The sequence below is a fragment of the Schistocerca gregaria genome, chromosome 7, assembly GCF_023897955.1.
Source record: "Schistocerca gregaria isolate iqSchGreg1 chromosome 7, iqSchGreg1.2, whole genome shotgun sequence".
Classification (NCBI taxonomy): domain Eukaryota; kingdom Metazoa; phylum Arthropoda; class Insecta; order Orthoptera; family Acrididae; genus Schistocerca; species Schistocerca gregaria.
In genome coordinates this window covers 406,349,682-406,492,446 of record NC_064926.1, presented here as the reverse complement: position 1 = coordinate 406,492,446, position 142,765 = coordinate 406,349,682, and the positions used below count along the sequence as shown (strand labels likewise).

General features: G+C 42.6%; 1 protein-coding gene across 1 annotated transcript; it reads left to right on the top strand.

Annotated features, from left to right (window-relative positions):
• The first annotated feature begins 35,827 nt into the window (after positions 1–35,827).
• Positions 35,828–109,061, top strand: LOC126281473 (myrosinase 1-like). Its single transcript, XM_049980469.1, has 11 exons — positions 35,828–36,037; positions 48,009–48,142; positions 53,981–54,115; positions 57,475–57,597; positions 61,295–61,478; positions 72,771–72,865; positions 79,686–79,830; positions 90,746–90,894; positions 99,309–99,443; positions 101,621–101,727; positions 108,879–109,061. Exons 1-11 carry the CDS (start codon positions 35,884–35,886, stop codon positions 109,003–109,005), a joined length of 1,488 nt encoding a protein of 495 aa, XP_049836426.1. The 5' UTR covers positions 35,828–35,883; the 3' UTR covers positions 109,006–109,061.
• Positions 109,062–142,765: the final 33,704 nt, after the last annotated feature.

Below are 142,765 nucleotides of genomic sequence, written 5' to 3'. Positions count from 1 at the left end.
GTAAGAGTTCCACTTCATTACATAAGGGAACAGCCGAAGTCCCTCTAACGTTCAATCAGAAGGAACTACATACAAAAACTTCTGTAAAGCACTATCCTGCTGTTGTCGAATACATTCTCAGCGATTATATTTCTGTTTTTGGGGGCGTATCATCTGACACTCTTATCATTAGGTATGTAAATAAATAAGCCAGCTATTTCAACGTAATCGGAGATACTGAACAAAGAAAACTGTTACCTTCCTCTCTCGAATCATTGAGTTAAAATTAGAATAAACCACATTTTAACAAGACAGTAAACATGGTTTTCCTTCTGATCTTGGTGACTCTCATTTGCACCATCAGTGAAAAAATGAGATCGCTCACAAAACATTTATGCTGAAGGCCTTTCCATATATTTGACTTGTCTGAGAACGTTATCCACTGTCGTGTGATTGTACTCCTTCAAAGCACTATATAAGCATTCCAAAGTAAACAAAAACCACTCAAATCGTTCTTTGTAAAATTTACGAAACATTGTTGTTGTTGTTGTGGTCTGCAGCCATGACACTGGCCCGATGCAGCTCTCCATGCTTCTCTATCCTGAGCAAGCTTCCTCATCTCCCAGTACCCACTGCAACCAACATCTTTCTGAATCTGCTTAGTGTATTCACCTCTTGGTCTCCCTCTACGACTTTTACCCTCCACGCTGCATTCCAATACTAAATTGGTGATCGCTTGATGCCTCAGAACATGTCCTACCAACCGATCCCTTCTTCTGGTCAAGTTGTGCCACAAACTTCTCTTCTCCCCAATCCTATTCAATACTTCCCCATTAGTTATGTGATCTACCCATCTAATCTTCACCATTCTTCTGTAACACCACATTTCGAAACCTTTTATTCTCTTCTTGTCCAAACTATTTGTCGTGCATGTTTCACTTCCATATATGGCTACACTCCATACAAATACTTTCAGAAATGACTTCCTGACACTTAAATCTATACTCGATGTTAACAAATTTCTCTTCTTCAGAAACGCTTTGCTTGCCATTGCCAGTCTACTCTACTTCGACCATCCTCAGTTATTTTGCTCCCCAAATAGCAAAACTCCTTTACTACTTTAAGTGTCTCATTTCCTAATCTAATTCCCTCAGCAGCACCCGACTTAATTCGACTACATTCCATTATCCTCGTTTTGCTTTTGTTGATGTTCATCTTATATCCTCCTTTCAAGACACTGCCCATTCCATTCAACTGCTCCTCCAAGTCCTTTGCTGTCTCTGACAGAGTTACAATGTCATCGGCGAACCTCAGAGTTTTTATTTCTTCTCCATGGATTTTAATACTTACTCCGAATTTTTCTTTTGTTTCGTTAATGCCACTTTATTTGTAACACAGCAAAGCTAAATGGAACCAAAAAGTTTCATCTGCAAAAATGACATTTCAGTAAGTTGATAGTTAATAAGGCGAAGGAGGGACGCTGTTCTACATACAAATTGCTCAAAAATACTGGGTGTTTGAAAAGTCACGTACAGCATAAGCTCCGATGTATATGTATATTTATAATATATATTTGATGTCATAATCTCACATACATTTTCTACAACATATACTACAAATCGTTGTCCTGCTCTGTAACGCGTGCACGTATTTGTTTTATGATGTTTGAGGCCCCTTTGCGGAGTACGTTGGCGCTCAACTAGTTAACCTACGTAGCTATGTTAATTTTTAGTTGCGCCAGTATTTGTGACCTGTTTTTATAGATCCTTCAAACAGCCCTGCAGGAGGAAATCTGGATACGTTAAATCGGTAGAACGCGGAGCCAACAATCCTTCTGAGATGATTCGATCACTAAATAGTTCGCTTACGGAATGAACTATTTCATTGTATGTGTGGCAATTATCAACGTTCTGCAGCAACTATAACTAAATTTAACTATTCATGTATCCGCTAACATGAAACCACGCCTCAACAGTGAAGAACAACTGTCCAGTTCTGAAGTTCCATGATAATTGAGTAATCACCAAAATCACGTGGGATTACAACAAGATAGTTGCGTTTCTTTATCCGGTTCCTTCAGTTCTTACATACAATTAACATAATATACTCGAAATTTCTACTTCTGCCTCGATTTCCATGCATTAACATACGAAACCCGAGCCGAAACAGACAATCTCTTCAAACGTTTGAAGGCTAACGCAGCGTCGCATCCCTCGCATAGGCAGTTTAGCGTCCGTCAAAGTCACCGGTCTTTCAGTTATCTCTTCTTGCCTGTAGCTAATTCGCATTCCCGGAAATGGCCGATTAATGTCGTCATTGTTGGAATTGTTCGGACTGCAGCACCGTGGTATTTCCCACCGCTCGGCTGGAAACAGGTAAAACCCTATGTAGGGAATTTGGGTAATGGTTGCTATAAGACTCTATAGTCTTTAAAGACTTTTACGTTTGAACTGGACGAAGGTAAAACTGTCTGTGGTAACGAGTGTGTTTCGGTCGTCTCGTGTCAGATCGATTATGGAAGTTGCAAAGCGATATGAAAGGGAACGAACACATAAAGACGATAGTAGAAAAGGCGAATGGTTGAGTTCGGTTTATTGGGACAGATTTAAGTAAGTGTAGCTCAACTGTAAAGGAGGCCGCCTATAGAACTCTAGGACAACCGGTACTAGAGTGCTACTCGAATGATTTGGATCCCCACCAGACTGTATTGAAGGAAGACATCGAAACAATTGAGGTGTAGACCGATACATATGTTAAATTCGATCAGAATTGAAGTTTTCCACAGATGCTTCGTGAATTGAAATAGGAATCCCTGGATAGAAGACGGTGTTCTTTTCTCCAAACGATGTTGAGAAAAGCTATACAACAGGGGTCTGACGCCGACTGCGCAACGATTTCACTGCATACGTGCATTTCGCTCAAGACAGGGCAACTCAGGGCGCGTACGGAAGCATATAGATTGCTTTTGTCCCCCATTATTTGCTAGTGGAACAGGACAGGAAATTAAAAGAAGTGGTACCTCGGCTATGCACCATACGGCGGCTTGCGGAGTACGTACGTAGATGAAGACACAGATTTATTTTGATGTGCAGCTGCCGCATATCGGTGAGTGTTTTTGGGATTAGATACAAAGGGAATAGGAAATGAAGTAAAAGGCTTACGAAACATATTTAAAAAACTGATTGTGAAATAAGAAAAGCGAAGGTAGTATGTTCGAAAATGTACATCTGTGAAACAAAATTATGAAGCTGAGTACCATTAAACAGTGTGTTGCACTGGAGCGCGCATCGTGATGTGCTGGGATCTTCCTCGTTACTCTGTCTTAACGGTGGTCCAGATGTTGCTGCTCATACCTGGGTGACGGCGGCCCTCCTGCTATCTCAGAAGTGTCTGACGATGTGTCCTACGCCCGCGTACTTTGTTTCAAATGGCCCTAGGCATGCTAAATCGCATTCACGTCAGCAGATATCTGAGCTCGTTCCATGCGCTTGACGGCTGTCTCCTCAAGAAAGAGCATCACGAGATGGATACTTTGTGCACGTTTGTCATCATCACAACAGATGATTCCGTCTCCGAAATTGTACGGTTGGACATGATGTTGGAGAATCGTGTTCCGATACTATCCAGCTCTGGAATTAAAATGGATAACATGTGAGGCATACTACGTCCAAACGCTTTACCGGGCCAGAAACTGACTGACCAACTTCCTGCTAAATCCGTGGATTTGCGTGTCAGAGTGCATTGATAAGCATCCACTACTACATCAGTCTACGATGATTAAGCGACAACCAATTCCGCAAGTCCGTTGCGTCTCACGACAGCCGTTGAATGTTGCAGTGCCGTCGCTGTGGTTGCCGCCAATTCCGAGGGCCTCTTCCAGGGCTGCCAACCCCTGTTGCCGTTAAGTGACGAAGCGCGTACCGTCTAAACTGGAACTCGTCCTTGGAGGCACGATTCAAGTCGCACTATCGCATTCACAATTGGAAACACAGCACCATCTACTGAAATGCACTGAGAATGCAAGTTTACGTTACCCTCCGTTCTACAGGCGGTTGTATATAGCTGTGAAAAGACTACTCCGGAGGAAGATTTAGTGGAGAATGCGTACATTGAGCTTCGTCAGAACCTTTTATGGCAGCTTATAAAAGCCTTTTTATTCTTCGTCTTCAATTTAAATACAGTCAAAATTATCTTCAACAAGCGAAAACAGTGGAATGGTGTATTTACATGGAAGACACTGCACGCAAATGGTAAGGCATAAAAGACACATATCAAGAAAAGTTTTGCATTTTCCCAATCTATATTGCAGGTGTGTTGCTAAAGTCACATTTGCTGTGCCGATCGGAAGACCACTTCTAACGTTGTTTATAAACATATACACAACACCACGAGCGCCAACTATGGGTTGAAAAGATATGCAGCAATTCAGTTGAAAGTAATGCCAAATTAAGGACGCATTACAGAAGACATTGGAAATGGAGTGTGAATATACATCATCTCACGAAGGACAATCGCAACCATTATTAAGGTCCACATTATAACATTGCGCGTGGCAGGCTTCTCGACTAGGGAATTGGCTCGGCGTGTGCATCGAACAATCGTCACGTGGACCGGGATCGGTTACAACTGGCAGGTTGTGATCAGAACTTACAAAGTACAAGCCATCCACGTTTGAGAGTACGATCGATATCTATGTCTTTGAGTCGTTGGAACTGAATGCTTCAAAACTAAATTCGGAGTTGGTATAGGCTGCAGAATGTTAGTTATCGTATCTGACTGTTAGGAGACGATTGCGTGATGCGAATCTTCAATCCTGACCACGGCGAACACACACATCGGAAAGGAACAGTGACTGCCATTTGTGATATTTGTGTGGCACACCTGTTGACAGTGCTCTGTAGGATAGTGGGAAAGACTGCGACCGTACTCTTCCCCGCCCCCCCCCCCCCCTCGCCTACAACCCACCTTGTTTGCAACGGTTACTAATCCAGGAAGACTCATCAGGCAGTAGTTTTATTTTATTAATTTTTTTTTTTGGGGGGGGGGGGGGGAATACTGCAGTTCAATCACGACATCTTCACAGCAGAAGTCTTGGCTCCATCAGAAATCACTGAGAGCTGAATTTCAAATAAGTGAAGAAGGCAAAGCAATTCAACAACAGTTCCTCAATGACAGAAGATTTGCCTGTGTAATCACCAGGATAAAACCAAGAACGGGACGCAAATGAAGTTCAGAGTGCTGATGTACGAACAGGTGTATGCCTATACAGCATTTATCCACTTCCCGTGATCGACCCACAACAAAGAAGAAAATAGCAAAAGTCCTAAATGTTGTCTGGGTCTCCGTACAAATATGAATTGTTAGAACAATAAGCTAAACCATACATAACCAAGAACAGACAAAACACCAACAAGGAGCAACGCAGCGTCTGCAGCGCTAATCTGGACTTAACCGCGCCGTCATCTTCAGGAACAACCAGTTCAAAGTTCAAGGAGGGATCTAATGTGTTTTGGATTGCTCAGGGTGTGGCGAAGTCCACATGGAGCCTCTCACGGAAGACTGGATTAAATGTGATAATTGTTCCAAATGATGGCATGATGAATGCACACGTTATGAAGGACATCTTCTTATGAATTATGTTAGTTTGCACCCTATGACTACATGTTGTGTAATCTTACCAGAGGATGTGGCTTATACTACGAATGAGCAATTTCTCACATTTCTTGGCGTCTAAAGTTTGTATTAAGTTCAAAAAATGGCTCTCAGCACTATGGGACTTAACTTCTGAGGTCATCAGTCCCCTAGAACTAAGAACTACTTAAACCTAACTAATCTAAGGAAATCACACACATCCATGCCCGAGGCAGGATTCAAACCTGCGACCGTAGCGGTCGCGCGGTTCCACACTGTGTAACCTCCCCCTCACTTATTGACCTTAATGACAATGAAAAATTAAACGGTGTGCACCTAATAGAAATTTGGGAAAAGCAATCGTCACCGAAGTTAATTTGTCGGTAAAGAGGAAGGAAAGGGTTACATCTAATTGAAAGGAAAAATGCAAATGAAATTGGTGGAAATTAATTTTTAAAAGCGGTAAAGTTAATAAAGAGAGTAAATTTGCAGTCGTTACGTTAACAATTAACTGGCGTTCATTAGATATTTGAGATTTGGGTAAAATTACGGTCGCCAGTCCTATGGACAACTACTATAATAATTGAAAATGAAAGACTAATGCACATATATTTAGCACTAAAAGCGTGGCAACGGAAGGTTGACATGTGTTGTGTGCAAACTGAATGTTTGTCAGAAGTAATAAATTTCGCTACACTCTGACTTAATTTAGGAAAAGAATTAATAAAACCGGAAAATTGAAAGTTAATTTAGTGACTGAAATTAGTAGTGAACTTTGTTTCTGAAGCACTACGAACTTCAATAAAATAAGGTTAGTCTTGGGCTACCTCAACAATCATTTCAAAAGCTACTTGAATCTACGCAATTTAGAAGTAAGAGATTTAACTTTGCAGTTGAATTAAATGATTCTGAACAACTAACAATAGTAAAATTTAGTATGCACCAAGCTGAGCTGCAGTCACAGGTAAACTAAAATATGGTAACAAAACTCGCACTCGTAATTTGTGGTTGTGTAATCTAAATATTGTAGCCCGCTATGAATACTTTAACTGAACTTTGAAATTAAAGCAGCGAAATGGAATGATATTACTTTAATGCTGGCGTTTGAATTTCAACGACACTAGGATTCATTCCGGAAAAGGAAGGGACCCTGCTTGGTAATGCAATTGGGACAATGAGCAACAAAGGTTCATGCTAAGATGCTGTAATTTGCTAATGGAGTAGTTTGAAAAGCTGAGGCCTACCCTACAGTTCTAAAATCTTACATGCTTCCAGTCTTCCTTCTTGGTTGATTAAAGGTTGAAGTCGTCGGTCGAGGAGATGGCGACAGTCACTCATTGTCGGCCGTCGCTTTTGAAGAAGCTGGATGTTGGCGCGCCTTCTTCTCGACACAGTCACCAGGCGAAACGGGCTCTTCATGTGCACCAGCTAATGCTTCCCGTCCGCGACACCGTGCCAGAAACTATCATAGCAAGTCGAGCGCAATTACATGCTGCCAAGCCCCGAAAGCGCGCAACTCGCGGGAGCGTCACACAACACACCTCTCCACCGCCCTACTCCAGCCAGGCTCTCCCTGCTCTTCCCGCACTCCACGCGGCAGAGTCAACACTACCAATGATCCTAAACACTTTGGTTCTCCACACAACCTATCGATGTATTCGTTCGATAGCATAGTTTTCCCTAGGCAAGACCCAGCGTAAAAATACAAATAGTATTCACAAAACAAACCAATTATACATCGATATATATATATATATATATATATATATATATATATATATATATATATATATATATATATATAAACAGTAAAACAATTACAATATATAAAGACACAGAAATGTCATATCTTCAGGTATCAAAATAAGGAAAAATCTATAATACAATAGCTGGAAATAGAAAGATATGCATTTCCGGCGTTACAACTGTAGCGCCTAGAACCGCTCGGCCACTCCGGCCGGCTTGTATTAACTGTTAAGCAGCTGTAACTAATATATGTAGTTCTTAAGTAAACTGGAAATAGTTTGCTACAAGAAAAATGTGTTCTATTCATCTCATCAACTACATATGAGCGGTGGTTACATTTTCTCCATATGATTTCTCGTCCTCAACTACTCTGAAAGTCTTTGAATTTCTATTTCCTAAATAACTGCCCTCGAAAGAAGGATTCAAAAAATCAAATTTCAGTCTGAGAACTGTCAAATTACATGGTCACACCCACACAGTTTCTTGTTTAAATAATCATTGGAAGGAGGAAATTTCGAAGATTGTGATCGATGAAAAACCCGATAATTGAAATTTTCAAAATTTTAGCCTCTTTAAGTAGCAAACTTTTTCATTGCAGCACAGTCATAGTTCGAGATTTTCACCTTATTATTTATTTTTATTCAGAAAAAGTACAGAGTTCGCCGTCAGCGTTTGTTGCTGCAGTGCAAGGAAGGTAATGTTGACAGGCACCTCAATACACTGCTTGTCTTGAAGTGCGGCTAACCTCACTGCTCTACTGGCATCAGGCACATAGCATCAGCTGCTGAGTGTTCACCACGGACTGTGCAAGCACGTAGCATTAACCGCTTAGAATTCATCAAGGGTTTTGTTTCCGGGATAGTGAAATAGAAGTGTACTCAAATGTGGAGTCGGTAGATTTCCATTCGCTGTACGAACTAGCAGACGGTAATAGCCGTGGTGCTTAAAATTTGTTTCGGGAGAGGTTTCCAGGAAGATGGTGCCCCGACAGGAGAAATTTTGAAGCAACTGATCGTTGTCCAGGGAGTGGGCGACGTTCAAGCATACCACTCGCGAGTAGGGGAGGTCTTGAAGGGCGAAGACATCCCAGGAACTTCTTCGTGCAACTGACGACAGCCCTTCTGTCAAAGACTATTAGCTTCAACAAGTAATGTTGACCAGATGACTGTCTAGAGACTGCTAACAAGTTTACCTGCTCTATCCGCAGTTTGTACAGCGTGCACTATCAGCATGGATATGCGTCTTCCGAATATGTTCAGACCTGACTTACGTGCAAACATGCTGTTAACACATGAGGCTTCGTTTCAACGTAAATTGTAAATTTTCACAAACAGCGTGCACGGGCTGTCAAGAATCCGCATGAAATTGTGCAATCACGTTATCAACGAAGATTTTCAGTTAACGTCTGTGCAAAAACTATTCGTAACTCGTTCCTGGGGCCTCACGTTCTTCCACACGAGCTCAACAGAGAAACTCACCATGCTTTCTGAGATAACAGTCTGCCAGTTCTGCTAGATGTCCCTTCACCACTGTGAGACAGCATGGGCTTCATAAACGACGTACTCGATGCAGCTCTTCCTCATTTCTGTGCCAATGTTCTGAGCCTTCTAAATAACAGATTCTGTGACAGATCGACAGGTAGAAGTGAACCAGTTCCTTGGCCCCCACTCTCTCTGGGGCTATAAATACTAAACTATTGTGTCGAGAGCTCTACTTACTGAATCCCGGTACGAGGTGTATAGAGTCTTCGTGCCCGTGCTATGGAAGGCTGTGAAATAATACGCAATTCACCAGAGGTACATCAGCGAATCGGGGATTAAACGTGACGGTCGGTTGATGCATTGTTCGTTGTCAGCAGAGGGCGTTTTGAACACTTCATTTAGAAAAGTGTTTCACAATGTGCTGATGTGGTTTCTTTTCCTGCATGTTTCTTGTGATTAATATGTCGTAGAGTTGTAGAAACAGAGCTCTAATATGGAAATAAAGCGTTTCCGGTGCCTTGTCCCTACAGCATTTTCTTTCCTTACATGGGAAGAATGTTAGACAAAAGTTTGTCCATACCTTTTTGTTCCACCCTGTATACACAAACCTTCGTCGCACATTTGTATGTTAGTGAAATCAGCATCAAAATACCTACAGTAGCTCCGGATGTTAGCCTTCACATAAAACAGAAACGCTTAGGGACACTTTAAAATTATAACTTGTGTAAATCTGAAGTGTATATGTACAATAGATAAAATGCAAACCTTATGCATCTTTAATTACTGTACCAACATATATGAAACATTAAAAGCGAAAACACACACGCGTTACATGTCATATGTAAGTCCAGAATGAATTAACAAAATTCTGCACATTGTTAATCACAGTCATTAAGGGTTCTATCAAGTGAAACCCGTATGGTCTCAACCTGAAATATCGTCGCAAAACGCCACCTACAGGTACATGGGGAATTCTCTCCTGGCACGAATATATTACCCTGAACTACATGCAGGGAACTGTACCCGTGGACAGTCGGCTCTCAGCCGTGGCAGCGTGCGGACGGCCCCGCGCGCCGGCCCCGTGCTCCGCTGCAGGTTTGTTTACTTCCGCGTCGTAGCTTTAAGGCTTGTGTCCGTCCACCGCGAGCAACATGTCGAGCGCTTACCGCCGTGCGACCCTTAAAGTTTCCTTCCCAGCTGAACATGCGCGACCTCGTGCACATGAAGTTGAAACGTTCCTACGTGAAGAAGTTCGTTTAGATCCTAACCACGTTATCGGAATCCATTTTTCGATCACGAGTAGTGTCGTTCATATTAAAATGACAAACACCGAGGTGTGTGAAGATTTTATTCGCCGCCATACCAATGGACTTGAGTTCAAATACTCTGATGGTCACGTCGGAGCAGTAACACTTGAACTCGCAGAGTACGGTCAACGCACGATTAGGGTGTTTGAACTACCATTTGAAGTGCCGAAGGACGTAGTTGTCTCTGCGTTACAACCATACGGGAACGTCATCGGTTACGTAGAGGAAAAATGGCAAACCTTCACGACCTACCATGTCCTTAATGGTGTGCGTCAAGTAAAAATTGAACTGAAAAAACATATACCATCATACCTGACAATTGGCGGTGTGCGAGCCATTGTCATGTACGACGGCCAACCCCGAACATGTGCGGGTTGTGGACAAGAAGGCCACGTCAGATCCGCCTGCATGCGACGCCGCCTGATCCAAACGCCGGTCGGCGAGGAAGCGTCCCCAGCGGTGATCACTCAGATCCCTGTCACATATGCCAAGGCTGCCCAGGAAGGTAGCACCTCTACACAGGGTCTTCCTGCTCTGTTGACGTCGTCTGATCAGGCAGATGCAACCGCTACTGAGATTCCTTCTAAGGTGCCACAGACGCCAGATCCTGACCTTCCACATCATCGCAGCACTGTGACTTAAAATGCTGCTGAGATGGACGTTGATCCGGGAGTGGTACCTACTTCTGCTTTCCTTCAGACTGGTCCGGAGTCAGACGAACGCCACCCGCAATCAGACTCGGAACGACCTGTTCGAAAACAAGGGTCGACACGAAAGAGAAAGAAACGTAGCCGTACACCCCCTGATGAATCCATTCTACGGATGGATGCCAGAGATGCAGAACCGAAGATGGACGATAAACCGCTCTATGATGTCCAAAAGTCTGATGCGAACGACCCGCCACAGGCGACCACGGGCAACGACCACCCCTCCTTACTGGCGCCGTCGCCCCCACAAGTCGACGTTGAAGAAAGTCTATATGCTGAGCCGAAAAATACGTCTCCTCTCCACATGGATGATGTACACAGTCGGTACCCTACCGCAGTATCAGTCTCCTGGGCAGACGACGTGGAGATCGAAGGGACTGGGGTGGACGGTGCTGACGATGGGGCGCCCATATCGGTTGCGCCCCGCCCGCAAACTCTCCACAATAGCAACCTCTTCAGCGGACCGGCATGATCGACGACCTCTCGCCCCTGAAGAAGCAGCCCCACCTGTGCCTGTGGGACTCCAACACCAGCATTATCGTGTCGCAACGATTAACCTCGCGACCATTCGTGCGCCCCACAAACTAGCGCTGCTCCGCGATATGATTTATGATGCGGACATTGATATTGCGCTTTTTCAGGAAGTGCATGTCGCCGATTTTTCGCCACCACATGGCTTCACGGCGCATCTTTCTCCCGCTTCGGACACCGGTAATGGTATTGCCATCATCTTACGAGAAGGTCTTCCTGCCGAAGATGTCCTATACCTCCCCAACGGCAGAGGTATGGCCCTTACTCTCTTTGGTGTACGCATCGTCAACATTTATGCGCCGTCGGGCTCCAGCTACCGTCGTGAACGCAATGCCTTCTTCGCAGATGAAGTTACACCCCTTTTTATGGGACCACACGATGACTGGGTCATGGGTGGAGACTTCAACTGCACCCAGCGACCTCAGGATCAATTGCCGCGTCACTCACCATGCGCAGCTCTGGAAACAGTCGTGACGCGGCTACAATTTGTCGACACGTGGAGACATGTTCACGGTGATCGTTTGGGCTTTACGTACTACACTGCGCACTCCTCTAGCCGACTGGATCGCATCTACATCTCGCGATCCCTAATTCAACACACACGACAGGCTGAAATCTGGCCTGTTGCTTTCTCAGATCATGAGGCTTACTTCTGTGACGTTGTTCTCACAAGACAGGCAGTATGGCACGGACGTGGTTTATGGAAACTGAACACGGCACTTCTTAATTCACCTGACTGTCGACTTCTAATAGAAGACACTTGGATCACATGTAATAGACGCCGTCCCACGTATCCGTCTACCATATCCTGGTGGATCCAGTGTGCAAAACCTGCTCTTCGAAAAACTTTGATCCGATATGGCAAAGATGTTGTCGCCTGGAGGAAGAGCACTATGGACTTTTACTACAGGATCCTACGAGAATGCTCCACGATGCCAGCCTCCCCTGAGCGCCATACAAGGATAAACCATGCTAAGGCCCAAATCTCCAATCTCATGCGAAGGCATTTGGAAGGAGCGATAGTACGATCTCGTACTGCTGATCGCATGCCTCATGAACATCCATCTATGTACCATATCATCCAAGAACGCCAACATCGTCGCCAAGATGGGCGTCGCTACATAACCCAATCTGCAATAGGGAATGTGCTTCACGCCCATTACCAGCAGCTCTATGCCGCAATTCCACATTCCCCAGAGTTGATCAAGGAAGTCTCACAGCTCAACTTCGGTGGTCTCCCAGGAGATGCGGCGATTGACTTGGTGTCAGAGGTGACTGATGATGAAGTCCGCGATGCGATCCGAGCAGGAACCATCAATCGCTCCCCAGGACCCGACGGTCTTCCCCTCGAATTTTATCGCACCTTCCGTGATTTGTTAGAGTCCACCTTCACCTCCATATGTCGGGAACTGATGTCTCCGGAAGTACCTGTGCCGGACTCTTTCATGGAAGGAATTATTATTCCTGTACATAAACCGCATGGTGGCAACAATATCAGTGATTATCGGCCCCTCACCCTCCTTAACAGTGATATGAAAATCTTCACTCGCCTTTTGGCGGCACAACTTAAAACCGTTGCCCGATATGTTGTGTCGCCAGACCAAGCATCTTTGGGAGGGGATAATAATATCCGTACGGCTTTATGCCGCTACACTACAGGGATATGATCGCCGTTACCCAGGCACAACGCCTCTCTGGGGCACTTGCGTCTTTGGACTTTAGTCAAGCTTTTGATAAGGTTGACCATAAGTTCCTTACGGCCGTTCTCCACCATATGGGTTTCCCAGTTGCCGTTATCACGGTAGTGATGCGCCTTCTGCGGGGTGCCTCTTCCAGGATTATGTACAATGGCAGACTCACTCCTCCGGTAAAAATAGGTCGATCCGTACGTCAAGGTTGCCCTCTATCAGCGATTTTGTACGCCTTTTCCTTGGAATCCTTGCTATGTGGGCTCAGACAACGTTTGGTAGGGTTGTCCATAGATCGATACCGATTCTGTTGCACGGCCTATGCTGACAATGTAGTCATCTGTTTACGTAATGCCGACGAGGTTCGAGCTGTTTTGACGTGGGTAGCGACTTATGGTGAGCCGTCGGGTAGCTCTTTAAACGTACGTAAGTCACAAGTTATGTTCATTGGCACGGGACTCCCTGTGGAGTGTATTACACCTCTCACCACCGTTGATACCATTCGCTGTTTAGGAATAGACTTTTCATCTGATCTCCGGCGTTCAGCCGCCATCAACTGCAGACGCCTCCTTTTAATTATCAGAGCAGGTCTTATGGACCATCGCCTTCGATCCCTAGATATTCTCCAACGAGCTCAATATGTCAATATATATATCGCATCCCGAGTTCCCCATGTAGCACAAGTTCTACCTTTCCCGCTTACTGTGGCACGTCGCATGTTGGCAGCGATGGCATCTTTTGTCAGCTCTGGGCTGTTGTTCAAAGTTAACTATGCAATCCTTACTCTTCCCCGTGAACGAGGTGGGATAGGTCTGTTTCACGTGCCGGATAGAGCTCGCGCCCTATTTGTCAGCTCCCAGATGACGGTATGGACACGATGCCCAACGAGCCTCACTGGTCTCCTCCTGACGGCATATACGCCGGTCTCACTGTCGGCCCCAGTGATGATCTCGGACGTTCCGGTCCAGTTACATTATATACGATACTTCTTTCTTGAACTCAGTTATCTACGCCTCACCTTACCAAGACAGCTTTTACTCAAGACAAAGGCAGTATACAATGTCCTCCAATTAGGTCGTCCACCTAACCCGATTGAACAAAAGTTCCCCCAGGTAGATTGGCGTCATGTATGGCGCGCGGTTTTCGCCCGTTACCTTGACACGAATGTTCAATCTGTCTGGTACCTAACTGTCAATGGTAAGCAAATCAATCAATCTCGCCTTCATCGTATCCACCTCGCCCAATCACCTCTCTGTTCCACGTGTGGAGTCCCAGACAATGATGAACATCGGTTTGTTTGCGGACCGGCGGAGGAGGTTTGGCACTTGATTCGTCTTATTGTCGCCTTTCTAACGCGGGACATTCCGGATCGGATTACTCCCCTTTCATTATTATTTCCGGATCGTTAATATTTTCCTCGGACAAAGACCAATGCTGTGAATTGGATTCGCGGACATGCCATTCACTACCTATTTGGACAAACTGCAGACTCTGTACTCGATTTTTGGACATATCTCAATGACCGTCATTATGTCGTTGTCCGTCACCCAAAATACAGACAATTTTTCTCGAACTTCCTTGGGAGTGTTTTCCACGGCCCGCCTCGCAGCTGGAATGTGTTAAGCCAAGAGAGAAGAACGTTTCATGTTTGAACCAATGAACATTTCTGAACAATTGAACAGAACACATCAATTTCGAGAAGACGTGACTCAACATATTACCAGCGGGGCGCAGAAGGCCTCTGATCAATGACACAACAAAACTAAACAAAAACAAAAAAATAATAACATAACAACAATAAAAATAATAATAAAATTCAGAAAAAGAAGATTTTGTTTTGTTTGTAAGGATAGCCCTAACCTTGATTTCCTATATTTACCCTGGTAGATAGGCAGCTCTCTGGGGTAGGTTTAGTCAGGAGCCAACGCCTGAAGTGGAACAGATTTTTTTTCTTTTTTTAGGATGAAAAGTGGCGGTGGCACTTGGTTCTTTTTTTTAGTTCCATTTTATAAAAAAAATAAAAAATAAAAAAAATAAAAAAGGGGAAAAAAAGAAAAGAAAAAAGTGGTTAAGGCGTTGGACTGCTAATCCAATGTGCTCTGCACGCGTGGGTTCGAATCCCATCCTCAATTTAAAAAAAAAAAGAAAAAGAAAGAAATAAAAAAAAGGGTTAGCGTCTTTGATTCATAATCAAAACGTCTTCGGTCCCGGGTTCAATCCCCGCCACTGCCTAAATTTTGATAAATAATTAGCATTTTCGGCCGAAGACTTCCGGCATAAGAAGTCAGTATCATTCTGCCAACGGTCTTGTCAAAGAGGGCGGATGAGCGGACAGAGGTTCAATGCACTCTCTTGTGCTATGGATTGGAAATTGCCCCTAAAGGCGGAAGAATCAGCAATGATCAGCGACATGAGGATGCAGAAGGCAATGGAAACCACTGCATTAAAGACACGTAACGTGTATCCACAGGACATGTGGCCTGTAGTTGAAGAAGTGTCATGATGATCTCACCAAAGGCAAAAGATTCGGGAATAGTACCCCATTCGGATCTCCGGGAGGGGACTGCCAAGGGGGAGGTTACCATGAGAAAAAAATTGAATAATCAACGAAAGGATAATGTTCTACGAGTCGGGGCGTGGAATGTCAGAAGCTTGAACGTGGTAGGGAAACTAGAAAATCTGAAACGGGAAAAGCAAAGGCTCAATCTAGATATAGTAGGGGTCAGTGAAGTGGAGTGGAAGGAAGACAAGGATTTCTGGTCAGATGAGTATCGGGTAATATCAACAGCAGTAGAAAATGGTATAACAGGTGTAGGATTCGTTATGAATAGGAAGGTAGGGCAGAGGGTGTGTTACTGTGAACAGTTCAGTGATCGGGTTGTTGTAATCAGAATCGACAGCAGACCAACACCGTCAACGATAGTTCAGGTATACATGCCGACGTCGCAAGCTGAAGATGAACAGATAGAGAAAGAGTATGAGGATATTGAAAGGGTAATGCAGTATGTAAAGGGGGACGGAAATCTAATAGTCATGGGCGACTGGAATGCAGTTGTAGGGGAAAGAGCAGAAGAAAAGGTTACAGGAGAATATGGGCGTGGGACAAGGAATAAAATAGGAGAAAGACTAATTGAGTTCTGTAACAAGTTTCAGCTAGTAATAGCGAATACCTTGTTCAAGAATCACAAGAGGAGGAGGTATACTTGGAAAAGGCCGGGAGATACGGGAAGATTTCAATTAAATTACATCATGGTCAGACAGAGATTCCGAAATCAGATACTGGATTGTAAGGCGTACCCAGGAGCAGATATAGACTCAGATCACAATGTAGTAGTGATGAAGAGTAGGCTGAAGTTCAAGACATTAGTCAGGAAGAATCAGTACTCAAAGAAGTGGGATACGGAAGTTCTAAGGAATGACGAGGTACGTTTGAAGTTCTCTAACGCTATAGATACAGCAATAAGGAATAGCGCAGTAGGCAACACAGTTGAAGAGGAATGGACGTCTCTAAAAAGGGATATCACAGAAGCTGGGAAGGAAAACATAAGTACAAAGAAGGCAGCTGCGAAGAAACCATGGGTAACAGAAGAAATACTTCAGTTGATTGATGAAAGGAGGAAGTACAAACATGTTCCGGGAAAATCAGGAATACAGAAATACAAGTCGCTGAGGAATGAAATAAATAGGACGTTCAGGGAAGCTAAGACGAAATGGCTGCAGGAAAAATGTGAAGACATCGAAAAAGATATGATTGTTGGAAGGGCAGACTCAGCATACAGGAAAGTCAAAACAACCTTTGGTGACATTAAAAGCAACGGTGGTAACATTAAGAGTGCAACGGGAATTCCACTGTTAAATGCAGAGGAGAGAGCAGATAGGTGGAAAGAATACATTGAAAGCCTCTATGAGGGTGAAGATTTGTGTGATGTGATAGAAGAAGAAACAGGAGTCGATTTAGAAGAGATAGGGTATCCAGTATTAGAATCGGAATTTAAAAGAGCTTTGGAGGACTTACGGTCAAATAAGTCAGAAGGGATAGATAACATTCCATCTGAATTTCTAAAATCATTAGGGGAAGTGGCAACAAATCGACTATTCACGTTGGTGTGTAGAATATATGAGTCTGACGACATACCATCTGACTTTCGGAAAAGCATCATCTATACAATTCCGAAGACGGCAAGAGCTGACAAGTGCGAGAATTATCGCACAATCAGCTTAACAGCTCATGCATAGAAGCTGCTTTCAAGAATAATATACAGAAGAATGGAAAAGAAAATTGAGAATGCGCTAGGTGACGATCAGTTTGGCTTTAGGAAAAGCAAAGGCACGAGAGAGGCAATTCTGACGTTACGGCTAATAATGGAAGCAAGGCTAAAGAAAAATCAAGACACGTTCATAGGATTTGTCGACCTGGAAAAAGCGTTCGAATATAAAATGGTGCAAGCTGTTCAAGATTCTGAAAAAAATAGGGGTAAGCTATAGGGAGGGACGGGTCATATACAATATGTACAACAACCAAGGGGGAATAATAAGAGTGGACGATCAAGAACGAAGTGCTCGTATTAAGAAGGGAGTAAGACAAGGCTGTAGCCTTTCGACCCTACTCTTCAATCTGTACATCGAGGAAGCAATGATGGAAATGAAAGAAAGGGTCAGGAGTGGAATTAAAATACAAGGTGAATGGATATCAATGATACGATTCGCTGATGACATTGCTATCCTGAGTGAAAGTGAAGAAGAATTAAATGATCTGCTGTACGGAATGAACAGTCTAATGAGTGCACAGTACGGTTTGAGAGTAAATCGGAGAAAGACGAAGGTAATGAGAAGTAGTAGAAACGAGAACAGCGAGAAACTTAACATCAGGATTGATGTTCACGAAGTCAATGAAGTTAAGGAATTCTGCTACCTAGGCAGTAAAATAACCAATGACGGACGGAGCAAGGAGGACATCAAAAGCAGACTCGCTATTGCAAAAAAGGCATTTCTGTCTAAGATAAGTCTACTAATATCAAATACCGGCCTTAATTTGAGGAAGAAATTTCTGAGGATGTACGTCTGGAGTACAGCATTGTATGGTAGTGAAAATGGACTGTGGGAATACCGGAACAGAAGAGAATCGAAGCATTTGAGATGTGGTGCTATAGACGAATGTTGAAAATTAGGTGGACTGATAAGGTAAGGAATGAGGTGGTTCTACGCAGAATCGGAGAGGAAAGGAATGTGTGGAAAACACTGATAAGGAGAAGGAACAGGATGATAGGACATCTGCTAAGACATAAGGGAATGAGTTCCATGGTACTATAGGGAGCTGTAGAGGGCAAAAACTGTAGAGGAAGACAGAGATTGGAATACGCCAAGCAAATAATTGAGGACGTAAGTTGCAAGTGCTACTCTGAGATGAAGAGGTTAGCACAGGGGAGGAATTCGTGGCGGGCCGCATCAAACCAGTCAGTAGACTGATGCCCAAAAAAAAAAAAAAAATCTCCTCCCCAGAGTCGGGAACATCAAGTTTTGTTCCGGAAGAGGGATCAGGGTCTTCATCAGGCAATACAAACCAGTGACTTCAAACCGATAATATTGAACTGTAGGAGGTACAAGGTCGTAAGATACGATGAAAATCACAGTGCACAGTGGTGACCGAATTGAACCTGTCGAAATGGAGCAACTTCAGAACAATGTACACAGCGTTAATGCGATATAAGGATTTTTTTCGCCTAAAATCCCTGTACGAACATCATATGCCTTGGAGTACCATTCAGCGCATGCCCGCCCGGCTAGCCCCGCGGTCTAATTCACTGCTTCCGGAGTGAGACAGCGTCCCTGTCCCTAGCACGAATCCACTCAGAGGATTGGTGTTGAGGACCGGCGTGCCGGCCAGTCTGTGGATGGTTTTCAAGTCGGTTTTCCACCTACCTCGACTAAAGCGGACTGGTTCACTTTTTCTGCCTCAGTTACACTATGTCGGCGATTGCTGCGCAAACACTGGCTCCACGTAGGTGTACAAAATAATTACTCTACCACGCAAACATTTGGGGTTACGCTCGCCTGGTATGAGACTTTCCGAATGGTGGGGGGCGGGGGGGGGGGGGGGGGGTACAATATCCCAGTGTGTGGTGTGGGGCGGCGGTGGCGTGGGTGGACTGCTGTGGGCTGTTATGGGGCTGTGAACCACTGCGGGCAAAGGCAGGACGAAGCCTCTCCAACGTTCCTAGGTCCCCGGTTTCAATACACACAATACAATACACCACTCAGCGCACTCGCGATAAATTTGTTGAGCACGTAATGCTGTGTTATGCTCGGTTTTGTGAGTGGTGTAAAAACTGAACATTCGCAGCAGATCAATTGATGCAGTCAGCCCACGTTAAGGACACCAGGAAATTTATCGCCTGCCCGCGTGCGGTAGCGTTCTCGCTTCCCACGCCCGGGTTCCCTGGTTCGATTCCCGGCGGGGTCAGGTATTTTCTCTGCCTCGTGATGGCTGGGTGTTGTGTGATGTCCTTAGGTTAGTTAGGTTTAAATAGTTCTAAGTTCTAGGGTACTCATGACCATAGATGTTAAGTCCCATAGTGCTCAGAGCCATTTTTGAAATTTATCGCCCATGGCAGCTGCATTACATGGGCACTTTACACTAAGTTTGTCATCATTCCTTCTGAATCCGCTCAGATGAATTTGGGTTTTAGAAAAATAAAATCCACGATTTCTTCACAAGGTAATTATAGAATATCAATGTCGAGTGCAATATACTGACAGCAAATCGTTAGTAAGCTATCAGCACTCATAAATCATTTTGAAAAAGCCTAAGAGTTTAATATTTTAATGATTTGCATTTAGTTGGAAGAAACGAATTTGAACATGTAGCAAACCAATTGATAGCTGGCCTACAGTCCCTTCACTCGCTAGCATGCAGCTTGGAGAAGTGAAATGGGAATATTAACTATTTCAGATTTTAGTTCTCTCCAAAGGCTACAGTTTAATTTTGCTTCAGTAGAGTTAACGCTTAATTACATGTAGTCCAGACTTCACTGTGAGCCATTCGGACTGGCAGTCTTAGATCGAAGCCAATGAAGGCTACTTCCACAGACATAAGAATACCGCAATCCAGTATGTGCAACTGCGTGCAAATAATGGGTTATTAACTTAGAAGTACGAATAATGCATGAGCCACGAACACATCAGTGAACAGATGGTACGTAATGTAGGCAGTTACTAAAGTTGCTGTCCACTACTACTACCCAGTTGTTACTATAATTCAGTGATTAAGTACTGCAGCTATTTACTGGCATTTCTAGAGTAGTAATCGAATGATTAGATGATGTAGAATTGTAGAATATCTCGGAACTGAATTTTTATTCTCTTTGTATAATAATTTTTATCTGGTTATTTTGTTCTTTTACATATTTCTTCCTCTTCCATTGACTCACTGCGCATAAATTAAATGAACTTAACCTGCTGATGTGATTGTCATAAACTTGTAATATCAAATATAAGGTATCAGTCTAAAGTGCTTTTATGGTCTGATGCTTATTAATGAGAGAATGTGGTTACCAACAATACAAACTAATCGAACCCATGGTATGGTGTTTTTAGCCGGGAGATCGCATTTGCGGTTGTTTGGAAGTCTGTTGCAAATCTCTTCATTTGACGCCACTTCGGCCTGCACATCGATGATGAAATGACGTAGGCAACGCGACACCCAACCCCCAATTGTATAAAATTTCCGTCGTGACCAGGAACTGGACACGGGACCCCGCGAACGACATGCCACCACGCTGGCCACTTTCTTCCAAAACTTCATTTCAAAAAATAAAGTTAGACAACCACATCGCAGTAACATAATAACAAAATAATCAGTTTATTTAGTTCGTTGCGCAGATATTGTAACATATCCACACTTGAGATTTAAATGTCGATAGTTCTAAGAATACCCTTCCTGTTTGTTTCAGTGAGATCTGTGCTTGAAAAATGTCATCAACTTTTAATGTATATCCATTGGCGATAAGCTATCAGATTTGTGAATACGTGTTGAAACCTTACAAACTTTTACTTGGTGTTCTTTCTTCTATCCGTCTTAAACGAATTACTTTTTTGTTCCGTAATAATAAGTTTTAAGAAATTTGCGAACGTTTCTTTATATTTTTTGGTTTTCCGTACGTTATGATGGTGCTTAGTGATATACACCCAGATATCTTCCTTTGTTTTGTTTCCCTATGTCAGTATATCGTGTACTGTATGTCCTTCGATTTAGTTCACAGCACTGCGTTTTGTGACTGGGTACGAAACATCATTTGGGTTTAGAAAATTGCTAGTGTAATATATTTGACAACAGATCTTTTTATACTCGCTACCTTCTGCCTGACAACTTTCTGATGGTGGCGGTGTGTACTAAGCCAGTTGGAGTCCGAAACACGTGATGAACACTCCTGGATGAAATTAGTTAAATATTAAAGAATTACCTCCAAGTCCTTTTCTCCCACAAATTCTTAGGAGGAGGTGGCGGTCGGGTGACTGAGGTTGGTACAAGTGTGTCCTTTCGCACCATTTTCTTAGATTAGTAGAGATACGCAAATTGACCTTCATTTACTACCAAACTACAAACTTGGTGCCAGTTTGTAGGAAGAGGTGGCGGTCGAGTGACAGGTTGGTGGAGGTAGCCCAAGTGACCTATGTTCTCGCGATTTTTTGCTTAGTAGAGATAACTAGTGTGTGATGTATTATTCTGTTGGAATTCAAACTTGGCACCAGTTCATAGGAGGAAGAGGCGGTCGCGTGACGGGTGAGTACAAGTGATCTATGTTTTACGCAATTTTCTTAGGTTGGTAGCGAAAAACCAAGTGAGCTTCCTTAATGCCAAAATTGAAACTTGGCACCAGTTTGTAGGAAGACGTGGCGATCTGTTGATTTAGGTTAGTGGAAATAGGCCAAGTGAGCTATCTTCCTGAGATTTTCTTTGCTTAGTAGAAATAACAGGGGTGTTGTGCATGATCCTGTTAGAATTTGAACTTAACACGATTTTTCAGGGGGAGGGAGGGTGGCGTGGCTCTTTCCTGCCAAAATTCAAACTTCCCACCAAAATCTGCCATCTTCAACGACGTCACAGTCACCATCTTGGATGACGTCATGGGCTGTTTGGAAGTCTACACGACGCCATCTTAGATATGTCATCACCGTCATCTTGGATACATCTGGCAACAATGCAGTGTGTCCCCATACGCCTGTTGTGCCAATACTACTTAAAGCCGGTGTAGTTCTGATAGTTGCGTCTCAAGGAATGCTTAGCAAATAGTTCAAGTGGCTCTGAACACTATGCGACTTAACTTCTCAGATCATCAGTCGCCTATAACTTGGAACTAATTATACCTAACTAACCTAAGGACATCGCACACATCCATGCCCGAGGCAGGATTCGAACCTGCGACCTCAGCGGTCGCTCGGCTCCAGACTGTAGTGCCTAGAACCGCACGGCCACTCTGGGCGGCTAATGCTGATCACTTGCGCCACACTGCTGATTTTTACAATCACTAGGCTACAAGATGCAGACAGCCAGATTACAGGGTGTTCGGAAATTCCCTTCACAAGCTTCTAGTATTTGTAGACAGGAGTAAGTATACAACATTTGAAATATATAACCGTGTCCTGAAACGACATCCAACAACGCTTAAGAGTGTCAAAGTTGTAGGTGCTGTCGCCAGTAAGTGCCTGTACATACTGGGTGATTCTGTAATAAAGTTACAAACTTTCTATGAGGATGGGGAAGGACAAATGTGTCAATTTGAGGTTAGGGCTAGGGTCCCTGTATCAGAAAGAAAACGATTCGAAGTTATAAGCGAAAACCGCTCTGATACCTCTGACTGCATAACAAATGTACTTAACGTTGTTGTTAGATAGTAGGGTACGCAATTCACAGAGGTGGAAACATGGATTAAAACAAGCAAAAAATTTCCAGTAAGCTTGAGCTCTACAATGCATAGCTGAAGAGCTATGAGAGGTTGTTCAGTAGAAGAGAGGTTTTCACAACAGCGAAGATGAACAAGTTTGTTCCCCTTACAGGGATCCTCATCTCAGATTGATACATTTATCTTGTTCGTCATCATGGAAAGTATGTAACGTCATTACGTTATGTACTCACTCCCCTTCACAAGTCCTATAAGTTTGTCACTGGAATTTCTGTACACTCTGAAGGTATTTAGACTGATACATTTTATTTATATTAAGTGCAAAAGCTGCCATTTCAGAACGATGCCAAAAATTCTTTCAATCTTATAAGGTTGTGCGGATTCTTTCAAGCCACAGCTGAAATCTTAAAGGGCTTCACTAGTTACAATCCGTTTGGTAAATCTTTACACTTATGGAATAGCTTAATGCTGTAATTGGTTCCATATGTTAGCGAAGAATGTGACAAAAGTAGATAGGACCCATAATAAGAGACAGGAAGCCACAATGACAGACGTCATCTCAAATATGTTGAGGTCATAAATGTCATGGGATGCAGCCTAATATCATGTTGGACTTCCTTATACCCGGCACAGTGCACCAACCCGATGTGGCATGGACTCAACAAATCGCTGGAAGTGTTCTGCAGATATATAGTGTCATGCTGCCTTTACAGCCGTCCATAATTGCGAAAGTGTTGCAGGTGCAGGATTTTATGCATTATATCCCATAAATGTTCTATGGGAATCATGCCGGGCGATGTGAGTGGCCAAATCATGAACTCGAATTGTCCAGAATATTCTTCAAACCACTCACGGGCAAATGCCACCTGGTGTTTGGGGTCATGTAGTCCACGAATAGCTACAAATGGCCTCCGAGTAGCCGAACCTAAGCATTTCCAGTTAATGATAGTTTGCGTTGGACGAGAGGACCGAGTACATTATGTGTAAACACAGACCACACCATTATGGAACCACTACCAGCTTGCCCAATGCCTAATTGACAACTTGTGTCTATGGCTCCAATGGGTCTGCGCCACACTCAAACCCTACCATCAGCTCTTACCAACTGATATCGGGGATCATGTGACCAAGGCACTCACGTAGGTCGTCTGCTGCCACAGCCCATTAACTCCAGATTTCGCCGCACTGTCCTAACGGATACGTTCGTCGTACGACCGACAGCGATCCCTGCGGTTATTTTATTCAATGTTGCTTGTCTGTTAGTTCCGTCATCTCTACTCAAACGCCGCTCCTCTCGGTCGTTAAGAGAAGCCGGTGGCTACTACGCTGTCCGTGGTGACAGGTAATTTCTGAAACTGCTTGTTTTCGGCGCACTCTTAACACTGTGAATTTAGGAATATTAAAATTCCTTAACAGTTTTCAAAAATGGAAATCACTATGCGTCTAACCCCAACTACCATTCCCCGTTCTAAGTCTGTAAGTTCCCATGGTGTGGCTATAATAACTTGGGAAACCTTTTCGCGTGAATCACCTGAGTACAAGTGACAGCACCGCCTATGCACTGCCCTTTCATAACGTGTGTGTACTCGATACTACCGCCGTCTGCATATGTGTATATCGCTATACATGATTTTTGTCATCGCAGTGTACTGAGTTTAAACGGCATTGCCCGCCTTCAACTCGGAAAAAGAAAACAGCATTGATGTTTGAATGGCTGCGAGTCCGCTTTTCTGAAATGCGTAGTCTCGTAAGACACCGTGAGGTGCTACCTCGTTTCAAGATAACTAATAACGACACAGAAAAATACCAGAAATTTTAGTCTAAATTTATTTGATGATATACTTGCAGACAAAATAATTGCACTGAAACAAAAAAAAGTTCTTGAAAGGTAGAAAAAGAGAACAAAGTAAAAAGTAGAATAAACTAATAACAGGTGAGTGAGAAGAGAAGAAATTAAATTATTACATTTTCTTCGTTGGTGACGGTGTGGGAATGATATTGGCCTGACCGATATAAGGATGACGTTAAAAGCAAGACGCTTTCTTTGATGGAGTAGGTGGTCTTTATCAGTGAGTCACTTGAAATCTCAGGGGAATCGTGTACCTCTGGAAAGTTAGAATGGTATATGTAGTGGTGGTGCCACTTGGACAGCGGAAGTGTTCTTATCTTAGAAGTGAGATATCTGTTACACAAGAAATTCTGTATCAGCTTCTTAATGAACACAGGATGTACGTTATCTTCTTGTGCAAGGGTCATCACGCCATACTCAAACCCAGAAATGAAAATGCCTGAAATATTATGGACTGTGTTAATCGGAGGTAACTTGACCTACGAGGGAGAAAAATTGACATTGTTAGTGAAGGTTGAAGAAGTCAAGAGGCAGAGGATTCCTGACCCTCCACACCAGAAGAGGCTACTCATTCCTGAACGATTTCTTCTTGCACTGCCTATTCCGACAACTCAGCACGAATAGTAGTCGCAGTTTGTTAACTGGGAGATAGTGTTAAGAGTTACGTTTTGCAGTAATAGTTATCAGAGTTATTATTTGAATCATTTACTTTGAACCACCGTCAGTACCAACAACACATCAGTACTGTGATGAGATGGCAGAGATCAGACTGTTCAGAAGCCATATTTGATTTCGCAAAACCTTGATGAGACAGTCAACCTAGAATTACATTAACCCCTTCTCCCTAAAAGATTTGGAAGCAAGTCAGACATCTCACAATATCTTAAATGTCGCACCCCTTTGTCTCATTGTCAGCTAAAATAGCGGGCAAATCAGCTGTCAAACCAATCAGCAGGAAGCAATGAGTCAGGGGTCTGTGGCCTACCACAAGACGAGTGAGCGGTACACCATGTAGCCTCAGCTGGTGGTGAGCTTATTTGGCGGTGTTTCTCTACTATAATGTCAAAACGCTGTTATTACTGTTGAAAGAGCAATGAGAGATTGAGAAGCTTCAGGCCATGCCTGGCCTGCCTCTTCTCATTAGTTTTTGATACTGAAATCCAGTTAATAACTCGGTAACTCATATTCAGATCGATCAAATGTTATCAGATTTGGTAAGAGTAATAGCAGTGACTATTAGGCCACACACCTCCTTCTCTAATCAGCAATATCGGCTTCCATAGAGGTGGTGTTTCGCTTGTGAAACGCAGTCTCGGTGGAATGGCGAGAGCGAAACGCGAACGAATAGCGGGCAGGTAAGACCCCCCAGGCCTGTGGACACACAGTTGGGTGGACCCACAGCTCAAGGATAAGCCGACATAGGACAGTGGCAAGTGGTCACACCATACAACTCAGGTAAGCTCCCACCGAATGTATTCCTGTATCGAGTCACCGTAACGGCTTGTTGAGGCCTTCCCCAGCTAATTAACAATATGAATAGGCTCGCCCCCATTAAAACGGCACTATAGAGAACCATCCCAACACAGGAGAGACCGTCTCTACCGTTCGGTTCTCCTCCTGCTGAAACATGGTTTTTCTATCGAACTTTGTCGTATATTCAGCGAATTCATGGAAGACGGGAGTAGAGAGACCTATTTCAACAGTCTTTACTCTTAGTCTGAAAGCGAATATAACATTCCTACGGATTTCCCACATGTCGTGTTAACCAACAGTTGTAGAGGCCACTGTCTAGGAAGTAATTTCGTACCCAAAGACATACAGTAGCGTCGTGACAACTCTTGACAACAAAGAGTTATTTTGCAGTATTTTTCCATGTGAAATGACCTGTCATTGGCCAACGAAAAATGTTGATTCATGCCGAAGATACGAAGCCCATATTTCTCAGAACGTAACGGACTGACAGACACCTGATAGGAAGCTCGGTTTTGTGCACTCCTTGGTGGGAGTAACACTGCGAACTAACAACAACACTATTAGCTCAAGTTACGAAAACTCTTGTCATTGGCAGACAAGGATTTCGCGAGAGGAACCGCGCAGAGCAGATCCTCGGAGTGCGGTGGTCACTTTACTTCGCCTTTCTGTTACAGGGCAGGTAGTGTCGGTTCGATTCTCTTCGTTACTCCGTAGGACGGTCTTGGACTTGGATAGAGCCAAAGGCAATGTTTACCGTTCTGGTGGCCTTCACTTACAAGTCTCCAGTCTCACAATTATATCAACATCATACAGCAGGTTTCTGCTGATTAGATCGCAACAAAGTTAGGATTTTCTATACTTAAGTAAACTCACACAAGCTGACCTTGATTGAGTTCACAAGCTTAGTCCACGTATAGTTCATCTTCTTTCTTTCGGTCATGCAGTCACTGCCTTCATATAGCTACATAATGTTTGATATCTATTAAGAAGTAGTTTATCAGTGTCAGGCACGCCTTATTAATTAGCCATCATAGTCACGTAGTGTTCTTTCTCTTGCTGTTGATTTCATGTTTCGGTTAAATTTTCTTGATTTGTGGGTAATTAAATGTTGTGACGTTCTCTATTAATAAGTGCATGCATAACAAGTTGCAGTAATATGTCGATTTATCTGGGTTATGTATTTAATTTCGTAATTAGTCGGTCGCTCTCATGAGATTAATCAGTTTAAAAATTATGGAAATGTTCGTAATTAGAGTTCGATACTAAGGCCGCTTTGCCGTCAAACCGCGTTCTAATTAATTCCGTGTTGTAACTTCAATAAGTATTTGAATTTCGAGTAGTGCTCTCTATCTCTCAGTAGGCCCAGTTGCTGCAGATCTGACATACACACACACACACACACACACACACACACACACACACACACACACGGCGTTTCTCAAGATGTTTTGCACAATTTCTGAAAATAAAGTGGCAGAAAGTAACACGTTGTTACCTAACATCTCTTATGGAATGGTACCCTATTACAGAATATGTCATTAGTAAATTTTAATATTATAGTTTAGCACACTAGAATAGTCTTTCTGCCACTATTAACTATTGGAAGAGATCTGTGCATCATTCATAGAAATATCCATCACGTTTCGTCTACTATTGTCAGATGATCTTCTAGTACATTTCAACTGCAGCACACAATGTATTTGTGATAAGAAAACAAGAGTAAAATTGTTGAAGTATAAAATTAGAGGTAAAATTCGAATGTAGTATAGAAGCGTCGGTGAAAGATTTGACATATTATGTCATAGTTCATGAGCTTATTAGTAACATCTGTGAAAAAGGAAACGATAAAAATCCAAACTTGCAATAAAATAAAATTATGAGTGTATGTATAGGAACTAAAATGAGGGTCCTACGTTACAGATCTTTTTAAAACAGTTGGTAATTAGCAGGTAAATGACGCGCAACAAGAAGTTGAGAAACCGAATGAACTAAATTGAAGTCAGTTTTTCCTCCTTACGCAATATTTGTCAGATTCATTTCTCAGTATTGTAAAATATGTCAAGATAGCCAATTTTCAGTTTCCTCATGTCAGCAGTAACCATTTGTTAAACCAGAACGAGAACTATTAATTCCCCTAGTTCCTATTAGGTTCCTAGAACTACATATTAACTGACAACTTAATTATGTATCATTCTTACCTCTGTGGAAGTATAGGTCGATTCCATGTTGATCAGAATTAACCGTTGTTCCGTGCTGAATATCGTAAAAACCACGGCAGATGGTGAGCAATTTTGAACTAAAATAATTGCCTAGTTCAAATACCCGTAAATTACAATATCTGTAAACACTCAGTAACCCATTATTTACTCTAGTTAAGGATATTAATTACCACCTCGATAAGTAAGTTCCCAACATTTAACCAAAATTGCCGAAGTACATTTGTGGTATCGGGATATAAAATGTCTGGAAATTTACCAGTTATTGATATCGAAGTGACAAAAAGCTCCCCGTCCTTAGGCACCTGTTGCAAATGACGTTGTCTTCCTTCTTCTTCAGCCAAATGTGAAGACTTTCCAATGGGCCCTCCAGATCCAAACGAATTACTTCACCTCTAATTTAGCTCCTGATACTTGAATCTAAATCTCGTCAATCTCAAGCAGTAGAAGATATTATACGTCGTTTCCCTTTCCTTTGTTTTCCACCACATCATTAGTAACCATCTCATCTATCTTACAAGCACATTCAAATGTCTTGGACTAGCCCTTGAAGCCAGACTAACATGGAGCCCGAGTCAATCAACAAAAAGTCGACAGTAAAGAAAACTTTTTGAAACTTCAAAATCCATCCATAATGATTATTCTGTTCCTTCGTCTTCTACGCTCACAAAAGCCTTATCTAAATCAATCTTACCTATACCAATGTAATCTAGATTTCCGCCAGGCAAAAATTTCCCCTTAGCTTCTAGAATGCAGCGAATTGAATCTTACTTTCCATATCCGTCTCCCGTCTCGTATATTGATCTGTCATCTGACTAAATTCCTAGCACACAATTTTCAATTCGTTAAACGTCTACCACTCATCAACAAAAAGATGAAACCCATTTGCTCCAGTACTTGACTGTTCCTGTACAGATACCAGTATGTCCTTCTCCCTCCATTTCCACAGCCTACTTTGCCCGTCCCAAATAATTTTGTACAATGGGGCATCCCAAAGAAACCGAAACTAATTTTTGTTGGGCAGAGATTTTGCAGTACTACGTTTTTCCATTAGGCTCGCACACCGCGAAAGCTCCAGCGATAGTAAACCAAGTGGCGCCGCTGAAGATGGTCAGGATTAGAGTAAAAATTGTTTTGGGTTGTTGTTGTTTTTGAAATGGCTGATTTTCGTGAACAGCGTGTGCCGGTGGCGATCTCGGTGGTCAAATCATTCACTAGAATTGTCCAGAATGTTCTTCAGACCAATCCCAAACTGTGGCAAGGTGTATTGGAACCTTGTCATCCATAAAAATTCCATCTCTTGGGAAAATGAAGCCTATCAATAGCTGTAAATGGTCTCCAGCTATCCGAACGTAACCACTTCCTGCCAATGATCGGCACAGTTTGACCAGAGGACTCAAGCCATTAGATATAAACACAGCCCACACCATTATGGAGCCACCATCAGCTTGCACAGTGCCTTGTTGACAACTTGGTTCTACTGCTTTGTGCGGTCTGCCCCAACTCGGACGTTACCATCAGCTCTTATCAACTAAAATCGGTACTCATCTGACCATGTCATAGGTCGTCTAGGATCTACATCTACATCTACATCTACATCTACATCTACATCCATACTCCGCAAGCCACCTGACGGTGTGTGGCGGAGCGTACTCTTAGTTCCTCTATCGGTTCTCCTTCTACTCCACTCTCGTATTGTTTGTGGAAAGAAAGATTGTCGGTATGCCTCTGTCTGGGCTCTAATCTCTCAGATTTTATCCTCATGGTCTCTTCGCGTGCTATACGTAGGAGGTAAAAAGATACTGCTTGACTCCTCGGTGAAGGTATGTTCTCGAAAATTCATCAAAAGTCCGTACCGAGCTACTGCAAAGTGTTCCACTGGAGTTTATCTATCATCTCCGTAACGCTTTCGCGATTACTACCTGATCCTGTAACGAAGCGCGCTGCTCTCCGTTGGATTTTCTCTGTCTCTTCTATCAAACCTATCTGTTATGGACCCCACACTGGTGAGCAATATTCAAGCAGTGAGCGAACAAGTGTAATGTAACCTACTCCCTTTGCTTTCGGTTGCATTTCCTTAGGTTTCTTACAATGAATCTCAGCCTGACATTTGCTTTACCGACGATTAATTTTACAAGGTCATTCCAATTTAGATCACTCCTAATGCCTACTCCCAGATAATATATGGAATTGGCTGCTTCCAGTTGCTGACCTGCTACATTGTAGCAAAATGATATAGGATCTTTCTTTCTATGTATTCGCAGCACATTACACTTGATACATTGAGATTCAATTGCCATTCCCTGCACCATGCGTCAATTCGTATCAGATCCTCCTGCATTTCAGTACAATTTTATATTGTTACAACCTCACGATATACTACAGCATCATCCGCAAAAAGCCTCAGTGAAATTCCGATTTTATCCACAACGTCATTTATACGTGTTGTGAATATCAACGGTCCTAAGACACTCCCCTGCGGCACACCTGAAATCACTCTTACTTCAGAAGACTTCTCTCCATTGAGAATGAAATGCTGCGTTCTGCTATCTAGGAACTCCTCAATTCAATCCCACAATTGGTCTGATAGTCCATATGCTCTCACTCTGAACATTAAACGACTGTGGGGAACTGTATCAAACGCCTTTCGGAAGTCAAGAAACACGGCATCTACCTGGGTACCCGTGTCTACGGCCCTCTGAGTCTCGTGGACGAATAGCGCCAGCTGGGTTTCACACGATCGTCGTTTTCGAAACCCATGCTGATTCCTACAGAGTAGATTTCTAGACTCTAGAAAAGACATTATAATCGAACATAATACGTGCTCCAAAATTTTACAACTGATCGACGTTAGAGGTATAGGTCTATAGTTCTGCACATCTGTTCGACGTCCCTTCTTGAAAACGGCGACGACCTATGCCCTTTTCCAATCTGTTGAAACCCTACGCTCTTCTAGAGACCTACGGTACACCGCTGCAAGAAGGGGGGTAAGTTCCTTCGCGTACTCTGTGTAAAATCGAACTGGTATCCCTCCAGGACCAGCGGCCTCTCCCCTTTTGAGCGATTTTAATTGTTTTTCTATCCCTCTGTCATCTGTTTAGATATCTACCATTTTGTCATCTGTGCGACAATCTGGAGAAGGAACTACAGTGCAGTCTTCCTCTGTAAAACAGCTTTGGAAAAGGGCATTTAGTATTTCGGCCTGTAGTTTGTCATCCTCTGTTTCAGTACCATTTTTGTCACAGGGTGTCAGGACATTTTGTGTTGATCCACCTACCACTTTGACATAAGACCAAAATTTCTTAGGAGTTTCTTCCAAGTCAGTACACAGAACTTTACTTTCTAATTCATTGAACGCCTCTCGCACAACCCTCCTCGCACTACATTTCCGTGCAATTTTTGTTTGTTGCAAGGCTTTGGCTATATTTATATTTGCTGTGAAGTTCCCTCTGCTTCCGTAGCAGTTTTCTAACTCAGTTGTTGTACCACAGTGGCTCTTTTCCATCTCTTACGATCTTGCTTGGCACATACTCATCTAATGCTTATTGTATGATGGTTTTAAACTTTGTCCACCGATCCTCCACACTATCTGTGCTTGAGTCAAAACTTTTGCGTTGAGCCGTCAAGTACTCTGAAACCTGCTTTTTGCCAGGAGCCCAGGAGAGGAGCGGAAGTTGATGTCGTATTGTCAGCAAAGCCACTTGCGACGGTCATCTACTGCCGTAGCCTACTACGCCAAATTGCACCGCACTGTCCTAGCGGATGCGTTCATCGAATGTCCGACATTGATTTCTGTCGTTATTGAACGCAGTATTGATTATCCGTTCTCTGTCGTTAGTCAAGCCCACAGGCCACTGCATTGCCCTTGGCGAGAAGTAATGCCTGCACTTTGCTATTCTCGGCACACTCTTGACGCTGGAGATCTCGGAATGTTGAATCAGTTACGATTTCGAAAATGGAATACCCAATGCTTCTAGCTCCAACTTCTATTCCGCGTTCAAAGTCTGTTAATTCCCGTAATGAAGCCATAATCAAGCCGGACACGCTGTCACATCAATCAGCTGAGTACAAATAACAGTTCCGTCAACGCCCTGCCCGTTTATACCTTGTGTACGCGATACTACCTCCATCTGTATATGTGCATATCGCTATCCCATGACATTTTGTCACCTCAGTTTAGAAAGAGATGAGTAACCTTAACAATAAGCTCCGATCAAAGAGGGAGACAACGATTGAGGTTTTCTAGGTGCCCTTACCCTGCCATCACCGTGTGCCAGCATCTACTTCGAATCACCAGTGCAGGATACTTTATTCCTTGGGTGGACTGCATTATGGTGAGTTCCTGTACGCGTAATGATTTCTCTGGTGAATGACAGACGGCAATAACCGTTCCACGCGTAGGCAGTAACTCCAGCAAGCTGAAAGAAGCGGATTGCTCTGCACAGCACCTATGTTGTTATCTGGCACTGGCACGGGAAGTGATTTGAGGCAAGTTTCTCAGTCTACGTGCTGCTACTATTATCTCTAGCTATCAGTTGCTCTTGTCATCTACACGTGACTGCCAATCATAAATGATTAGCAGCTCTGGTTTTTTTCCGAATCTTGGTACTCACTACATGCCCTTTACAAAGCGATAGGTGAAAGGCTCAGTGCCTGTACAACGATGACGTAAGTTGGTCCCAAAAGTCCGGCAGTGACGATCTGGTCCTATTATACACGCTGATGTTGGGCACTTCGAACACCAGCAGCCATGCTGGCTTACAACAAAAAGTTCGCAAGGCACGAAGTGAGACGCCCAACAGTTGCAATATCTGTGGTGTCAGATGTGATCCCAAGCGAACACCGCATCTGTCTCTGATTAATTTGCTGGTGAGTGTACCAGGAGTAGTAACAAAGTTGCGGAACCATCACCTCCAAAATAATCAAGGTGTGACTAAACAATGATGGCATTGATGTTAGTCCTCCGCCATTCAGTACTTTGTTTCGTAATGACCTGGTGAAGACCTTTATTGTACAAGTCTTCATGTTGGCTGTGCAGGAAACGAATATCTTTCTAGAATAACGTGACTCGTAATGGTTTCTTCATTCGAGGAAGGAGGAAACAGTCATTGATTGCCACGTCAGGAAACGCATCGACAGCTGAAATTCGAACTCCAAAAAAGCATCCGTTGTGACCGTTTCTGCTGCAGATTGAGCTGGAACGGTATTGTTTAGCCTTTCACAGATTACCGCAACGCTTCGTCTTGGTAGCAACCCTTAATTTTGTCAAGAAATGGTCTACCTGCTACGAATATAATGGTTCAAATGGCTCTGAGCACTATGGGACTTAACATCTGTGGTCATCAGTCCCCTAGAACTTAGAACTACTTAAACCTAACTAACCTAAGGACATCGCACACATCCATGCCCGCGGAAGGATTCGAACCTGCGACCGTAGCAGTCGCGCGGTTCCGAACTGAGCGCCTTAATCGCGGGACCACCGCGGCCGGCATGAATATAATGTGTAGACAGTTTTCGATGTTGCTGAGCAGCAGTCATGTGTTAGTTTTTAAATGAACACACCACCATTTGACTGTATTATTGATTATTTAATTACGACATAGTTTTCCGTCTTTTATTGGATCTTCAAGTGATTGAGTTTATCTCATTAACACATATTATAGCACATAAAGGTCACAAATGGCCATAAATTCAGAAAAATATTGGCTCCCCGCGAAATGCCAGATGTAAAATCATCATATTGTACAAAGATCAGTAAATAATAGTGGGAGCACGTCATGTTTCGTAAAAATATAACAGATGTGCTCACCTTTCTGAATTCTGTTACCTAGGTAGCAAAATAAACTATGACAGAAGGAGTAAGGAGGACATAAAAGGCGGACTAGTACTGGAAAAAAAGCATTTCAGGCCAAGAAAACTCTCCTACTTTTAAACATTGGTCTTGAGTAAGAAATTTCCGAGAATGTTCGTTTGGAGCACAGCATTGCGTGGTAGTTAGACATCGACTATGGGTCAACCAAAACAGAGATTTGGTGCCACAGAAGATGTTGAAAATTAGGTGGATTGACGAGGTTCTCCGCAAAACTGGCAAATAAAGGAATGTGTGGGTAGCACTGACAAGAAGGGAAACGATGACAGGACATCTGTTAAGACATCAGGTAATAACTGCCCTAACACTAGAGGGAGCTGTAGAGGGTAAGAAGTGTAGAGAAAGACAGAGACTGGAACACTTCTATTAGATGATTGTGGACTTCAGTTGCAAGTGCTACTTTGAGATGAAAAGGTTGACAAAAGGGAGAAATTCGTGGTGGGTACATCAAAACTGTCTGAAGACCGATGAGTCAATAAAAAATAGAGGACGTTGGATGGCAGACAAGAGGGGTTGGCAGAAGAAAAAAAGTCGTAATGGTCTGCATAAAAAATTAGAGTACTGATTAGAGAAAGAGAATGCGCTGGGAACAGCAACATCTAGTTACACTTAAAACTCTTTGTTAATTAAATTCGAACATGATTTTACGCAAACAAAGACCGTGGAGATAATGCTTTGCAAGTTTTATTGAAATGGATGTGTTCAGGCAAGAACAACAAAAATGTACATAGAGTGCATCAAAAGATCTCAAAGACTATTCCTCGATCACAGACTGAAAATTCCGAGTGTTAATTGCATGGGAATTTGCAGTAAGTTCAGTGGTTTCTGCTGCGAAATTTTCTAGGCCACTTAATAACGTTGGCTTTCGGGGCCTCCGCCTATAATAAATGTTCTTGGGTGTTGTCATTATCAAAATAGCTAGCGTTCCGACTTTTTCTGCCTTTCTGCTGAATCATTGCTACCATGAACTGGTCTACCGACAAGTACAGGAATCTCAGCAAAAAAAGAACCAAACAATTCATGTTGGAATATTCTGAATAATGACGCTATATGATTATCTATGAATTTGTCTACGTATTGACAACTACATAGAGCTGTTGAAATACTTAAGCTTTCAGATCGTGCAACAACACCGTTTAATTATGGAAGTCTGTCAATGTTTTATCACTCGACCATCTGTCGCTTCCAGTCGATACACCGTAACTTCCCATTGCTTATGGAGATCACCTTGGTGTTGCACCCTTTACGTCCACTCTAAAGTCGATATTTATTACTTATGGTTGATATATTCCACAGGTTGACGCTATTGCTATTTCTACAGCAAATGTCACAACACATATGAGAGTGGCTGTACAGGAAGTAATCATCAGATTACAGCAAGCTTATCACGAGATCGTACGCATGATAGGCGGCTATAAACGATCATTTGGTGGCACTCGAGTGTTATCTGATATGTGCGAAAGTTTATAAGCTGACAACGAGTACCTTTAGAGCAATAGATACCAACATGATGGCTCCTGTGACGATACGTCTGGAGCTGTTAGGAATTGTGTGTCTACTGGCGACAGCAGCTGGTAGAGAGGTCAACCAGTTCCCGGAGGGCTTCCTGCTGGGAGCCGCCACTGCCTCCTACCAGATAGAAGGCGCTTGGAACGAGGATGGTAAACGGCACAATGTTCTATTTTATCTTAGACATTCGTTAACTTCAGGACGATTATGTTCCTGAAGATCAGCAAAAGACAGTACAACAAATATACTTCGGGTTAGTGCTCCCACCACCACCACCACCATCATCATTACCACCACCCCTACCACCACCATCATCAAGTATATGGTGATGGAATTGGAAGAAAAATCAGCATTGGCCGTATTTAGTTATTATCAGCAAAATCGCTTTTAGATCACTTAGTTACCATCCTCAGTGCCGTAATATGTTTATGTGATCGCTCTAAGCTTGTGGTTATAGCTTGATACCAGTGCCTGCCAATTTTAATTGTATATTATAGCACTGAGAATGGTCACTAAGTGACCGAAAATCGATTTTGCCGACAGTAAAACAACAAAATACGACCAATGCTGATTTTCCTTCCAATTCTATCCACTATTTGGTTGTGGTACATCGTTGGTGGACACAAGTAAATAAATAATTTTCATGGTACTACAAAGAGCTAAACAAGTATCATTGAACACAGTTTTAAATTTTTAAGAGCTTTATGTTAAAAACTGTGAATTAAGCTTCTGTAGTCACACGTTCTTTAATGAGCAGAGTCTTGAAGTTTTGCCAACAAGTTACAACGGAAAAAATAATTTTCTCACTTCAAATTTGAAACCAAAGTCGAAATCCAAGCTTCAATCAAGGAGAATAAACACTTAAAAACTCTTACAGTGTACTTCTCTGAATAAGCATTGAGAGCCAACCGTAATGAAGTATCCAAGTGCGACAAGGATGGAAACTTGTAGCCTGACACAGTAGTTCTGTTATTACTATGTCTCTAAGAGCACGTCGCTGATTACTGATGAGTCCCAGCTGAGGAGGCGGCGTGCTGTCAGGAAGACGATGACACAGTCCTTGGCGTGGCGTAGTGAAGGTCTTGAGGTTGCTAGCTGCTACGGAACTGCTCTCCGGAGCTCGTGATCTGACATAAAGGCTGCCTGGCCGAGGGATACGCGCGGGTCTTTCTTTGCCACGTGACATGGCTGATGCATGAAGAGGTGCGACTTACCGACGTCTACAGTCGGCGCGTACGCCGCCTGCTGACCTGGCCGAAGTGCTGTTGACGTCCTTAGTTGGTCAGGTCGCGGAGTTCCAAATTTGTTGGAGTTTCATGTCGTATGCGCTGTTGGGACTGTGCCTGCTGCAACCGGCACGAATGATACGTTGCGCTTGGTGTTATCCGTGCCTTAAGTACAGGGCACCACGGCATTCGGTATCAAATGCTGGTATAGGGGTCCTGCAGACTTCCTTGTATTGATGTTTTAATCCACACAAGTACTTGTTCGTCAACGTAATTCGTATGTGTTCAATTGAGTCTACATCTGAATCTGTATAAACTAATACACACTCCGCAGGTCACGGAACGGTGAATAATGGAAGGTGTATTGTGCCGATGGTCGTCATTTCTTTTCCAGTTACACTCTCAAATGAATCTAGATGGAAAATTACTGCCTATTAGTTCGCGATCGAGCCCTCATTTCTCTTGTCTTCGACGTTTTTGCATGAGATAATTTTTAGTGGCAGTAGGATTCCTAATTGAGTTCATGGAGCATTTTTATAATACTTGCGTGCTTTTTGAACCTAGGGGTACAGGAATCTAGCAGCTCGTGTCTGAGTTGTTTCCTTGTCTTCTCTTAATACGGATTAGTAGGGGTCCGACATACTCAAAAAGTATTGAAGTCTGGAACTCATAGGTGTTCTATACACCGTTACCGTTATAGATGAGCTACACTTTCCTAGAGTTCAAGAAACACACTATAGACCATTCCCCTGTCCTGAAAATGATGTCAAGTGGTTATTCCGTTTCATGTCGCTTTGATTGATTACGTATAAGTATTTCATGACTGTATCAAGCAAAAAGCACAAAAGTTTTGTATTCAAATATTACTGGATTGGTTTTTCTCACTTGTATATTTTAAATTTTTACACATTTAGAGCAAGCTGCAATTCATCACATCAAATATAAATTCTGTCCTCTATCCTCCTTGTGTCACCCAATTACGACGCCTTTTCGTACACAACAGCACCATCGGCAAACAGGTCGCTGTTCGCCCTATTAGTCAGATAGCTTATTTATAAAGAGAGCTTATCAAGCTTCTCTAAGCACTCAAGAAGGTGTACTTGTCTCTGCCAAACACGCGAGTCTGTGAATGACACGAAGACAACGTACTCCGTTCTTTAAAATGAGTCTGGTTTTTTGTTCCGTCTCAACTGCACATTTTTAATCAGACTACTTGTTTCGAGCTCCTTGGATCATCTTCGGATCTAAGTAGCTGCGTAAGCAAACCGTTCTATCTGCTCAGAACCACATACCTAAGTAGATAACAACTTATATCCGAATATGATCCAGAGCCATCGAAGCATGTAATATAATTAAAAATGTGCAACTTAGACGGAACAATGGAAGAGAATTACCTTAAATACGCTGCCGGCCATTAAAATTGCTACACCACGAAGGTGACGTGCTACAGACGCAAAATTTAACTGCCAGGAAAAAGGTGCTGTGATATGCAAATTATTAGCTTTTCAGAGCATTCACACAAGGTTGGCGCCGGTGGCGACACCTACAACGTGCTGACATGAGGAAAGTTTTCAACCGATTTCTCATACACAAACAGCAGTTGACCGGCGTTGCCTGGTGAAACGTTCTTGTGATGCCTCGTGTAGGGAGGAGAAATACGTACCATAACGTTTCCGACTTTGATAAAGAGCGGATTGTAGCCTATCACGATTGCGGTTTATCGTATCGTTGGTCGAGATCCAATAACTGTTAGCAGAATATGGAATCTGTGGGTTCAGGAGGGTAATACGGAACGCCGTGCTGGATCCCAACGGCCTCGTATCATTAGCAGTCGAGATGACAGGCATCTTATCCGCATGACTGTATCGGATCGTGCAGCCACGTCTCGATCCCTGAGTCAACAGATGGGGACGTTTGCAAGGCAACAACCATCTGCAGGAACAGTTAGACGACGTTTGCAGCAGCATGGACTGTCAGCTCGGAGACCAAGGCTGCGGTTACTCTTGACGCTGCATCACAGACAGGAGCTCCTGCGATGGTGTACTCAACGACGAACCTGGGTGCAGGAATGGCAAAACGTCATTTGTTCGGATGAATCCAGGTTCTGTTTATAGCATCATGATGGTTGCATCTCTGTTTGGCGACACCGCGGTGAACGCACTTTGGAAGCGTGTATTCGTCATCGCCATACTGGCGTATCATCCGGCGTATTGGTGTGGTGTGCCATTGGTTACACGTCTCGGTCACCTTCTGTTCGCATTGACGGTACTTTGAACAGTGGACGTTACATTTCAGATGTGTTACGACCCGTTGCTTTACCTCTCATTCGATCCCTGCGAAACCCTACATTTCAGCAGGATAATGCACGACCGCACGTTGCAGGTCCTGTACGGGCCTTCCTGCATACAGAAAATGGTCGACTGCTGCCGTGGTCAGCACATTTTCCAGATTGCTCACCAACTTAAAACGTCTGGTCAGTGGTGGCCGAACAACTGACTCGTCACAATACGCCAGTCACTACTCTTGATGAACTGTGGTATGGTGTTGAAGCTGCATGGGCAGCTGTATCTGTGCACGCCATCCAAGCTGTGTTTGACTCAATGTCCAGATGGATCTAGGCTGTTATTATGGCCAGAGGTGGTTGTTCTGCGTACTGGTTTCTCAGGATCTATGCACCCAAATTGTGTGAAAATGTAATCACATGTCAGTTCTAGTATAATTTATTTGTCTAATGAATAACCGTTTATTATATGCATTTCTTTTTGGAGTAGCAATTTTAAGGGTGAATAGTGTATCTATACATGTGCTGAATCTCTGAAGACGAGTGTGTCGATTACAGTACTGGCTTATAATACGCAATAAATTTTGGAGTAAGTCATATATCTAAAATTTTGTTATGATGCTTCGTTAACAGTCTGAAGAGTGGCACTGTTTCCTGAAACTCAGGAATATCCAATCGTGCTTGTTGTCCTTCGTCCGTTGTTTGCAGGTTATCGTGCGAGAAAAGGGCAAGCTCAGATTTGGACGAGCTATGTTTTTTAAATGCATGCTGTTTTGTGGTCAGAAGCGTGCTCTGTATCGTGAAACCAGTGAAGAACTTCTTTGGATCATCTACCATCCATTCGCCTAGGTATATGACTCACCCAACAATTCATTTTCGTTACAGTAGATTTTTGTTCTTACACTCCAGTTTGTCATCTAAAACACAGATGTCTTCTACCGTCCTTCCATATACAGCAGCATTTCATTTTATTGTTAACTTCCGTTAATAAATTTTACGCTGTCGATAAATCACCTGCTTACTACCAAAGACAACTGCGATTGATTGCAGTCAACCTGTTTTCCACATATTTCGTTACATAGAGTGTCGGCATGATGCTTTGGTCTGCTCCATCACCATATTTGTCTCCAGCCGAACTCATATGGGACATCAACGGGCAACAACTCCAGCACCATCCGCAACCAGCATTAACAGTCCCTGTATTAACTGACCAGGTGCAACAAGGATGGAACTTCATCCCACAAACTGACATTCGGCACCTGTATAACACAATGCATGCACGGTTGCATGCTTGCATCCATCATGCTGGCTGTTACACAGGTTACTAATGTACCAGCATTTGACAAATTTTTGAATCGTTTACATATGAAATGAAATTTATTTAATTTTTGCTCTCCATTACGGTTGCGGTCATATGTGATGTCGCATCATGGGTTTTAAGTTTAGCTGGTTCCAACCTTTTATTGTCAAAGACTATTATTGATTTTACTGTCTGTACACCACGATATGTCATAAATTTCTCTTTATATACGGACAATTTAGATTTTATTCTGTGGCTATCTTCATTCACTGCAAATCAGACTTAGATCATCTGTATATAGGACTGGATTTAGTCTAGTGTCAAAGCCTAAAAGCAATTCATGTTATTCACTACTTTCCATTTACTGATCATTTCGTCTGTCTATATATTTCTGGTCATTGGTTTTGTAATTATTGATTAGAAATTTTGGTGACGAAATACAGACTTGCAAGAAAACTCATATCATTTTATGAAGTTATCACGACGCAGATTTATGCCTGAAGAAAAATATGAGAAGTACTGCACAAATCTCGCATAGTCGCTGGCACCAGCTTCTTAATGTTTGAAGTAGATCATTTTCAGCCAACGGAAGCATTTCATAAACTCAGTTTCGATTATGTAGGCCATAAACTGTCAAATCGGAATTCTTAAATTAGAAAATTTCAGATCTTCTATAAAAAAATGTATAAGATCTGGGTTTCTATTCGTCGATAAGACAATAGCTCAGCAAACGGCATCACAACTATTGTACTGACAAGCTACCAGTTTCAGAAGTGAAAACATATCTACGTTGTGTGGTCCCACCCACTCATCACTTATATGGTGCATAAAGGATGCTGCGTTCTCGGATCATTATTTAACGAATCAAGCAAGATTAATAGCTTTATTATAAATAATAAGACTGACAATACTTAACTTTGAACTTACAACTGTGTTGCAAGTGATGGTGACATATAAACAGTCAGTGTCCGCGTAAGCAACTGAGGTGCCGAGGCTGGCAGAAATGGCGCTTATATTCTCTTCGACCAGAGGGAGCTCCTGTCGTGGTGCGTTCTTTGTCAGCGGGATAATTGCTGACGTCATCTCACAGCCTTCTTTGCTGTTGCGTTCTTCATCTTCGTGCCGTCGCTTATCGTTACGCCGGAACATCCGTACACTACCACCAAACTACACAAATAAAATTCATTTCAACACAGTATTTTCCATCATGTATCTTGGCTTGACTCTTTACAGTATTTGCATTTTTTGATACCTCATGATAATCTATGTGACGACAACAGTAAAAGTACGAAATCTATTCATTTAAGTGCTTTCTTTCGCAAAAACCCATACTGCTATACGAAGGCAATTCATCTTTTGATGTGTTACCAAAAATTTCGAAAAGTATTTGATCGATTTCCTTCATTTTCTTACACGAAGCTCTAACAGACTTTCTGACGGACATGGGCTACATTTTATTTTAATGTATGTGTTGTGTAAGTCTACATACACTATGTAAGGGGACAACATTATTAACAAAAATTTCTACAACTTCTTAAACCATTTACTTCATACCTTCAACCTATGTTGCTGGAAAAAAAAATCGCAACACCAATAAGAAGTTGATAGGCGTGTTTCAACACTTGCAAGTTGATACCTATTCGGATTTGGCATCAATCGCATAAGAGTGGCGCTAGTACCACCACTATGTAGATGAAAATCTGGTTTCTTTTAAACACACGCTGTAACGGCCGTGAGAGATAGTTACCGTTGAGATTGGACGCTGTGAGTTGATGTCAGTCAAGAACGCCCCGGAGGAGACAAAGATGCCACTATCAACATCTCACTGAGTTTGGATGAGGTGGTGTGAAAGGCCTACAAGAAGCTAGAAGTTCCTTCTGCGGTAATGCAGAAAGACTTGGCAGTAATGTAGCAAGTGTACATGATTGCTGGCAGCGACATTCACGAGACTGCACGGTTGCAAGAAGACCAGGCTCCTGATGCCAATTGGCGATACCGAGAGGGAAGATCATCGTGTTCAGCGTATGGATCTGGAGCATCGTAGTGAATTTGCAGCAGCAATTTGAGCAGCTGTTGGCACCGCCGTGACACAACGAATGTTTGCTATTTTTTATTTGTATATTTTTTGTTGAGACATCAGTCTTCTGACTGGTTTGATGCGGCCTGCCACGAATTCCTCTCCTGTGCCAGCCTCTTCATCTCAGAGTAGCAGTTGAAAGCAACGTCTCTAATGGGTTTTTTTCCTCTATAGCTCCCTCTAGTACCATAGAAGTTATTCCCTCATGTCTTAACAGATGTACTATCATGCTGTCCCTCCTTCTTATCCGTGTTTTCCACATACTTGTTTCCTCTCCGTTTCTCCACAGCACCTCTTCATTCTTACCTTAACAGTCCACCTAATTTTCAGCATTCGTCTGTAGCATCACATCTCAAGTGCTTCGATCTCTTCTGTTCCGGTTTTCCCACAGTATGAGACAATGCTGTGCTCGAAACGTAATTTATCAGAAATTTTTTCCTCAAACTAAGGCCTAGGTCTGATATTAATAGACTACTCTCGGTCGTAAATGCCGTTTTTGCCAGTGTGATTCTGCTTTTGGTGTCCTCCTTGCTCTAACTTCACCTGCTTCGTGACCATCAAATCTGATTGTAAGTTACATGCTGTTGTCATTTCTGCTACTTCGCATTACTTTTGTCTTTCTTCGGTTTACTGTCAGCCCTTTTTCATACCATTCAACAGATCATGTAGTTCTTCTTCACTTCCACTGAGGATAGCAATGTCATCAGCGAACTGTATCATCGATATTCTTTCACCCTGAAGTTTAATGTTACTCCTGAACCTTTCTTTTATTTCTATCACTGCTTCTTCTGTGTACAGATATAACAGTATGAGCGAAAGACTACAGAACTGTTTAGCTTTACCCCAGTTTCCTCAGAATCTCGAACATCTTGCGCCATTTGACATTGTCGAACGCTACGAACATGTTAACAGGATCTTTCGTCGGGTGTTGGCAGAAAGCCGGCCGCGGTGGTCTCGCGGTTCTAGGCGCTCAGTCCGGAGCCGCGCGACTGCTACGGTCGCAGGTTCGAATCCTGCCTCGGGCATGGATGTGTGTGATGTCCTTAGGTTAGTTGGGTTTAAGTAGTTCTAAGTTCTAGGGGACTGATGACCTAAGATGTTAAGTCCCATAGGCTCAGAGCCATTTGAACCAGTTTTTTTTTTTTTTTTTTTTTTTTTTGTTGGCCGACCAACATTATAATAAATGAGAAGTATCAGTTTGCTTTTGTTCTACAATATTACTTTCATTGTGTTAACCGGTTTTCGGATTACAAGACCATCTTGAGACAAGTCCTGATTTATTTACAGTCTTGTTTCCGTTATTAGCCGAAACGTCAAAAATGTCGCCCTGGTGCCATAAAACCAAACTGATCGTCACCTAGCGCATCCTCAATTTCTTTTTCTGTTTTTTCTGTGTATTCTTATCGGTAACTTGGATGTATGAGCAGTTAAGCTGTTTGTGCGATAATTCTCGCACTTGTCAGCTCTTACACTCTTCGGAATGATGTGGATGACACTTTTCCGAAAGTCAGATGGTACATCGCCAGACTCATATATTCTACAAACCAACGTGAATAATCTTTTGTTGCCACTTCCTCCAGTATTTTCTTTATAATTTCTGATGGAAATATCACAAACCGCTTACTTCAACGGCTGCTAAGATCCGAACGCCTTGTAGCGTGCATTCCACTGGCCCCAAACCACCTCCATTTTCGACTTCAGTGGTGTCAAGCGTGAGCTCATGGGACGGCAGGACGGTTTGTCGTGTTTTCTGAGGAAAGCAGGTTCTGCATCGGCGCCAGTGACGGCCGTGTGTCGAATAGAAGCAGGCCAGTTGACGGCCCGTAGCCTACGAGACTGTTTGCTAGAAACACTGGACTTACACCTGGAGCTGTGGCCTAGGGCGACATCCGTAAATTTGTACTTCAATCTGGTGATTCGAATTTTGTGCTGTCATTCATCATGAACAGCATTCCAGGGGGCCTTTTCCAAAGGGATAATACATGTCCATATTCCGGTGTTATAATCCAACATCCTCTATAGAGTGTCGGCATGTTGCTTTGGTCTGCTCGATCAACGTATTTGTATCCAATCGAACACATGTGGGACATCAACGGGCGACAACACCAGCGTCATCAACAACCAGCATTAACAGTCCATGTATTAACTGACCAAGTGCAAAGAGCATGGAACTTCATCCCACAAACTGACATCTGGCACCTGTACAACACAACGCTTGCACGGATGCATGCTTGCATCCAACATTCTGGCTGCTACAGAGGGTATTAACGTACCAGCATTTCACATTTACAATCGCTTATCTTTCTCTTTCGTTAACCTGTGATCTGGCGATGTAAATCACTAAAACGTGATACCTAGATGAAAATATTCCCGAAATTTCATTACTCTAAATTAATTATTCTTTGATGTTGTGATTTTTATTTGTCAGTGTAAATAACATTTATTTAATACATACATACAAATGTAATTCATTAACGGATAATTTGTTTCCAAAAATTTCAAAAGGTACCGGGTGATCAAATAGTCTCTATAAATTTGAAAACTTAATAAACACGGAATATTGTAGATAGAGAGGTAAAAATTGACACACATGCTTGGAATGGCATGGGGTTTTATTACAACAACAGAAGTATTGCTAGACGCGACGCGTGAAAGATCTCTTGCGCGCGTCGCTTGGTGATGATCGGGTGGTCAGCCGCCACTTTAGTCATGCTTGGTCTCCCAGATCCCCTGACATCAGCCAGTGCGATTATTTGTTTTGGGGTTACCTGAAGTCGCAAGTGTATCGTGATCGACCGTCATCTCTAGGAATGCTGAAAGACAACATCCGACGCCAATGCCTCACCATAACTCCGGATATTCTTTACAGTGCTGTTCACAACATTATTCCTCGACTACAGCTATCGCTGAGGAACGATGCTATTCTGATCAGATGAAGCGCCATCTGTCGGACTTTTTTGGACGTATGTATTTTTTGGTTCTAATAAAACCCCAAGTCATTCCAAGCCTGTGTGTCAATTTGTACCTCTCTACCTACATTATCCGTGATTTATTCAATTTTCAAATTTATACTTACTTTTTGATCACCCGGTACTTTGACGATTTACTCCAGATTTGTACACGATACTCTAATGGACAATCGGACGGACACAAGCTCCATATTTTTAGTATATACAATATATATGTAATATGCAAAGGGGAGAAGTTGTTATCAAAAATCTGAAAATGTCCTCGACCGATTTACTTCATATTCGTAGACGATAGTGGAATGAATATCCGGACAGACGTAGGCTGTGGCACAAATTATATACACACCCACACAAATATACAGGGTGATTCAAAAAGAATACCACAACTTTAGGAATTTAAAACTCTGCAACGACAAAAGGCAGAGCTAAGCACTACCTGTCGGCGAATTAAGGGAGCTATAAAGTTTCATTTAGTTGTACATTTGTTCGCTTGAGGTGCTGTTGACTAGGCGTCAGCGTCAGTTGATGCTATGATGGCGACCGCTCAACAGAAAGCTTTTTGTGTTATTGAGTACGGCAGAAGCGAATCGACGACAGTTGTTCAGCGTGCATTTCGAACGAAGTATGGTGTTAAACCTCCTGATAGGTGGTGTATTAAACGTTGGTATAAACAGTTTACAGAGAATGGGTGTTTGTGCAAAGAGTAAAGTTCTGGACGGCCGAGAACGAGTGATGAAAATGTAGCACGCATCCAGCAAGCATTTGTTCGCAGCCCAGGAAAATCGACTCGCAGAGCTAGCAGAGAGCTGCAAATTCCACAATCAACTGTATGGAGAGTCCTACGAAAAAGGTTAGTTATGAAACCTTATCGTCTGAAATTGGTTCAAGCACTGTCTGCAGGTGATAAGATTAAAAGAATCGATTTCTGTGATTTTATCCTTGCTCAAATGGAAACAGATGAATCTTTCGTTTCAAAGATTGTGTTTAGTGATGAAGCAACTTTCCACACTAACGGGAAAGTCAACCGTCACAATGTCTGTATATGGGGCACTGAGAATCCGCGGGAAACAACTCAGTATGAACGTGAACGTTTTCTGTGCCATTTCAGCCAATAAAGTTTTTGGTCCCTTTTTCTTCGAAGGTGCTACTGTAACTGGACTACAGTATCTGGAGATGTAGAGAATTGACTGTTCCCTCAGCTCGAACAAGAAGCACAACAATTCATATTTCAGCAGGATGGAGCGCCACCACATTGGCACTTATCTGTCCGTAACTACCTGAACGTCAACTACCCGAGGCGATGGATCGGCCGCCAGGCAGCCCGTGACAGAGCACTTCATCACTGGCCTCCAAGAAGCCCTTATCTTACCCCCTGCAATTTTTTCTTATGGGGGTAAGGATATGGTGTTTCGGCCACCTCTCCCAGCCACCATTGATGATTTGAAACGAGAAATAACAGCAGCTATCCAAATTGTTACGCCTGATATGCTACAGAGAGTGTGGAACGAGTTGGAGTATCGGGTTGATTGATATTGCTCGAGTGTCTGGAGGGGGCCATATTGAACATCTCTGAACTTGTTTTTGAGTGAAAAAAAAACCTTTTTAAATACTCTTTGTAATGATGTATAACAGAAGGTTATATTATGATTCTTTCATTAAATACACATTTTTAAATTTGTGGTATTCTTTTTTAATCACCCTGTATATATAGTCTTAAATAACAGTGTACAAGATTCCTGTCCTGTTAAACCGACTGTGAGAAAAAAAAAATGTTGTACTCTGCTGTGAAAATTCGGCGTATTATTTTCTTTCTTGTAGTCAAACGAATTGGTTTCCCAATACAAATTCTGTCTCGCTATATGTATTGAAAGTAAATTTATATACACAACAATGTGTTGTTTTGTTTTCTTCCTCACAGTCGGATTTCATAGAAAACAGAAAAGTTGTGTTCATGGATTATCGGCTTATGTTTAGAATACTGCGGAATACGAATTTGCGATACAAATAAACGAAACTCAAGAGATCAGATTGGGGTGGAGGAGGAGAATGACAGGCTGGGGGGAAGGAGGACTCGGACAGACAGGGCAGGAGAAGGTGGAGGACGTGGATAAAGAGCGGGTGAGGAGGAGATAAAGGAGGGAGAGGGAAGCAGATTGGGATTTAAATCCAATTCCCAACCATTCTTGGCAGTTGTGAAGCATTCTCGGGTTTGCTAACTGTACAAAATAAAATCCTTGTTATCTATAGTGAGACTTCCTATTACCTTACAGGGAAAGGAGAAAGCATATGGGACCACATGCTGCACGAGCATCCAGAGTACGGCAACAACGGGGAGAATGGGGACGTGGCCTGTGACTCGTACCACAAGTACGCCGAGGACGTGCAGGCGCTCAAGGACCTGGGGGTGAGTACACACAACAGACGTACAGTGAGTGGACAACCATACTGAAACACCATTCCTGTGCCTAAGGTGATGCAGAGAGAGCACTGGCATTCAAAATAGCTTCCACCTGTCTCCGAATGGATAAATACGGGTTCTGTCTGCTCTTAAATAATGTCTTATACTATTCTTCCTGCAAAATAGTGGCCTGTCCTTGTAGCTTTGGCAGACGTGGATAGCGATTACGCATACTTTTCTCACAAGCAGAATAAAAAGGATCAATAATACTGACATATGGAATGTGTGGTGGCCAGGGGAGTTGCGAGAATTCATCCTTGTGCTTGCAAAATCAACCTGGACGATGCGAGCTATGTGAACTGCGGCCCTGACATTTTGTAACACAGCGTTATCATTGGGGAACAAACACTATACCAATGGTTGGACCTGAACAGCGAAAATGTTCAAATACTCCTTGACAATATGTGACATTCTAAAGGATCCATGGACACATGAAAAACCAAGAGTGGCTGCCGAAATCATCAAACCCCGCCATGTTTCACTCATGGGCCGTAAACTCCGACCAAAACACTTTTTTCCATTTCTCCATACTTTAGGCACTACGGCTTTGCCATCGCGTTTTCCTATTAAGGACATTTGTCTTTCACTGCTGTCGCCCTCATATTTTTCGTCACAATCCTCTTCAGTGACCGTCTGTCACAATGACCCAACACACGCTTTCGTTCGCTTGGTACCCTAGCGGATGATGTTTTTCTGCTTTCGCTGGATGCAGCGTAAATGGTCGACATGGTACTTCTTGAAATACCAGTTACAGTGTTTACTACTGTTATGAAAGTACTTATCACATGACAACCAACAATTTGCCCACATTCGAAGTCACTTAGCCATGACATAACCCACTCACAACTACACAGTACTCTGTTCTGCCGGCGCCTGACACTTTTAACGCATTGAGGACACAGGACAGGTGCCACTAGAGGTCAAACGCAAGCTCGGCTAGCAGCTTCGTTTATGTTTAAGCAAGCATTTCTCTCTCACATTAGAGTTCAAACGGCTTAACGTATAGAATGCTGAACAGGTATTAGCAGGGGACAGGGTGCTGGAACTCAATGTCGGAGCCCAATTCAGGAGAAAATATGACATAGCAGTACTGCACACTGGTAAAAACATCAACAGCCAGATTACAACAGCCGGCGTTTAGCCCCTAAAAATAAAAATGAAAAATACGTTGCATGGAAAAATGAGTTCTCAAGTACCTAATACGAACTGGGAGGGATCGTAAGTAGAGTGATATTTCGAAACTAAATTTAGAATCGAAGTCCAGTAACAATAATTACCTGAATCCTAAGTAGAACAGGCATCAAAGATTCACTCAGTCCCTCCGAAAAGGAACTGTAAGCAAACGCAATTCAAAAAATTTTATTTAATCGAAAATTACTCTGGAGGTAATCATTCAGACAGACGGTAAATTTAACAAACCTTCAGTCCGATGGGATTAGTAGAATCAGAAATATTTTACCTTTTATTTTAGAATAGTATGACTTACAAACTGTAATTTAAAGGGAAACGCTTTCTTAACAATATACGAGTGCATCAATGAGGCGCTATTTCGCTGTGGCACCCTTCAGAGAGTATAGGCTCTCCTGGCTGCACTGGACGATGACAATCCCTGAGGCACCGCTCGCCATGACAAAGAAAATATAAATCTCACTCTAAAATATACACACACAAAAAATTCACCACTAAGGGTGACGGTATTTGTCGAGCCACCAACCTTGATGAATATAAGACAGTAAAATATACAGCTAACCCTTCAATGAAAGCGAGGATTTTTTAAAAATAGAGATAAGCAGTGGCAGTTATTGGGGTTCATATGGCCGACATAATCTTTAAACTGTCTCGTAGGAAAGTGAAAATTAATGAAAGAACCACTCTGCTTTCCTTACCTAACCACAACAAAATTAGGCAACGGATCAGTGCTTAATTACACAAGACAATTCACGGAAGCACTAGGTAACTAAAAACCAAAGTACCCTAAGCAACACCAACTTTGCTGAATGGTGAAGCGGACACCTTCGGAGTCTTACAGTGATTATAATTGTATTTCCGAATTAAAACAGTTTAGCTGTTGCGTGTTTGGTTAGTTTTGGGGGAGTGGGGCAGACAGCGAGGTCATCGGTCGCAGCGGATTAGGTGGTATTGGTTAATGTTTAACATCCCGTCGACAACGAGGTCATTAGAGACGGAGCGCAAGCTCGCGTTAGGGAAGGATTGGGAAGGAAATCGGCCGTGCACTTTCAAAGGAACCATCCCGGCATTTGCCTGAAACGATTTAGGGAAATCACGGAAAACCTAAATCAGGATGGCTGGAGACGGGATTGAACCGTCGTCCTCCATCGGATTAGGGAAGGATGGGGAAGGAAGTCGGACATGCCCTTTGAAAGGAACCATCCCGGCATTTTCCTGAAGCGATTTGGGGAAATCACAGAAAACTTACATCAGTATGGCCGGACGCGAATTTGTTTCAAAGGTTCAAATGGCTCTGAGCACTATGGGACTTATCATCTGAGGTCATCAGTCCCCTAGAACTTAGATCTACTTAAACCTAACTAACCTAAGGACATCACACACATCCATGCCCGAAGCAGGATTCGAGCCTGAGACCGTAGCGGTCGCGCGGTTCCAAACTGAAGTTCCTAGAACCACTCGGCCACAGAGACGCGGTTTTTAACCGGCGTCGTCCCGAATGGTACTGTTCTTACGCAATAACGCTTTAAGTAGTACTTGCCTTCCACAACAATTGCCAAACCACTTAAAAGGCACCATCGTAAACACTAGCCTCATCAACAGTCACAACCAACTGGTTCATGCATATGTAGCACCATAGGAGGGGTGGAATTCTTACACTGTTTAAGCATAAAAGTAAGGCTGTGCAGTCGCAGATCGGTAAGATTTCTAAACAGAAATGGACCAAAAACAACTTAATAGTTCGGGGCACAGTACTTATAGCAGCAAACAGCTAATCCTCAAGATAGGGTGCAGTCGGTAGGAGTAGCGAGAGTGCCGAAGACACCGTGCGGTGCCACAGGGCGGGACACGTCTGCACCCAGGTGTAAACCTGTGGACACTGCCAACCCCAGTTCCGCTGCGCTGCGCTGTCCCTCTCAGCTGTGCGCCCACTCTGCGCCGCACCAGGCCAATAGAAACCCCGCCTCCAGCGTCATTGCTGCCTACCGGTCCCGTCTAAAATTGCCTCACCATTGGGCAAATGGCGGTACTGCACTCTCCCGGTCGTCCCCGTAACTCTCCGACCTCACTGCAAACCCACCGACCACATGAGCGTCTTAGCCCGCTCTATAAAAGCTTCGGGCAGCGATCGCGAGGCGGCAATGTCAAGCCAAATGAAAGAGCACGACCAGCGTCGAAGATACAGAAAAGGCGCTACGGCTAAACTTTATTTTTTACGGACAACTTCTGTCAGAGTTTCCCTATATTGTTCCGTTCCAGGAACAGAGAGTGCATATCATCATCTGGAGTGATGAATATGTAAGCGAAAGTGCAACAGTGTCAATGAAATGCATCCGATGCTATCTGTCTACGCCATAGTTTCAATATTGGGACTTTTAGCAGGGTGTAATTTGAGCATAACATACTCGCGTGATACCGCACTTTTTTGTGTTGACACACCTATTACACTCGCTCAAAGTAATTTATGTGAATAACTATGTCCCAGCAAGCTGCCCCTAGTGTGGGTTCAGAATGTTCACATATTGAATCATTTATGGATGGCCATGTTCACATTCTGGTGAAGAAGCAGAGGCCTCTAGAAGCGGTTTCAGTAACTTCTTAAAAACATCAGTTTTGATCAAGTTTTACAGTAAAAACTGAACACAAATGGCGCAAAGACATACGTAATAGATTAGTATAATAGGACGAGATTGCGTTTTGTCCTTAATACATACTTTGAGCAGAAATCAAGTTGGAAATAGATTTGACAACGAACGTATAAGACTTAAGTTGAAAACAGGAATAATAAAGGGGTCCTAAAACCATTCTGTATCACAAAAAATATAGTCAGCAGTCTTAGAGGATATTTACAGATGGACACACAGAAAAAATACGTGTTATTCAAAATTACTTGAACTGTCTGAATTTTGCAAATAACGTAGTATTTTTTCCGAGTGTATAAAACTTTCAACAAATAGGACAGCTCAACAGTGAAAGTTTGAAAGTACCACCTACAGAGCAACAAAAACTTGAAGTTTGCAAAACAGGTATCCTAAACGCAAGAAAGCCTCTCAGCAAACAACGGGAATTCCTAGGGTAAAAATATATGTAATGAAGCCCGTAATAAAAATTGTGTTTGGGACACATAAGCCGGCGAACGGATGGTCGACAGAGCAAGTCGATAGGTCATTCTATTCCAAGGGATAAATAACAGCTGCGGCGACAAAGAAATGGAAACTTAGTGGAGGACATTATGAAACCTGCAGGAGAACCATGGAAGCGTATAAAACACTGTAATTGACGGAGGGGTGTGTCGGACGCCTTTGTTCAGCAGAGCGTGTCAAATTTCTAACGATAATGCATATTTTCCGTACTTCATATACCCCATCGACAATCTGGTATTGAAACTCAGCATCGCAGAAGCTGCGATAACATTTTCATGTAAAAAGGGCATCTAAATTTCCTCAGCATCAGCTATAATGTCACAACCATCATTTCCGAAAAGCTTTTCCCACGATAACTGAGGACAATTACTCATTATAGACTGGAAATTACTTTGCAAAAACAGACATAATGTCGTGTGGGATATCAGCAATCAGTGATTTTATAATGTTACTTAAAATCCGTCTTGATTGCAAATTTTGTATTCATATGACCGGTTTCGGTTCATTCAGAACCATCTTCAGATCTGATACTTCAGTTACAGGAGTGACCCGTCGAAATCTAGCAACTTTCACATGCTTCACATGTGACGTAGCATGGGAAAGTTGCTGAATTTGGACGGGCTACTCCTGTAACTGAAATATCAGATCTGAGGATGATTCTGAATGAACCGAAACCGTTCATATGAATAAAAAAATTGCAATCAAGACGGATTTCAAGTAAGATAATAACTTTACTGAACTGTTGATAATCAAAGACATCCAGTATGAATGTTGATAATTTTCTCCAAGTTTTCAGTTTCTTACACTCATACTGACATAGCTGTAATTCCCGATATGTATCACCAAAAGTATTGCCAGTTCTGCCCAACCTCGGTAATATCTTATTCTCTCACAACCGCTCCTCAGAATCAGCTGAGAAAACAGCCGTCTGACATTTGTCAAAAGCCCGAAAGCAAACGCAGATAAATAATGTCTCCATGAATTGCAGATAGTGGATTCAAACTACATAACGTTTTCCCTCGATTAGCGTGCACGGAGACAGTTGTTTGTTGGTCCACCAAATACGAAATGTAAGCGTCGCAGGAGTTCTGCTACAGAATACGCATTCACAAAGAACAGTACAATTTTTCAGCTTCTTTTAAATAGATCATTAGCTTAAATTAATGTGTCAGTCACGTGTCCGAAGGTGAAGTAACTGAACAAAATAGTCAGCCACTTGAAGTTGGATAAACTCTGCAGATCTCGACATTTGTCAGCTCCATAGCGATCGACACTGCTTGACACCTGCGAAGTCTAATTAATGACATATATTTACCTCCTACCTTTCAAAAACCTTTTACTGTTTGTTTTCAGAGATGTTTTCTGAATGTTTTCCCACAGTACCGTAACTATTGCGCTGCTGACCATCGTTAGCAGTAAAGATACTAATGTAACACTGCATTGTTTGTTTCAGGCTAATGTATACCGTTTCTCTATCTCTTGGCCTCGCATCCTACCTAATGGGGACCTGGACGTGATCAACCAGCCGGGAATCGACTACTACAACAATCTCATCAACCTATTACTGGAGAACGACATCCAGCCACTGGTAAGAACGTTTTAATGCCTATTCTCTGAAAGAATCCATTGAGTCGTACACACTATGCTTCGACCATTCACTACTCCACACAGCATTATTCTGCAGCTTAATTGCACATTCTAGCGTTCATAGAACTTATCGACGTTAGCGTAAAAACTTATCCTCTCTGAGGAATTTACTGGTCAATCTGAGGAGGAAGCTGGTCATAAATTCTTCTCGGCCACTTATATTAGCAGGTGAAGAAACATTTACAAAACAGATACCAACAAGAATAAAGGACGAATACCCTGTCAGTAAAAATAAATGGCAAGAATCAGCGGATCTATCTTCGACTGAGTACGCCTATAGAACCACCCGCTGCGGAAATAGTTTCATTTTATTTTTCGGGGGTCGGTCACGTGCTGCGCCTCTGACACCCTCCAGAGTACAACTCACTTCTGTATGCCTTTTTAAGTTCCCAAGATATCGGCTCTTGACCTACTCGTTATACTCACACATTTTTACACAAAAATATGATTTAAAGGTACTCTGATAAAGGTTTTACCATTAAAGAAGCATTGCAGTTATAATGGCACTGATGACGATGAAGTTGAGTCCTTAGAAAAAGATATACATTTAAAAACACCATTACCACCAACATACTAATAAACTATGAATAATGTGATATACACTCCTAGAAATGGAGAAAAGAACACATTGACACCGGTGTGTCAGACCCACCATACTTGCTCCGGACACTGCGAGAGGGCTGTACAAGCAATGATCACACGCACAGCACAGTGGACACACCAGGAACCGCGGTGTTGGCCGTCGAATGGCGCTAGCTGCGCAGCATTTGTGCACCGCCGCCGTCAGTGTCAGCCAGTTTGCCGTGGCATACGGAGCTCCATCGCAGTCTTTAATACTGGTAGCATACCGCGACAGCGTGGACGTGAACCGTATGTGCAGCTGACGGACTTTGAGCGAGGGCGTATAGTGGGCATGCGGGAGGCCGGGTGGACGTACCGCCGAATTGCTCAACACGTGAGGCGTGAGGTCTCCACAGTACATTGATGTTGTCGCCAGTGGTCGGCGGAAGGTGCACGTGCCCGTCGACCTGGGACCGGACCGCAGCGACGCACGGATGCACGCCAAGACCGTAGGATCCTACGCAGTGCCGTAGGGGACCACACCGCCACTTCCCAGCAAATTAGGGACACTGTTGCTCCTGGGGTATCGGCGAGGACCATTCGCAACCGTCTCCATGAAGCTGGGCTACGGTCCCGCTCACCGTTAGGCCGTCTTCCGCTCACGCCCCAACATCGTGCAGCCCGCCTCCAGTGGTGTCGCGACAGGCGTGAATGGAGGGACGAATGGAGACGTGTCGTCTTCAGCGATGAGAGTCGCTTCTGCCTTGGTGCCAATGATGGTCGTATGCGTGTTTGGCGCCGTGCAGGTGAGCGCCACAATCAGGACTGAATACGAGCGAGGCACACAGGGCCAACACCCGGCAATATGGTGTGGGGAGCGATCTCCTACACTGACCGTACACCTCTGGTGATCGTCGAGGGGACACTGAATAGTGCACGGTACATCCAAACCGTCATCGAACCCATCGTTCTACCATTCCTAGACCGGCAAGGGAACTTGCTGTTCCAACAGGACAATGCACGTCCGCATGTATCCCGTGCCACCCAACGTGCTCTAGAAGGTGTAAGTCAACTACCCTGGCCAGCAAGATCTCCGGATCTGTCCCCCATTGAGCATGTTTGGGACTGGATGAAGCGTCGTCTCACGCGGTCTGCACGTCCAGCACGAACGCTGGTCCAACTGAGGCGCCAGGTGGAAATGGCATGGCTAGCCGTTCCACAGGACTACATCCAGCATCTCTACGATCGTCTCCATGGGAGAATAGCAGCCTGCATTGCTGCGAAAGGTGGAGATACACTGTACTAGTGCCGACATTGTGCATGCTCTGTTGCCTGTGTCTATGTGCCTGTGGTTCTGTCAGTGTGATCATGTGATGTATCTGACCCCAGGAATGTGTCAATAAAGTTTCCCCTTCCTGGGACAATGAATTCACGCTGTTCTTATTTCAATTTGCAGGAGTGTATATATTATGTGTAAAGAAAAGTTTCTACTTTAGGTTTTTTGTGTTTCTTTTTCATGTACATGACGGTGCCAAATACTGTTATACAATTTTCTCCAATTAATTAAAATGTAATCCAGGTGTCTATACGACACTGATGCATTTACATATGTTCTTGATGCTCGTTTACAGATTTGTTCCATGTGCCTGCTGTGACTATTTCGTGTACGTGTATTGACATGGCTTGTTACGTAACATTCAGAATTCCTTTTTTTTTTTCATTATATCCCATTGTTATGTTGCTTTTAGGGGATCTCTTTTCAGAAAAACATAAGCATATTTAGTCACTTAGTTCCCGTCTAGCGACAAAAAAATCCCTACGTTATGAGATCATTTTGTAGCGCATAAACAGCTTTTCATCATACTGTCTTTTCAGAAAAAAAAGCATCTTTAGTCACTTAGTTCCCCTCTAGTGACAAAAAAAAATCCATACGTTATGAGATCATTTTGTAGCGCATAAACAGCTTTTCAACATACTGTCTAGTTTCTTAGAAACTAAGAATCTTAACTTTATTGCCGCCCCACGAAAGAAATAAAACGTATTTATATCGGCTTACACAGAAAAACTCTCCAAACTAGGCTCCAATTACAACATCGTTATTGACAAGCCTATTGGTACAGTGCTACTGAAAATAAGATGATTGAAAATATTTGTATCTGTAATTGAATGAACTAGTCACAAAGGTTTCAAAAGTCATTTCCAGTTTTACTATTTAAAATCCAAGAACACATATCCACACTCGAATACACTTTTAGCACTGCTACCATAGTATAGAAGTTTAGAAATTGGTTTTAATGATTAATTGGAATATTACATTGTATTGTACGACGGCTTGAATCACTTATTGGAAAAGATTCAGCTGCGGTTTTATTTGAAATCGGTGTTCACTATCCATCTATTACATTTTCCCGCTTTTACATTTATTTTCCTGTTCACTCATTCCACGACTTCTCTTGAAGCCTATGTAAGCCGCTCAAGTAAATGGAGGTAGTCCTTAAAATAACTTCCAAACGTTAAATCATCTTTTTTTCTAGTTTCTCTGCCAAACTACGTTGTCGTCTGAAATTCTTTCCTTACAGTCAATTTATCCTTTCCAGTCACTGTAGCACAGTGACATTCACTTGAAACTTCGTAATTTTATACAGAATTGAAGGAAAGAAAATAAATGACAATCTTGGCATTTTCATCATGAAAATATATCATATGTAATGTTCATAACGAACGTCTCCCACCTTACAGGTGACGATGTTCCACTGGGACTTACCGCAAGCTCTGCAGTACATAGGTGGCTGGCCGAATCCCATCCTCGCGGACTACTTCCTCGAGTACGCCAGGGTGCTCTTTGACAACTTTGGTGACAGGGTGAGTTACTTTGTATACTGATATTTCTCTTATTCTTGAAGACACTTAGTGAGAATAATCACTATAACTAAGGTATGTAGGATATTGTTCTACAGCAATGAATATGTAAAGTGAAATACGATAACGTATTCACATTATCACAATATTTTCAACCATCGATGTAATTTCCGAAACAAGCTACTGTCCCCTGTCTTACGCAAGTGAGGAATTAAAAGAAAGATACTGTTAAGTGGAGATCGAACAGATTTTCTGTTCGGGTCGAAAGGGAGAAACGTCAGTCCTTAGTTTATGAAGAATTTTAGGGTTTCATCTCATATCGAATAAGAAATTTTTGAGATCGAACCCAAGCTCGGATTGGACAAGGATGAGAGAAGAAGTGGTTCTTGTCTTTCCTAACTAACATTAACGACCTACCCTTAGCGACCAAATGGAAAGCTCAAATCTGTTTGTCAGGACAGAGAATTTAGCAAATTAGTTGACAGCTAAAGTTTCCCCTAGGGATAGTATGCTGCCAACATATTTTTGAAGTATAGGAAGAGTGTGCCGAAATTACACATTCGCTACTGATACTGACAACATTCGGGTGAGATATAATAGCATTTGTATTTCCAACATGAATATTTCATGGTATGAACTCTGGATTTAACAGAGCGCATGGAGAGCAACTGTGTCGGATATGTGATGATGTATCACCGCTGTGAACGAAAATTGGCGAAACGAAGTAGACCTCAAACACCAATATTCAGTAAGTAGATTACCTAACAGGTAATACATATTTTTCAAAGAATCTTAACCAAAATGTACTGTAAATGGCAACATTGAAGTTCTAGAAATAGCAGGATCATTACTTTAATAGGAATACGAATTTACTGTAGAAACTGCACATCAGTGGCAGTCTCGATCACTTTCATCACCAAGAAAAATCTGTTAGAACAGTGTTAATATTGGTGATGCAATACAAGCATAGGTTGAAGAAACAGTATCATGAGATCAGTTCTCCTTGTATTGTGTGCTATCACTTCCTTCCTCGGGCCTGGTAATGTAGCGGTAATGCATGTACATAGAAATCTGAAGGAGCAAGATCGAATCCCCGCCGTACAACGAATTTCTTTCAGTCTGCCTTTAACGTAGTGTTTGTGGTATCTCGTAACTATACTACAACACAGGCGTCTTTAGGTTGGCAACAGAATTATAAGTTACCGCCAGACGTCAATAGCAGCGGCGATGATCTGGCGGGTCGGTGGTGTGACCCCACTGAGCCACGCTCTGGCTAGGAGCGTCCTCTGCCGCCGCAACGTACCACGGCTGGCTGCAGCCGCTCAGCCCACTTAAGACAATACCGTTCGCGCTTACTCCAGAGAGCCTCATAGTTATTGCTGTTGCAATTGATTTACTTATATCTTGCTGCATTATACTTGGAGAAATACTAGTTAATGATCTGTTTACTGTGTTTACTTGGTCTCTAATCTTTTGTGCTCCTTCCAGCTTTCCTACGACGACAGTTGCCACAGCACTCTTCAGCCCACCTCTCCTTACCATCGTGGACAAAGTCGTACTCAACAGTATTCACCTCTCCATGATGGAGAAAAGAAACATGTTTCTGATTCCACTTTAAACTGAAGATGCCCTTTCTCTATTTGGGTAACGAGGACAGGTTAGGAATATGTAAGTTGTGAAAGTGGTGTCCAATTGACAGACTTACAAAAGGGCATTGAGCTACACTAAATGGTTATTATTGGTATTATCATTATTATTATCAGAGCCTCCTACAGATGAACGAGAATATTATTCACCGGACTGTCTATTTCCCGTTGTTAAACAAGAACATGGCTTTTCAATGGTGGGGGTTACAATTTCGCACTAGTTCATATATGTGGTGATTACTCACAATCATTAGCATTAATAATACTCTAGAATTTTCCGCTAGCGCAAACAGACTTCATTTATGGACAGATTATCTTACTATCGCAGTTTCGAGAGTAGGCTTGAAAACCAGCTACGCGATGCTGCAATAATCTACAACAATAGATCTAAAACAAAATAATGCAGAACCAAGTGACGTTTATTTCTATATTGGAAGTGGGTGACACGTACTCAAATCAAAAACTGGCTGAGATGTTTCCAAGCACTATGGGACTTAACATCTGAGGTCTTCAGTCCCCTAGACTTACAACTACTTAAATGTAACTAACCTAAGGACATCACAGACATCCATGCCCGAAGTAGGATTCGAAGCTGCGACCATAGCTGCAGCGCGGTTCCGGACTGAAGCGCCTAGAACCACTCGGCCACAGCGGCTGCCGACGCGTACTCAACGAACAGCAAATGGAATAGACTTAAGACAGAAATTAGCCTTGATTTCGATTCGTAAGATAATTCTCCATTTCAGTGTTCAGGATAATTGATATTCAGTGCCTATTACGAGTTCTCATTTCTGACAGTGAGACAGTGACCTGAGGAAACCACAGAAAAACTGAATGTCACTAAGCGACAAATGGAGAGGTGCTTGTTGTCAATTACTGATACTAACAGGCAGACAAGCATGTGGAACATAGAGCAGCTGCGATGGAAGCCGTAATTATACAGCAGTGGAAATGAAATGCAGATGGTCGGAAAATTTAGCGGAACAAATCGATGTTAGATGGACCTACGAAGATCATTGCTGTATTCAAAGAGGAAATACTAGGTCGATGACAGAAAGAAGCAACACCAGAACTAGTAGGAAACCTTAACGCTATAAAAGCAGTAGCTAACTGATGAATTATAGTTACGACGGTAGCACTTGCATTAGATGTTGTTAAAGGCAAATATTTTCGAAATTTTAGACTAGTCGAGATGAAACCCAGAGAGAGGCAGTTGCGTTTCCTTGAGTGACTATTTTTTAGAAACTCTCAACGTCGTGAATCATCAAGTACCAACTTTAAACTAAACTCTAACCATAACCTGATAACTCTTTCTCGTGGCTCCATACTGCAGTTGGATACTTGTCGAATACGTGATATCAGAAGAGTTCAAATTCTTTTGTTGGCCATGCGTGACTTTCTCCTGACTTTGTCATTCACCAGATGTCTCGTTAACAAACTACACGTAAGGACAGCACCGAGCGAGGTGGAGCAGTGGTTAGCACACTGGACTCGCATTCGGGAGGACTACGGTTCAATCCCGCGTCCGGCCATCCTGATTTAGGTTTTCCGTGATTTCCCTAAATCGCTCCAGGCAAATTCCGGGATGGTTCCTTTGAAAGGGCACAGCCGACTTCCTTCTCCATCCTTCCCTAATCCAATGAGACCGATGACCTAACTGTCTGGTCTCCTTCCCCAAACCAACCAACCAACTTAAGGACACTGGAGCGGCTCAAACAGTTGTTCCATTAACACGTAATTCATTTCGTACGATTGGCCAATTTCGGCCTTGCGAGCCATTCTCAAGTGAAATACGGGCCAAGAGCATGTCGTAATATATTAATTTGCAGCGGACATGACAGTTATCATAGCGAGCACAGACGCATGCAAGCTTTAAATTTAAAATAGATACTGAGTACAGTACTAATGCTCACATTCGAAACTATTTTCATGAAGAATAGATCCCAGGAAATTAATGCGAGGTGCGACGATTAATTATCCAGCGACATTTTCTCACAGAGCCTTGTATAATCACCAGCGTCTGAGCGTACAATGGGAGCACGTTCCTTTCGCAGGTGAAACTGTGGACGACATTCAACGAGCCCATCTCATTTACTCGCGGCTACGCTAGCAGTGGCGGGCAGGCCCCGTCACAGAATGCTTCTGGTATCGGAGACTACCTGGCCTCGCACACCGTCATCAGAGCACACGCCATGGTCTACCGCCTCTACGACGAGCAGTACCGCTCCACGCAGAACGGTGAGTACAGACTGTACTCTGTAACTCACTTACGTGTAGTTAGCTAGCAAGAACTACAAGGCAAGTTAAAAAGGTCTGCAGAAAGTTACTGTCATAAGAGGGGAAAAAGAAAATAAATACCTACATCATTACCCTGTACTTCATTTTGAAGTATGTGGTGGAATGTACTTTATACTGTGAGATAGTGAGTATGGACATTTAAAACGAAAGTGTTTCAAAAATTGAATATCAGGGAACAGGATGATTCACTATAATGAAAACGAAATCGGTGAGGATAATGGATTGCATAAGAACTAAGAAAATTCTTCGATGGGTTTCTAGACACAACAAAGGCTATTGTGAAGAAGTGACGGAACAATGCTGGACCAAAACACAGCTGAAAACGTGCTGTATGGACCCAAGTCTTGAGTGAGCTCTATCCAGTTGCGGTAATCGAAAGTCTTATGATAATGATGATAATTTACTCGTACGAAGGTCGTTCAATAAATAATGCCCCATTTTTTTCTTAGAACATATTTATTGTTAAGAATTTGGTGACAATATACATCAACATGTCTTGTCCATGACCTGTTTTTTCTACGTAGTCTCCATCACGTTCAATGGTCGTGCACCAACGTTGTGGAAGAGCATGTATTCCCTGTTGGTAAAAGCTCTAGTCCTGTAGGAGTAGCCAAGTTTTTACTGCATAACTGACATTCTCGCCATCTTCAAAGAGTGTCCCACGTAGAGAATTTTTAAGCGGTCCAAAGAGATGGAAGCCCGAAGGTGGCATATCTGGATTGAAGGGTGGATGAGGCAAATTTGGCGATGTGTTCCCGGGTTCTCAGACTTGTGTGTGGGCGTGCATTACCGTGTTGGAGCAGGATTTCTGCTAGATCAAACACGTCTAAAACGGTTCTTGAGTTTATTGAGAGACTTCGCGTATGCCTCTGGATTGATGATTGACCCTCTTGGCATCTCATCCACGAGAATGACACCATAACAATCCCAGATGACTGTCAGTATGGCTTTTCCGACAGACAGGGTTGTCTTGAATTTCTTTTTTTGTGATGAATGAGGATGATGCCACCTACAGACTGCCCTTTTGTTTCCGGCGCAAAGTGATGCACCCACCTTTCGTCCCCCGTGACAGAAAGACCTTGCCGTCGGCCCCAAAACGCTCCAACGATTCAGATGAAATGGCCTTTCATTGAATCTTGTGGTCCGCTGTGAGCATTCGTGGGAGTTCTTTGAACATCCGAGAGTCTCGATCATTGCAGACGCACTTCTAATGCTGGCCGACAACTGTTGAGCCAATTGTCGAGTTTTTATGCGCCGGTCGCCAGGAATATAATGGCATCGGCATTATTCAGCATATCTGGAGCAGTGGCTGTGACAGGACATGCGGAGTGTAGCTGATTATGGAGCTCTGTTTCTGCATTTCCTGAGGCTGTATCTTACTTTGCCCATTGCACAGCTGTACTCCTATCAACTGTAGCATCGCCATACACTGCACACAAACGCTTATGGACGTTCACCACGGTTTCTTTACAAGAATTCAGTAACGTGAATAGTGTGTAGACGCCATACTACAGCTCTGCCATCTGTCAGAATGGTTAGAAACTTAATCGGCGCACACAGCAAACATAAAATGTCAAACACCAACATGGACGTTTGTCTATGTATATTAATGCCTTGTTTTTTTAATGTGGGGCATTACTTATTTAACGACCCTCGTATATTACCCAATAGCGACGTTCCATTAACTTAATGTGTGTAATAAATGAATGTAAGTTTCTCTTTTAGTCAGTAGTGTTGATGATTTTATGGATAAATATCTTACTCATACCTATTTCTGATATTATTGTAAAGGAATGAACAAATCCCATTTTTTGTGACAGCTGATACCCCCATACAATATCGACTCACTGTAAGATTGTATTTAACGAATTTTATTTTAATTTCAGCCTTGTTTACAGAAATTATCCATAATATTCGCACTTATTACTAATAAAGTAAGATGAATTATTTTAGGAGTGGGAAAAACCTACCTCTGTGTCGCTTTCATTATTGTAAGTCACATTCATTATTAAGAAGAGATCTCAAAAGATTAACTGCGTTAACGACATAAGCACTTTTGCAACGTAAACCGACATGAACGCAGTAAGAAATCTGAAAGAGCAAATGGGTTCAACGACGGCTTTGTAAATTTCAATTCATTTCAGAAATGTAAAATAAAGGAAATTACCTCAAGTTCCAAGTGAATAACTTCCATCTTACGATACTAGATATGAACTGTCAGCCTCGGAAGAACTCGAGGTTTACCGACCAACAGAACTACACCTACCTCTAAACCTATCGTTGCTACTCTATTCTACATCACCCACAATGGTACGTGCATGCCTCGGAAATCCTCTGGTCTACAGATACCCCTGTGGGTGTCCATATCATTATTTCTTTTCTTTTTACTTTATTCCTCTTTTGTCCTAATTTATACATAAGTATTTTGCAGTTTCTCTAAGTGGAATAATGATTGAGGAAACTATTCTTGTGATCTGTTGATATTAATTTGATAGTCAGAGCGTCCACTTGATCTTAAAGGTTGAACGTTCATTACTTTCCTTTAAGATATATGATGTGCTATCATACTGAGTTTAGTCCGTAAGTTTTGGTCACTTACAATTGTTTGTAGACCGCTGTCTAGTTGCCTGCAGTCTATGTGATAAAAGGGGCATCTGAGAGCGACATGATCAGCAGAACCTTCATCTCCGCATACTGCCTTGTTATTTCATATATAGCATGCTATCTTATCAGTGATATTAAGTTGGTACCATATGTTTAGTGAGCGCGTTGCGGCGCGCGGCCCCTAGTCTTGACAAAGGCCGCGCCGCTTTACATTCATTTAGGGCTTTTTAGGCAATTTAGGGCATTTATCTTAAGTTTAGATATATGTTTATAGGTATGTATCGAATCGTCTTTTTCTTATCTATTTAATGATGTTCTTATCTCAATTAGCCTTCTGGTGACTTAAATGAGTGGTTTGCCACGGCTCGTCTATATATTAACTTACAGCGCGCCGCGCTAAATTCAAAGATAAGGGCTTCCGGTTGCGTGTTATTCTTATGGACGGGGACTTCCGCCTTTGAATACTCGATCTGGTGGAGCACCGGATGCACTTCCTGTGTGCTGTTGCAGTGATTTATGGCCACTGCTGTAGCCACTGCATGTTTTATGTGCTGCCTAGTACTGTTAGTGTTTGATACTCTGTGTATGCAGCCGCACGGGCAACAGCATTCGTGGCGATCTGTTTGCTTATACATAACTTTGGCGACTTTCTGAGTAACAGATTCACGAGTTCTAGAAAGGTTCTTTCCTCGTCAGGAAGAATGCCTATATCTGTAAACAGTGCCACGTTGTACAGGTATTCCATCAAGCCCCTGGAAAGGGTTTCTGGCAAGTCTTCCCTTCAGAAGTATGTATGTGGTTTTATTAACAGCTACAGTCAGTTTCTTGCTCTTGCACCAATGCTGCATCTCAGCAAGCACATCATTCACCTTTTCCTCATGTCTCATCCTGGAGTCCGCAGACACAACTGCTAGAATGTCATCCGCGTCTGCGACGACACCTTCAGTAGCATCAGCTTCGTCTCACAGATGTAACAGGGGTTCGATACTAAGATCCCAGAACAGTGAACTACTTATGGTGCCTAGAGGGCAGCCCTTGCTAACGCTTTTGGTTACCTTACTCTGCCTCGCAAACTTCTGGACGCTATGTCCACTACAATAAGCCGGCCGAGGTGGCCGAGCCGTTCTAGGCGTTTCAGTCCGGGACCACGTGACTGCTAGGTCGCAGGTTCGAATCCTGACACGGGCATGGATGTGTGTCATGCCCGTAGTTTAGTTAGGTTTAAGTAGTTCTAAGTTCTAGGGGCCTGGTGACCTCAGATGTTAAGTCCCATAGTGCTCAGAGCCATTTGCACCAGTACAATAATCTACAAACATCTTAAAGAGAGATCTGGGGACCCTAAGTAATCGAAGGCTTGCGGTCATCGCAGACCATCAATGATCGTCGAAAGCGCCTGCGATGTTAATCATGAGCGTGACTGCATACTTCTTTGTTGAATTTTCTACAATCTGAAGAGTTCTATTGACCGCATCATCTATAGACTTCCCTTTTGTGAATCCATATTGACACTGGTTTAGACCCAAGAGCTCTCTGTGCGCCTGCAGCCGATCGCAGAGCAGGATCCTAGACTTTGCTCAAGACGTTTAATAAACAAAAGGTGGGTATTGCTGGTTCTTTATCTTTTCCCGTTTTAATCAGTACTGCTCTAACTTTTTTTTCCACTGCGTCGGGATCCTAACTGTTAGCCACGCCTCCTTTAGTGATGCCATCAAACATGGCAGTACCAACCGCACAAACTGGATAGACGCCGTCCGGACGAGGATCCTTTCCAAGTTTGAGCTTGGAAATGGCGACAGCAACTTCTTCTTGAGCGAAATGTGTCACCAAAGTCTGATTGTCGTACTCGTTACCTAGTTCACTTCTACGTTGTGCTTGAATTTCAGTATCTGTGTCTGTATTGCCATCAGGAAGTAGGTCGATTAGGAGACATTTTGCTGACTCCCTCCAACCAGCTGTCGTATGATAGTAGGTCCCTTAACCTTCCAAGTCAATAATTTATAGGTCTTCCCCATGTATTAATATTTAGTTCTCTACGTAAAAGTTTCTCCCAGTGTATTCGTTTCCTGAAGAATGTTGTGTAGCGCCTCTTAATTGCCTTGGTTTCATCGAACCTAGAAGTGAGCTGTCATTGCCCGACAGCACGTTGATAAGCTCTTGTTCTCGATCTTATGCTTCGACTCAGCGTGGAATGTTCTGGGCTCCAAGGGATTTTAGCCTGACTGTTTACCTTTTTCTTAGGAATATAAATGTACCGCGCTCTTAGCAAGAGTTCGGTTAGTACGTGCGCACCCAAGTCTTGACGTACCGGATGCGATTCCATTGGAAATGCTGGAAGGTAGGCAACTAAACCATCCCAAACAGTTTCCATGAAGTCCAACACGCTCCTGCTTTCCTCTGCTTGCCAACTATAAACCTTAGCTGCTGCTTGCGATTTCCTACAGTGACATCTGTGTTAGTGGCTACAGCTGCTCTTTCCCCGACTGTACTCCGGTGATCTCCTAGATGTAAAACAATGAGGTCCAGTTCCTATACTGCGTCCTCTAAGATCTCACCCTGTTCGACACTTTGCCTACTGTGACACAGATACGATTTTGCATTCGCACCTGTTTCCACTAGCAGACACGCACCTCGTTCATTAAGAGCAAGCGCCCAGAGTTTACCTACATAATGTACGAAGGGGTGAGAATACTACATCCTGTACTTACTACAACCCACTTTGACTGAGCGTCCTTCACGACTCTGGGAAAATGCAATCAGACACGTATCAGAACTGAAGTATCTGCACAGTCTATCTGCCAGATTCCAAATACCCGCAATGTTTTAAACTTCCGCCAATGAAAAATAACCTGATGTACCTAATTGGCCAGAGCACAGACTTCAATTGGTTAAAGCTACAGCTCACCTGTATTCATTAAATGCAACATAAAGATAAGCAAATGTAAGACAACTTACCACAAAAAAATTATTAAAATACGTATAATGACAAACAGTAGACAAAAAACGAGAGTCAGATACCGTGTGTACCTGTTAATAAGATGAGACCGTGTGACATTCTGTCATCCACATAAGGCCAAAATTTCTAACTGCAAAATATATCACTGAATATACAAAACATAGAATAATTTTAATTGATATAGTTAGAAATAAGACCATGTAAAATGACTGTAAAGCATGTTTCAATGTAGAAGACATGAATACTGGAACTACAGACGGGTCCAAACAAAATGAATCCACTATTTAAAAGTCAATAACGTGAAAATTAATTGACGTAGTTGTCTCATTTTTGGTGAAAGTGTAGCTTAAAGTCCAACTTAAAGATATCACTGTTGATGTTGTCGTCGTCTTCAGTCCTGAGACTGGTTTGATGCAGCTCTCCATGCTACTCTATCCTGTGCAAGCTTCTTCATCTCCAAATACCTACTGCAACCTACATCCTTCTGAATCTGTTTAGTGTATCCATCTCTTGGTCTCCCTCTACAATTTTTACCCTCCACGCAGCCCTCCATAAATAAATTTGTGATGCCTTGATGCCTCAGAACATGACCTACCAACCTTTCCCTTCTTCTAGTCAAGTTGTCCCACAAACTCCTCTTCTCCCCGATTCTATTGAATACCTCTTCATTAGTTATGTGATCTACCCATCTAATCTTCAGCATTCTTCTGTAGCACCATGTTTCGAAAGCTTCTATTCTCTTCTTGTCCAAACAATTTATCGTCCATGTTTCACTTCCATACATGGCTACACTCCATACAAATACTTACAGAAACGACTTCCTGACAATTAAATCTATACTCGATGTTAACAAATTTCTCTTCTCCAGAAAAGCTTTCCTTGCTATTGCCAGTCTACATTTTATATCCTCTCTACTTCTACCATCATTAGTTATTTTGCTCGCCAAATAGCAAAACTCCTTTACTACTTTAAGTGTCTCATATCCTAATCTAATTCCCTCAGCCTCAACCGACTTAATTCGACTACATTCCATTATACTCGTTTTGCTTTTGTTGATGTTCATCTTATATCCTCCTTTCAAGACACGTTCCATTCCGTTCAACTGCTCTTCCAAATCCTTTGTTGTCTCTGACAGCATTACAATGTCATCGGCGAACATCAACGTTTTTATTTCTTCTCCAAGGACTTTAATACCTACTTCGAATTTTTCTTTTGTTTCCTTTACTGCTTGCTCAATATACAGATTGAATAACATCGGGGACAGGCTACAACCCTATCTCACTCCCTTCCCGATCGATGCTTCCCTTTCATGCCCCTCGACTCTTATAACTGCCATCAGGATTCCATACAAATTATAAATAGCCTTTCGCTCCCTGTATTTTACCCCTGCCACCTTCAAAATTTGAAAGAGAGTATTCCATTCAACATTGTCAAAAGCTTTCTGTAAGTCTACAAATGCTAGAAATGTAGGTTTGCCCTTCCTTAATCTATTTTCTAAGATAAGTCATAGGGTCAGTATTGCCTCACTTGTTCCAACATTTTTGCGGAATCCAAACTGATTTTCGCCGAGGTCGGCTTCTACCAGTTTTTCCATTCGTCTGTAAAGAATTTGCGTTAGTATTTTGCAGCTGTGATTCATTAAACTGATAGTTTTCACATCTGTCAACACCTGCTTTCTTTGGGATTGGAATTATTATATTCTTCTTGAAGTCTGAGGGTATTTCGCTTATCTCATACATCTTGCTCACCAGATGGTAGAGTTTTGTCATGACTGTCTCTCCAAAGGCCGTCGGTAGTTCCAATAGAATGTTGTCTACTCCCGGGGCTTTGTTTCGACTCAGGTCTTTCAGTGCTCTGTCAAACTCTTCACGCAGTATCGTATCTCCTATTTCATCTTCATCTACATCCTCTTCCATTTCCATAATATTGTCCTCAAGTACATCGCCCTTGTATAGACTCTCTATATACTCCTTCCACCTTTCTGCTTTCCCCTCTTTGCTTACTGAGCTCTTGATATTCGTACAAGAGGTTCTCTTTTCTCCAAAGGTCTCTTTAATTTTCCTGTAGGCAGTATCTATCTTACCCCTAGTGAGATAAGCCTCTACATCCTTACATTTGTCATCTAGCCATCCCTGCTTAGCCATTTTGCACTTCCTGTCGATCTCATTTATGAGACGTTTGTATTCTTTTTTGCCTGCTTCATTTACTGCATTTTTATATTTTCTCCTTTCATCAATTAAATTCAATATTTCTTCTGTTACCCAAGGATTTCTACTAGCCCTCATCTTTTTACCTTCTTGATCCTCTGCTGCCTTCACTACTTCATCCCTCAGAGCTACCCATTCTTCTTCTACTGTATTTCTTTCCCCTATTCCTGTCAATTGTTCCCTTATGCTCTCCCTGAAACTGTGTACAACCTCTGGTTCTTTCAGTTTATCCAGGTCCCGTCTCCTTAAATTCCCACCTTTTTGCAGTTTCTTCAGTTTTAATCTACAGTTCACAACCAATACATTGTGGTCAGAGTCCACATCTGCCCCTGGAAATGTCTTAAAATTTAAAACCTGGTTCCTAAATCTCTGTCTTACCATTATATAATCTATCTGACACCTTCTAGTATCTCCAGGATTATTCCATGTATATAGCCTTCTTTTATGATTCTTGAACCAAGTGTTAGCTATGATAAAGTTGTGCTCTGTGCAAAATTCTATCAGGCGGCTTCCTTTTTCTTTTCTCTCCCCCAATCCATATTCACCCACTATGTTTCCTTCTCTCCCTTTTCCTTCTCTCGAATTCCAGTCACCCATGACTATTAAATTTTCGTCTCTCTTCACTAACTAAGTAATTTCTTTTATCTCACCATACATTTCATCAATTTCTTCATCATCTGCCGAGCTAGTTGGCATAGAAACTTGTACTACTGTAGTAGGCATGGGTTGCGTGTCTATCGTAGCCACAGTAATGTGCTCACTATGCTGTTGGTGGAAGCTTACCCGCACTCTTTTTTTTATTTATTATTAAACCTACTCCTGCATTACCCCTACTTGATTCTGTATTTATAAACCTGTATTCACCCGACCAAAAGTCTTGTTCCTCCTGCCACCGAACTTCACTTATTCCCACTATATCTAACTTCAACCTATCCATTTCCTTTCATAAATTTTCTAACCTACCTGCCCAATTAAGGGTTCTGACATTCCACGCTCCGATCGGTAGAACGCCAGTTTTCTTTCTCCTGATAACGACGTCCTCTTGAGTAGTCCCCGCCCGGAGATCCGAATGAGGGACTATTTTACCTCCGGAATATTTTACCCAAGAGGACCCCATCATCATTTAACCATACAGTAAAGCTGCATGCCCTCGGGAAAAATTACGGCTGTAGTTTCCTTTTGCTTTCAGCCGTTCGCAGTACGAGCACAGCAACGTCGTTTTGGTTATTGTTACAGTCAATCATCCAGAATGTTGCCCCTGCAACTACTGAAAAGCCCGCTGCCCCTTTTCAGGAACAACAAGTTTGTCTGGCCTCTCAACAGATACCCCTCCGTTGTGGTTGCACCTACGGTACGGCCATCTGAATCGCTCAGGCACGCAAGCCTCCCCACCAACGGCAATGTCCATGGTTCATTGGGGTAGGTGTTCGAAATTGTCACCATTAACATTCACACACAAACGATGCCGCCGAACTGCAGCAAGAAATACTGACTGCAAAGTGTTCAGTTGGATATTTGCACATGAATGTACGATGGAGTCTCGAAGTTCATCCAATATGCGTGGCTTTTGTCAATAAACGACGTCCTTTAGTGTTCCCCACAGGTAAAAGTCCAGAGGAATGAGTTCTGGGGAACGTGGTGGTTACTCCACAGCACCTCTACAGCTTCTGAATGTACACCTCCCCGGTAACTGTGCCGTCAAAGAAGAATGGCCCAATCAAGCCCTGGGAAGACAACCCACACCACACATTTACTCCTGGCAAATTTACGGCTTTGTCTACATGGACGTTTGGATTTTCGGCTGCCCAGTAGATGCAATTGTGGCGATTTACTATACCATTGAGTTTGAACTGTGCCTCATCAGACCACACAACCATCTCTGCAAAATCTTCATCTTTGCGCACTATGTTAGCAAACCACACGCAGTACTCCATTCTACGATCTGGGTCGTCCTCGTTCATTGCGTGTAGCAATCGTGGGATGTAGCACTTCCACTTTGCTGTCTTCAAAATTCGCCGAACACTTGAGTGACTCACTCCAGTTTCACGAGCACACTGTCTCACAGACTTCTGTGGTGAGCGAGTGAATTGTTGTAACACACGACGGGAGTTAGCTGGACTTGTTAATGTTACAGGTGATCCAGATCGTTGCTTGTGTACATCTTTAACACAGCCTTCGGCTTCATATTTGTCTCGAATGCGACGAATCGTTAAACGTGTCGGTGGCTCTGTTTGATACTCATTTCACCATTGCCGTTGAACCTCATTAATGTTTTCGTACTTAAAATACAACTTCAAAACTGACTTCCTTGTCCGCAGCTCGTGGTCGTGCGGTAGCGTTCTCGCTTCCCACGCCCGGGTTCCCGGGTTCGATTCCCGGCGGGGTCAGGGATTTTCTCTGCCTCGTGAAGACTGGGTGTTGTGTGATGTCCTTAGGTTAGTTAGGTTTAAATAGTTCTAAGATCTAAGTTCAGAGCCAGAGAGATAGCGGACTTCCTTTCATCGAATGTAAGCCTTGCGCCAGCCATGTTTACTCGAGTAACTAGGTGCAACTAAGAACTAAACACTGACCATTTGGCGACTGTCATCTAACAAAACAAAACAACTCAATACAACGCTTGTGTGGCGATTGCCGGAACTACAAACCATTACACTATCAAAGATGACACAACTCCGTCAATTAGTTTGCCAGTTATGGACTTTCAAACAGTGGATACATTTTTTTGGACCTCTCTGTATTAATTATTGAGCCACCATGAAACTTAGTTACTGTCAAGGCACATTTATTACAAAATTGAAATTCGTCAGATCAATTAAAATATGATTATATCCAGAAATGAAAATGAGACTGTTCGTAAATTTTCTTGAGCAAGAGGATTCTGACTTTTGAAAGTGTTCAAAGCCACACAGATGTGCGTTGAACGATGTCTTCCAAAGTTGTCTGTGGCTCGATGGTGCAACCGACGGCGTAGTATTCCCACAATTATCAAAGCAAATCGTTACATTCGTCGAGATGTGAGCAAAGTTAGCCGTGTGACTTCTTCTATGTCTGCTTCCTAGGACACTTGCAGCCTGGAAGCAACTACTAACGTCGTCCCATTACGAAAAATAGTTTTCCATCTCATAAAACAGTTACTTTGGTCTGGAAAGTATGCGAAAAGGCCCTCCACGCTGCATCCGTATATCGTTTCGTATAGTTACTGTACCATTAGGCACCGACAGAAGCCAGCAGCAAACTTGCATTGTCGAACAGATATCCTAGATACTACTCGTAGATTCTGAATGTATTAGATACATATAGGATAGTAGGAGAACTTGAGGATACATAATCACGAGCTACATACCAAGGAAACCTTTTTAAATAGAGAACTAACGCTTATATCAGTAAAGTCACAGACTAGCCCCATTACTGCTGCTGTTTGATTTCGGTATCATATGCTGTACCTGTCCTGTTTCTTGTCTTTCGCAGGCAGAGTCGGCATCACACTGAGCACTAACTGGTACGAACCTCTGGACGACCGAGAGGAGACACTGGCAGCACAGGAGCGAATGTTCCAGTTTGAGGTAGGTTCAGTTTTCCTTGCGTTGCTCGTCCACTTCCAGAAAGTCTCAATGTCACGTCAAGAATGATGGCTACGTCTGCGATGCAAACTGGGACTATATTTGTGTTCTTCAAAGTGCTATCTACCAAAAAGCCATATAGTAACTATAGTGCCACTGTAATTGAAAATCGTACGGCTAATACTACGGCAGTTAGTTTTTATTTTAAAATCCAGTCTTGCTATACAATAGAGATTGCTTACAAAACACTTCTGTGATCTGCACTAAAATGCTTCTGCAGCATCTGTAATTTGTATCAGATGGGAGTAATAGATAAACGCATAGAGAAAACAAGAATGCGGATAAACCTCGGTTTGCTTCCTAAGCAGAGAGTGTAAAAGGCCCGCTGAACAGTATCTGTTGGGAATAACACGTAGAATGGTACAGCATCTCAAGAAAACCTTTATCGAATATTCCAGCAAGTGGTTTTCGCAACGGAACTGGTGAATATTCTCCAGATGTCTACGTATCATTCACATAGGCATTACGAATTGACGCTTCCACCGTGGATGGAACTGGTGCGCACCGTTTGCAGTGCAATGCGGATACTAAGCTGACTAGAGCAAGAAACCAAACGAAATCCAATAATTCTGTAGTGAGACGTCGGAGACCGTAGAACCGCACACCAGCTCAGAATATATCTCAGAACAATGACTAAAATTATCTTAGCGGAGTTCCAGTTAACCCTGTACAGAGTTGATAAGAAGTTCCTGTACCCTTCTAACTCCCTTTTAGTCTCAGCTTTATTATACAGGTTGGTAGCTATGTTACTTTTTATCAGTTGTTGAAATCAATTATTGGAATTCATCTTTATGTGTTTTCACAGTGGCAGTCGCAGTTGCCGTCGAATTTTAATTTGTGGACATGGTAAATGTGAGCGGTCGCGGTTACACTATTGAGGGACACTCGCTTTGTGAGCAGAGTGTAGGTGCAAGAACGACAACACACAGGACAGACAATGAGACAGGTAACAGGAGCATTCCAGATTTAATAAGGCCCACTGCGAAAGGCAATAGTTCTGGGTTGGGAAAGACGTGCTTTTGCTTTTGACTGCGTTAAAGGTAGGCCTCAGGAAGGAAGGAAGACGACTGTTTCGATATCGAAAAGCAGTGAATCGTACCGAGGTTATTTTTTCAGATGAATATGCTATTTATCGCAGCTGAGTGCTAGAAAAGGGAAACCTACTTACACGTGTAAGTGTAATGGTCAATACCTCAGCTAAAGAAAGAGGCCCCACAGAAGACATACGGTTGCGCAAACATGGAACAATACTCACTACACTCATGCAGTGCGTAAGTTCCTAAATGAACAAGTTCCGAGACGGTGCATAGGCGGAGGTTCATCAGTAACACCAGCTGCCTTGATATGGCCACCAAGAAGTCCTGTCCTCACCACACCTGACAGCTGGTTATGGGGAGTCATTAACGCTAATGTATTTATACTTCGTTATGTTACAAATGAAAAGCTGTGCAGCTCTGCTCAGCATGGATTTCGGTTTGTAACACCGGATATGCTCAAACACATGGAGGCGTACGAAAATGTGTTTACAGCATGATGGGGAACATATCGCTGTACTGGAAACTAAATACGTAAGTATCTACACTCCTGGAAATGGAAAAAAGAACACATTGACATCGGTGTGTCAGACCCACCATACTTGCTCCGGACACTGCGAGAGGGCTGTACAAGCAATGATCACACGCACGGCACAGCGGACACACCAGGAACCGCGGTGATGGCCGTCGAATGGCGCTAGCTGCGCAGCATTTGTGCACCGCCGCCGTCAGTGTCAGCCAGTTTGCCGTGGCATACGGAGCTCCATCGCAGTCTTTAACACTGGTAGCATGCCGCGACAGCGTGGACGTGAACCGTATGTGCAGTTGACGGACTTTGAGCGAGGGCGTATAGTGGGCATGCGGGAGGCCGGGTGGACGTACCGCCGAATTGTTCAACACATGGGGCGTGAGGTCTCCACAGTACATCAATGTTGTCGCCAGTGGTCGGCGGAAGGTGCACGTGCCCGTGGACCTGGGACCGGACCGCAGCGACGCACGGATGCACGCCAAGACCGTAGGATCTACACAGTGCCTTAGGGGACCGCACCGCCACTTCCCAGCAAATTAGGGACACTGTTGCTCCTGGGGTATCGGCGAGGACCATTCGCAACCGTCTCCATGAAGCTGGGCTACGGTCCCGCACACCGTTAGGCCGTCTTCCGTTCACGCCCCAACATCGTGCAGCCCGCCTCCAGCGGTGTCGCGACAGGCGTGAATGGAGGGACGAATGGAGACGTGTCGTCTTCAGCGATGAGAGTCGCTTCTGCTTTGGTGCCAATGATGGTCGTATGCGTGTTTGGCGCCGTTCAGGTGAGCGCCACAATCAGGACTGCATACGACCGAGGCACACAGGGCCAACACCCGGCATCATGGTGTGGGGAGCGATCTCCTACACTGGCCGTACACCTCTGGTGATCGTCGAGGAGACACTGAATAGTGCACGGTACATCCAAACCGTCATCGAACCCATCGTTCTACCATTCCTAGACCGGCAAGGGAACTTGCTGTTCCAACAGGACAATGCACGTCCGCATGTATCCCGTGCCACCCAACGTGCTCTAGAAGGTGTAAGTCAACTACCGTGGCCAGCAAGATCTCCGGATCTGTCCCCCATTGTGCATGTTTGGGACTGGATGAAGCGTCGTTTCACGCGGTCTGCACGTCCAGCACGAACGCTGGTCCAACTGAGGCGCCAGGTGGAAATGGCATGGCAAGCCGTTCCACAGGACTACATCCAGCATCACTACGATCGTCTCCATGGGAGAAAAGCAGCCTGCATTGCTGCGAAAGGTGGATATACACTGTACTAGTGCCGACATTGTGCATGCTCTGTTGCCTGTGTCATGTGCCTGTGGTTCTGTCAGTGTGATAATGTGATGTATCTGACCCCAGGAATGTGTCAATAAAGTTTCCCCTTCCTGGGACAATGAATTCACGGTGTTCTTATTTCAATTTCCAGTAGTGTATTTGTGTTAAAACAAATCAAATCATCAGGATACCTTTCACTAGGAACGTGCGTGCACTCAGCTACTGTGATACGATTAATAGAGTGCAGCAGTCAGTCGTACTTTTAATTGCAGGTTTTATTTGGCAAATCCAGAGTGCCTAGCCATTATCAATGCTCTGTTTTCTAGCCTCAATGCATGTCAGTTCCCTGTTGTTCGGGCGTCAGTCTCGACGATTGCTGCGCTCTATAATTTATAAATCAAATAAAATCAATTAGCATTCGATACTAGAGGGTATGGGGACTTCTTGCCCACTCAGTGTAGTTGAAAGATTTCGTTTGTTGTACATTTGAAAGTTGTGGGGGTAGTCGTCTATATAGACCATCATCATAAGAAGCATGCTGTAATAAATTGGATCTCTGTGTTTGATTTCTAAAACAGGCTATCTCCGTTATTGGACTTGAACTAAGATCATCGTGACATCATTATGTAATGTTGAATTGACAACTAGATATTATGGTAGGCAGACTGACCAGTATAAAACGAGGCGGGGAGAAGTGTGTTGTCAGTAGAGAAGCAATAATAGCAGAATGCGTCGTTCAGGTGTTCTCAGTGACTTCTTTCGTGGACTAATCATTGGGTGCCACGTGAGTAAGGAATCCAGCAGAGACATTTCAACCATTAAAAATCTGCCCAAATGGACTGTTGTTGATGTGACTGTGAAGTGCAAGCGCGAAGGAACAACCACAGCTAAAGCAAATCCAGATTGATTTGGTTTGATTTGAGGAAGCGGACCAAACAGCGAGGTCATCCGTCTCATCGGATTAGAAAATACTGGAGAGGAAGTCGGCCGTGCCCTTTCAAAGTAATAGTCCCGGCATTTGCATTTAGGGAAATCACGAAAAACCTAAATCGAGATCGCCCGAGATGGGATTGAACCGTCGTCCTCCCGAAAGCGAGTCCAAAGTCAGGCAGACATAATGTATTGACGGTCAAAGATCGTCGAGCATTGCGGAGGGTGATTATAAAAAACTGCATGTAACAGCGGAAGGAACTACTTGTGTGTTCGTAAGTGCTACCAACAGTCCAATCTGCACAACGATTGCACGTAGACATTCAAAAATAATAGGGTGCAATTGCCATGTACTTCTTCATCATCCGAATATTTCTGAATTTCTTGAGATGGTGTAAAGAGCGATGCCACTGATCAGTGTAGGCCTAGAAAGAAATTATGTGGGTCGATGAGTGACGCCATACCCATCAGCAATCCGATGGAAGCGTTTGGTTTCGGCGGATGTTAGGAGAACGTGAAAAGCAATGTATTGGATACGAGGCCACTGCCGAGACAGATGTCTCTTAAAACACAAAATACCTTAAACAAATACAGAGATTATGAAACATGAATATTAGCTACAAATAATTAATAATAACAAATGAATAGCTGCTTTATAAAAAAAATTGCACCTTTACGAAAGGAAACGGGAACACAAAAGATCTTTTTACAACCCTTCTCTATCCATACACAGTCGTTATATGAACTACATAAAACATGCTCGTGAATAGCTTCTGTTAAATCACAATAGAGGGTGTGTCAGTAACTATTGCAGCCTAGAATAACTCCGAAAGTATGATAGGAGCTGAAAAGTTTGTGGGACAAATGTTGCATGGGGCAATGGGGGCCATAAGATGACGTTGGTTTTTTGTTGATAAGTGGGGTCGCATCAGAGATATGAAGGTCAACGTTGTTTTTTTAAATGGGATGCGGCTATCGAGACAAATGTAATTATGTGTAACAGTAAGGTCTGTCAGAAAGGTGTCATGAACGTCCATTTACAGAAGGTGTTCGAAGTTATGACCATCGGTATCAGTGCAGTGCTGCAATCTTCTTGTCGTGGATTGAGCGGTATTCCTTATCACTTCGGAACTTATCGAAGCACATACTCCGACCATTATCTCTCGTATATCGTGCAAATAGTCAATATTCGCCAAATGTGCCGAATCCATCTAACGTGCCACTGATATGTAAACACCATTAAAGGGTTTCGTAATACAACACTAATAGCAACTGTAAGACTAGTATCGTGGAATAGAGCGAATGTGAATGATGTATTCCTTCGAAGAACAAGTCGATATGCTTCTAATTTACGGAGAATGCCAACGAAATTCAGTGTGAGCCACAGATTTATGTGCTCAAATGCATTCTCAACGTACTCACGCTACAAGTCGTACATTTAATATGTGTATAATAAATTGAGAACAACTGGATCTTTAACGCATCGGAAACATACCCGGCAAAGGATAGTTACTAACGAAGAAACGGAAATTGGTACTCTTGTCACTGTGGTTTGAATTCCTTGTGTTAGTTCTCGTCAAATCGCAAGGGACTGTCATGAGCCAGAGTGGTGTTGTTTGTGTTCTGCATCGTAAGTATTATCCTTACCATATGCCTCCACCAAGAATTAACTGATCGGATTGTATGCGAAGCACTGAATTCTGCCGATGGGCTAAATTTCAGATTCAGAGGGATGACACATTTATTAATTTGATTGCATTTACTGACGAGACTACATTCACGAACCACGGAAATGTTAATTTACATAACATGCATTATTGAGCAACTGATAACCCATGTTGGCTGCGGGCTTTAAATGGCTCTGAGCACTATGGAACTTAACATCTGAGGTCATCAGTCCTCTAGAACGTAGAAATACTTAAACCTCACTAACCTAAGAACATCACACACATCCATGCCCGAGGCAGGATTCGAACCTGCGACCGTGGCGGTCGCGCGGTTCCAGACTGCAGCGCCCAGAAGCGCTCGGCCACCCCGGCCGGCTGTTGGCTGCGGCATGTTGCACACCAAAAACCGTGGTCGTCAATGTACGGTGTGGGATTCTGGAGGACAGAATTATAGGCCCCTATTTCAGCGAAGGAAATCTTAATGGTAGGAACTACAACACATTGCTGCAAGAAACATTAGTTATCCTATTGGAATAAATACCTTTAGGAACAAGGAACATATTGCGGTATCACCACGATGGGTGTCAGGCACATTTTTTCGCTGATGGCTAGAAATGAGATGCAGAGACAATTCCCAAATCGTAGGATTGGACGCGGAAGAGATGTGTCGGGGGCGGCTCGTTCGCCAGACTTGACGCCTCTGGACTTTTTCTTGTGACGATTCGCAAACGACAATGTTTATAAAGACGTTCCAGCTACACCTGAAGATATGCGAGAGAGAATTGTCAGAGTATGTTCTTCGATAAGTGCCCAAGTCATAAGGAATACCACTCAACCCATAATAAGAAAACTGCAGCACTGCATTGATACCAATGGTCATTACTTGGAACACCTTCTGTAAATGGACGCTCACGCCACCTTTGTGACCTTCAAAGACCTTACTGTTACACATCATTGGATTCGTCTCGATAGCCCGTATCAGAAAATAAGTACCAAACTATAGCATCGTATTTGAAAGATTAAAGTTGACCTTCATACCTCTGAAGCGACGACCCCACCTAGCAAAAAACAAAGTTATCTCATGGCCCCCTTTGTCCCATGCAACTTTTGTCCTGCAAACGTTTCAGCTCCTCTCATACTTTCAGAGTGATTCTTGGTGGCAATAGTTAGAGACTCACCCCGTATATCATAACTTGTACATTCTAGTTTCTATTGCGGCTACACACCCCTTTTTTCACTTTTGCTCTTTACACTAGCATATGACACAAAGACAGTTTATTCAGCCGTGTCCTGATCAACTGGCACACTGTTAATCTGTTACAGCTGGGGCTGTACGCGAACCCAATCTTGGTGGACGGCGACTACCCGGCTGTGGTTCGGGAACGTGTGGACAACAACAGCAGAGCCGAGGGGCGACCCAGGTCTCGGCTGCCCAGCTTCACAGAGGAGGAGAAGCGGATGATCAACGGTCAGTACACCAGCAGAAGGGGCTTGATTACTCATCTTTCCTGTTTATCAATCCCGCAGTCAGCTAAGGCGCTCTTAATTACATACTACTACAAATTAATCTATTAATCCTTAATTGAATGTTTCACCCAGCAACTTAAGTATCATTTCTGCATCAACATTACTATCTTCTGTGCCTGTTGCCGACACATCTATGATCTGACGTCAGTGCTACAGTCATTAGGAATGACGGTACCGCACCTTGTACGCTAAACTGAGGGTACTCACGTGTCGCGTGTACGATGCATGTTCTGGGAGTAAGTGTAATGTGTTTTTTGATGGTTGGGAACCCTTTGTGTTAGAGGAAAATCCGCTCACCTGACGAAACACTGCACGAATACGATAGTACGTAAGCCCATGTCGTAATGTCCACCTGTGTGAAAGGTGTCGGTAGGAAATTCTGTCCAGTGCCAGACACGTACTGTGTTCCGCTTCCTTCTCGCGGAAGAAATAACACCTACCGAAATTTTTTCGTGAATCAAAACGGTTACGGCGAAGATGCTATGAATAGAATAAGTGTGGGTAAGAGGTGTAGGTAGTATAATGGGGACAGAACAAATGAACGAACACAGGAGTGGAAGACCTTCCATTTTGACTGACGAATTGGTGCAGACAATCGAGGGAACTGTTTGTTAATACCACCTACTCACAGTGACTGTCATTTCTGCGGTTTTTCCAGATCTCTCCAGAATTCTCTGATACGAGACTTCCACAAGAACGTGGGTTAGCAGAAACTGTGCACATAGTACGTCCCAATACAGCTGACAGGGCAGCTTGATGAAGACATCTCAGCAGCGGCCACGAGTTTCTGGAGGGACTTGAATTGGAAAGTGAGGAATTTCTGAGCTCTGTTGTGACTGGATATGAAACATGGGTCTCTCATTGTACGCTTGAGACAAAAAGAGTCGTCCAAGTCACCCACCTACCAAACGAATTCAAAACCAAAATTTCGGGCAAAAACTCCTACTCTCTGTGTTCTAGGACAAAAAAGGCATCATTTTGTTCGATTCTATGCCTCAGAGGGGCACCGTCAACGCACATCGATATTATGAGCCCCATAATCAGCATTCAAAACAAAAAGTAAGGAAAATTGACGGCAAAGCCCGTGCGCACACTGCCTTAACCACTGACGCACTCTTCGACTAATTCAATTCCTCCCCCCCCCCACAATTGTATTTTCTGACTTGGGGCATTCAGATTAACATCTTTTCGAAAGTTGGTTCGGAACTGGTGGGAGAGTCCTTCGAGGAGGGTAAAAAGAAATTTGTGCCACAGCTCACCCCATGCGTTGATAAGTATTGTGTGGGAAAATAGTAAACATATATCAATAGTATCCTGTTAATTTTTTTCAGATATGATTTTTCTAAAAAAAATTAAAAATCTAATACACTTATTTTCCGGCCATGCCTAGTATGCGTGGCTCACTCAGACAGCAGTGACGTGTGTGTCAATCTAGAGGAGTTCAACGAGTGTTCTGCAGACTGAATACAGTGGACACATGTTTGCGAAGGAGGATCTTTTGCTACAGGACATTATGCCACTTGCTTTCGAGTTGGCTAAGTGAAGCACGTGTGCCACGGACCTGTGTTTGTAGTGGAGCAAATGAGAGCCGTCTTTGTATGGAAGGAAGAAGCTTTTGGTCAATGTTATCTAAATAATTCATGGCATTCGGACCTGCAGCCAGACATTGTGAAAGGCAATAGGTGTTGTGGCAGGTGAGTTGATGAACATAGGTCATGTCGCACGTTCTAGGGTAAAGATTACAAAGTGCTGAACCGTGATTGTTCTCTGCTCTCCTTAACAGTTAATGTCCAAAGATCCGCTCTCCCTCTGGGAAGGACGTTGTTAATGAGGGTATAACATAATTACAGTTCACTACCTTGTAAACTGTAGCCGCAAAAGCATTCGAAAGCTGAGACCGGATCCGAGGCAAGACAGGGTGTTCATAAGTTTTCAACCCCACTGTTTCGTGCCCTCGTGTCCTGTCGCTAGATTATATGCTTACAAGGGTATGGTGTCTATTCTTTCGTTCATGTTCGAAAGAACCGACACCATTGATGGCCTGCAGCCCTCTTGAACAGAATTATACAGGCTTTTACAAAATGGTACGGCCAAACTTTCAGGAAACATTCCTCACACACAAATAAAGAAAAGATGTTATGTCGAAATGTGTCCGGAAACGCTTAATTTCCATATTAGAGCTCATTTTAGTTTCGTCAGTATGTACTGTACTTCCTCGATTCACCGCCAGTTGGCCAAATTGAAGGAAGGTAATGTTGACTTCGATGCTTGTGTTGACATACGACTCATTGCTCTACAGTACTAGCATCAAGCACATCAGTACGTAGCATCAACAGGTTAGTGTTCATCACGAACGTGGTTTTGCAGTCAGTGCAATGTTTACAAATGCGGAGTTGGCAGATGCCCATTTGATGTATGGATTAGCACGGGGCAATAGCCGTGGAGCGGTACGTTTGTATCGAGACATGTTTCCAGAACGAAGGTGTTCCGACAGGAGGACGTTCGAAGCAATTGATCGGCGTCTTAGGGAGCACGAAACATTCCAGCCTATGACTCGCGCCTGGGGAAGACCTAGAACGACGAGGACACCTGCAATGGACGATGCAATTCTTCGTGCAGTTGACGATAACCCTTTTGTCAGCGCCTGAGAAGTTGCTGCTGAACAAGGTAACGTTGACCACGTCACTGTATGGAGAGTGCTACGGGAGAACCACTTGTTTCCGTAACGTATACAGCGTGTGCAGGCACTATCAGCAGCTGACTGGCCTCCACGGGTACACTTCTGCTAATAGTTCATCCAACAATGTGTCAATCCCCATTTCAGTGCAAATGTTATCTTTACGGATGAGGCTTCATTCCATCGTGATCAAATTTTAAATTTTCACAATCAATATGTGTGGGCTGACGACAATGCGCACGCAGTTGTGCAATCACGTCATCAACACAGATTTTCTGTGAACATTTGGGCAGGCATTGTTGGTGATGTCTTTATTGGGCCCCATATTCTGCCACCTACGCTCAATGGAGCACGTTATCATGTTTTAATACGGGATACTCTAACTGTGCTGCTAGAACATGTGCCTTTACAAGTACGACAGAACATGTGGTTCATGCATGATGGAGCTCTGCACATTTCAGTCGAAGTGTTCGTACACTTCTCAACAACAGATTCGGTGACCGATGGATTGGTAGAAGCGGACCAAATCCATGGCCTCCACGCTCTCCTGACCTGAACCCTTATGATTTTCATTTATGGGGGCATTTGAAAGCTCTTGTCTACGCAACCCCGATACCAAATGTAGAGACTCTTCGTGCTCGTATTGTGGACGGCTGTGATACAATACGCCATTCTCCAGGGCTTCATCAGCGCATCAGGGATTCCATACGACGGAGGGTGGATGCATGTATCCCCGCTAACGGAGGACATTTTGAACATTTCCTCTAACAAAGTGTTTGAAGTCACGCTGGTACTTTCTGTTGCTGTGTGTTTCCATTCCATGATTAATGTGATCTGAAGAGAAGTAATAAAATGAGCTCTAACATGGAAAGCAAGCGTTTACGGACACATGTCCACATAACGTTTTCTTTATTTGTGTGTGAGGAGTGTTTCCTGAACGTTTGGCAGTACCTTTTTGTAACACCCTCTATATTAGGACCTTCAGCTGCTGCCGGGCGTTGATATGAATCAACCGGGACTCGAACCTGGGATCTCCTGCTTACATGGCTGACGCTCTGTCCATCTGAGCCACCGAGGGCACAGAGAATAGTGCGACAGCAGGGGACTACCTCGCGCACGCCTCGCGCGTGACCCATATTCTCATCATATATGTCCACACACTGTATTCGTAGTGTCCCTACCCAATATACTCATTACACGTGGAAGACATTCTGACCAAGTCCCGTAAGAGTTCGGGTAATAACGTGTGTATCCGCACAGAAGAGGACGGTCGTGGCCGGTATTGCCAGAACTATATACTTATATGGGTTTCCATAGTTCCTGCAGTCACGCTATCCTCTGGGTTCAACTCCCGATTGGGGCACATATTTTCACCTGTCCCCGTCGATATATATCAACGCCTGTCAGCAGCTGATGGTATTAATATATAATACTAGTTAAGGCACAGAATCGGCGTCAGGGTGCGACATTGACACATGCCTGAATAACGGCGGTGGGTCCCACAAAGACCCCCAGTTCGGCAAAATTTACGATGCCACCCATGCACCTTTATTGAGAACTTTATAATCGTCCCTGTACAAAGACATCAATTGACTCATTCCTAGACGTCAGTGAGACAGACATACTCAGTTGAGTGGCTCTGCGTCGCTGAGCTGGCGTCTACTGGCCACATGCGAAATGTTATGAGTGCAGGAAGGGCTTTCTCAGCATTTAGGCAATATCGAATGGCTGCCGCTGTACAAAGGCTTTTTTAAAGTACCTAAGAAACGTGCACAGATGTCATCGAAGGCGTCGAAAACTTCAGGGGCACTTTGACATTTTATTCACGCATGGGTCAATGTCGTACAACCACCCCCCCCCCCCCCTTATCCCTCCCCCAACCCTTCTCCACCACCTGACCATGCTGTAAGACGGTGTGACACTGGAAATCTGGAAAACCATAAGCACCCTTTGCTGCTTGATATCACGTCGAATGATTTTGAACTGTCCCTGGTGGTTTCATCCAGCACACAGGGCCAAAATGTGCGGTCGCGCTACAGTCCAAAGGGGAGCGATTACGTTCAATGAAGATGCTGCTCCAGACTTTCTTTAGAAGAGCACCGACATTTTTGGCCGACTTCACCAACGCACGCTTGTGTGGTGGTGCTTGTCCCTGAGGTAAGCCAGTTCGAATCCTGATGGCGGAAGAAATTTTCTTTGCCAATATTTGGCCGGAAGGAAGAGAATTTAAAGTTCCTAATCATTAGACTTGGCGGCAAGGTCCTGGTTTCAATAAAAAAAAATCTTCGCAGTGTATGATTAACTGAGAGCTCATGACGCTGCTGATGGTGATCTGTCCGTCGGATGGAGACGTTAAACTCGCCCGCCCCCATGACGCTTTTCGAGAGGAGTAAGCTGTTGTAACTGCGACTGGGGCGGTCGTGGGGTTGAAATGACGGAAAGCGCGGCGGAACTCGCGAAGAGGCCCGCGAACTACGTACGACACAACGGGAGAGGACGGACACGACCAACAACGGACAGAACGAACAACAAGACCTAACAACGGAGTCACAAGGAAACCTAACAAACACGTCCATTCGTACACAGAACAAGAAAGTAAGTAAGCTGTCTAACGCGAGGCGATGTTTCCACAGACGTACGCGAGATTAGACTGACTGGCTGAGCTTTTTTTTTCATTTATTGAGTTTCGATTCCCCCTGAAGGGGGCGGGCAGGCAGCAGCTTATTACGCCGCTCTTCAGCCTACAGAATTTGTTTTATAAAGATGAAGATAATAAAAAAATAACGGCGATAGAATCGGTGACCTAAAGGTAAAATGGCAGAAAATTCTGGAACTTAAAACATAAAACACAGGGTTTATGATGCGAATAAAGTACACAGGAAGCAGAAAAATAATATACAGACAATTAAAAAAAAAACTCGTCGACAGTCTGGTTTCTTTCGCAAGAGATATAAAATGCACACCCAGCGACAGCATTCTTTCTATTCGCAACACTGTGGAAAGACGCACAACACTGAACACTCACTTAGACACTGGACTAAAAAGTTGGTACAAATATGATATACCACAGCCGAGAGCAGGTTGGGGGAAACTGGACAGAGGACGAAAAAAAGGGGGGAAGGAGAGGAAAAGTGAAGGGGGAGGGGGAAAGGAGCCAATGGAGAAGGAGGATTCACAAGAGAGGTGGAGGGTGCCGAGCCGACGTGCCAGGGCAGAGGAGGGGAATACAAAAGGACTCGGGGAGGGGGGTTGAGAAGGGTGATAGGGAGAGGTTAGGCGGGGAGAAAACAAAGGGTGGAACTGGTTGAGCGAGAGGCAGGCGCTTAAGTAGCCTACCGGGACGCCGCTATTGGTAGCTGGAACCACGTGTTCCACTGTGGCGCCCTCACACTGAAAGCGGGCCAGGAGGCGCGCGCCGGCACAGATTACGGCGTGATGGTGCAGAGGCTTCTAGGGGTCTTCGACGTCCATGACATCTGGCGGGGATTCAAATGCCGCGGCGCGCGGTACCAGATAAGCTATTGACGGCGCCGTGTTTCACCCTCTCCGACACGAACATGACACTACACAACACGCACATCCATTACAGTCACCTACAGTTAAAAGACAAATGTACGCACACAGTTCTCATGCGTCAAAAAAGTAAGGTGCCGGCGGGCGCGGAGGATTGGGAAAACCTTTCCGATTAGATGGTTGAACTTTCTCGGAGCGGCCTCCCAGCCATTCATGCCATACGATTTTACTTTATTAGAGAAGATTTTTATCATCCGCAGGAGTCAGCAGTGCCAAATATTGCCAAAAGTGCCGTTCCATTGCTCATCGAACTGTGGACTGTCGTTTTAGACCACGAAATGCATGAGAAGGATCGATTTCATTGACGCCCATTATGCGAACACACTGGGCATTTTTGTGTCGATTCTGAGCGTGTGTGTGCGTGAATTGTTTTCCTCATCCATCCATGGTAAAACCTCGAGATTTTAACGCTGGGAGTAGCGGTTCTAGCCCCCATGCCATAGGCGTCAAGAGAAGACGTGGAATATGGGTAACAGCGAGTGTGATAACCTTCCTATCGTGTGATACGTCCACGGTGGCAGTGGGTTAAATTCTTGTGCCAAGTTCACATGATTACCTTACTTACACTTCACATGAATTTCCGAACAATGGCCTTTTTTTCCTTATGTGTCAACACCTGAATGTTTGAAACACCGCCGAGACCGAGTGTGGATTCGCAGCGCACCGCATTCTCGCACCATTGCAGGAGGGAGTTATGTGCGCCTTTGAGCCAAATTTTAAACATCTGCTTCGCGATAGATGGCAATTACGAAGAAGTGACCCTTTAACTGTGTGGCGCAGATTGTTGTTGTTGTGGTCTTCAGTCCAGAGACTGGTTTGATGCAGCTCTCCATGCTACTCTATCTTGTGCAAGCTTCTTCATCTCCCAGTACCTACTGCAACCTACATCCTTCTGAATCAGCTTAGTGTATTCATCTCGCGCGGGATTAGCCGAGTTGTCTTAGGCGCTGCAGTCGTGGACTGTGCGGCTGTTCCGGCGGAGGTTCGAGACCTTCCTTGGGCATGGGTGTGTGTTTGTTTGTCCTTAGGATAATTTAGGTTAAGTAGCGTGTAAGCTTAGGGACTGATTACCTTAGCAGTTAAGTCTCATATGATTTCAAACACATCTGAACATCTTGTATTCATCTCTTGGTCTCCCTCTACGATTTTTACCCCCCCCCCCCCCCCCCACGCTGCCTTCCAATACTATTTGGTGGGTATTTGTGTGTGTATGGGTTTGTGTGTATGTGTGTGTGCGTGCGTGCATCCGCGTGCGGGTATTCCGGGGTTGCCTAGTGTTGGGTATTGTTGGACTTTAAGTGCTTGAGACAAAGACGAGTAGCAAAAATGAGATTAATGAGAAGCACGCAATTAAAATTGTGGACCACAAAGTAGACAAGCAGAAGGAACTGTGTTTCCTTGGAAGTAAAGTTACACATTGTGAAGCAAATAGGACAAAAAAAACTGTTCCTGGCCAAAAGAGGTTCTATAGTGATAAACATTTGTTAAAACTTGAGGAAGAAATTTCTGAGAATGTATATCTGGAACATAATACTGTACGAAAGTGAATTGTGGACGGAGGGGTAACCGGAAAAGAACCAAAGAGCCTCAGACGTAGAATGACAGGAAACGAAGAGATTCTCCACAGAATCGGTGAAGAAACACATGCTTGGAAAAATTTGACAAGAAGAAGGATCCAGATGATCCCACCTGTTTACGGAAATGTTCTTTCATTGGTGGCGGCAGGAATTCATGAAAGGGCCAAGCCCAAGGTTCAACATCACTTGTGAATGACGACATCTAGATTTATTTCGTGACCAAATTTAAAATCTGCCCTTACAACGGAATGAAGGGAAAAGTCAGTTATTAACAAAAAATAACCACAGTGCTTACAAATTTGCTTTGAAACTTTTCCCCATTTTGCAAAAAAAAAAAAAAATACAATATGATCAACATCAATAATCACTTTAAAATTCTCTATTTAAAAAATTTACAACAATATCAAAATCAGCAATCACCAAGCGCCAGAAGGCTTAGAAATTACATTGAAATTTTTATGTGTTACAACAAGTTCAAGATCAATACTAAACCCCGAAAGGCTTAGAAATACACTGAAAAGCCAAAGAAACTGGTGTACCTGCGTAGCGTCGCGCAGGAGCCCCGCGAGAACGGAGAAGTGCCACAACACGACGTGGCATGAACTCGGCTAATGTCTCAAGTGGTGTTGGAGAGAACTGACTCCATGAACCCTTCAGGGCTGTCCATAGATCCGTAAGAGTACGACGGGGTGGATATCTCTGCAGAATAGCACGCTGCAAAGCATCTCAGATACGCTCAATAATGTTCATGTCTGGGGAGTTTGGTGGCCAGCGGACGTGTTTAAACTCAGAAGAGTGTTCCTGGAGCCACTCTGTAGCACCTGTGGACGTGTGGGTGTCGCACAAGTTTCACAAGTCCGTCGGAATGCACAATGGATATGAATGGATGCAGGTGATCAGACAGGATGCTTATGTATGTGTCACATGTCAGAGTCGTATATAGACGTATCAGGGGTCCCATATCACTCTAGCTGCATACGCCCCACACCATTACACAGCCTCCGACAGCTTCAACAGTACCCTGTTGATATGCAGGGTCAATGGATTCATGACCTGTACACGTCTATCCGCTCGATGCAGTTTGAAACGAGACTCGTCCGATCAGACAACATCTTTCCAGAAATCAATTGCCCAATGTCAGTGTTAACGTGCCCTGTCGGGACATAAAGATTTGTGTTGTTAAGCCATCAAGGACACACGAATCAGCTTTCGGCTCCGGAAGCCCCGTATCGATGATATTGCATTGAATGGTTTGCAAGCTGACACTTGTTGATGGTCCAGCCTGCAGCAATTTACGGAAGAGTTGCACTTCTGTCACGTTGAACGATAGGTTCCAGTCATCCTTTGGTCCCGTTCTTGCAGGATCTTTCCGCGGCTGAGCGATATCGGAGATCTGATATTTTACCGGATTCCTGATGTTCACGGTTCACTTCTGAAATGATCATAAGAGGAAGATGAGGTGTTACAGAAGAATGTTGAATATTAGGTGGGCTGGTAAGGTAACAAATGAAGAGATTCTGTGCAGAATCAGAGAGTAAGGAATATGTAGAAAACACTGATAAGAAGAAGGGACAGGATGATACGGCATCAGTAAAGACGTCAGTGAATAACTTCCATGTAAATAGCGGGAGTGTATAGGGTAAAAACTGTAGAGGCAGACAGAGACTGGAATACATCCAGAATATCAAGGACATAGTTACACGAGCTACTCTGAGATGAAGAGTTTGGCACAGGAGAGGAATTTGTGTCTGGTTCTTGCATCAAAACAGTCACAAGATTGATGACCCCCTACCACGCAAAAAAAAAAAAGCGACACTAGATGTCTCCTACGCTCACCAGCACCACCCGAGTGACACATGGCGTATGGCGTGAGTGGACTGCAGGTGCCATAGGGTTCCACCAGCGAGGGAAGAAAGCCTCCAGTGCCATTGGTTTGGTTTTCAGTCCGAGTACGATGCAACAACATTCCACATCAGGCCATCAGTGCTTGTCTTTGCATATCTGCGTAACTACTGCAGCGGGGACAAGTTAATAGTACTCAATCCAAAATCCCTCCCATATGCCCCCCACCGCCCCTACAAGAAAAAAATCCTTAAAAAATTAACTATTCTTTGATGACCTTGGATGGGTTCTATCAAATCTCTTCCAAATGTTGTAGAGGTAAGACACATTACTGTTAGCCATAGATTATTGCGCAAATTTTGATCAAAACACAGCAGAAAACATTGAATATATCGTAATGAAGCTCAAAGCAAATTACCAGATGCTTAATGTGCTTGGTTTTCTGTGTCTCTGAACGTTATTATTTCGTTAACGCTTGTTGACTATTGATGTGTTACACAAATCCATTTGTTCTTTTCAGAAGCACTAAATGTACACGACATCCTACTGACTTCGTTGTTTAATGAAATCACCATGCCGCTGCTAAATCCCGTATTAGTTTCTTACCTATCAGACTGAAGAATCTATGGAGAGTAGCGCACAGGGAAAACAGCTACGCAACAGATACCACTGATCGATATCACTGCTATTATAGTAACACTCCCTACTCTGGACAACTTTGTGGATTACTGCCAATGTGTTTTACTGTAATCACTGGAATTACATCGATACCCAGGATCCAGAGAGAATTGTTGTGAAATACTTAACTACTGATATAGCTAGACTTGAGGTTTTGCTCTTACTGTCATAACAGCATGGTATTAGTCGGAGAATGACTAACAGAAGCCAAAAACTGATATGACTTACCTAATACGAATACAATTACTATTTTATATAAAACAAATATTTTGGTTATTTAATTGCTCCACAATGAAGGATTCCATTCTTCCAGGAATTACTATCTAGTACCTTCAGACAGCGTTGAATAACGAGTTTTCTTTAATGGGTACTATTTAGACTGATCCCCATGTTTATAACTATTTATACACATATCTCTATCTTTCAGAATGTGATAATAAAATATGATGTATTGAGTCAAAGTTACCTTTCACATAAGAATATCTCAAAACTTGGCATGTCTGTCACAGGATCTGCGGATTTCCTTGGATTCAATTCATACACAACAATGACAGTGTTTTCTCGAGAGCATGGTATCTCTCCATCAATGGACCGTGACTCGGGAGTCTTCAGGATGCCCAACTACACCTACCCTACCAGCTCCGCCTTCTGGATCACGGTGAGTTAACATGCAGAGCTTATCCCATCTTCACAGCATGGAAACCTTGAGTCTCCCCTTGAAGTCCTTTTAATCTACGCGTCATTACTTCACAGCTGAGCTATATGATGTTTTATCTCTTATGAATTCTTGCCACATCATCATTCATGGTGATGGTTCAAACCTGTCTTCTGAAGAATAAAAACTAGGATCTGAACATAAATAAATTGTTACCACATATTCTTTCTATGAAATGTGGCACATTGCAAAGACTAGTGTTAAGAATTATCCGTAGTGCACCGTCTCTTCTTTAGCATTCTAAGCGATCACGAACTTGCGGTGGTTTTTCGGTTAGCAAGAAAGGATTGCAGATTTACAGCCTTACCTACAAAAAAAGGAAAGAGTCGTATGACGTTGTTGGCTAGGAACCCCGACTGGTAGATTGCGCGACCAGTTTGAAAAAAAATTCTTCTTCTGTAAACAACGAGAATGATTTCTGTTTTATGTGTTTCCCTTGACAGTAAGTGACTCTGATGGTAGTGTGCAGTCCGTGACATATTTGTGCTGATGAGACAATTGAGGGCGTTACACTCAGTGCCGGCAAATTGTCCACTGCCCCCAAATGGTACCAAGAGGACAGTCGAGCTCAACGTCTCAATCCAACAGATGAGTTACTGACAGTGGCACATGCCCTGTCTCCATGAGACACTGCAAGAAAGGTTGGAGTTTGATGTAGATCATTGGCGAAAAGTCTGGTATGCAGGACCTTCGTACAGTCACGTCTCCATCCTGTTGTTGTTGTTGTTGTTGTTGTTGTTATGGTCTTCAGTCCTGAGACTGGTTTGATGCAGCTCTCCATGCTACTCTATCCTGTGCAAGCTTCTTCATCTCCCAGTACTTACTGCAACTTACATCCTTCTGAATCTGCTTAGTGTATTCATCTCTTGGTCTTCCTCTATAATTTTTACCCTCCATGCTGCCCTCCAATGCTAAATTTGTGATCCCTTGATGCCTCAGAACATGTCCTACCAACCCATCCCTTCTTCTAGTCAAGTTGTGCCACAAACTCCTCTTCTTCCCAATTCTATTCAATACCTCCTCATTAGTTATGTGATCTACCCATCTAATCTTCATCATTCTTCTGTAGCACTTCATTTCGAAAGCTTACATTCTCTTCTTGTCCAAACTATTTGTCGTCCATGTTTCACTTCCATACAAGGCTACACTTCATACAAATACTTTCAGAAACGACTTCCTGAAACTTAAATCTATACTCGATGTTAACAAATTTCTCTTCTTCAGAAACGCTTTCCTTGCCATTGCCAGTCTACATTTTATATCCTGTCCGGACTAATATTGGTTTTAGCACTTTTTTTCACAAAATGGATTCTGGAGACTGCAGCTTCTCTCGTCTCCTTTACAAGGTACAACTTATGTAAATAAGTAATTTGTGGCGCATGAAAAATCACTTGATATGAAATAATTAAATGAAAACTGTTTATCATTTTAGTGGCAAGCTTTAATCGACCAGTTCTTTTCCTTTTGGTGTTCAACCCTGAGGTTGGTTTCCAGCAAACCGCCATTCCTCTTCATCTCCACATACGTGTTACATACAACGTCATTCATGATCTGTTGCATGTATGATATCCTTGGTCGTCCCCGCCGATTCCTTCTCTCAATAGCTCCTCCTGATATTGTTCCAATGATGTTGTTGTGTCTTAGGATGTGCCCTACAAGTTTATCTCTTCTTGTTTGGATGTGCCTCCACAGAGATCTTGTTTCCTGTGCTCTGCTAAGCACCTCTCCATTGGTTACTTTGTCTCTCCAGCTGATCATACTTATATAGCATCACATCTCCAGGGCCTCTAGCCGTCTTCTCTCTTCGCTTCCAATTGCCCAAGTTTCACATCCGTATAGGGACACACTCCAAACGAAAGCTTTCACAATATCGACCAGTTACGTACAATGATACATTTCCTGAACAGCTTGTCACAAAAAACTTAGTTGTGCCATACTTCTATTTTCGTGCCATTAAACGAGCCAGAGATTAAAAAATTTTTTAAGTTACGAGTAATTTAGCATGAAAATGTGGGAAAGCTGCTCCGAAACTTTGTACACGAGTGAAGCAACGCGAATTTTGACATAAAAAGAAAAAGGAATAAAAGAATAAATAATGTACAAAACACACTCGAGCCAAGAGGTTTAGCACAATTTCTGCATTATGTACCCACTTCTTCGGTAACTGTTCGAGGAAGTTGTCTTGTACAAGGTGACAGTGAGGGATGGTTTCTACAGGTCACCCAGGCATGTGTTGGTAGACCGAGAAACACCCAGCGGACTAATCTGAATGGTGAAACAAAACGGATTATATTACATTTCAGCCTCCAGTTGCACAAGCAAATAAACTTTACCTAGGTTTCGGCTATAACAATGTAGCCGTCTTCAGAATGTCACAACATAAAATTAACATTAAAATATGCCAGACACTGGCCTTGTCAATCTTAAAATGTTGGTGCTACATTATATAGTCATAAGACTGCGTCACTTCACTCATGTTTCGCCGATAGGCCACGACAACCGGCTAGACAGGTGCGCCGCGGGTGCTGAGTTACGACCAACATTTTAAACTTGATGGGGTCAGTATCTGGCATGGTTTAATGTTACTTTATATTGTGACTTTCTGAAGAAGGCTACATTATTATAGCCGAAATCTAGGTAAAGTTTATTTGGCTAAAATTTAATATAATTATATTTTACAGTTTCTGAATCTGCTGCCCTGTGCCAAAAACATTAAAACAAAAAGGCCACCACAGTCTCCAGGCACAGAAAGTGTTGCTCAATAGCTATCTGCGTGTCTCGGTGGTCACCGCTACTATAGGTTCTTTAAAGAGCTGCAACAACATCTAGCGACGGGAGCATGTCTCGTCAGTGGTTTCCTTGCCGCATCTTCTCAGGTGTTGTTTGGCCCATTTGCCAGATTATTCCTTGGCGTCGGTAGCTGTTATAAGGAAATGTTTTCTTGTGTGCATTGCGTAAAATATGCGCATGCGCGAATGTGCGTCCATGTGTGTGTGTGTGTGTGTGTGTGTGTGTGTGTGTGTGTGTGTGTGTTCACGCGCCCAAGTGTAGTAACAGTATTACATTGTCTAAATTTGTAGGCACCCTTTTCACACAGTTATTAACCATCTTTAATATTATAAACACTGTTCTGATATGCAATTTCCACAGTACTCCCACTGTTAAAAGCATTAATTAATTGTTGTTCTCTTTTTCTCAAATATATATGACTTCATCTAGATTACGAACATTGGTGTCATCTCCTGCTTCAACACGTTTACGTTTCTTGGTCTGAATTATATAGTATGAGCCTGTTTGAGACGCTAGCTGTGTTCGAGTTCTACACCCATTCTGTCATCTGGACATTTGATCAGTATGTTTTCCATTGCAACAAATGTCAGTTCTTGAAAGATCCACGTTTTTTGTTAATAACAACATTTCACAATATAATAAATTACTTTTGTCATTTTTCCCATATGAAACTCGCCGCTTTCCTAATTTTCAAGGTTTGAGCTACATGCTTTATATCATTTTAAGAGCTTTTGACATCTCACAAATGCATCACAGATATTATTTTCAGACTTCTATATGATCTGATCGTTTCTGAAGAGTGAAACTATGTTCTAGATTTTCATAAAACGAAAAAAAAAAATTCTGACCGAAAGAAAAATCAAGCTTTCCTATGTTCAATATTAAATGTTTCACTCAGTTCCTACTATTTCCCCATAGTAAAAAAAAATCTTAATTCATTAGCACTATTCATCTCTAATATTCTCACTGTATTTCAGTAATCAAAATCGCTAACAAAACATCTAACGCTGTGGAGTTGCCTCGTAGAGACTCTTAAAATCAGGAAGTGCTGTTATATAATTATTATAGATCCATAAATGACGTAAGCCTCTGGAGTTAAGATGCACAGAACAGGGTTTTGTGGCAATATACCGTGCGTCCGCTAAGTCTCTTCGCAACAGGGAGCCTCGCTTGTCTCGTCTAGTTCAGTGTGTGAGGTTGTCAACACATCCAAGTCCCACTGCTCGTCTTCCGTGAACCTGCAGTGGAAGGGTGTTCTACTGTTACGTGTGCCTTGCGCTTATTACTTGTGTTTTTGTCTAGTTCTTGCGTAAGCTAAGTGTAGTGAGCATGCTTACCATTACAGAGAAAGTGGTATTAGTGGAAGAGATTTTCTGTGCAGGTGGAAACTTTTCGGACCATATGAGACTGCAGTTTCGATTCCATTCTCCTGCTTCGTGGTGTTCACATAGTGACACAGTGCATGATTTCATTCGCAAATTTCAGACAACGCGTTCAGTTCATGACGCACCATGAATTTGTAGGGCCACAATTTCAAAGAACTAAAGCTGGACGACATTTCGGACATCATGTTACTGAGTCCAACAAAATCTGTGAGGAGGTTATCCCAACAGGCTAAAATCACGCGTACGACAAGCAGAAGACTGTAACCAAACAATTGGGGATGTATCTGTATGAAATTAGTACTGAGCAAGAATTACAGTGTGTGGACCATGTGAAACGAATCACGATTGTTAACCGACAGGGAACTGCTGTTTTAGATCGAACCTTTTTCACAAATGAGCCTTGGTTTCACCTGTCTCGCTACACTAATTTAACGAACTCGGTAATGAGAAAATCCACATGCCTTAAGGGAAATGTCATTATACGTCGAGAAAATCAGAGTGTGGGGTGCGATAACACGAACGTGAATTATAGGGCCAATCTTTTTCGATACAACCGTCACTTCGGATGTCTATTGTTCCAAGATAATTTATTTCCTTATTCTCCTGCTGAATGAAAGCGGTATCAATCTTTCCTTTTTTCTAATAAGACAACGCTACCGCTCATATGACACACCAGTCGCTACGACTTTTAGATGAAATCTTTGGAGAGATTGTAACTACGGAAGGTCTCTGGTCTGCCAGCTCGCAGAATCTGACTCCGACCGACTGTTTCCTTTCGGGTATAACTAAAACATTTTTATGTCAAAGTAACCCAAAGGCAATAGATGAACAGAACACATGATTGACTGCAAACTGATTGTTGTGGTTGGCAGGAGAGCCAACCGCGTTACTAAAGGAGGCCGAAATGCACGCGTTTTAGCTCACGCAGGCTGGCGTGAGGTCTGGAACATGACAATGGAATTAGAATTGAGAAAAACGGACGTAGCTGGTGGAATACTTAACTTTAATCCATTAATGATGAACGTCGCTCTTGACCGTACATGATTCACAGTATCAATGGTAACTGAATATGGCGCCTTGCTAGGTCGTAGAAAATAACGTAGCTGAAGGCTATGCTAACTATCGTCTCGGGAAATGAGAGCGTATTTTGTCAGTGAACCATAGCTAGCAAAGACTGCTGTACAACTGGGGCGAGTGCTAGGAAGTCTCTCGGTCTGCAATCACTGATAGTGGCGACACGCGGGTCCGACGTATACTAACGGACCGCGGCCGGTTTAAAGGCTACCACCTAGCAAGTGTGGTGTCTGGCGGTGACACCACACTGATTACACGTGACACTTCTGTAAAGGTGTTCGCAAATAGATGTAAACTTGTTGAACTATGCCTTCAACTAAGAGGAAAACATTTCCAGGACCTAATGTGATATTAGTGAGTAAAGTGTTTAAATGTAATTAACATAATTAATTAATTTCAATGTTTTAAAAGTAAAATGTTGAATCCAATCAACCAACATAACTGCAGCCACTAGTAGTAATTGCTGTCCCCCGGCTTATACAGCGACATGAATGTGATGCCAACCTTACACGGACTTTGCGGTCGCACTCTATATTGCCTCCTAGGTCACGTGACTTTGGTATGATGTCAGGGAATTACCACACTGGGGTACCAAAGCAGAGGCTCAGGGTGCTCGATGGATCTTTCTGTAGCTGGCATCTATCTGAGTATGGTAGCTCTGCTAAAAGAACTTTGTTCCTTGAGTTTACCACGAGAGGTCTCTGAAAACAAACCACTGCAGCTTATGGCCGTCCCACATCAGCACATAAGGAGAGCTGCACTGTGCTACCTGCCACTCACCCTTACGTGGTTTTCTTCCACTTCAAAATGTGCGCTATGGACAGTTCAGACAAGGGACCATTTATCTACAAGATTCAAATGAGACCAGCAATCTGGAACACTTCATTTCAGGACTGTTCAAAGCGTGAACAGAAAAAAAGTGTGTAGGGAAACATGAGCGTCGTAAATGCAGTTCATTCCAAAGAACACGCCGTTTCACTTTACAATCACATTCAAACTATGTGCAGTAAAGCACTATCCGGACGCTGTGTGGTTGGGGGTAGTGGAAATTGTCTATCTTCAGGCTCCTCACAGCTTGTTCCTGATGATCCACTCCAATCACAAGAATTTAAAACACAGATAAACAACATTTCCATCCAGCATATGAAAGTTTTCCTTAAAAGCTACTTCCAGACCGAATAGCACAGCTGCATCTCTTGCTGCAGCAATTGATGCTAATGGATCTAAGACCTCAGATGAAATTGAATTAAGAGATAAAAATGTAAATATATAAGGCTGGTTTCTTACTTTTTGTTCCAAGTATATGTTTGCGATATTAAATTTAATTTCATAATTAATTACTTTTCAAATAAAACATCTGAAATCTCTTTTATGCACACAGTGTGATTCCATGTTACAAACTCTTACGCTGGCTGAAGTGGCCGAGCGGTTCTAGGCGCTTCAGTCTGGAACAGCGCGACCGCTACGATCGCAGGTTCGAATCCTGCCTCGGGCATGGATGTGTGTGATGTCCTTAGGTTAGTGAGGTTTAAGTATTTCTAAGTTCTAGAGGACTGATGACCTAAGATGTTAAGTCCCATAGTGCTCAGAGCCATTTGAACCATTTGAACAAACTCTTACACGTGATAGATAAGGGTAAATATATCAGTTTGACGTAAGCAAGCCTGGTCTTTCGAATACCTGTGACAGTGGAAAATTTCTACCAGTACTGTTCTTGACAAAATCGTTGCGTAGGCAACTTACAGAGGTGCTAGTATAGATCAAAACAAAACAAAAATATCTAGAAAACGTGTGCTCTAAAATGCATACCTTAAGAGCTATGCACAATTGTTCATCTTCGATACTGTGAAATATTTCTCTTCTACACCAAGATTTTTGGTTACGACAGTATTGGAGGTGGCAGTATGGGCGAAAACAAGAAAAAAGGCCAGTAAAAGTGGTATCTAAAATGCGTACTGTAACAGCTATTGGCGCCTGTTCAGTAGATGGGATGTATTTCACAGTAGCGTCCATTTCGGTACTGAGAACGGACTGTGGTAGCAGGCGTACCGGCCGACCGGAGCGCTGCCAGCACAGCTGCCGTGGTGTCCCAGTGCGGTAGGGCCACAAGGTTACCCCACAAGCGATTTGCAGATTTTGTGCCTCATTACGTCATAAGTACCAACAGAAGCAATTCCAAAGTACCGTTGATTTTTGCACCTTAACTATTTTCACGGTTTACCCAGAATGAATCTGGCTTAAGGCTTCCCAGAAGTAAATGCAAGGCCATTTCGATTACTTAGCAGAAAGTAACACTCCTCAGAAGTCGCTTTTATTATTTTAGCAGAACGAAGGATGGGGGCACCGTTTTTTTAGGCTTTGCGCTAGAGATGAGCGTAGTACCGAATCTCTCTTTTAACAAATTGCTCTTCGGTAGCATTAGGAAATGCTCTCTAAGTTCTCCATGAGAAAGTTAGTGAAAAAAATGTCGAATTTCGAACTGTGGCATGAAGTGATTTAGAAACTGGCGTACTTATTTTGCGCATTTTATGTTCTAATGTTCACTACGTTATATAATAAATATTATGAGGAAAAAATACAAAAAACAAAACGAATGTTCAAAAAAGCGAAGTACCTGCCGTAAGACACACACACACACACACACACACACACAAACACTGTTTCAAATGTCTGCCTATGAAAAAATTTCTTGGTGCGTACATGTCTTAATGCAAAGTGTAAACAAGCATTATTATCGAAAGTTACATGACAATACCGAACTGATGGGACTATGTGCAGAAAACTGTAGTAACTATATTGATATTTATAGTTTATGAAGAAATTGTTAGAAGAGTGCAAAAAAATTCGTATAACCTTTTAAATTTTTCGACAGATATGTTTCATAAGTTACGAGAGCATTTAGCGAACACAAGTTTGTGATTACAAATAATTTAAGCTCAAGGCAAACTGCCACTTGTCAGGATATTGCACTACGCCCCTAGGTCTCTTGTTTTCTGTCTCATTCAGGAATGGGACATGTTTTCCGAACCGTAACACTTACCATGAAACGCTAATTATTTATGAAGTAAGATTTATCTAATACTGCTCGTTTGATCTCTCTCTTTCTAGGTTGTGCCATGGGGTTTCCGCAGAGTTTTGGACTGGGCGTCTACAAGGTACCCGAACTACCCAATCATCGTTACAGAGAATGGTTACGCTGACTATGGAGAGCTGGATGATCAAGAGCGTATCAGCTACTATGGCGTAAGTGAATTGTATTTACAGCAAACGCTCAGTTGTCTGTCTGTACTGTTATCAATGTACAATGGAACTATTGTGGAAGGCAATCGCAATTCCATTATATTTTATGGTATTGTGCACGGAATCGTTTTTTTTTTTAGCTGTTATTTATGATTCTGTCTACGTGTAATCTGTAATTATGAAGACATGGCAGTCTGTCCAACCCTGCCATTACAGCAGGCGAAATTGAAAGGAGCGATTATGGAAAAGAATTTTGAAGTTCGGAATCAATAGTTTTTGGACTTTCTGTACCTACAGCACAAGTTTTCGGCAAATTATTTCTAGTTTCATTCCTTTTAGCACCTTATCTGAAGTAGCATGGGGCTCATTTTGGTTTTACGGAGATAGAATTGAAGTAGAACTAGCTTGGAAGCAATTAGCTTACAGAATCCTTGCTTGACTGGTTCCTGAGTGTTCCTCATAAGTGTGGGATCAGTACTATGTATATTTAAAGATTTAAAGAGTTACTGTGCGTTTCGATGGTGCGAGAAATGTTCATCGAACACTAGTACCATACGCTGTAGGATATATGCTGGGTTTCACTGATAGTCTTGTTAAAAATACTTACATCGTCCTCATGCATTATATTACTTTCTATCACATGTCTCTCAGGAAATTACTACGTACAGGTAGTCGCAGAAATCCCAAAAAATGTCAATTCTCTTTGGAATTAGTCGAAAGTGAAATACTGGGGAAATATGATGAACTCAAAATGCTCCCCACTACTCATTATGGAAAGGCAAAGAGTGCCTGGGGAAAGGCATAGCTCACAGTGGCACATAAGGCTACATCTCTTCAGTAGGCCCACCAAAACAGAAACCGGGCAGTGACTGCCTGGACGCATCCAACGTGATCCAATGAGTAGTGACTTTACTTCTTTTAAATGATGCTAAGTGCCAAGTGCCCTGACAGCCCAAAGAGGCATTTAACGCATAGTGTGTTGAAGGTATTCTTCCAGAGAGATGTTTGCTCTGTGATGCTTTGGGACTGGTTTTTGTACCGTTATTTGAGTCCACTCATTCACATTACAGTAAACATGAACTAGGATGATTATTTCTTCTCAGCAACCAACCTCCGCCTTTTTTTTACATGTCTGTTATGAGATGCTCCTGACACTTTTATCTTCCGAGATGAGAAAGCAGTGTTCATAGGGCTTTAAATATACGTTTCTTGTTTGACGTTCACTGCGGCATCCTATTGCACCTCAACTCGCCCTCGATGTTAATGCCACAAAAAATGTCGGGAGATACTTGGAACAGCTGATTAACTTGCAGTCACCATTTCCACAACATGGCACGTCTACAGGCTCTAATCGTGTATGAGTATCTTCTACAGCACGTCATGCCTGGAGAAACGTTTCTCGCTGAACTGAGGCTGCTAACAAGGCTAGAGGAGATGTACACGGTGTTATCACGATGTTTCCTGGGAGATAATTGGTATCCACAGTGTTCACATGATATTTAATTTTGTGTCTCATATAAGTTATGTAGTTGTAATAAAGTTCTAAGTTACTGGTCATGAGCGCTGAACTGAATATCCTCACAACTACAAGTAATACTGTTGCTCTGGCCCCATGGTATCGTTAACGAGCCACGTCTACACTATAAGAATGCTTTGCCCATGGCGACATGCCACTCATTCTCACTGCTGCCTGACAGGTAGCTGTGTCTCTCTTTGAAAGACAAGAGTGATGTAGTGACTTCTTTCTGTGCTAGTTCCAGAGATTCTGTGTGGAGAAGGTGATAGATGCCCTATGACCTGAACACCAGCAGGCCGTATAATACCCAACTGATAGTAGAAGCTGAAACATGGTGGCACATTGAAACTCTGCACCAGATCCAGTCCCAAACTTGGATTATTTTCATTTTGTAGGCAACTGCTCAGAGCTCTCCAGGAACGCCACACGAAGTGCTTGCACAACATGTGTTCTGTCAGGACATCTCTCTTATGGTTTTAACCTGCCTCGAAGTACGATTGTAATTTTTAGTGAATATGCATATCTATTATTTATATCTGGCGAGTCAGAATAGATCCAGCAAATCATTTTACTGGTTGCGTTAAATGGAATAAATTAGTTTTAAGGTTAACGTCATTAGTTTGATCTCATAATTCACTTTACAGAATATCATATTCTATTTCAGCAATACTTGGCAGAAATGCTGAAAGCTATTAACGAAGATGGGGCCAATGTAATCGGATATACAGCGTGGAGCCTTCTGGACAACTTGGAGTGGAATTCTGGTTTCAGGTAAGTCGACGTTATATGGTATGGTATGATTTAGAGACATATTTAGTCCTCTATGTTAAGTTGAATTTCTATCGATTTATGAAACATCAGTGTCTTTCCATACTACCAACAAACAGGCTACGAAGTCCTTTATGACACCTCCTTAGTTCTTGCTTCCACAGACACGTTAAACGTTTTTAACGTATTAAACTACCGATTTCTACCGATATCGTCAGCAACTAGAGACACACTATTGTTAACCCTTTCACGCCGGCGCCGTGATTGTTGCTCCGTGCGCTGTAGACGAGAGCCAGACCCGCCCTGCCGTGCCCGCAGACGGCGCAGTTTTCGCGCTCACCGCGGTGTCATTCTGTCCTGCTTTCACACTCGTAGTGTCATCTCTATTATTGGACTTTACACTATGTATTTATACGGGAAAATATTTACACAAATCACACATGTTTTTGATATTGTGTATCGTGCCTGCGCACAAACCCAAGTCTGGGGATGTCAATGGAACAGCTGGAGTAGCACGTGTATCTCCTGTAAAAGCAGCTGCAATAGGTGTTTCATGTTCATCTTCAGATTCGGACGATGATTCGCTTCCATCTTCACAGTCACTACCCAGTTTGAGAGAAAGAGCGTATCTGACATATCACTTCTAGTAGGAATTAACTGACGTTAGCCGGCCTGTGTAACCGTACGGTTCTAGGCGCTACAGTCTGGAACCGCGTGACTGCTACGGTCACAGGTTCGAATCCTGCCTCGAGCATGGATGTCTGTGATGTCCTTAGGTTAGTTAGGTTTAAGTAGTTCTACGTTCTAGGGGACTGATGACCACAGATGTCAAGTCCCATAGTGCTCAGAGTCATTTTTTGAACTGACGTTAACAACACCGCACTTCAGATTAGAAACAAGGCGCGAAATGAGCAGTGCTACACAAGCGAAACTAACGCTTTGAAACTGAATGCAGCTGCCATCAAGTGACTCTGTTGCTAACTACAGACTTTGAACAAAGCGCTAGTGGTGCATTGGTCAAACTTCCATACAAGTCGAGCGTAGTGAAGCGGAGAAATGTTACGCGAGGCGGAACTGCTACAGCAGTCCACCGGCTGGGCGGCACATTCACTCTCGACTTCTACAGAAGTTCACCTTAGCGAAAGGGTTAATATACTGAAGGTAGATACAGAAAGCCTACAAGCCTTTTGTTTCTGCCTTTCCTATTTTAGTGCTTCGTTGCTGAGGGTGGTTATTTGGGGTTTTTTGCTACTTAAGTTATAAGTCACAAACTCGACTCGAGCCATACCTTAGGTTTGGCTGACACATGGTTCGATACAGTGGTACGGAGTTACTAACAGAATAAGCCTCCAAGTTTCTGTCAGTAGCTTTTTCAATATGTTTATAAGAGGAAATGCAGGTCTGTTACCATTGAAGTAAGAGAGTATTCCTAAATTTGGAAGAGCTCTCACTGATAAGAGTCGTGAGAAATCTAAAGACAAGGAAAATATCTGGACAGTTAAAAGTAGTGTAGTGTATACACAGCATATGAAAGTTCTAAATATCGCAAGAAGACTATTTTGTCCTTCACATCTTCCTCTACAGCTGTACTCTGCGAACCTGAAGAATGCTGCTGTTTGTACTTTCCATTGTGCTGTTAACGTGGCTTCCCGTTCCATTCAAGAATCGAATGACTAAATAATGACTGTTTGTATAACTCTATATGAAATATTATTTGCGTCATGTCATCAGTACGATCTCTATAGGGTTGCTAAGCAGAGAGTTGAAGAATATTCAGTTTCTGGCAGTGTGTTCATGAATGTTACTACACAGATTCTTCTTACATACCAGCGACTTTATATGGCTGCTTCCCATGAAGGTCCTTCAACAACTGTCTTACATGCTCTTGGCATTCTAACATGCCTGTAACCATTGGCGCCGACATTTTTATGCATGCACACAGTACTCCCTGCTAGACTAGTGTAAATGGTCCCATATATTCTCTTTTCGTATGCTTGACATCACACGCTGAACTATTCTTATAGATCCCATACTTTCTCTCTGCACATTCTAGATGTCTCTTGTTAGATTAATCTAAGCGGTCCCAAAGACTCTAAATGATAGTACAGATGTTTGCATTGTTGTGAATGTGAAGGTGGGTAACTAATTACTGATGTGTTACCAGTGGATGAAGTCTTTTCCTGACGTTTATACATGTATGATGGTAACCTGTATGTATGACTACACATTTTGCCCTCCTAATTAAACAGAATATTATTGTACGGAGGGGGAAAGAGGGACAAAGGGGAATATGCTGGAGAAGGGTTACAATCAAGAAGTGTTTATTCAATTCAGTGATTGGTTTCACCTGGCGGTAGTAAACACCCCGTCCCAAAATCACGAAAGAAAATAATACTGTTGCAAATAGTCGGGTGACTTGCAAAGATGTCATATTAATAGCTCTGCTAGTCAAACAACTAGGAACGAAATACTGACTAAGGAAGAATTCTCTGGTACAGACATGAATTCAGTTTATAATCAAGAAAGACTGAATTTTGAGATGAAATGTTAGAGTGTACGGGGATATGGGTGCTCTTAATCATCTCTGAAAGAACATACGCTGGAAAATAAATGTAAAAATAAAAGGTCTAAGGAATGAAACGAGAAGCACTTTTCTCTTAGAAATGAAATTATGTATACGAGTAATGAAATGGGTATGCAACGTGCCAGAGTGACAGGTAGTGTGTGAGGCTGACAGCGAATATTTAGAGGAACAATAATGTTGATGACGTGAAACTCGTGTTAAATTGTCCAGCAAGTGGGAACATTTACCAAAGGAATAAATTGTGTAGTATACGATATAGATGGTCCGTAACAGAGTGTAACAGGATAGAGTGAGAAATCGAATGCGAAATGTAGTAAGTAATACGATTATATATTTATTGTGATTTTTTTCATATTGCTCAGAAACGAATGATGATTTTTTTACCTTTAAACATACATATTTTCCACTGAAGACCCCAGCCACCGTAAAGAAATCAATATAATTTAACTTTCAGTTCGATGAAGCACGATATTATTTTGAAGCCACATGTGACGTTTTATCTAATAAAATGAAGGTGGGGAGTAGTACCTCGTCCGCTGTAGACTCTTTGTTCCATGTGCCATTGTATGTGAAAAGACTAGACTTGATAATTATTGTTCAATCCAGCCTACATTTATCGCCGCATCGTCCAATGCTGATTGCATGTAATGCAAGAGCTGTGTGTTTGTAGATTAATATTTCCTCTGCACTCCCTTTTGGAACAATCTCGATTTGAACGAATTCTTCCTGTAATAAACTGTTGTGTACGAAGGACTTCATGAAATGTCTTCCTCATCACATTACTTCTAATAAACATTGCAAACGGTGAAAATATCTATACAAATTTGTTTTGCTCGTGGACAGTTCCAGAAAACTACCTCACGTTACAATGGGATAGGATGAAGTGTCACGTCAGAAGGAATTTGGTAACGTAATGCACGATTAAAACTTGTGTTATCGCATAACACATATATACCGAGGCAGTATGAAATAAAACATCGGCTTTAAAGGTTGGTTACATCGAATCATAGAGATATCACTAAGTTTCATTGATAATTTCCGCCAAATTACTGTGATGTGAAATCACTGAGGATCACTTACCTACTATCTGTGAAGAGAGACGGATCACACACTGACTAGCGATAAGCACATTTAGCAAATTCGTAGACATCTCTCGTAAACTAGGAAACTGACATAACTTTTCTGATGATTCACTATCTGTATGAGATATTTTTAAGCATTGTTTTGATAAACTTTACCTTGCAGCAAGGAAACGCCTAAAGCAACCCACCCAAAGGGACAAATTGCCTTTTCTGCTCCAACTTCTGTGATTTTTGCAGAGATACAGTTCGAAAACTCCATCTCGCCCGTTTTTGTGCACAACATAATATTCTCTGCTGCAATGCACCACAGATCTAACACTTGTGGTTCTTTGGGCATGTGAAGACAGGTAGTTGCTAGCTATCACATTATCAGTTATGGTTTGGCCGTGGTTATCTTCAGTGAATAATTGAATGCGTTGGATTAACGTATGTCCACACCAGAGTAATGCCAGGACCTTGTTTAGGTATGTCCTGAAATCTCACATTATGACATTTGCATGTGTTCCGTAGAGCACTGAACTGGAGAGCTCCGAACATCAGTTCTTGCCCTCCCATCAACGTGCTTATGAGGCTATATTCCAGCACAAAAAACGTTCCACCATGTGGTCCACAAATGTTCATTATAATAGGGACGCATGGGGTATATTGTCTTTCGTGACGATGGCAAAACATACAAATGAGATGAGAGATGGTGATAGCTCTATCTCGATACCAGTGTTGGAGGGTGATAAGAGACAACGAAATTACAGTTCCTGTTTTGTTATTACTCATTACTTGTGCCTGTGGTAGGAACTGATAGACGTTTGATGTCGTGAACAAGAATTTTACATTCTGCGCGATTTCTCTGAATTACTTTCCACTCTAGCTCAAAAGGAACAATGATGTAGATAATTACAGCACAAGAAGGAAAAATGACGTTCATTACCACACATAGTTAAGGTTATCTTTAGCACAAAGAGGGACGCACAATGCGGCAACTAATATTTTTGATAACGTACCCAGCGACATAAAATGTCTGACAGACAGCAAAGCAAAATTTGTAGCATAATTGACTATTCTTTTGCTTATTTTGTATGATAATAATTGAATGATAATTTCATCATTTGTTACAATAAAGAGTATATAGTACACTACTGGCCATTAAAATTGCTACACCAAGAAGAAATGCAGATGATAAACGGGTATTCATAGGACAAATATATTATACTAAAACTGACATGTGATTACATTTTCACGCATTTTGGGTGCATAGATCCTTAGAAATCAGTACCCAGAACAACCAACTCTGGCCGTAATAACGGCCTTCATACGCCTGGGCATTGAGTCAAACAGAGGTTGGATGACGTGTACAGGACCGAGACGTGTAACCAATGGCACCCCATACCATCACGCCGGGTGACACGCCAGTATGGCGATGACCAATACGCCCTTCCAATGTGCGTTCACCGCGATGTCGCGAAACACGGATGCGACTCTCATGATGCTGTAAACAGAACCTGGATTCATCCAAAAAATGACGTTTTGTCATTCGTGCACCCAGGTTCGTCGCTGAGTACACCGTCGAAGGCGCTCCTGACTATGATGCAGCTTAAAAGGTAACCGCAGCCATGGTCTCCGAGCTGATAGTCCACGCTGCTGCAAACGTCGAACTGTTAGTACAGATGGTTGTTGCCTTGCAAACGGCCCCCTCTGTTGACTCAGGGATCGAGACGTGGTTGCACGATCAGTTACAGCCATGCGGACAAGACGCCTCTCATGTCGACTGCTAGTGATACAAGGTCGTTGGGATCCAGCACCGAGTTCCGTATTACCCTCCTGAACCCACCGAATGCATATTCTGCTAACAGTCATTGGATCTCGACCAACGAGAGCAGCAATGTCGCGATACGATAAAGAGCATTCGTGATAGGCTACGACCTTTATCAAAGTCGGAAACGTGATGGTACGCATTCTCCTCCTTACACGAGGTATCACAACAACGTTTCACCAGGCAACGCTGGTCAACTGCTGTTTGTGTATGAGAAATCGGTTGGAAACTTTCCTCATCTGGGAACGTTGTAGATGTCGCCACCGTTGCCAACCTTGTGTGAATGCTCTGAAAAGCTAATCATTTGCATATCACAGCATCTTCTGCCTGTCGGTTCAATTTCGCCTCTGTAACACGTCATCTTCGTGGTGTTGCAAATTTAATGGCCAGTAGTGTACTAAGTTAATTTAGTCCGTAGAATGAAACCAAGTTGGAAAACATATTTTTGTATAAATATTGCATCTAAAATCATATCACGTAAGACCATTACCGCATAAAGAGTAATTTGCTTCCCACCAGAATTAATTCTGGTCTAAAAGGGTCAATTTGCGATGTGATTGTGAAACATCCCCTTAGAAAAATTCATGAATTACTGCGCTGATAAACCCCTTGCGTTATTTGATTTTCAAGCAGCTGAGCAAAACTGAACGTACTCAGATATTTTGCTCTTTACTTATTCTGATCATCACTAAACTGACACACAATATTTTTAGCGCTACACAATCTGACTTTCGATAATCCCTACAAAAGAATGGCCCTGACTGACAATTACCTATACCTTTCATGAATCACTTACCTCACAAAAATCTTCATTACTCGAACTACTGCAATACAGCGAGCGCCAATACTACCAGCTAAATGAAAGATTCTAACTACTGAAGTCACAGACTACTGATAGGCATAGATAGCAAATGAACAAACAATGTATTTACCTTAATAGTGTTCAAAAGTTATTATATATATATAATATCAGTTCATGAAATCCAGTCTTACAAATTTACTGTCTATGATGGACCCACGTCCACATCATCCCCTCTGAAAACTCCGTCATCTCTCTCCCCACATCCACCACTGCTGGCGGCTCACCTCCAACTGCGCAACGCTACACGCTGTTAACAGCCAACAGCCCAACACAACAATAGCAAATTCCAACAATGGACACCAGCCACAGACTGCACACAGCACAGTCAATGATTTTCATATAGAGCGCTACATGGCGTTACCAACATAAAAACGTAAACAGGCTACTTACAAATGTAAAATGACTCGTTCCGCATTACTAGGATTTATTGCGTAAATAATCCATGCAATAAGTAACTAATGAAAGTTTCAGAATGGCTTCTTTACCGCAAAAAAGTTTGGTTTCTTCCGACATTTCTTTGACGTTCCAATATCGTCGAAGCCTTATACGTCATCTTTCCTGCTTTCCTTCTTACACAGTACAAAATCTTTCCAGTTTTCTACACCTGACCCATCAGGCCGAATTTGTTTGTAACTACAATACCGAAATTTTTTCTTGCTGGATAGCGAATAGTATTTCGTCTATGACTTCACTTTGTACTAACATGTTGTCGTCTTGAGAAGTATAGGCTGAAGTAATCCGACTTACTGTTGTGCGCCACCTGTCAATACCAAAAGTAATAACTGTTGATATTTGATATGCTTCTGTTCTTGTTTGCAGTGTGAAATTCGGTATCTACCACGTGGATTTCAACAGTACTGAGAGGACAAGGACGCCAAAGGCCTCGGCAAGCTTTCTTGCTGGCATCTACAGGAATATGAGTGTACCAGAAGAATACTTCCAGTAATTGTTTCGATGTAAATTAACCATGGAAAATTTCCAAATAAATGTTTTAAATATTAAGTGCTTCTACAATTAAATAATGACACACATAGTTATCAGCGTGGTTCCTATTACAAAAAGGACTACAATCGGCAAAACTACCTTACCTCGTCACTGCGTTCTTGAGTAAATCGTTTTTGTCTGTAAAACAATGATACCACCAAAATCTGAAGACTAAATGTTATCCTTATACATTTTCTAGAAAAAAAAAGTTCATTTTTTGTAGATCGCCGTTTAAACTTACAAACCAAAAAAAAATTTTACTAAGTTATTTGTGGTTCTCTCTCCTTTTTCTATCTGTGATTTACGTTGGGACATATTTGTGTGTACTATAAAATGTCATCATCTTATAGGTGCTTTTCAGAGGCTTAAATAGCAGTCACCCTGTTAGCAGGTTGCAATAAATGAACATGAGCTGTCATGTGAACATCACAGTTATATGTTACTGATATCTTACGTAACTTCTTATCTGTTATTTGGGTATTTCGCGAGAAACAGTGATAGTTAACAGAGCTGTCTCTCTCTCAGGATAACAGATAGTGTATAAGAGACACTGTGTGCTAGTATAATACTTTTCTAATGTGTGTAAAAATGTATTACCTACAACAGCTCTTCTGATGTTACTTATTATATTGGCTAGCAGTTTCGGTGATTCAGTACACCATGTTCCGGCCTTAACTGACACTGAGTGGGGTGGGGGGCCGGTTAAATCCAATCGTATACACGATTTCATCTGTGGCCAAGATTTATGAATTGGTTTCCGTACATTGTTAAAATTATGTTGTGTCTCCAAGCATCAATGGCTGGAGACACAACATCGTAGTTACAGTCCACAGAAACCAGCTCATAGATGGTGGCCATTGATGGCAATCGGCGTCAGTTAAAATTTGAAGAACGTGTATTGAATCACCGAAACTAATATCTATATGATAAGTAACATTGAAAGGACGCTTGTAGGAGCTCCGTTTAATTACATAAGTGAGGGGTGGAAGACCCTCACACCTTAATCAGAAGGAAGAACATACAAAAACTTCTCTAAAGTGCTATCCTAATGTTATCGAATACATTCTCAGTGATTATATTTCTGTTTTTTTGGGGCGTATCATTATCTGGCACTCTTATCATTAGGAAGGAAGGTAGACATACCAGCTATTTCAACGTTATCGGAGATACTGAACAAAGAAAACTGTGATCTTCCTTTCCCAGTGTAATTTTTTCCTCCTATCTATGTAGTTCTCAATTCTTTCGAGCAATCAATCATTCATGATAGGAAACACAGTCATAGCTCTGTCACTCAAAATGATTCTGAAATTTTACTTGTTAGAATGAAATCAGGCGATGATTCTTCTTCTCTGCAGGCTCGTGCTTTGCGGCAGTCTGCTAATCTGTACAAATAAAATGCCTCGTAATTTTGGGAGCGTTGTATAATCAGTCGGGAAACCTCAGATCAATCTGATATTTCGCTTTGATGAAGTTTAACGTTACGAAGAAGTAATGGAGCTTTAGGATTATTAAATGCAGGTTCGTATCCAGTTTTTCGGAAGTTCCCTTCTGATTAACAACTACGCAATATATCGATGAATATCATTAATTCTCAATTGTCAAATACACACCTTCTGTATGAAGGAGAAGTATATATATATATATATATATATATATATATATATATATATATATATATATATATATATATATATACGTCTGGCCAATGGTGGCCGAGCAACTGGCTCGTCGCAGTACGCCAGTCACTACTCTTGATGAACTGCGGTATCGTGTTGAAGCTGCATGGGCATCTGTACCTGTACACGCCAACCAAGCTCTGTTTGACTCAATGACCAGGCGCATCAAGGCCGTTATTACGGCCATAGGTGATTGTTCTGGGTACTGAATTCTGAGGATCTATGCACCCAAATTGCCTGAAAATGTAATCACATGTTAGTTCTAGTATAATATATCTGTCCCATGAACAACCGTTAACATCTGCATTTCATCTTGGTGTAGCAATTTTAATGGCCAGTAGTGTACTTAAAGACACAGAGGAACTTCATGACCCCTAAGACTACATCCAACAAACGGGACAACACAGCTGCACCAGTGACCAACCCAAGAGGGACCCAGCTGAACTCAAATTCCAATCTGTACAAAACGCTGTCACAGGCTTGGATGACTCCGTAAGGGGGAACTCGTAATACGCCTGATTAAGATGTAAAATAGTGAACATATTAGCATCAGCAAACCAGGTAAAGAAATTGTGCAAATCGAGCAAGGAAACCGTATCTAACACCACTATGAGGCCATGAGAATTTATTTCCCACGCTTTCCCTACTAGAGGGAACTCTCGCCCATCGGCGACCCGACATCTCTGAACCGGACACTGCGGAGACAAAAACCAGCACAAATGTCTATTCTATTTACCACTCATAATCAACTAAGGAAACGGAACTACCCGAATCCAACAATCCACACACTGGTTGCTGTCCTATCCTAGCACAGCGAAGAGGGAGCGCCGGAACATGCATCGCCTGAATGGCTTTACAATGCACTGGCCAGTTATTAAACACACCCCCTTTTCCCATCCTCTGGCGTCAGCTATTTGAACGAAGGTTTCTAAGTACCGGACCATCCCATACTAAATGATCGACCGCAAGGCAACGGTAGCAACGCCGAACTACTGAATTAGAACTGGTATTAATGGAGTTATTACACGTTTGTGCCTCAGATACACTTTCCCTTGTGTGGTGGAAGGTTGTTCATCCGCCCAGGAAGTAGCGTGAATAGAATCAACCAAATGTTGAAACTGTTCCAAGGAGCAAGGGCGCTGTACAAGGTTCAACCTGGCGCGGTCCTTTACCTGCATGCCTTCCATCATATGTTCGATACAATCAACATCGCACAGACGCATATCCAAAGCCACTACGGCCATGCGAGCCCTTTCAAAATACTGCGCTAAGGTTTCGTTACACGCTTGGACCTTGCAGTAACATTCCCGCTCTAATGCAACACGCATGACCGCCGATAGTTTCCTACTAATAATACGCTGACGGAGCTGAACTAAGGTCCCCTGCTGTTCCAGTCCCTCGACTACCATGCTACTAAGCACACGCTTAGCCATCGGATGTAATAATGCTAATACGACACACTGCGGAACATGCAACGCATCAGCGTTTATCTGGAGACGCACTAAAAACCACAGGAAGGAATGAAACTGGCTCAATTTTCGATATACAAGACAGATATATCTTTCAAAATATTCATAATTAGATTACGAAACTTGGAAAATAAACTCAAACATTCTTCGTTACACTTAACGCGTGTGATCTCACTCACATTTTCAGTCTCAGAATCAGCACTTAAACCTCCCTCGCTTAACTCAAGCACCACGGCCCGTGACTGCAAACCTATGGCAACACCAAGCTACTTATGGCGGAAAGCACCCATTGCATTATTGAGATCGATTGAAGCGATATCCGATAAACAGTTATGGGCTACATGCGCCTGCACGCAACAAATATGTTTATACGTCGGCTGAGTAGACACCCGAAATTCAATTGTACGACCTACATCACTTAAAGCTGTTTTGATATTCGACAAGAAGTCACCTCGCTAACGATGTCTGTCGCTATGCGGCTGGTCCAGGCTGAGGTCCGAGTCCTCCCTCGGGCATGTGTGTGTGTGTGTATGTTTGTCCTTAGGATAATTTAGGTTAAGTAGTGTGTAAGCTTAGGGACTGATGACCTTAGCAGTTAAGTCCCATAGGATTTCACACACATTTGAACATTTGTCTGTCGCTTGGGCGACGGGAATATCAACCGGCGCACCAAGCCTGGCCACCAAATCAGACACATTTCCGCCTACAGGCAGCCCGCGTACACGGAGTTCATACATCAACTGCTGTTTCAGTAAATTACTTATGCCGGGGCAAGCTCTGAGATTCGTGGTACGTAACATCCTGAAACAGGCAGAAGAGTCTCAAAACACAATGATGACAATTCTACAACTTACTAAGCCACGACTACCAACCATAGGATAGGGTAAACAAACCTTCGCCTCCGTTCTGTCTCTGTTACCAAGTGACATATGATTCCTTAATCGTACCAAGCTTACACAGCATATCTTAAATACCATAACAGAGGAAGCGGAATGGAATCATGGTTGGTAGTCACAATTTATAATTAAGACAGTACATGGACATTATCTCTTTTTAAAAAATTGACAATTATCAATTGTGTGCCAATAGATAAAAACTTTGCAAGTACAATTAGAAACCCAACGTACTGAGCACTCTAACAAACAATTCCAAATTAAGAAAACTGGGTTACTGATAAACTTGAGAACTTCAAACTCTCATATAGGACTTCCCTCAAAATAGATATAATGAAAACAATTACAGGTAAAAGGTGACTTAATAACACTTGACAACTAGTGCGAACCTAACATGCCATTACATGTCATGATAGAATCACTTAAATAAAAAAAAAGAACTTACAACAGAAACACCGATCTTTAAAAAATAAATGTTCACATGCCCAGGCGTGTTAATAAAAAATTACTACGAAAAGCTGCACAAGGAACTCAGCAGATTATATGCAGTTTCAGGTTAGCCAGTTGCTAGCCCTTAATATTTAAGAAAACAAGTTCATATACAAACAGGTTACATACAGTGTATCTATCTACCAGCTTAACCCGCCTTGACGGAAGAAAGATAAATACTAAACTTTGGAAGGTGATACGTGAACAATTCCGGTTGTGGCCAGATTCTTAAACACTGCCAAGCCTAGACCTCGGATGACATTTCACTCCCCGTCAAGGCGCTGTCACAATCAAAAGCTTCTGCCGTAATCACAAAGACATTCCAATAACTCTGAAACACAGAAACACTTGACGGAACCTTTGACTTACTTACACATGGACAACTGTATTAATAAAGTGCAGGCTTTAAAAACGGCAACATGAAGTCATCTGATTCTGAGAAAATTTTCAAATACCGACCTCCATTTGACTAGGCCAACTGAACTCTTCCACGCCGTCTTAAGGTTCGACTATGAAATTCTCACCATAATAATAGAGTTTAAAATCTCTGAGTGGGTCACTGAACGAACAATTACGACTTACTCCACATCAGGCACACAATACGAGGGAGTGGGTTCCACAGCTTCACCGCTTCCACTCAAATTTTGTTCCCAGCGAAGACACAGAACTTGTATCTCCAAGCTGCCCATGTTGGCAAAACGCCCAACCAATTTCACACCACAACGTGTCACGGCCATCGCGCTCGTTCTCCCGCGGTAGACACTCGTCTCCCCGCGAGTGTCACGAGATCTCGAGGGTTACCCGGTGTAGGCTAACAACCGACTCGCTTCGCCCGCCAACCCAGAAGATAAGGTACACGAAAATCAAAGATAACTTAGCTCAGCTACAATCGAACTCAACGATACATGAACAAAATAACACTGGCGCCAGCTCGCCACGGCTCAAGTGCATTGATAAGAGACCACTACTACATCAGTCTATGACGATTAAGCGGCAACCAGTTCCCCAAGTCTGTCCCTTCTCACGACAGCCGTTGAATATTCCAGTGCCGTCGCTGTGGTTGCCGCCAATTCTGAAGGCACTTCCAGGGCTGCCAACCCCTTTCGCCGTTAAGTGACGAAGCGCGCACCGTCTAAACTAGAACCGGTCTTTGAAGGCACTATCAAAGACGATGCAAGTCGCACTATTGCATTCACGATTGGAGACACAGCATCGTCTACTGAAATGCAATGAGAAAGAAAGTTTACGTTACCTTTCATTACACCGGTGGCTGTATATAGGATTTTTCTGTTGTGAAAAGACTATTCAGCTGGGAGACTTAGAGAAGAATGCGGATTATGAACTTGTTTCAAAACCTTTCAGGGGCAATTTATAAGAACCTTTTTACACTTCGTCTTCAATATAAAAAAGGTCCATAATGGCTTCAACAAACAAAAAAAGGAGAAATGACTGAGTTACATGGAAGAGACTACATGGAAATGGTAATGTAGAAAATACACACATCAACGTCGCCGCGATATGTCGTGCAGGTGGGTTGCTCATGTGACTGTTACTGTACTGATCGGAAGATCACCTCTAACGATGTTTGTAAACATATACATAACACCATGGCGGCTAAATACGGGTTACGGATCACACTAGAACAGATTGCAGCATTTCAGTTTAAAATAAAGCAAAATCATGGACGCAATACAGACGTCTGTGGAACAGGAGAGTGAATATATTACACGAGTTCACGTGGACCGGGGACGGTTCCAACTGACATTGTGATCAGAACTTACGTTGCACAAGTCAACCACGTTCGACAGGTGAACAGTACGATTCAATGGAACCGTGGGCTAACTGTTTACAAACTGAATTCGGTGTTTGAAAAAGCAGCAGAACGCATTAGACTGTTAGGAGAGGATTGCATGACCCGTATCTTCAGACGACACGACCAAGGCGAACACTACGGCGTACTCCATACATTATGGACTCCGCTACAGATGGGCAAGGAAACATGCAGAACTGGACATCCCAGGAGTGACACTGGGTGTTGTTTACTGAGGACATTCACGTCTGTTTGTACCGTGGCATTCGCAGAAATCTTGTTTGGGGACAATCCGGTAATATCGAACAACTCCAACTGAAGAGACGAAGAAACTGGCACACCTGCTGAACATCGTGTCGGGTCCCCGAGACCCCGCAGAAATGCCCCAACACGACATGTCGTGGACTCGACTGAAGTCTGAAGTAGTGCTGGAAGCAGCTGATACCATGAATCCTGCATGGCTGTCCATAAAGCCGTAAGAGTACGAGGGGGTGGAGATCGCTTCTGAACAGGACGTTGCATGGCATCGCAGATATGGTCAATAATGTTCATGTCTTTACTTTCGATCACATAGTGTATCTGGATGGTTCCCTCAGAATTTGCTTGTCAGAAGGACAGCTTTTTGTGGGAATGGTGTTTTAAGGGAGGGGATAGAAAATAGTGTCTACCTTCATAGTCTGCTGCTTTATTGTTGGGACCCATATTTTAAAGGATCCAGCGTTGTCACTCAAGTGCACTTTTGTCGGTGTCCTGGAGCAGTCTACACGTGGTGTTCGCGTAGTCAGCGTTAATCACAGAGGACTTGGCCGCAGGCGTCATATTAGTCAAAGTCTGGGTCTAAGACACCACACACCTGTCGCATTAATGAGAGCGTTTGAGAAACGAGTATAACGCTTATTATTTGCTGAACGAAAATAGCACATTATTCACGCAATTAGAATACAATCGTCGGCCACCGTGACACACTGTACAGTCAATAGAATGTGACCACCACCTATGTTCAACGTCAACGTGCAGTAACCACTCACAGGTAGTAGATGGCAGCACTAGATGTACAAGTATATAAATACGTATCGGCGGGATGCGGAAAACAGAAGGGCACAATCATTGACTTTCGGGCCAAGGATGGAAGCATTGCCGAAACGGCTAAGTTTGTCATCGTTGCTGGGTGTGGGCCTCGGCAGTAGGCGCCTGTTTCATGCAACTATTCCGTCTACTTTTTATCGGCGACGGAGGCTGGAATTTGCACGCCATAACTGCAATCGCGTTCTACGCTTCATCGGACAGAAGTCCGTTGGCGTGCACGTCCTGCAACGTACGAAAGCACCCTTCAACAATCATCGGAAGGATCGAGGCGGAGGAACGTTTTCGTGGCATTTCTCTGTGCGGTCTCGTCATTCTGGAACGCACAATGGATCAACACAAGTTTGTCAAAAAATGTGTGTGAAATCTTATGGGACTTAATTGCTAAGGTCTTCAGTCTCTAAGCTTACACACTACTTAACCTAAATTATCCTAAGGACAAACACACACACCCATGCCCGAGGGAGGACTCGAACCTCCGCCGGGACCAGCCGCACAGTCAACACAAGTTTGTATCAATCCTTGGGGACGGTGACCACCCCTACATGCGTTTTCGTTTTTCCTCGGCAAGATGGCATTTACCCGGAGAACAATGCGACGTGTCATACAGCTCGCAGTATACGTGCGTGATTCGAATAGCGCCAGGATCAGTTTGCTGTGATTCCCAGGCTACAGGACTCCCGGGAATTAAACATAATGGAGAATCTGTGGAACCATCTCGATCGTGCTGCATGGTTCCTCAACTGAGAAGCCAAAGGTAGCTGACCATATTACTGAAGTCGACCTGGCTCCACACTCCTGTCTGTTATTTCCAGAAGCTCAATGACCCTCTTCCCGCAGACTTCCCAGAGGTCTGCACTGCAAAAGGTGGTTATCCAGATGTTTGATAGGTGGTCATGTTAATGTTCCTGGACAGTGCGGTATAGTACAGTGCGGTATACTACTGCCGACAGGCCATCATGCTTCTTTGTTACTCCTCATTTCTACTATTTGCCTCTCTCATTCGTCTAAGCCTTATACTTCCTTCGGTAATTTGTTTTTGTAAGTTTTATTTGTAATGTATTGTTGTTGATCGCGTGTAGAACCATTTGTGAATACTAGTGCACACTCTCCTCCAGATTTCAGTACACAGCCGGAAGGAATTGTTCGCTCGTAAGTCTTCATTGTATAATACATTTATATTAATGAATTAAATTTGGGCTCTTCTGATTATTATGACTGTGGTACGGCCGTTTCCTCTCGTTTGCATCCCCATGATAAATTTTAATTAACTAATGATTTACGCCTTTAAGTAGTATCGAGACAGATACTTCCAAGGGCACACCATGCATTGTCTTCATCTTACTGTTCCACTTGACAGGGGAAGCGACGGGCAGTTGACGTGAACCACCTCAGCATCAGATGTTATGATCGTGTAATTGTATCGTAAACAGTCTCAGAGTCTTGCTGCCATTGGCCTACTTGCTGCCAACGTAATAGTGGTGTATCGTTAGTAACTAGATCCACGGAAAACAGTTGGCAGAATTGTGGGCCGTAGTTAAAAATCTGCTGGTGACATGTAAAAGGTCAAAAAAATTAAAAAATCATGTTCATTAAGACTGGCGGATACATAATCGTGAAACTAGGGGTTTGGCAGCGCCACCTTTCTCATGGCAAGTTTTCGACCATGATTGTTTCGAAAGGTCATTAGCCTTAGTACATCAACATAAGCGCATTTTGGAGGCACAGGTAATTACGTCCGAAGGATTTAACTAGATTGCTCGCCAGATTGTCACAGTCTGTTGGTAAATTATTAAACAATCATCTCACGTCACTTATACTAATCAGTGTTATAACTCATCGTTCGTTGTTCGTTTTGCCTTTCTCCTAGATTGACAGCCACACGGTGAGTTAATCACGCATTAGCTCGCAATTAATGCCCACGCACTCTCCATCAAAGGGAAATAATCTGTTACTAATTCATGATGTGACGTAAGGCCTGATAGTAACATTTATCAGACATAGAGGCAGAAATAGATGTACGACAAACGATAAAATCGACTCAGAGGATAATGATTATGGCTCCTCATTGATTTAGTCATCACGCAGTGGAATTACGCTAAACTTCAGATGTTACCCCAAGCATCTAATTATGCGATGGTGCAGTTAAAACCCCAGGAAAGTTTGACATCTGACTAAATAATGAAAACAGCAAATGATACAGACAGAACGATAGTTGTAGGTGTTAGGTTAGAAAATTTTTGTGTAAATTAGGGTAACATGCTTTGGTGTGTTATTTGGAAGTATTATCAACAATCAAAGTACTCACCGGTACTTGAATGAGATCGTAATTCTGCGCAAGACGTAAGAGCAGCAGACGTTTAAAGAATAACCACCAGGAATTAAAACAGATAGTAATTAGATCCTGCGACACTCAACGAACATCATGTTATGTTATGTTACAGACATGCCTCAATAATAGACTAGTATGATGAATGTGAAAGAAGCATCTGGCACAAATCTGAAACAAGCTTTGTACAAGATAATGAGCCAAGAGTACAATTTTCAGAAACGTAGATTATAAACAACAGCATTTAAATTGCTAACAAAACCAAAAACATCGTTATACTATCTGGTGCTAATTTCGCGTCTTTAGACATTCTGAATCTACATACTGATATATCTATTAAAGAAACACTGGACACTACAAAGCACAGTATGTAACTAACAAAAACACGGGAACTATAAGAAATGTCATATCTACTTCAGTCAAAGTCAAACTTGTTTGTGTTCAACAATAAATTCTAGAAACAGAACGATGATCTAGGCAAGGAAGAACGCATTTCAGGGTTACGAGCTGGATTTTTTTCCTAGAGCTCGAAAATAAATCCCTCACTAATTACCCATATATCTCAATCAGAATAACGTCTCATACAATCGTATATTGTAACAGAAAAGCGACGTGTTCGAGTAGCACAATAAGCCACAATTGCTGCCACCCAATAAACATGAAGAAGATTTTTTTATCAGTATGGTTTACAGGCTTTTAAAACTGCCGTTTACAGGGCTCAAAAAGTAGCGCGAACAAGACATTCTCAAGGAAGTGGTAGTGGAAAAATAGCTTCAAAATAAGTGATGTAACCGATCTGCATTAAAGAATTAAAAATAAAATGGAACAACTTCCAAGAAACAAAACAATACACACCAAGTATGTTGTTGTTGTGGTCTTCAGTCCTGAGACTGGTTTGATGCAGCTCTCCATGCTAATCTATCCTGTGCAAGCTCCTTCATCTCCCAGTACTTACTGCAACCTACATCCTTCTGAATCTGCTTAGTGTATTCATCTCTTGGTCTCCCTTTACGATTTTTACCCTCCACACTGCCCTCCAATGCTAAATTTGTGATCCCTTGATGCCTCAGGACATGTCCTACCAACCGATCCCTTCTTCTAGTTAAGTTGTGCCACAAACTTATCCCAAATCCTATTCAATACCTCCTCCTTAGTTCCTTGATCTACCCACCTAATATTCAACATTCTTCTGTAGCACCACTTTTCTAAAGCTTCTATTCTCTTCTTGTCCGAACTATTTATTGTCCATGTTCTACTTCCTACACTCCATACAAATACTTTCAGAAACGACTTCCTGACACTTAAATCTATACTCGATGTTAACAAATTTCTCTTCTTCAGAAACGCTTTCCTTGCCATTGCCAGTCTACATTTTATATCCTCTCTACTTCGACCATTATCAGTTATTTTGTTCCCCAAATAGCAAAACTCATTTACTACTTCAAGTGTTTCATTTCCTAATCTAATTCCCTCAGCTTCACCCGACTTAATTCGACTACATTCCATTATCTTTGTTTTGCTTTTGTTGGTGTTCATCTTATACCCTCCTTTCAAGACAGTTTACATTCCGTTCAACTGCTCTTCCAAGTCCTTTGTCGCCTCTAACAGAATTACAATGTCATCGGCGAACCTCAAAGTTTTTATTTCTTCTCCCTGGATTTTAATACCTACTCCAAATTTTGCTTTCGTTTCCTTTACTGGTTGGTCAATATACAGATTAAATAACATCGGGGAGAGGCAACATCCCTGTCTCACTCCCTTCCCAATCACTGCTTCCCTTTCATGCACCTCCACTCTTATAACTGCCATCTGGTTTCTGAACAAATTGTAAATAGTCTTTCGCTCCCTGTATTTTACCCCTGCCACCTTCAGAATTTGAAACCGAGTATTCCAGTCAACATTGTCAAAAGCTTTCTCTAAGTCAACAAATGCTAGAAACGTAGGTTTGCCTTTCCCTAATCTTTCTTCTAAGTTAAGTCGTAAGGTCAGTATTGCCTCACGTGTTCCAACATTTCTACGGAATCCAAACTGATCCTCCCCGAGGTCGTCTTCTACCAGTTTTTCTATTCGTCTGTAAATATTTCGCGTTAGTATTTTGCAGCTGTGGCTTATTAAACTGATAGTTCGGTAATTTTCACATCTGTCAACACCTGCTTTCTTTGGGATTGGAATTATTATATTCTTTTTGAAGTCTGAGGGTATTTCGCCTGTCTCATACATCTTGCTCACCAGACGGTAGAGTTTTGTCAGGACTGGTTGTCCCAAGGCCGTCAGTAGTTCTAATGGGATGTTGTCTACTCCTTGGGCCTTGTTTCGACTCAGGTCTTTCAGTGCTCTGTCAAACTCTTCACGCAGTATCGTATCTCCCATTTCATCTTCATCTATATCCTCTTCCATTTCCATAATATTGTCCTCAAGTACATCGCCCTTGTATAGACTCTCTATATACTCCCACCTTTCTGCTTTCCCCTCTTTGCTTAGAACTAGGTTTCCATCTGAGCTCTTGATATTCATACAAGTGGCTCTCCTTTCTCCAAACATCTCTTTAATTTTCTGTAGGCTGTATCTATCTTACCCCTAGTGAGATAAGCCTCTACATCCTTACATTTGTCCTCTAGCCATGCCTGCTTAGCGATTTTGCACTTCCTGTCGATCTCATTTTTGAGACGTTTGTATTCCTTTTTGCCTGCTTCATTTACTGCATTTTTATATTTTCTCCTTTCATCAATTAAATTCAATATTTCTTCTGTTACCCAAGGATTTCTACTAGCCCTCGTCTTTTTACCTACTTGATCCTCTGCTACCTTCACTACTTCATCCCTCAGAGCTACCCGTTCTTCTTCTATTGTATTTCTTTCCCCCATTCCTGTCAATTGTTCCCTTATGCTCTCCCTGAAACACCAAGTATAGAAAGCGTATAATGCGAACGTACAGGGGAATCACTATAAATAGTGAGATGTCTTCCTAAAACATTCAGCATAGCACTTCTAAACAAGGTTCCATTAAACTAAGGCCACTAAATTCAGTATGCAGGTATAAGAGATACTGTGTGCTGCGTGTGGTAACTTTTACGTAGGGTGTACTTTCCGTTCTCAATTCAGGGAATACGTGGGAACAAATAATACATCCATAAAACACGTGAAGCTTAAGGTATAAAATGTAGAACAGCACATGGACATAATGAATACAGTCTTAAGTTGTTGTTTTATTAACATACCGGAGTAACTTGAAAGTTTCGCGCATTACATGAAAGAGAGAAAGAGCTCAATGAGTAAAACGATCTTCCGATGTAGAGCTATAAAGACATATTGTAGACAATTACCGCCATACGCACGCTAAACTGTTACACCGCTACGACGCTGGCAACAACCTATGGAGGCATCCCGGCAACAATGAGAAGAGCCCTGCAGCAGTGTTGGACTGCATGCGGTTAGTACTGTTTTCCTAAGCCACGTGAAATATCAACCACCAACTATACTCCCTTCACATGTTCTCCCAAAGCAACTTTAACCATCTGCTTCTCAAAGTTCATAAATTCAGCCTGACATTTACCCATCCTAGAAGCTATAGGTCCACCCAATTCAGTCCACATTATCAGGGCATTCTCTCCTTCCCATCCTCACATTTCCTTACCCCTTCTTATCCGAATGTGTCTTTTTCCGTACCTCCCTGTTCCCAACAACTATTAGTGTCACAATTGTCCCCCTCTACTCCCCCCGTCTCCTATCCCAACAGCCGCTCCTTCCCCAATCGCTGCTGTGTACCTTTGCTCCTTCAACAGCTGACTCCATAATCCACTGCAGGTGCTTCCATTTCCTACCGACAGGAAGGTGCTTCTTTTAATTAGCAATGTCGAAACGTTCAAATGTCACTAGCACCTCACAAAAAGCGTACCTCCCGCTGAAATGGAACCTAGTAAGAACCTCTGAAATAAAATTAAATGACGTAAAGATTGCGAGAAGCTCAGTAACGAGATATCTAGGGATATTTCTAGATGAATGTCGTAACTTTGCACATTATATAGAGGAAGCAGGCAGAAAAGGAAGGAACATGATGAATAATGTTATAACCATTGCAAATAGGCAATTTCGGCATCCCTTGAAAATAATCAAAATATACCAGCAATCTACATTAGGGCATCGTAAGATATCGTACGAGCATTTGGGGTCATACATTGCAGCTGGTGAATCCATCCTCATTAAGGAGAAGCGTTCAACGACGGATGCTACTAAGATTATAGGGTGCCTGCTGCACTACGACAAATGATGCTTTGTTTGTAGTTCTAGGAGCAAGTCCCGTGGACTTTGAAATTAGGAAATGGAAAGTCTTTTAATTGTTAAAGAAGGGCAAACAAATGGAAGTGTGAAGGGTGCGTGGAACTGAGGTCAATTCAAAAAAAATTTATAAACGATTTTCTTTTACAATTGTGGAAAAATGAATGAAACACAGGCTATAGAATACACTAATTTCTCCTTAACATCAGGGACAAATTAAAAATGACAGTTCTTAACCTGGATTAATACATTATTTGAATGGTGATAGCCGCATTCTACTTATCTATACAATGACAGATAAATGATAGCTGTGCCTGCGGCAGTGCAGGAGGTCCAGAACACACGTTGTGAGACTGAGCGATCTATGTAGATGCGGCCGGTAATGAACGACAGAAGTTAAGAATGTTGATAACAAAACAGCACTAAAGAGCGAGTGGAGCATCTTGGACAATATTGCACCTATATACCCTGAAAGGCTAAGTAGACTTGACGAGGCATTCAACCATAAGTCAGCATGCTGCCATCCGGACTAGACAATGTGCTCTGCAGTTGGAGAGGAGGTAACTGAGATCAGCGATCACCGAATGATAGAGTTTCCCAGGAACCTACATTGCGTTCGTGCAATTTATCACTTAAGTGTGGACTTTAAGAGGTAATAGCGATGGGTAGAATTGCTTGGTATAGTAGAAACGCTGCTGCCGGACGCCCAAGGTATCCAGCAAACAACGGCTGTTGATCGGAGTAGTATGAGGGTGGATCCGGTAGCGGTAAGAAACTTCTACAAGTTAAACGCATCAAAAAAGAAGAAGAAACAGCGAACAGAATGTGTAGGGCTTACAGTAGTAATAGTAGTTGGATAACTGGTTAAGTATTTTGAAGCAGTAGAAGTAGTTGTGGTTTTAAGAACGAGAAATAAATAGTTAATGTTTATAACTACCCAAGGAACTATCATTTGCATGGTCTAGTTTAGCTTTTCAGACAATAGGCTGTAATTATGGAGAATACATTGTTGTTGTTTTTGGTATTATTGTTGTGGTCTTCAGCAGCCCTCCATGCTATCCCCACCTGTGCAAGATTCTTGATTTAGAAGTACCTAAAATCTTCTGAATCTGCTTAGTGTATTCATCTCTTGGTCTCCCTCTAGGATTTTTACCCTCCACTCTGCCCACCAGTACTACACTGATGACCCCTTAATGCGTCAGAACGAGTTCTACCAACCGACCCCTTCTTGTAGTCAAGTTGTGCCACAAATTCCTCTTGTCCTCATCTCTTCATTACTTATGTGATCTACCCATCTAATCTTTAGCATTCTTCTGTAGCAGCACATTGCGAAAGCCTCCATTCTCTTCTTGTCTAAACTATTTATCGTTCATATTTCACTTCCGTACGTGGCTGCACTCCATACAAATACTTACGGAAAAGACTTCCTGACACTTAAATCTATATTCGATATTAACAAATTTCTCTTCTTCAGAAATGGTTGCCTTGCCATTGCCGTTCTACATTTAATACCCTCTCTATTTCGACCACCATCAGTTATTTTGCTCCCTAAATAGCAAAACTTACCTACTGCTTTAAGCGTTTCATTTTCTAATCTGATTCCCTCAGCAGCACCCGATTTAATTCAAATGGTTCTTAGCAGTATGGGACTTAAATTCTGTGGTCATCAGTCCCCTAGAACTTAGAACTACTTAAACCTAACTAACCTAAGGACATCCATGCCCGAGACAGGATTCGAACCTGCGACCGTTGCGGTCGTGCGGTTCCAGACTGTAGCGCCTAGAACCGCTCGGTCACTCCGGCCTGCCGATTTAATTCGACTACGTTCGATTATCGCCGCGCGGAGTGGCCGCGTGGTTAGAGGCGCCATGTCAGTCATGTCAGTCCTCCATCGGGCATGTGTGTGTGTGTGTGTGTGTGTGTGTGTGTGTGTGTGTGTGTGTGCTGTTCTTAGGAGTGTGTAAGTCTAGGGACCAATGACTTCAGATGCTTGGTCCCTTAGGATTTCACAATTTTTGAACCCTTTTTTTTCCTATTCTCCTCGTTTTGCTTTTGTTGATGTTCACCTTATATCCTTTCAACAGCTCTTCCAGGTCCTTCGCTGCCTCTCACAGAATTACAATGTCATCGCAAACCTCAAAATTTTAATTTCTTCTCCATGGAACTTAGTTCCTGCTCCAAATGTTTATTTTGTTTCTTTTACTTGTTGCTCAATATACAGATCGAATTACACCGAGGATAGGCTACAGCCCTGTCGCACTCCCTCCCCAAGAACTGTTTTCCTTTCATGCACCTCGACTCCTGTAATTGCCATCTGGTTTCTGTACAAATTGTAAATAGCCTTTCGTTCCCTGTATCTGACCACCTGCCACCTTCAGAATTTGAAAGAGAATATTCCAGCTGTACGAATAAATTACAGTAAATATCAGCGTTTTGGCAACACGTTTCAAATGTGGGGTTGTGTGTTTCATTTTACCTTTTATTATTACTGTTACTAATTACCAGTGCAAGAAGTCACCTATCGTTTACCCAAAAACTTCCGTTTTATTTTTAAATTTTAAAAAGTTATAAATTCAATGTAAATATCTCCATTATCTGGTCTTCGTTTTACTTTTATGTCAGCTGGCAGAAAAGCGGGTTGCCTGTGTCGCAGACAGCCCCAGTTCATATGGAGCGCAGGGGGTGAAAAAATAATAAAGTGAAACTGCGCCCTTTGATAGTTTCCGTTTGCAGCGTCGTACGGTTAGGACGTGTTTAAGTCCGGTCCGTCAAAGCGCTACGAGTGTTGTTAGTCTGAAGCGACGTTTTGGGCTTTGAGTATACTATACGTCGAATTTGTCTTTGTGTTCGTTTGGATGTGCTCTTGTAGTGGCCTTGTCTGCTTCTTCTGCACTCAAGGTGACCACATGTATCCCACGTAAAGGCACAGTAAGTTTCTCTTTTGTAAGTCAACCTGCCACATTGAGCCCAGTTCTCAGGAAATCCACGTTGGTGGGTAGATACTTTCTGTTTGACATTGGACCGGGTATTTTGACACAGAACTCTTTTCTTTCTTACAGTTGTGATTCCCTTACACGGCGATAAATTACTGCTTTAAAGTGATTCTAGCGTTCTTTCTCGTAACAGAAATGACTGAGTTATTACAGTCCTCTTTGCGAACACTGTCGTTGAATACACGAATGTTCCTAGGCCAGTGCTTACCTTAAAGATATTTTGATTACGTATGGGCAGGTCAAAAACATTCGCCTTGAACGATGGTTGCGCCAACACAAACTTCAGTGGTACTGCGGGATTCGCTCAGTAGAAACGCATACGTGGTTACCATGTACACGTAACATACAGCGGACAAGTGTGGACGAACTTTTTGTCTAACGATTGGTCGCCTTCATACCAGCTGCCCGCGAAAGGTTTATATTTTGTGATCTCTCGAACAGCGGCGAAAGTTAACGATGACGGACTTTGTCCCCAATGTTACAGACTGAGAGACCGAGCAGTCTTCTCCTGCTTGGCGTTGTGACGGTACAGACTTCCGTTGCTAGATGAATAGGTCTACTGTGCAAGCATTGCTTTGTGGAGAGCGAGCCCGCGACATGGTGCGCCATTCGCGGAAGCACGTGGTGCGCCCGAGCGACAGGTACTTGCATAGCCAGGGAGTAGACATCCGAGCATATATAAGCGAGCGGCCATCTTGGCCAGAGGTCAGCGTTGGTCATCGTCTTGAATGGGGGATTACGACCGAGCCCCTCTTGAGGATGATTGCCCATGTGGTCGTTTGAGAATTTTTTTTCGAGACGATTTATTTCGACAAAGAGTATTGTTTAATAGTGCAAGTGTGCATGCATATATTTGGTGAACTGGAAGTGCTATGATTATTTGTGTGAGTACGAATTACAAGGTATACATCGGCATAAGTGAACATGTGGCGATCTGTGATTTCGCGTCAACACTGCTAGAACAAAGCGGACAGTGGGACTTGTGGTTCTGTTCGAACTGTTTTACTAATTTTAGTTTATAACAGCTTACATTACTGCTATTGGGGGCTCGGAGTCAAATTATTATGAAATTAAAACTGTAAACTGTCTCACCAGTGCTAATTTCATTGTGTGAAAGAAAAGGACAACGCCAATAAATAGTGATTGAACTTTGTCGTGAAAACCTGATTTTGCTATAATAATGGCCTAATGTTTTGTTCCCTAGCATAAATTGTACTCATGAATATTAAATCAAAAACTATAATGTGCGGGTGTGGAAACTGTGTACTAATGCACCAAGTGTGGAAATCATCCCCTGAGACTTACGTGAGAGCCAAAATTTGCAATAACATTTTTCAATCAACATTTGTATGTACACATTCGTGTGAACTGTTCAACCGCACTTCTTATTTACGCCACGTCATAACGTACAAATTTATTTTCTGGTGAAGTTACAAGTCCTTTTTTTAATAAATAATTCAGGAACGGAAGCAAATATTCTCACATCGTTTTGTCGCACTTGGTCTTTCCTAGCACTAATCAGAGTTCTGTTCAGTGTTGTGTAACTACAGTCATTTCCGATGTATATATGCGGACTGAAGCGAAGAATAAAATTTGTATCAAGGTCACGATTTGAACCTAGATCTCCTGCTCACTAAACATATTCAGTAACCACTGCGTCACGCTGGCAGAGTGACTTCACACAGCTGCATGGACATTGCTAGCGAGCCCCTCTCCTCAGTCCAAATCCCCGTTCACGACTCGGCCCACCTGTTGTTCCCCCTAAACTCGAACAACACTGCAGGATCTCTCCAACTGTATTGGAATAGCAGCCAAGCATCGAACGAAACGGCAAATCGTGCCTGAAACCCAGTCATAGGTGCTTTAATATAATGAAACAAAATGGGTACGAGATTTTTCCAAGCCTCAAACAACTATGGTGTACGTATATATGCAGACAAGCGAGGAAAGAAAATTTGTATCAAGGCCGGGTTGCGAATCCTGGTCTCCTGTTCACTAGACCACTACTTCGCCCTGCAAAGTCGCTTTGCAATACTAGGGGAGTCCGTACAGTTGTGCAAAGCTATAGTAAAAAGTGGCATAGCAGCTAGTGCAACTGCTTAGTGAGCTGGAGATTCAGGCTCGAATCCAGGCCCTGGTAAAGATTTCCATTCGTGCTTCACTCTGCACGGATATACGTCTAAGATGTTTGAGTCTTGAAAAGGTCTCTGGAACCATAATGTTTCATTCGACCAAAGCATCTGGGTCTAGGTTTCAAGCAGGAGCCCCCATTTTGTTTGACGCCGAGGTGCTATTGCAGTACAGTTGGAGAAACTTCGCAATACAGTTAGAGTTTAAGGGGGTGCCAAGTGGCCTAAGGCGTGAACTGGAATTAAGGTAGAGGAAAGAAGTGTGGTAGGGTTGTCCGTGCAGTTGAACACAGCCACTCCTTCGGTTGGTATAGTGGATAGCGGTCTGCCTAGTGAGCAGCAGACCCACGTTCGAATCCCGGCCTCTCTATAAATTTTCATTCGTTGCTACAATCTGTACATATTGATCGTAGGTGGTCGGAACTAGAAAAAGTCTCTGGAATCATATTGTTTGAATAAAGTATGTCTTCTTTGGTCTGAGGCAGGATCTTCCGTTTAGTTCGATGCTGAGCTGTTCTTCCAGTATAATATCATAGTCTCTACCAGGCTTCTCATGTGGGCTGAGGTGAGTATGGGAGTTTGGATTGAGAAGGGAGATCTGCTAGTTTACTCTGTGCAGTTGTGCAAAGCTACTCTACCGAGGTGTCGCAGTAGTTTGCGCATCTAATTAGCAGGACACCCAGTTTCGAAACCTGGCTTTGGTACAAATTTTCATTCGTCGCTTTAGTCTGCACATGTACATCACAGACGTTTCAGACTTGAAAAGGCCTGTGGAATCATAATGTTTGATACCATCACATCCTCTAAATCACTCCACCTGTTCAGTATTAGCTTTGTTCCTATTCATACTGAAATTACAGTCAATTAACTTTTGCTCTCACTAGTGTGACTCTCAGATGGCGGCTTCACGGTATGGCATGCTGTTTTTAAGTTGTGAAGTGTTGATAAATATCAAAATCCGCTATTGTTACGCTATCAATACTTAAATGACGGTCGCGCATATTGCGTTAGACCCAGTCTACACCAACATGTGAAACAGCCTGCCCAGAGTATGAATCAACTGGTGGCAACAGTTCAGCTATATGTGCTATTGTCATTGATAGCTCTATGAAGCTCTCCGTTTCCGTCACACCAGTTCATTAATAATTTCATTTACAGTGTTAAGCCCTATCTGTGTACTGAGAACATTCATACTGACGTTACCTTTGAGTTTAGTCTTCAAGATTTCTTTCGTCGCCAGAAGACAGTAACCAATTTGCATGTTAATTCGTTCTCTTATTGAATCTTGGAATTCGTTAAGTCGGTGGCTAAGGGCAACATCAAGGACTTCCCTGTGTTTCGGTCTTTCCCAGGTTTTAATTAATAAGAATTCTAGTTTTTCACGCTCCTTCTCTATAGTTTTCTGCACTGTTATCCCTTAAATTTGTAGTAACATGGACTTCGAAAGACCTTTTTACCCTCTTGGAAAATTTAAAAGAGTAGAGATACAGTTTGCTGTCACAACCTCTCACCTCTGCCTACTCAGAGTAAAACATTTATGTTACTAAATACCAGATCATTCCTCTTAGAGTCCTTTCGCCGCTTTTGATAGGATTATTTGGTTCGTATCAGTCCTCCCTTCCGAGCCTGTAAATACACTAACTGTTCCTGAAAAACGACTCTTCGTCAGTGTCACAAGCAGCATTACTCAAAAGACTCTTCAGTACCAAATGATTAACTTCAAGTGGAATTTACTCCAGCAATTGTTCAGAAGCCCATGACTCCGGGCACAAAAGACGAAGTATGCTTGTTATGCAATTAATAGTATATTTCTTCGACATCTGGGGCTTGTTGCTGGTTGTCTCCAAAGGCTGGATTACATCTAATCGAAAACAAGAGAACGAGTATTAACAAGTGGGCATTCACTGAAGTGAACGATAGCAGAGTGCGAGCGAACAACCATTGGCTCATGTTAGGGTCGTATTTGCAAACTTTCGCTCCTACTCCGCTGGTTGTTGGTCAGACAGATGATCTTCAGTGTAAGCTCATGTGCTCTCTACGTCCGTGCTCAGTGTGACCAACACAGAGGGCATTCGCTTTTGCAGTCCGTTTTCCACGCATGAATCTCCTGATATTGAACAAGAGTTCGGAGGGTGATGGAGTAATCAGAAGAGAATGTTACCATAATAACAGATCAGTATTTATGTCACAAGTGCTTCTGACATCCAAGAGATGTACAAAAAAGAGGTAGCACCAAAAAATTATGCTTGGCAATAAATTGTTAGGAACGACAAATTCTAACACGAAGTATGTGGAAAAAATAAATTAATCATCTACTGATTCTTGTGCGAACGCAGTAAACATGGCACACGCTTTGGAACTTAATTTCGTTAAAGAGCATCATAACAATAAATTTGTATGGACTAAGCAAATATGAATACCAAGTATTATACAAATTAATGAGAAATTAAAAATAAACGTAAAAGTAAATAAGTTTTATGCCTTAGGTTTAAGGAAGATGTAAATACTTCACAAATATATCGCTTTTATTTAGCTATCTTTTAATATAATAGTGAGCTCATACTGTATGCCTAAAGTGATTTGGAATCGTGTTGACATGAATTGTATAGACATGATGCATAACGTAGCACAGTTTATTACGGAAGAAACTCGTCTCATTACGCTATACTTTAACAAAGGTCTTATTTCAGACGCACCGGCAGCAGGATGTACTACTATCACCACCAACCTCTAGTCCATCCGCTAGGGAAGAGGCCTTAGTATTATGCTTGAAAGTGAATGTCAGCTAATATTCATACATCCTTAGCCCGGACCTAATGAGACTCTATTGGTATGAGGCGTCTAACACTGTGGTGACGAGGAAAAACTAATGTTCCTAGCTAACCCAACAATGCTTCACAGTTGGTAAACATAAACTGGATCTTCACATCCGTCCTAATCTGGGTGTCCGTGTGAACTGTGGGTCGCCAGTTTCTGCTCCTCTTTCCGATTCCGCCAATTTCGAAGGTATTCAACCCTAAGTTGCAATAAATAATATAGAATACAAATGAAAAAACAATTTTTGTTTTTGATTTTTTAAAATGCCTTTCTCAAATTGTTTTGTGCACTATACAGCTACAAAATTTAAAGATATACATCTTTTTTTAAATATTGTAGCTAAGTCTACGAACTGACAGTCTAAACTACCAGAGAAGGGCCACATTCACTTGAGCATGGTCTCTGACTGTAGATCAGTTTCAAAATATTTGAATGTCAGACTTTGACCCTCCTTAGTTTTTACTCCTAACGCAACATTGATTATCTTGAACTGAATGGGTAAATCGGTTTGAATTATTGGGTATATGGGATTTGAGAATGACCTCTCCAGTTGCTGGATCTGTGAGTATAGTAGCTCGCACATTCTTTCGCATATTTCTAATCTGCGAACGGGTAGAATTACAAAATTTAGCACCATTCAGATTGAGTAGCTGATTAGTTGAATAGGATTAGTTGAATAGGATTAGTTGAATAGGATTCTAATAAGTAGTTAAGCCAGAAATATAACTTTTCCTGATACACAGGTTTTCTGTTAAAACGTCTATGAGGAAAAAACTAAGCAACACATTGCTGTGTATACAATTATTGTTTAAAATTATGTGTAAGCAGAAACAATATGCATGGGAAAAACAACTTGACCAATGGTTTAAATGTCCCACAAACGTAGCTAAAACAGACTACGAGAAGGAAAATAAATCACACTTTTTCACAGCAAAGCACACCATTTTCTTTTTCGCGGCCGCATCTCGTGGTCGTGCGGTAGCGTTCTTGCTTCCCACGCCCAGGTTCCCGGGTTCGATTCCCGACGGGATCAGGGATTTTCTCTGCCTCGTGATGGCTGGCTGTTGTGTGATGTCCTTAGGTTAGTTAGGTTTTAGTAGTCCTAAGTTCTAGGAGACTGATGACCATCGATGATAAGTCCCATGGTGCTGAGAGCCATTTGAATCATTTCTTCTCTTTCGCAATTTGTTTTAACAGAAAACCGATACATATTTGTTTAAAATATGTATATCGCCTATGGTCGTCCGCATGTGTAATGGTGTACCGTTAGAGTATTAGAAAAAAATCTGTCAAGAACTTCAAGAGATTTTTGGAAATGAGGCTTCCCCTCGATATATTATTATAAACAACCCTGGATCCGAATAATTTCCGAACCATTTGCTAGCTACAGGAGGATATAGCTTACTCAACTCAACTGCACAAAGAAAAATAAAATGTAGAAGTGGGTCGGAAAAAAAAGAATTCTCTGTAGGAATCAACACGGATTCCGGAAACAGCGATAGTGTGAGACGCAACTCGCTTTATTTGTTGATGAGGCCCAGAAAATATTATATACAGGCTCCCAGGTAGATGCCATTTTCCTTTTCTTCCGGAAGGCGCTCGATATACACTCCTGGAAATTGAAATAAGAACACCGTGAATTCATTGTCCCATGCAGGGGAAACTTTATTGACACATTCCTGGGGTCAGATACATCACATGATCACACTGACAGAACCACAGGCACATAGACACAGGCAACAGATCATGCACAATGTCGGCACTAGTACAGTGTATATCCACCTTTCGCAGCAATGCAGGCTGCTATTCTCCCATGGAGACGATCGTACACATGCTGGATGTAGTCCTGTGGAACGGCTTGCCATGCCATTTCCACCTGGCGCCTCAGTTGGACCAGCGTTCGTGCTGGACGTGCAGACCGCGTGAGACGACGCTTCATCCAGTCCCAAACATGCTCAATGGGGGACAGATCCGGATATCTTGCTGGCCAGGGTAGTTGACTTACACCTTCTAGAGCACGTTGGGTGGCACGGGATACATGCGGACGTGCATTTTCCTGTTGGAACAGCAAGTTCCCTTGCCGGTCTAGGAATGGTAGAACGATGGGTTCGATGACGGTTTGGATGTACCGTGCACTATTCAGTGTCCCCTCGACGGTTGCGAATGGTCCTCGCCGATACCCCAGGAGCAACGGTGTCCGTAATTTGCTGGGAAATGGCGGTGCGGTCCCCTACGTCACTGCGTAGGATCCTACGGTCTTGGCGTGCATCCGTGCGTCACTGCGGTCCGGTCCCAGGTCGACGGGCACGTGCACCTTCCGCCGACCACTGGCGACAACATCGATGTATTGTGGAGACCTCACGCCCCACGTGTTGAGCAATTCGGCGGTACGTCCACCCGGCCTCCTGCATGCCCACTATACGCCCTCGCTCAAAGTCCGTTAACTGCACATACGGTTCACGTCCACGCTGTCGCAGCATGCTACCAGTGTTAAAGACTGCGATGGAGCTCCGTATGCCACGGCAAACTGGCTGACACTGACGGCGGCGGTGCACAAATGCTGCGCAGCTAGCGCCATTCGACGGCCAACACCGCGGTTCCTGGTGTGTCCGCTGTGCCGTGCGTGTGATCATTGCTTGTACAGCCCTCTGGCAGTGTCCGGAGCAAGTATGGTGGGTCTGACACACCGGTGTCAATGCGTTCTTTTTTCCATTTCCAGGAGTGTAGTTCCGCAGTGTCGCCTGATAAAGTAAGAGCCTACGGAATATCACACCAACTGTGTGGCTGGATTGAACTGTTTTTATTAAACACAACACAGCATGTTGTTCTCAATGGAGAGACGTCTACAGACGTTAAAGTGACCTCTGGCTTACCACAGGGGAGTGTTATGGGACCATTGCTTTTCACAATATATATAAATGACCTAGTAGATAGTGTTGGAAGTTCCATGCTGCTTTTCGCGGATGGTGCTGTAGTATACAGAGAAGTTGCAGCATTAGAAAATTTCAGCGAAATCAGGAAGATCTGCAGCGGATAGACACTTAGTGCAGGGAGTGGCAACTGACCCTTAACATAGACAAATGTAATGTATTGCGAATACATAGAAAGAAGGATCCTTTATTGTATAATTATATGATAACGGAACAAACACTGGTAGCAGTTACTTCTGTAAAATATCTGGGAGTATGGGTGCGGTGCGATTTGAAGTGGAATGATCATATAAAATTAATTGTTGGTAAGGCGGGTACCAGGTTCAGATTCATTGGGAGAGTCCTTTGAAAATGTAGCCCATCAACAAAGGAGGTGGCTTAAAAAACACTCATTCGGCCTGTACTTGAGTATTGCTCACCAGTGTGGGATCCGTACCGGGTTGGGTTGACAGAGGAGATAGAGAAGATTCAAAGAAGAACGGCGCGTTTCGTCACAGGGTTATTTGGTAAGCGTGATACTGTCTCGTATATGCTTAGCAAACTCAAGTGGCAGACTCTGCAAGAGAGACGCTCTGCATCGCGGTGTAGCTTGCTGTCCATGTTTCGAGAGGGTGCGTTTCTGGATGAGATATCGAATATACTGCTTCCCCCTACGTATACCTCCCGAGTAGATCACGAATGTAAAATTAGAGAGATTCGAGCGCGCATGGAGGCTTTCCGGCAGTCGTTCTTCCAGCGAACCACACGCGAGTGGAACAGGAAAAGGAGGTAATGACAGTGGCACGTAAAGTGCCCTCCGCCACACTCCGTTGGGTGGCTTGCGGAGTATAAATGGAGATGTAGATGTAGAACACATATTCTACTAAAAGAAATTATCTGTTGAATACTACAAGCTATCCATTGTTGAAATAAAACGTTTGCATGTGTCTTCGGAGCAGTTTTCCCTTTACTGTATGATAACAAAATCCCCATCACAACCGTTTACACTTGTAAGAGGAATTAGCGCATGAGAATTAGGTGACTGGTTTAGGTATATGTTTTTAATAGTAGTATTACAATTTTTTCACGTGCGTACTAATGGCTGTAAAATGAACTCAACCGTACTGGTCTTGGTCAGCCGGTTGAAAGCAGTGAAGGAAGTAGTCTTAGGTAACCCGAAATCTTGCGTTTCTGAGTGTCTCAAATTTTTCGTGTAACTGATCTGATGACTCGTAAAATTCCTTTGCGCTCTAGCGGACGTAAAACTGTTTTGTACTGTATATTCTGCGGACTAGTTCTAACATTCAGCATTGTTTTCAAGACTTAATATGGTCTTGTATGAGTCCACGGACTTGTCATATTTTTCACAGTTTGTTTACCGAACTTGTAATTTTTTCATGGAACTCTATTTTTACAAAGTATTTCACTTATGTCTCTACGGCTGAAATGTGGCTAAACTGCATTTGTATTAATCTGTGTTTGCAGTCACAACCTACGGAAACTTGTGAAACGAACTCTTTATTTATGGGAAATGTAGACATTGAATGTTGAGGGCAGTTATACCTTGCTAGACATATCCTGCCTGCAGTTCGATCACAATAAACGTCAAAGCCAGTATCACATATTTGTTAAGCCCTTTCATATTTTTGGTGTCATACGGTCACAATATATGAGTATTTCAGAGATTTGTTACAATAAATTATGTAATATACTGTACTGAAGCAGAATAAAATATTTGTACCTGTTCATAACAGTTTTAATATATTTCAAAAGGACAGTATCATTGCACTGAATTCTTTGAAGAAGACACGAAGTTGAGGAAAGATTTCTTTAAACAATTTTCAATTTAATCAGAAAGCTTCAGTTTTCCATCGTCACATGCTCATACAAGAGAATTTTTTTATTTTGATTATTTTTTTGGACCTATGGGAAGAAACATACTGCGGAGAAACAAAACATAGTTGGTCTCAGTGAGTGTCAGGCTACAAACAGCTGAATCTTGGAATCAATCCCGTGTCAGCCTCAAGAATTTTTTCTGTTAATTCTCACTTGTTAAATCTCTGGCACCATTTTGAGTAATATATATATAGCAGTGAAGGAAGTATATACCAGTTTTGCAGACTGTTGCGGTCAGTGGCAAACTGTAGGTCCCCCTCTGATTGGCTAGGCAAATCATTGAAAGGTCGGAGAAAGGCAGGAATACAACATCTAAATATGAGTAAGCCTACTGAAGCACCATTGTGTTCAAATCAGCTTTGCGACGCTAGACAGCCTAGCCTATTCTTATAAAAAGCATTAGGCAATAACTAAATGGAATCTCACAACAGCTGGAATCTGCTGGAAACAGTCGCAAACGTTGTCAACTTTCTTATTTGCGTAAGGGCTGAACATCCAAAATTAGTCTCATTTAACAGAAGAATCAAAACCATTTTGTTTCCAAATTTTTGGAATTGTGAAATGTCTTCGCTTTGTGCAATAGCCTCAATTCCCCCTCCCTCTCTTCTGTACCCTCTCTCTCTCTCCGCTCCCATGATGAGCAAAGTTCTGCTGAAAAATGAGCACCGGCTGCTACATGGTTTCTGGTAATGAAGGTGGTCCCTACATCAGCTTTTATCTTCTACTGAGTGGCCTAATTTAAGTTCAGACTCTTTGCATTATCATCATTGTCGTGGTTGGTGGTATGCGTAGATGTAGAATTACAGGGCAGGAGGGGAGTTTACAGATGTACTAAGGAAAGAGGCGCACTCAAAGCTCAATAAAACAAATATGTTGTTATGTATAAGAAATATTACAAATTAAATACACGGATCAAATAGTTTTCGAATAAAATGGGGTTTACAGGGTTCTTACTTCATAGAACGTGGAAGTCACAGATGAATACAAAGCTTAGACATTCAACCAAAAACACAGTAGGTGTGGAACATTTAGCATTGCTTTCTTGCAGCAAGGATGATCTCGTGGCACAGTGACATTTGTACTTAGTGCCACCATAGTTGAATTATCCAAAGTGTTATCACAACTAAGAGCGATAATACGATTGGAATGACTGCTCATTGAAATAGCAGCCTTTCACAAGCTTCTGAGGAATCAGCGCTGCGGTAAAATTCTACCGACATGGTGCATAAACTGATAGTCTATGTTGTGTGGTGGCTCACTACACCAGTAAAGGAAATACATATTGTTCAAATGTGTGGATAAAAAACCGAAATCAAAATCGCATATATTCTTCATTTTTTTTTCAGCTCATTGACGAGCCACCTTCAGATTTGAAATACAGAAAATCCATTTAATATTTAAACTTCCATTATACAGCAAATACCGAAAAACATTATTACTTAATTTGGTTTGTGTCAGCCATCAGGCATTTCACGGCATCATAATCTGTCGAACTGAATCGCTCTTGTTGTCAAGCACATACTGAAAATATAACAGATTATGACAAAGACACACAAAAGTATATTTGGTAGGTGCTTCCTGTGGTGCTTCCTGTGAAAGTATCTTACCTGAAGTAAAAAGTCATCACAGTTACATAATTTACTAGATTAGCCATGTATCATATACATGCAGCGCTCATATTCCCACTCTTGTGACAGTGGTACAGTCTCGGATGATGCACGTTTCGATGCATCACTAGCAACGATAGTTGCAGGAACGAGGAAGCACCAGCATTATAGCTATCGAAAAACTGGCCACTATCTAGCTTCACTGCTACACGAAAGCCGTAAATGCCAGTAGGTGCTACTACATAACGAATTTTTATGACGTTGTGACTCTATAATAAGACAATTAATTGTAACGTAGCGAACTTTATACTAGATTTATGCTATATAAGATGCAAGGCACTACGTTCAATTTCTACAAATTTGTATTGACCGTATACCGAAAACAAGATGTTTATTAAGCAATTCGAAACCAGGATATACTGAATGGGAAAGAAATTATTAAATTTCACAATTATTAAATTTCACAAAGCAGTACAATATTTTAAGGTACACGAAAGGATGCACAGTACCAATGATGAAAAAATTATAATTACATAATACTGAATAACAAAGTGAAATGCTACTGTAGCTTGAGATGTAGGTGCCGTTTACAATCAGCGCTATGAGTGGCTTTAATTACGAACTAGTAAATAGATTGGTAAAACCTAAGCTATTAGATGTTACGTTAAGGACGGTTACAAAGATCGAACTTCATTAATACAATCATAGTACTTTATCCCCTTACGGTCAAACTATAACACATGCGATACATATCAACATACAAATTAACTGATGAACAATAAGCATTATTCCTGTTTTTTGTAAAAGAAGTTTGTGGGGTCAATCATATTCGAAATGAACCTTCAGAAGAGGTAGAAAAATATACAGCGCGATTCAGCTGCTCCTACTGACACTGTTTTATGCAACTCACAAAGTTATACGTGACCTTCGAAAACTAAGAGTAAGATTTTTATATTCGCTCGCTCACTACGCGCAAAGTATTAGTCCTATGAAAAATTATTAAGAACCTTTTGTAAGAAATTTAATGTGCATAAGTTTTGTACTAAGTTACGTTTTCACTGTGGACCACGGTTATAGAGTTACTCAAGAAAAAATTTAAAAAATTGTATTTAAACGCTCCTCCACACCCACATTCGTTCCTCACCAGTCAAAAGTTGTTGATCGTAACAATTCCTGCTACAACTGTACAAAAATTTCCGGCTAGACAAAGTAATCACAATACTCGACCTTTTTTATCTCTACTGATTCGGCTGTTACGCCACCAGCGCAGTGGGCCACTTCGTTAACGTTATTACTTTAAACGTGCTCTGAGAGTAGTGGAAGGAAAATGACGTTTGTAGACGTTCTGCAAAACTAATAAAGTCGACAGTTCGATCCAAACGTAACCCTTACATACAAAGTAGTTTCGTTGTCAAAAGGCCTGAGGACTATAACAATGTAATAGTTTACTTCATGCTGTTAAAATTCACAAAAATGTTATGTAAAATTTAGTTGAACATCAGCTTTACAACTTTTATGTACTCTACTACACCGGTGGTGAAATAAGGCCAATCAATGAACTAAAAAAAGCGAAACTCGAATGTTGGAAATAATTCGTGCGATTGCATATTTTTGTACAGTGGTACGACGAAGTGTTATGAACGATATATCAGAAATCCCGGCCAAGGGGCTGTGTGTGAGAGGGAAGGATGAGTTTGGAAGTTTCTTTGTATCATTTTCTTGAATAATTCGGAAATAATAGCCTCTAGCAAAAAAAGGTATCCCAGTGCAACATTTGACATCAAATTTCCTACAAAAACGACCCGTTCTTTTTTTCTGTGGGATAAATACACTGAAGAACCAAAGAAAACGGACACCTGTCTAACATCTTCTACGGCCCCGCGAACACGGAGACGTGTCACAATACAACGTGCCACGGACTTGACTAATCCATGAATCCTGCAGGGCTGTACTTAAGTCCGTAAGAGTACGAGAGGATGACGATATCTTCTGAACAGCGCGGCATCCCAGATGTGTCAATAATGTTCATGTCCGAGGCGTCTGGTAGTCAGCGGTAGTATTTAAAGTCAAAAGAGTGTTCCTGGAGTCACTCTGTAGCAATTCTGGACGTGTGGGTTATCCAATTGTCCTTCCGGATTTGCCAAGTCCGTCGGAATGCATGACGGACATGAATGGATGCAGGTGATCGGGCAGGATGTTTACGTACGTGTCACCTGTCAGAGTCGTCGGCTCCGAAAGCACATATCGATGATGTTTCGTTGAATGGTTCACATTGTGACATTTATTGATGGCACGGCATTGAAATCTGCAGCAGTTTGCGGAAGGGATGCACTACTGTCATGTTGAACGATTCTCTCAGTTGTCGTTGGTCCCGTTCTCACAGGATCTTTTTCCGGCCGCAGCGGTGTCGGAGATTTGATGTTTTAGCGGATTCCTGACAATGACAGTACCCTCGTGAAATGGTCGTACGGGATAATCCCCACTTCATCGCTAGCTCGGAGATGCTGTGTCCCATCGCCCATGCTCCGACTGTAACACGACGTTCAAACTCGGCTAAATCTTGATAATCTGCCATTGTAGCACCAGTAACCGATTTAAGAACTGCTCCAGATACTTGTTCTCTTATATAGAAGTTGCTGATCGCAGAGCCGTATTCTGCCTGTTTACGTGTCTCTGTATTTGAATACGCTTGCGTATGCTAGTTTCTTTGGCGCTTCAGTGTAGTATGATATAGATATCTACAAATCGGTGCAATGAAAGAGATACATGAAACGTGTCAGCCCACAGCCTTTCGATGTCAGTTGTCACTGACAAGGTGTGACATTTGTCACTGGCCCCTGTTCTTACGCCGTGTTAAATGGCTGCCGAGTGGTAAACCATTCCTAGTACACATGGGACTCTCTGAGTTGACAAATCATGTTCCTTCACTGAGTGGTCACGGTCATGCCGAAACTGTAGAATTCTTTTCTATCATTCAGTCACATGTTCACGTCGAGCCATCTTATCGCACTGACTACGTACTACGGATTTGCCGTTAAGTGATGACGGTCACTATCCCTTACAGGGGAAGGCCACGACGTTGGGATCACATATTTACTTCAAACTCTGTACACCTTTGGTAGACCATTAAAACAACACAATCTGCAGGTAATAAGGTGCACTACTCGAGCAACTCCGAGAAACCCGGAGGAGAAGTTATATGCGTGTATTATGTGCCGTCTGTATCTGTGCATAGGAACCGGGCTTTAACGTTCATGGTGGTCAAGTGGTTAGCGTTCAGACTTAGTAAAATGACCGTGTATGAGACGACGGTTCGACTTCCAGTCCAACTTACTACTTTATGTTATTCAACACTCGTCATATTATTTAAATTATGTGACATTTGGAATGTAATATAATGAAAGAATAAACCACATCTATTTGCATGAAGTATTTCCATGAAGGTTCAACGTATGTTTTCCATAGCTGCATGACAAATACCATCCTGCAAAATGTGATGTCGACAGCAAATCGCTCTTGTGGTCTGGCACACTATGACTTACTACATTGCCGGCCATGGTGGCCGAGCGGTTCTACGCGCTACAGTCTGGAACAGCTCGACCGCCACGGTCGCAGGTTCCAGTCCTGCCTCAGGCATGGGTGTGTGTGATGTCCTTAGGTTAGTTAGGTTTAAGTAGTTCTAAGTTCTAGGGGACTGATGACGAAGTTAAGTCCCATAGTGCTCAGAGGCATTTCAACCATTTTAAACCTACTACATTACTGATTGTGAACAACGTCATTCGCATCATTATTTATCGAGGGGTCATTTGGGCTTCATAAATATTAAATAGTCAAATAACATATGAAATTTACTAAACCTCATGAAAAATGAAGTGCTATTTTCATTATGTTACTTCTGAAACGTCATATAAATTAAATAATGTGACCAGTGACGAAAAAAACATAGATTAAAAAATAAGTGTTGACAGAATTAGAACAGTCGCCTAGTGCACCTGGCCGTCGTTACCTTTTACTTCCGACACCTTCACAGAGATAGAGTACATCAGTTACATCATCCACCCATAAATATTCTCTTGCGATTTTCTCAGAATTGTCAGAGTAGCGCACCTTACTACTCGCTCATCGTTGTTGTAACGGCCTACTACAGATGTACAAAGTTTGAAGAATATCTGTGATCGCAACCTCGTGGCCTCCCATTACTAGTGTCAGTTATTCACACGCTACAAAGCTCCAAATTAGTAGTATGATCTTCGATGTGAGTGGTTGACTAATACACCCTAAGACGAAGAACCGCGAAGGATTTGTCTGGATTGGACGGAAACTGCTAGCTGAGATGTACGTGTACGGACAAATAAATGATTACAATTTCAGACAAAGTGGATAACGAATTCAAGGGAAAGAGCTTCACAAACTGAGAAAATCAATAATGCGTTGGTCCTCCTCTAGTGCTTATGCAAGCAGTTGTTGGGCTTCGCATTGATTGCCAGAGTTGTGGGATGTCCTCCTGCTCGATGTCGTGCCAACATCTATCCTATTAGCGCGTTATATCGTTAGCATCTCGAGATGGTTGGAGGCGATACTCAAGTTGGTATCCCAGTGCTATTCAGGGCATGTCTAGACGCGTCTTCGGCTTGAAATGTTATTGACTGCAGTAGAATTGTCCTCAGTGGTGCCTCCCGCTTCGAACTGAGCCCCGATGCCAGGCTCTGGAGACAGTTCAGATAACCAAGGGATACCAGCCTGACTGTCGCGCGCCATAGGGCCCGACAACCATGAGTCATAGTGTGATCTGGCTTTTTTTTTCTTAGCAGGACCCCTTCTGTTGTCATCTACGGTACCCTTTCAGAACAGTGGTACGTTGATGATACTCTACGTCACGATTTGTTACCCTTCTTGGGAAGTCAACATAGTCTTACATTTCAGCAAGATAACGCTCGCCCGCACATGGCGGAAGTCTCTACTGCTTGTCTTCCTGCTTGCCAAATCCTTCAGGGGCCAGTAAAGTCGCTGGACCTTTCACAAACTGAGAACGTTTGGAGCACTATGGGCTAGGCCCTCCAACGAGCTCGAGAAAGTGGCGGTCTGACGCGCCAATTGCACAGAACTTGGCACGATATCCCTTAGGGGTACATCCAAAAACTCTTTCAATACCAAACCGAATGGCAGCTTGCATAAGGGCCAGAAGTGAACCAACGTGGACTTTCTCAGTTTGTGGAGCTCTCTCTCATCATTAAACATCCAATTTTTCTGAAATTGTAGTCATCGATTTATCTGCTCATTTAGATCACATCTACGATTTCCGTTCTATCCGGATAGTTCCTTCGTGATGCGTCTTTTTTCATTTCTTC

What these genes read in the sequence shown, in the direction of transcription:
- LOC126281473 (XM_049980469.1), top strand. Translation starts at nt 35,884, where the DNA reads ATGATGGCTCCTGTGACGATACGTCTGGAGCTGTTAGGAATTGTGTGT. An exon ending in AGGCGCTCAAGGACCTGGGG is followed by an intron (nt 48,143 to 53,980) that starts GTGAGTACACAC and finishes TGTTTGTTTCAG; the next exon opens with GCTAATGTATACCGTTTCTC. An exon ending in AGCGAATGTTCCAGTTTGAG is followed by an intron (nt 72,866 to 79,685) that starts GTAGGTTCAGTT and finishes AATCTGTTACAG; the next exon opens with CTGGGGCTGTACGCGAACCC.